The sequence below is a fragment of the Plutella xylostella genome, chromosome 17, assembly GCF_932276165.1.
Source record: "Plutella xylostella chromosome 17, ilPluXylo3.1, whole genome shotgun sequence".
NCBI classification, from domain to species: Eukaryota; Metazoa; Arthropoda; class Insecta; order Lepidoptera; family Plutellidae; genus Plutella; species Plutella xylostella.
Window position 1 is genome coordinate 9,979,803 of NC_063997.1, and position 121,896 is coordinate 10,101,698.

Here is a 121,896-nt window from a genome sequence, read left to right on the forward strand (position 1 = left end):
AAACAAATCGCGCGCCGAAAACGGTTAGCGTCCCACGCCGCCGCGCCGTTTTCCTGCGCAGCTCTACTGCGCAGACCGCGTCCCGCGTCCTCCCCTTCACCCGCGCGCACCCCGCGCTCGCGCCACCGGCCAGCGAAGCCCGCGCAGTCAGTCGGCGCCAACCCGTTTCCCGGCTACACGCTCGCTCGCGCCTTCAACGGACATTAGTTTAGTTTTACAATAACATTACCTCACTTGCATTATTACGTGTCTGTAGAACCTTTAAATACAGTGCTTCCTTCTCACAGTGGCGCCCAACGTGGGGCGCCACTGTGAGAAGGGTCCTATCGTGGGAGTAGGGAATAACACAATCTCAGGGAATACAAAGAATAAACTAATGTCCGTTGAAGGCGCGAGCGAGCGTGTAGCCGGGAAACGGGTTGGCGCCGACTGAATGCGCGGGCTTCGCTGGCCGGTGGCGCGAGCGCGGGGTGCGCGCGGGTGAAGGGGAGGACGCGGGACGCGGTCTGCGCAGTAGAGCTGCGCAGTAAAACGGCGCGGCGGCGTGGGACGCTAACCGTTTTCGGCGCGCGATTTGTTTTCGCGGGAAAACGGTTAGCAGTCTTGTTACATGTGTTTTTATTTAGTTGCTTGTCTCTCAACACATTTTACTCCCAACAGAGTTGAGTTGTGGACTAAGCTTTAATAATAATAATCCTTTATTTCAGGCATCAGTGGCCCATATTATAAACTAAACACAATTCATTTTAAAAATACAACAATAATAAATAACATAATATTATTATTATTATGTTGTTGCATTACCATCACGGGACCATGGGGTCCCGGGCATTTGGTAGGCGTGCATGGGGCCGAAGCCAACATGTAGAGGCCCGTTTGACAACATTAATCTAAATGAAATGTGACACCAGCCGACGATTCTCCCTGTGTAAACTATAGAAGTAAACCCAAGGAAAAGCCCCGGTTAGTGCAGGACTATTGTAGGATATGGAGAAAACTAATACAGGGTTATGGAAGGGGGTGCTAAATGGACTGGGTAACTGGGACTATGGAAGGACTATGGCCCCTGCCAGACCTATATGTTTCACACACGGATAAAAAGGCAGGGGGTGACTTGCACACACAGTAAATGGGCCCCCCAAATCAGTCGCTAGCACATTACAGTGACGTAGCAACAAGGGGGCAACATGGCATGAGGTGCTAAGGATGGAGAGGTATTCCACGGCTCTCAGGACAATCGCGTTATCGGTCAAGATCCCTACAAGCACCTTACTGGGTAATACATCCTTCCTCGAGCATTGCTGCTCTAGCGGTACACCACTCAAGCCAGCCATTGAAGGCAAGCAAGAGGTGGGAGATCCTGTTCCTCGTCAGTGTTCACTCTGGACAACCAATAAAGGCAAGCCAGAGATGAGGAGCAGGGGTTCTCCCCGACATCGGGGGGGTGGGGTCGCTAATGCCCAACAGCTCGCCACAAATATTATTATTATTAAATTCTTTATTGCACATAAATTTATTTGTACATAGGCGAACTTAATGCTAAAAGCATTCTCAATATATTATAATAAAAATTAAAAAAACTTAAACTCTAGCACTAGTAACAGGGGATTTAACAGTCTGTTTCGCCTCCCTGTAGCAACTTTAAACATCACCTTGACGACAGCTTGCACTTTGTAGCAGTAACAGCCTAATGTATGAGTACATCAGATGACGCAGTTATTATACAAGATTAAAGTTTATCAGTTTACTTCCTGAACGCAGGTCAACGAACCTACCTTTTGCTGCTTGATAGGTATTGTTAAACTTTAGTATGTCCAAGTTTTTTTATATCTATTTTTCTTCTTAGTGTGTTTATGACAAACACATGAGCATATCCAGGGTTTGTCACCGTGGTAAGGGATACCTGTCATAATAGCGTCAGTCGCCCAGGCCCAGGGTGCTAGTGCGAATCACGAATATTGCCGACTCGAGAGGCGGTTCACTGGAGTTTGTATGCGTTTGATTAGGTTCTAACGTTACCGATAGGGGCGCTAATCAAGATGTCATACAAATTTCAAATGTGATTCGCACACTGGACGTATACATGTACATATAAGGTACAGTTGATACGTCACTCGGGAGGCCCCTTTCGTAATACAAACAAAAAATAATAATTTCTAACTGGAAATCTTCTGCCTACATTATTATTAAATTGGTCAGTAAAATAAGGCGGAGATCACACATCATTGCATGGTCGGCTAATAATGAAAGAACTTCGGTGATATATAAGAATCCTTGACATTAATACATCATACGACAAGGGACGAAGTAGACCCATGATGCACTGTCACGATCTTATGACGTTTAAAAGTCAAATAACCACATTGTCTACATTGTATACTTTAGAAGCTTTTTGCTAAAAAAAATATTATTTCGACGAGTTCATTTCAAAAGTCTAAACACATGTTCCAAGTACCTACCTAATGCAAATTACATAAATGTACATATGCTCACGCCTGTCTCCCAGAGGTAGGTAGGCAGAGACTATGGATCTCCACGTGCCACGATCGTGACGTACTTCTTTGGCTTCCTCCACATTCACAAGTCTCTTCATACACGCTCATTGGTTTTGGAAACTCCTTATCACTTATAGTGATAATATCTAATCTTATCAAGCATGAAATACTTCGTTCTTTTGTAAATAAAATAAAACAGCACGGCAATGAAAGAAAAAAGTGAATATTCATTTTTGTGTGTCTGTGCTCAATCAAACATGCAGCCTTTGCTTAACCGAATAATTGATAATTCAATTAAGAGGAGAGTATAGCTTCGCGATCCTAGCGAAATAGGTATTTAGGAAAAGTATTGCTGTCGCTCGTGCACTCGCCCGCGCCGGGCACCGCACACACACATGCAAGTAGCGTCACGCACACATCGATAGACGCTGCCGCGCCGCCACCGCCGCCACCGCGCCGGTTGGCGAGAAATTGCAACCAAACACGGAGTGTCTTCGTCTTACCTTCATATTATTATTTCTGTGTTGTGCTTGTGAGTTGTGACTTGTGAGCGAAACTTGAAATTATTGAAGATAAATAGAAAGAAGTATAAGTAATTGGTGATAATTTCATGTGAGTAAGTATTTTATTATGTAGGTAATTACCTACCTAGTAACGAGTTAGTAGGTAAATACATAAAATGGATTTTTGATTATTGGAAAATAGACCTTTTGCCGGTACTTGGACTATTTTGTATGTAAGGTTATTTACATCTATACAGTGAATCTAAAAAACATTATGATAGTTTTGTAAAAATATAAGTTTATAAGTACCTACTAACAAAGTTTCGGGGCTGTTTATAAATCTTGAGTTGAGAGTATTTATTTCTTTTAGCATGAGAAGCAAAAGCAAGGAGTCTAAACTTTCAAGCGAGACACTCGAGCTTATGAGGCAGAGACGCGAATTTCCGTCGGCAGGTGACACTTCGTCAGAACTACGGGTACTCAACAAGCGTATAAAGAAGCTGATACGAAGAGATCTTCCGTCGCTCCAACACACGCGCCATAGAAGCAGCAATTGAGCAAAATCGGGGGTCAAAAGTCTTCGTTCAGCAACTTGGGAGAGGCCACTTGACGAAGTTGAGCTCTGCAGATGGTAATATCGTTGCCTCTAAGCCGGAGGTTCTTGCCGAAATCGAAGGTTTTTACGGACAACTTTATGCTTCAAACGCGCAGAAGTCTGTGGCTCAGCTCACCGATTCCAGAGCGCCACTAATACGCCACTACACTGACGACATCCCTGACGTTGACATAGGCGAGATTAGGATAGCCCTTGAGCAGCTTAAAAACAACAAGGCTCCGGGTGAAGACGTAATTACTACAGAGCTTCTGAAAGCTGGAGGTATTGCAATCCTCGAACAGCTCCAGAGGCTCTTCAATTCGGTTCTTCACAATGGCATTACACCGGAGGCATGGTCTGAGAGCGTCGTGGTATTGTTCTTTAAGAAGGGTGACAAAACCCTTCTGAAGAACTATAGCCCGATCTCGCTTTTAAGCCATGTATACAAGCTGTTCTCAAGGGTTATCACGAACCGTCTTGCCCAAAAGTTAGACGAGTTTCAGTTTCGAAAAGGCTTTAGTACAATAGACCACATCCACACAGTAAGGCAGATTATACAGAAGACCGAAGAGTATAATCAGCCTTTGTGGACTATGAAAAAGCCTTCGACTCCATCGAGACCTGGGCAGTTTTGGAATCCTTGCAGAGATGCCAAATCGATTGGCAAATCAAATATATCGAGGTGTTGAGATGTCTGTACAACGCCGCTACTATGACTGTCCAAGTACAGGACCACAAGACAAGACCTATCCAACTGCAACGTGGAGTGAGACAGGGGGATGTGATATCTCCGAAACTGTTCACCAATGCATTGGAAGATGTCTTTAAGACGTTGGACTGGAAAGGACATGGCAAATATATAAATGGCGAGTACATGTCACACCTCCGCTTTGCGGACGACATCGTTATTATGGCAGAATCTCTGCAGGAACTCAGCTGGATGCTAAGTGGCCTAAATGCTGCTTCCCGACGTGTAGGCCTCGGTATGAACTTGGACAAGACGAAAGTCATGTACAATGCTCACATCAAACCGGAGCCGGTCGCCGTTGGTGAGGCAACTATCGAAGTTGTGCAAGAATATGTCTACCTCGGGCAGACTATTCGGCTAGGCAGAAGCAACTTCGACAAGGAGGCTGCAAGGCGCATACAACTAGGTTGGGCTGCATTCGGGAAACTTCGTCACATATTCTCCTCAGCCATTCCTCAGAGCCTGAAGACAAAAGTCTTCAACCAGTGCGTCCTGCCAGTGATGACGTATGGTGCAGAGACGTGGACACTGACGGTAGGACTGGTCCACCGATTTAAAGTCGCTCAGCGTGCTATGGAGAGAGCTATGCTTGGGGTTTCTCTGATGGATCGTATCAGAAATGAGGTTTTCCGTCAGAGGACTAAGGTTACCGACATAGCTGTCAAAATATGCAAGCTGAAGTGGCAGTGGGCTGGTCATATCTGCCGAAGAACCGATAACCGTTGGGGTAGACGAGTTCTCGAGTGGAGACCACGAACAGGCAAACGCAGCGTGGGACGCCCTCCTGCTCGCTGGACTGACGACCTTAGGCGGGTAGCGGGTAGTGGTTGGATGAGGAAGGCCGAGGACCGAGTGTTGTGGCACTCCTTGGGAGAGGCCTATGTCCAGCAGTGGATGATTATTGGCTGATGATGTCTTAGTATACTTACCTAAGTAATTATATCATAGAATACATTTTATTATTCGCTTTTGTGGCCTCAAGTCAATTTATAGTAAGTAAGTAAGTATTATATTTTTATGTAAGTAACTATGTTACTTTAGATGTAAGTAAATAAAATTTCCTAAGTAACCTAATCCATGTTGAGTGAGGATTAAATATAATATAGTCACTAGTCATTTTTTTGCTTGAAAACCTACTAGTACTTTAAACTTTTCCTATTCACATCTTTTTATATACAGGGTGACCCAAATTATAGTGACTTAACTTGTTATTCTAAACAACTTTTGTTTTACGACTTTTTTAAATTCGTGAAAAAAAATCTACTGTTTATAGTAAAAAATCTCATAGCCAACAAAGTTTATATGAATGAGCAAAAATAAAATTCGGAAACAATCAAAAGTCTTAAAACAAAAGATGTTTAGAATGACGAGTTGTGTCACTATGATTCGGATGTGCAATTTAACATGGGACATCCTGTATATCTATAGATATCGATAACGCAGGCGGGATCCCATCTCTACTATCGACTTCACTATGGACATCCCTATCGTACGTGTGCTTTGCTTCCCCCCCCGACCCTCAATCGTGCGATAGAGAGCACTGCAGCTCGGGACTGACAATAGGTACTTTTCTTGATGAAATTCTGATTTTGGGAGAAAACGTTTTACACTAACTAAATATCAACCAATCTCTTTGATTTTAGTGTCAATCGCTTCAGCTTAATATATTCTAGGTTTATAGGTTTCGCTTTTTTTTTTTAAATACGTTGTTATTGATCCACAAACGGCTTAATTCAACAAAGTCGCAATCACAAAAAAAACATTATTTGAGGTGCCTATAAGTTAGAATCTATAAAAAAATTTGAAAAAAGAAAAACCTATAAACCTAGTTATTTCTTGTGTCAATAACATATTAAAAAATCATGGAGATTGGATAATATTTAGGGGTAGTAAAACGTTTTCTCTTTTTGTATGGACGAGCAAGTGCTATACTCTACTCTTAAGTAAATTTACAGTTTTTTTATGCATTTGTCTTTGTGGCAAATACAATGTATGTTTCTACACCGGGGGCCGATCCTCAACCACACACGCCTTTAAAGTCAATCGCGCGTCATACGAGTAACGCAAAAATAGTAGTGCCCATTTCGCAATTAATTTTGACACACGCCTTGAAAGTCGTATACTCGAGAATTGGAGCCTAGAAACTAAGTGTAGGTGTGTGTTCAATCAAACATAAAGTATGTTTTTTATGCATAACTGAATTATTAATGATTCATAATTCAATTAAGTATATTTTCATGTTTTTTGTAGTAGTTTCGTTCTCGACAATGTAAGCTGAATACCTTTTACGTATTCTTTATTCGTATATCGTGTATCTTCCAGAAGAAAGTTATTATCTATTGAATTGTTAACTAAATATTCACACACATGAAAGTTGAAAGTACGTAAGCTTTCGTCAAGGTATACTCAAGGTTGAGTCCACAACTTAACTCTCAGAATCTAAAGTGTTGATTGACAGTTAGGCAACAAATAAGTCATAATTTGGATATAAGCTAGGTCATCTGTAAACTTTTATTCTGTCTTTATCATATCAGGGTTTTTTCTCGATGAAATTACTCGTAGAATCCACCCTTAAAGTTTGTCGGGTCCGAAAAACAACACACTGTTATGGAAAAGTTATATTTTTACTTCGATACTTTCGCATTAAGTTTCTACTGGATCCAGTAGCCCCGATAGAAAGAAAATACTACATCTACAGTGACATTATATTTGTTGGCATTATATTTGTGTATACGATTATAAGTGGACATGTGATTTTGTGTGTGAGAACCTCAAGATTAAAACGGATTACTCAAGCATCGGGAGGGCCCTCCACGCCGAGCTTTGGACCTTGAACCATCACGTGAGCAAAAACCTATATAATATTTATTTTATTAAATATATTTATCCAACATTTTGGTATACACAAATATAATCTAACAAGCTGAAAAATTCTTTTTTTTTACTGATTTTCCTGTAACTTGCGCCACCAGGCCACACCGCAGCTGCCCTCTCCCCCGTGTCAGTTTATGTCCAGTTAGCTCCGATATTGATGTTGTGTTTGTTTTACTAGACCAACACTTTATTATTGTTATTTTCATGCCAATTGTTAGTTAAATTACGGCCGGGCTGTTTGCAGTAATGGCCACAGTAAATATTAATGCGCTTTTGTTAAGTTTGAGTAAATTATTGTAAATTATAATGTTGGTGATTTGTTATGTTCTAAAAGATTTGAAACAATTGGATTTGCCCGGGGGGCCTTTGGAAAGCTTGGGCAAACTTCGATGCAATTATTGCTTCCTGGTTAATATTATTACGAGCTAATATATTATCGTTTCATCGGATAAATTACTTTTTTATATGTGTAATATTATTTTAGTAATGAATGATATTTTGCGTCAGAATGTTCCACCCACTCATCATAAGGTAGGAAGGTTCCCAATTAATTAAAATTACTTTCTTCATTATGTGGCACTAAAAAATAAAGACACTCAATAATTTAAAAGTCATACCTGTCTTTAGGATGAAATTCATAGTTTTTTTTTGCTTTCAACTTATTTTCCATACTGCTTCTGTGGCCTAGTGGTAGAAACTAAGATTCACGACCTAGATGTCCCGGGTTCGATTCCCAGACATTAACTGTCAAATTATGTTTTTATAAATAAAATTGTGGTTTCAAGTCAATTCAAGAACACAGAAGGCTGCTGATCATCTCATGTTCGAATCAGTGAAATGATCCATGTTGTTTGATGGGCACGTAAAGCTATCAGTGCGCTAATGACTAAATAGAATTTTGATTTTAAAGGGAAACTACCCTAATGTAGTGTTAAAAATAAAATACCCGAGTACAAATATTGTCTTTAAACGAATATCTGCCCCAGCCGGGGCAGAACGATCGAACCCGGGACCTTCGGCATACCAGTCAGAGTCACTAACCTCTACACCATTCAGCCGTCTAAACTTGGTCTTGGGTGTTGATATTTATGTTAAGTACTTATGTATCTATCTATGTATTTATGTAGATATATCAGCTGTCCGACACCCATAACACAGGTTCTGTCTAGCTTGGGGTCGGATGGCCGTGTGTGAGATATCCCCACATATTTATTTATATTTACATAAAATACCGAAAAAATCTATGTTATCTCATTCCCAACATAATATTCAATCTCATCTTGCATAACTCAAAACAAAGAAAGCACAATTGAGCAGATTCTCACAAAATGAAACATTAAGCTCACAAATAGATATAACAATAAAATTTTAAACCCTAACAACGTGCTAACATTGAATAACGCCTCGGGTTAGATTTTGGATACGCACGCTCGCACCATTTAAGTACTGCTTAAACGATGACTCTTCTTATAGACCTGAAATTGTAATAAGATATCGTCAGAGGACTAAGGTTACCGACATAGCTATCAAAACATGCAAGATGAAGTGGCAGTGGGCTGGTCATATCTGCCAAAGAACCGATAACCGTTTTTTTTTTTTTTTTTTTTTTATTTATTACAAAATGAGATTACAATTTTGTAGGATCATAAGATCGCAGTAAGTTGTCTGCACACTTCACTAGGCAGGCCCGTGCTGAAGTGTGAAGGTTCTGTTCCGTTCCTCATTATGCTTTAAATTTTATTAATGGAATGTTTTGAACATATTATTATTAAACAAAAACTAGGTAAATTATATTTTATTTTGCCTACTGTATTAAACAAACTAATTAATTTAAATATATAATACGTATATAAATAGGATAATTTAACATAAATATATTAAACCTGGGTAGAATACCTAAAATATAATATTTTATATATTATACATAACATATGATATATATATAGGAAAAGTAATGTTATACCTCTACTATAATTTCACATATAATAGGTTAATAATGTGTGTGACAATAAGTATAAGTAACTAGAAAAAATCTCATTTATTGATGTGTTTTAATAGTATTTCTGAGTCCACAATACCAATACTATTTATCCACCTTTTACATGCCCTTTTATTACGCTCTAAGTGAGATTTTACATCGGCTGGTATTTTGTTATACAGTCGCGGGCCAAGCCAATAGTAAAATCTCTGCCCAAAAGCAGTATTTGTAGCATCTACCAGTAACTTACCTACGTGTGCGGATCGAGTAACAACTCGAGTATTCAGTTTATGTAGATGTTTATTGTTGTGGTAATAATTACACAGCCTGTACATATACTGTTGTCGAATATTAAGGACACCTGCTTCTTTATAGAGATCCTCATTATGATAGCGTGAAGGTTTTTTGTTTATCACACGAATTATACTATTTTGGGCAGGTTGAGCCAAACTAAGCGTAGTGGCGCAAGCACCTCCATATGCTAAAATGCCGTAGTCAATGACGGAGTGTGCAAGAGCATAGTAGACACTCCACATTAAGCTACTATCAGCGATGTTACGAAGCTGCCAAAAAAAGTGGATCAAAGACCGAAGTTTCTTGGAAATGGCGATTATGTGCGGTTTCCAAGAGAGATTCTGGTCAATGATAATTCCTAGGTATCGTATTTGGCTTACCCTCTCCAAATTAACACAGTGGCATCGCAGACTAGGAGCACATTGACACGTTTTTAAAGTGAATAATGTAGATGGCTGTGAGTTACTGTAGATGGAGAAGCAAATGTACTTGGTCTTTGTTTTATTGAGAGTCAATAGTTTGGAGTTTAGATTTGTTGGGGTAGAAGAGTTCCGTAGTGGAGACCACGAACAGGCAAAAGCAGCGTGGGACGCCCTCCTGCCCGCTGGACTGACGACCTTAGGCGGCTAGCTAGTGGTTGGATGAGGAAGACCGAGGACCGAGTGTTGTGGCGCTCCTTGGGAGAGGCCTATGTCCAGCGGTGGATGATTATTTGCTGATGATGATGTAATATGTACAGTTAACAACATAACTCTTTAAATCTGCAATTTGAGGAGACAGTTGGCTGAGATATCTGCCGAATAAACTGACTGTTCAGCCATCATATCGCAAACTTATTTTAACAACGATTTTCGGATTCAAAATTAATTCAAAATACTGTTGTTATGTAACACTCCTTTTTAACTGGGCAGAGAGTATTCTTGTGTAGGTACCTACTACCTACTACTAAGAAAATCCGCAACCACAAGAAAGGAATCTACCGGCAAACAAAAGACATCAACCGGACAAACGTAAAACAGAATATGACAAATGACCATAAAGGTAATATATTTTTCTCGAAAATCGTTTCACGAATCGTCTCTTTCTCGGATGCACCTTACACGCGGGCGCGCACGATCCGTCCCGAATAGTCCCGATCATAACTCGGGTAATGGACGTGCGCCACCCGGCTGCACTGCCCGGACCTAGCAGTGGGGACATGGCATCAAGTTGGCTTTTCTATCGGATTAGGTTCAGTCTGTATATTATTATATATTATTATAGTTATATTAAAATCATAATTTTTTTATGACTTTTATGATGAACGTCAATATTTAAATTTTATTGCATATAGTTGAGTTGAGTTGGTAATAATGTTAACTGGCTAAAATTTAGAACTAAAATATGCAAAGGCATATTGCACTTGCAAAGGTTAAGAACTCTGTTTTTTAATAGTGATATTATTTAGATAACAACTGATAAAACTTACTAATTATAAACTACATAGGTACAATGCACAATTAAGAGAGTATAAAATTATTTTCCGCCAAAGCACATAATATTCTGTTAACGTTGATTTCATGACTATCAGTCACACATTGGAATAAATAAATTACAAATATAACCTAAATACTCAAGTAAATTAATTCCTAATGCATGTACTGTGTTTTAGTCTGGGACAGTGGATTCGTCCACGTTCCCTCCATCTCTATAACTCAGCGGTCGCGTGCTGTAACTTCCCTATGATAATTTAATTGTTGTGCGTTCCGTATTGAACCCTATTTATTGTGCCCATGAAACAATATTACTATTGCGACTCGGGCACAGAGTTATGAAATGGTAGAACGGTCCAAAAGTTGCAAAACACTACTACACTATAATATATCTATGTCAGGTAAGTTAATGATTAATAAAATATTCGCGTACTAATTTAATTAAAAAAATGCTATATTGTAATAGAAGGTTAGGGCAAAAAACTCCACGGTAATAAATAAATAAGTGGTGTTTATGTTTTACATTACACTGTAAATGACACGCACCCCCATAAAATAATATAATATTCCTTAAAATAAATACCAATAAACGCACATCTTAAGTGCAGTTGGGTCACTTCTATTGCCTTCTTTGGTGTATGGATGACATCAGCAAAGCATGTTTGACGTATTTTCAGGCCTTTCTAAGACTGTGTCCTAAAACACAAACTTACAGATATGACTGAGAAATTTATGTTTTATTTTTGTGTTATGTAATGTAGTCAGCGTAGTCGGTTTGAATTAATATCTATTAGATTATTTATATTTAAATAACTGAAACCTTCAGTAAATTACGTAATATCAGCGTCTACCAATAATCGTCGTTTGTAAGACGAAGGCCCCTTTCACGGAGCGCCATAACACTTTTTGCATCGTTCACTCCTAATAAAATTTCAAATTATGTAGTTACTCATCTATACAGGGTGTAGCAAAAAGGGTATACTAAGCCGAAATCTACATGTGCAGCATGTTGTTATATCTAAGCCCGAAACTGAAATCAGAATTTGAAAATTCGCGATATTTTTTTCATTTTCCATAGAAACTTTGTTGGTCACGTGACTTTTACTATGGAAAAAAAAATCACATGTAGGTTTCGGCTTAGTATACCAATTTTACAACACCCTGTAGTTAAATTAATGAAACTGCTTATAAAAACAGACCCTCCATCGCGAACTTCGTTGTACATAATACTTCGTTTTGACTTCGCGATACCCCCTCTGTTCTAGTTGTCACCGACAAAGTCCAACACTATAAAAGAAGGCATATCTCTCATGCCTTAAACCCGCGTTGACCGCGGCACCACAAAGCGTATACCCCGGTATAGCGAGCCAACATCGCGTGTTTATCTCATTGATGTATAGCAGATACTGACGACCACTTTAATTAAATCTTCCAACTATGTGACCTCTGATGTAGTATGAGTACTGTTCTGGGATGGTTGTAGGAGAAACGGGACAGTTATTCAAATGTTGACGTAACTGTAATGTATGAAGCTGCGAACTAGTAAATTAAATGGTACTGTTCTATTCTATTATTTGTGGGAGTATAATTTGTAGTAATAGTTGCGATTTGTGATTGACAATATTGTGTTCCCACATTTGATGTCGCACATCAACATAATAATAATAATATAACTTATGTGATGTACAGTCCAATGCTGACCACTCTCAGGTATATTCTATTCTATTCTATTCTATTCTGGTAGGGGGTGAAGTTCCTGTACGTGGCTCTCTCGAGTGGAACCTTTGTACATATCCCCTTGATTTCAGCTCAACCAGCCTAGCTCCCGAGTAAACTGGAGTAGCAAGCCTGGGTGTTGCAATAGCTGAGATAGGCGCTCTGTTGGTTTGGACCACTCTCAGGTATAATAAAATTGTCTATGTCTGTTTTCTTTATTTGGATTTATTAAATAAAATGTTTACTAGGATATTATAGGTGTGATTTGTTGTACTTGTTAAGCTTTATTATCATATACAATGATGTTAAGTAGATGCACTATGGAATTAACTGTAATAGTAATGTTAGTTTGCGACCGAATGGCGTAGTGGGATAGTGACCCTGACTACTGAGCCGATGGTCCCGGGCTCGATTCCTGGCTGGGGCAGATATTTGTTTAAACACAGATATTTGTTCTCGGGTCTTGGATGTGCCCGTAAAATGGCAATAGGCCCGCCCCCTATTACATTGGGACTAACATAACACTCTGGCGAAAAGTGGGTGCAGCAATACACCTCTGCCTACCCCGCAAGGGATTACATTAGTAGGTACAAGGCGTGAGTGCGTGTGTGTGTATTTAGTAATGTTAGTTTGCAAAAAAATCAACTCAGAAAGGAGTCAGATTTCTTTTCCCGAGACTATCACCAGCACAGCATTACCCAGTGGTGTGGCTGCAGCATTAGATAATCCTTGACTCCTTACTCTATGGTTTCCCTTGAAATCTCAGTTGCTCTAGGCTACTGTTGACCTTCGTATGCTAACTGGCATTTTGTTCCCCTATAGGGGCCCGTTTAGCACTCTGGTTATAGCATATTTAGTGTCAGTGCATACTTCAGTGCTAGATCGATAATGTTAGGTTTTTGTTGGAACCCGTGACCATTAACCCAATAGTTTTCTAAACAAGGCTACAAGTGGTTAAGAACGGTTTGTTTATCAATGAAAATATATTTTGTAGATTCTTGCTTACACGTATCATTTATTTGTATGCAGATTTTACCTATTTTATAATAAAGTGGACCAACGCTATTATATCCCATTCCACGGGAAAGACATCTGATACAAACAAAACAATACAACTGCTGGTGTTCCTTATTTAAATAAATAAATAAATAAACAAAAACTACCCTTATTCGTATGTACCTAATCAGGGTTATGTCAGATGTCTTTCCCCGTGGAATGGGATATAGTTACCACGTTTAGCACACAATTGTACACATTCATTAATTTCTAACTATTTCAAATGGATAAAAATGATGTAATTGACGCTAATTATATAAAATTTGTAGTTTTTTATAGATTTAAAAGTGTACAAAAAATAGTGAAGTGGTGCTTCTTGGGAGAAGCATATGTTCTCAAGAATTGGACGATTGCTATGGTGTTTTATTACAAATACATCCAACACGCACTCATGGGGCTACCAAATGCCTCATAAATGTAAAATTCCGTTCTACATTTAGGACCCCTTGCACCAACAAATTAAGTCTAGATTTAGTGTCAAATTTCGATTTAAGAAACGTCAGTCCATATAAAATTTAACACTAAATCTAGATTTAATATGTTGGTGCAAGACGTCCACAGATTACCTCTGTAACTCTCAGAAATGTTCAAACATTCTATTGGTTTTAGACCTTTAGTCAGCAGGAAATAGTTCAAAATGTAGTGGCCATATTTCGACCACTGCTGGTAAAAGGGTAGGCCGGCGTGAATGAAAACGCGTACTCTGTGCTATTTATCGCAGCATCCACCATTGTGAGGCAAAATTATGCATGTGCTATTGAGCAGAGTGGTATGAATTAGAGCTAACCTAGCGGCTTGGGTTACCTAGCATTCGAGGGGGCACTAAATAGTGCAAGTACGCCCGTGGTGTAAGGCAGAGACTTCAGTAAGAAGGCTGACCTTTTTTAAATCATTTAATTATTAAATATACGGGCTGTTACTAAAGTGGTATACAGTAAATACACCGGGAGGGTGACTTGGTTACGGAATTTTAAAAACCACTTCAGTTTCACGAAATTGAGAGAAGTCACGTGACCAACGCAGTAATTAATTATAATTATTGAATTATCATAATTATCTCCTGGTTATCTATCATCATTAGTACATACAAAAACTCAGCAGTTTAAATAGCGCAACTTGATGTTGCGCAAATCAGCTAGGGAAAAGAAAAATCGCTACTCTTCACTGCTGCACTGGTTCAAACCATTCCGCCATACAAAAGAGTTCAACGCAGGTCCAAAAAGAAAGTTCCACCGATCAAAGCAAAAGTACCTAGTTGAATACAGGATAATTATGACCATAGGACTCACGTGTACATTACTTTTTCTTTACTTGTGAATGTAACATACTCGTACAAGAAAGTTACACGACTTAAAATAAATACTCAAATCATGTATTATTTTCACCATCATAGCTCAGAAAAGAAAAAAAAACTATTATTTTAGTTTCTATTTACACCAAACCACCATCTCCCATTTTAAGAAGGCACCATCTGCTTCCTCCTGCTACCAGCTTCGGGTATCCGACACCGAAGTCTAAGAGCGGGTCATTGTTAACTGGTCATCTCAATCTTTCCCTTTACCTTACAACTTTGTCTGTAACATAAACATTCTCGCCTGTGAACCGCGTTTGGGTAGGCAGAGGTATGTTTGGCGCCGGATTGAAAAATTACTTGTTATAGGTACATAAGTTGAAAATCCGGGTTGCTATGAGGTACATAGGTGCCGTGGTGATGTAACAAAAAAGATTTCGTCCTTTCATTCCAGAGGCTGTGAAATCTAAGTCAAATCTAAAATACCAAATTGAAAACGAATGGTATTTTAAGTACTCAGAAGTAGAATTAATTAAATAGTGGAATGCGGTTTCACAGCAATGCACTAACCCCCTTATTTTTAAAAAAGTTACTCTGACAGAGTACAATTTGTTCTTTGACAGAGAGTGACAAAAAAGGTAGTATACATAAGGGGGTAAGTATATAATTATTAATATGTTCGTTACGCATATTATATTCTAGCTATGTAGAGTTCGCTTGTTCTTCATTGAATATATTTAATCTGATTGATACAATGGCCGCTCCTATTTGTATGAAAGAGGAAGTCTCGGTAAGGAATGATGCTTTATTAGGAGCAGTATAATAGGTTGTGGTCAATATTTCACTATGAAATTGTATGCCATTTATATTGACAATGGGACATCGGATTCTTTGCCGTTGAAGGAATTCTAGGTTTAGATAGTTGTAATCTAGGCCTGATTCTAGGTGAAACAGAATTTGCCAAGCTTTTAAATATATTTTTATTAATACAGTGTGAAGAATGAAGTATCAGAAACCAGTACAAAAAAAATACATACAGATGAATGTAGAACTTCCTCCATTTTTCAACTCAATTAAAAACAACGCACAATTTATTTAATACAATTTTTATGACAACACACTTTTTGTATAACAGTAATGGCGTATGTAGGTACTTATATGTGATTGCGTGATATGTGACTCACATGTTGTACAGTGTACATGCACACGGATTACCTACTGCAAATTTTTCATGTTAGTTTTCACTATTGTATAGTTTTTATTTATCATCAAAATGTATAATAGCAAAAAAAAAATCCAGTGACATATATGGAACGTCAATGATACGTGAGAGTTTAACCTTTTTACCGAGATGTCCACTCGAAAACTACGGCAAAGCTTTTCCTCTATAATCTAACTGGAAACAAGAGCAGCAATAAAAACTGACCTATCAGAAAAAGCTGTAGGCGTTCACTGGAATCATTTAAATCACAACATGTTCCACCGGTACTCGCATTATTTAATGTTATTTGAGCAAATAACAAAACTTAATTTACAAGACAAGCTGTATTATACTACAGGCTAACTACTTAAGCTGCAGTACTGCAAGTTTGGGAACTAAAATAAACAAATTAACAAAATGTAATGTAGTTTTATAACGATATGTTGTTGCAAAAAACCGGCCAAGTGCGAGTCGGGCTCGCGCACAAAGGGTTCCGTAGCAGCAATTAAATCAACCTATCTCAAAAACTATAAGAGATACTTTGATCAAACCAAAAATCGTTGAAAGAGTTAATTAGCATGCATCACCTCAATTTTTTTTAGAATTTTATACCCCGTAGTTATAAAAATAGAGGGGAGGGGACATACTTTTTACGACTTTGAGAGCTGATATCTCAAAAACCGTTCACTTTAAGAAAAATGATTTTTAGAAAACTTTATATCATTTTAAAAGACCTTTCCATTGATACCCCACACGGGTATGTACATCGAAAAAAAAAATTTCATCCCTCAGTTACATGTATGGGGGGCCCCACCCCCAATTTTTTTTTTTACTATTTAGTGTCATATTTTTGTAGCGGTTCATACAACACATATTCCCATCAAATTTCATCACTGTAGTACTTATAGTTTCCGAGTAAATCGGCTGTGACAGACGGACAGACGGACAGACGGACATGACGAAACTATAAGGGTTCCGTTTTTGCCATTTTGGCTACGGAACCCTAAAAAGGTGTAAAAAGTGTAAAAAGAAAATTTTGACCCTCCATAGAGATTTTGTTGGTCATGTGACTTTTTACTATTAAAAGACAATTCATTTGTAGATTATTGTTTTAAATTAAATTCCACTTGTGCTTACTGTATCCATTTTTGACGGAAAAGTAAAAAATATATAAAATGAGTTACAGTTAAATACCCTCTTCATTTTATGTTATAACTCCAAAGTCATTGTGGCTAGTCCAAACCAACCAAAGTCTACTTAAGGCGCTACCCCATACCGTGTCCACGCGAACTATTTTAATGAAACGATTTAATTAAGAGATTAATTACAGATTCGATCAGCCTCTCTCATTTACAAGGTACTAATGATGTAATTATTTGATACGCGTGATACTAGAATCGGCCTTTAAACACTATTAAGGGGGTGACATCCGATTGCTTTTATTATACAATTTATCATTTTTCACACCGCTCACGTAGGTTACTATATAATTTTTGCTATAATCTTTCAAACGTCAAAGTGTCACAGTATATTTTATTGCTAAAGTGTTAAGGTCGTTAAGATGGAACTAGTTCAGAGCTTGAGGATTTAATTAAGAGATTAATTGAGTGATTTGATCGTGCTCTCATTTATACCGTGCTAATGATAAAATGATGTGATAGACGCGATGTAGAGCTAGCCCTTAATAGCGTTAAAGGTTTAAATCTAAATTTGCGTATTTTAGGGATTATTATTTAAATATCAACATTAAATAATTCAGTAGTGTTAATTTGATTCAAGATAGCTTATACAAATAGTGCTTTTTTTCTTTTTTTTAACAAGTATCTAGATGTCATGTGTAATGGATGACTTTTTGTAAAGTATTTTTATAATTTTACTTTGATCAAATTGATTCATAGCATGTAAGTTTATGTCAGATAGGGGGATTAGCAGTTTACACACCTTTAAATTTAAAGATTATCGTACATATAATGAAATGTAATTATGTGATAGCATTAATCCTTAACTGGCAGAAAAGTAAACATATTTTAAAGATTTCTTATATAAATTAGTTAGTGCCTGAAATTGAAAATAGGTTGGCTATATTTCGACCACTGCTGGTAGATTATAATAATATGCTTGATTGGAGTTGGTATTACGTCATAGTTTTTCTTTACAGTGACTACTTGTATGAATATGATATTATTAAAATACTATAATAATTTAATTACAACATTATATTTATATCCATATTTACCGAGGCCATTGACTGCAAGCATAATCTGTACCCGTAATATTTCCTCAAAATGCTAGTATTTATATCTCATGGTGATTGAACTAGTTAAAGACAGACCACCCCTTAACTATAATTTGCGTAGACGAAAACGTTAGTGAGGTGTTTCATGCCCAATCAGTCAAATCTCTATAAATGCAGTAATTTACATTTACTGTGGTTTTACAAATAATAGCTACGGTGTCCCTATTCACTACTGCATTTTGATCTATGCCACAGTAGTCGGACGTATCGTATATACATAGATGCGTTCATACATATTAAGTATATATTTTACTCTGCATGTGTGTGTTTTAAATAAATCATTAGTAATTTATAATTTTGAATTAAAAAAAAACAAGATAAATAAATAAAAAATACGATTTTTGATATACCCACTCATAATTTTGGGTTTCAGTATAGTGGTAGAATAAATCCACGAATAGGGAGTCGCAAAAAATGTTAGCAACTCAATTTCCACGTAACCTTTAAGTTATCAAGTGGTGATTTTGTAAGTTATCATTATTCCGCGGTTATCTAAATGGCTTAGTTCTTACAGCCAGTGTTTACCCCGGATTCGTATAAATGCATATTCTACATGACTGCGGGCCATGGCGTGTGGTATCTATGTAAATTAGTTGATATCTTGATGCAATGTGTGTTGGTTCAAATATTTTATTCTGCAATTAAATAATTATTTTACGAAATAACAAGCTTTGCCAGCGACACTTAGCGTGTAAAGAAATACAACATTATAAATTAAATGCATAAAATATAGCTACTAAAGTCTGTTTTTTAATCTCAGATACTAAATTGTCAGATTCTGAATGGTTCATCAATAGTCAATTGTACCGCCATCGCCAATAAAACGATACATCACTTAATCGCGGGACAATCGACTGTTGTAGAACCGTTCAGAATCTGTCAATTTAGTATCTGAGATTAAAAAACAGACTTTAGTAGTTTTATGTTATGCCAAAACTTTTACAGCAGCTTTTCCGATACTTACCTAGAAACTTTTTTCATTTTACATCAACAGATTTTCGTGGATAAGCTAATATCCCCAAAACTGTTCTCATATGTATCGGAAGGTATAGCATACCAGTCCTACTCTCCTTTTATAATAGTTCAAGTGTTACGTATACATGTATGTTTGTGTGTTATTTATCGCATGGGTTACTGGGAACTGGAAGGTAGCTAACTGCTTACCATGTTGCCAAATTATGTTGTAGGTTCGTTTTTATTTGCGTTTTAGGTAGGTATATTCGTAATTTTGTTGTATACCAGGAGGGTTACTCTACAGGGTGTTGCAAAATTGGTATACTAAGCCGAAACCTACATGTGCAGCATTTTTTTTCGCGAATTTTCAAATTCTGATTTCAGTTTTAGGCTTAGATATACCATGCTGCACATGTAGGTTTCGGCTTAGTATACCCTTTTTGCAACACCCTGTACGTTGTATACAGGGATAGAGTTGTAGCTCAAGCAGCAGCGCTCCAAAACTTTGTTTTTTATCATGTAGAGTGACCCTTGAGTTACAAGCGCGTGCCGACATTACGGCAAAACACAGGTACGTATTTGCAACAGAATTCCAATCAAATACCATCGCCGTGCCTACGAGAAGGTGCAATTTAAAAGGCTTGTCGGCAACATAGATATGTAATTTTGATACCTCGTTACAACTAACGTGGGGCTTATAATGCCTTCAGTTAAACTGAATGGCTTTAGGCAAATACTTAACTAGTTTAATTTCATCGCTCTTATTAGGTACGTTGGTTATGTGACCATATTCCGCACACAAATATCATGTAGCATCCTAGTCTTCATTTACGGTCAAAAAATAAAATCACATTTTTGATGAAATTAGGTAAGTATTTATTTAAATTACAACCATCATTAGTGCCAAATTCCCTAAAATATTTAAAAGGTTTAGGTTTTTGTTTAAAAAATACAAGCTATCCTTATTATAAACCTTATAAAAAAAACTGAAATGTTTGTTTATCCAGTATCACGGATACTGACCGCCATTTGTTACCAGAATGGACACTTCAGGCCTTGTTAACATAAGAAAGTCGTTTAGCAATTTTTCACGATGCTAATCTTGCTACACAAAGATCGAAGGTCAAGTCTAGAATTTTGAATAATTCTAAGCAATTATTATAATACATCCTTGGAGCGAATAAAACACATTATCACGTAATATGTAAACAGAGCCCTGAAGCATTTCTGAAAGTATCATAGAGATGTTTCCTAATGACAATGAATATATTATAATTATTATGTATATGAAATACTACCCAGTTGTCATCCATAATTCCGAGACGGGGTTTGGCAACTACTTAGCCATATTTTATCAAACTCGGCTGCCGTTTATAGGTTATGCGTTTTTTAGTGTTGAATGTCGGGGTTTTTTAACGTTGGTTAGGTTATGTTTTCGTTTGCGGTTTTTAGAGAACGTTTATCCCCTGGTCAACAACATACTATTTTACAAGTATGGATTTACAAGCGTGGATATTCTATTCTATTCTCTGTGGGGGTGTAAGTACCTGCACCTGGCTCTCTCGAGTGGAACCTTTGTGCATATCCAACGTCTAAACTGCCTAAGCGTGGATAATTTTGCAAAAACTTAAGTGATGCTAGAAACTCCCAAGTCATCAAAGTAGGAACCGACTATATTGTTATGTGTTATGCTTATGTATCAGCAATTTACGTGCATAAAAGCTTACCATATAAGCTTAATATAGTTGCAGGTGTCCAGTATATTATCTGGGAGTTTTAAATAACTAGTCATGATCAGATTTGCAAATGGTTTTGTTCAAAAGCCTTTATAATTCTTGCGGCCGCTTAATAACGTCGTTATAACAAGGAAAATTTAGAGGAAGTAAGGGAAGTTTTTTGTGATACATTTTAAAATATTATACTCAATCTAATCAAGTTCAGCCACAGATGAAAGGGAAAGGGCTTTTTGTGTTAATATAAAAATTGCAAAACTGTTAGCCAAATACAACATACCTCCTAAGGTTCATAGCTACCTAGGTACTTATATTTTTTTATAGTTTTGTAATAAAGCAGATGTGACAGATGTAACCTTAACCAATGTCTATGTAAGTCTAATGTTAGATTAATGATAGTAACTACAAAACCCAGTTTCAATATTTTCTACCCTTGTTTTTACTTGTTGTTGCAGTCTTATGGCACTCCAGAGGTGCAGAGGGTTTCCACCTATTCCGCCACTTCCACCTATCTTTGGCTGTACTTTCGGCCTCGCTCCAACTAAGCCCAGAATGTTTATACTTAAATTTACCTAAATATTTTAAACTAAGTGTGAGTAAATAAAGGTATAAATGTCCCGGACATTCCCCACGCAGAATTATTATCTTTTATGTGTAAATGTTGTGAATTTACATAACTATTCGAACATACAATCTTAAACGTGTAGATAATGTTATTTATTATGACCATTTAAATCGATAATGAATATGAATAGTGTGTTTAACGAATACAATATAATATCCTTTCTTGTTTTAGGTCGATTTAGGCGCAATTTATTAGCGTACAAAGCGTACATAATATATTTTTTAAGCTTTGGAATTTCTAGAAAACTATTGTAACTACCATCATACTTATTAATTACCGTATTAAAACGGTTCTATAATAAAGTCATAAAAATTCTTTAAATTTCAATAACCTTATGATACGTAGTTATGAGAAGACTATTTTAAATATTTTTTATTTTACTTCCTAAATCTTTTTTTTTATTAAATTATTTAATTTTGTCCCACTACTGGAAGATGGCAAAGATCTCTCTCTGGATCTTTTCCATCCATACCTGTCAATGCAATAGCCTCCCCATTTCTAAATCAAAGAGCCTGATTCACAATATCTGGATAATGGCTACCTGTGGGATACATACATGCTGTCAATGTCTAAAATAAAAATAAAACAGAGAGTGACATCATGATTTATACCCCACAGGTAGCCCTTATCCAGACATTGTGAAACAGGCCCTTAATGTTCAGAAAACAGCAAACGACATAAACAGCTAATACACAAGAAGCCCGTTATACCAATCTAGCCGTCCCTATCACACCACCAGGATGGAATCTAGTACCACGTGATATGTGCGCGCATTACTCCACTGTGAGCAAGATGGTAATGCGAAAGTCGTGATCCTACCGACCGGACCACCATGCTTCTGGTCATTGCGAATGAGCGACGCAGCCTTTGCCAAAGAATTCTTATATAAAATGAGGTAGACTGCAGTGGGGACTATGCTACAGCTATGGAAAGAGGTGTGCCTCTGAAAGATCGCATCCGCTACGAAGTGATCCGACAGAGAACTAAAGTCAACGGAATAGCTCACCGAGTTGGACTAGTAACATACACGCACTCACGCCTTGTACTAATGTACTCCCTTGCGGGGTAGGCAGAGGTGCATTGCTGCACCCACTTTTCGCCAGAGTGTTATGTTAGTCCCAATGTAATAGGGGGCGGGCCTATTGCCATTTTACGGGCACATCCAAGACCTGAGAACAAATATCTGTGTTTAAACAAATATCTGCCCCAGCCGGGAATCGAACCCGGGACCATCGGCTCAGTAGTCAGGGTCACTAACCACTACGCCATTCGGTCGTCGTAGTAACATCTGCCAAATAACCAAATCGGATGGATGTTGTAGGGAAGCTCCCAAACGGCTGAACCGATTTCTTATTGGGTCGTCCTAGGTAACGTTACCCCAAGTGTTCTTAGCCATGTTTTATTAAAAAAGGCTTAGCTGTTCAAAATTCATGCTAATGTTTAATTTAGGGTTTTTTAAACGTTAGTTAGGTTATTGATTTGCTTAGTAAACCCCGTCTACTTCAGTTTGTAATAGTAGTCTTTGGTGGTCGCACGTGAAATACCAGCTCCCTCAATACTGGCTACTTGAAATATTTGGCATTTTGCGTCTGAGGTCCTTGCTTTAGTGCCCTCTTAGTGGCAGAATTGTATCATGGTATGCTTGTGTAAGTTGACATTGGTAAGTTTTATGCTTCTTAGATTATGGTTATTTAAGTAGGTATACTGTTATTTATATTATAAACGCGATAGTTTATAAATATGGATGGGTCTTTGTTACTACTCTTAGGCTCTGTTATACAGGGTGATCGAAAATTATTTTAACTCAGATATGGTTGACTTTCGGATAATGCATTATAGAGTTTAATCGACTGAAAATGCCTTCGTCTATAAACCATTTGAAGGAATACATCGACTTCCCAATCAACCTGTATAAACAACACAGTTTATTAATTACTTACATAAGAAAATACCGCTTTTACAGTAAAAAAACACTGGTCAGTCTGGGCACCTGATTGATTAGTATCAACAATAACACTCGTGTAATAAGGGCACGCGCTACTGGGAGTGTGACCTATAATTATTTATACATTTTATACCGCTAGTATACACATACCTTCAGGCTTCTATGGTGTAGCCCATAGCTTAATACAAAATTGGGATACTATAATCATGTGTAAAGGGTATTTTTATTTATAGGTTATAATAAAAAAACACGTAAAAATAATGCAGGTTTGTTTCTTTTTTAAAGTAAATAGCACACTTAAAGATTTCAGGTTACTTAGTTTCCCTGCAGGGCCTTAACTTTCCTTCCTTTAAAACGAGGGAAACCTTCTGTAGTATATAATATAATATCTATTAGCTTTGAATAAATACCAAGCTGGAAGTCAACAAAAAATGTAACCTGAAATTGAAATGGTTACATTAAACACTCTAATGACGACACCGAGCTTGAAGTACAGGTGGCCTCGGAAAAGTGTGCCAGGATGGCGGATGTACTTTTCTGACTAGCTTAATAATCCTACTCCTACTAATAGGTATTATAAAGGTGAAAGTTTGTGTGTATGTGTATGAATGTTTATTATTTCTTCACGTAAAAACGGCGGAACCGAACTAAATAAATTTAGTATGGAGTTCTGACACCCTGGATTAATACATAGCCTTTTTAAGGCGAAGCAAAGATCGCGGGATCAGCTAGTAAGTATTGAAGATATTTCGTAACTTTTTGTAACTTATCGTACCTCTCGTGAAAAAATATGTACCTTCTCCTTTAGGAAGATATTCACAAAATTAGGTACACCCAGTATGCCATCCAGTCGTCATCAGCTCGGCAAATACGCCAATTTTTTTTTTTGTTGACTGTACCTACAACGAGTACATTAAGTGTAGCAATAACGTTTGTAAGATAATGTACTCTGTAGTTGTTAGAACCAATACTTACTGTTACTTATATTAAGTACTTATTTGTTTTTTTCACCATAATTATTTGCGGATTGAAAGCAGGTAAGTAGGTACTTGCTAGTCCCAACAATTCATTAGCTGATGCATATTATACATGCTGCTGCATTTAATAAGGCAAAAGTGTTCGAACCATAATATATCCTTATTCAAACTTCATTATTATTAACTTTAGCTCTATAAAATTTAAAAATACGAAAAAAAAAGAATTTCCAAAATAATTGAGTTTCTTTACGTGACTTTTTAAATGAATATACTGTTGAGGTAGATACAGGATTATTTGAAATTTTCCCCGCTAACCTCAAACTCTAGAGCTGTGTTCTCTGTCGGCAAACTACACTCACGGGCAATGAAAAAGTTCTACTCACCAAATTGCGACACCAAAGAACCCCAATTTTTTCAAAGATTTAATTTGAAAAAAATTTTACCAAATATCTGTAATAGTCTGTAAAATCCTGATGCTCTGATATATGTACTTTAAAACTTTAATGTTGCAGAAGGCGTTATTAAGCTAGCCTTTACCGTTTAGGAGTAATTTGGGGTTTTCTCAGTGGAACCTTTTCATTGCCCGTTTCAAAATTGCTAAGAGTGCGTGTAAAACTAGCAAACTGTAAACAATCGGGATACTAAACCGATACGTCGCTAATGTTGTGAGTTTCAGAAAGGATTAAAGTTAATATCGTCATTAAATTATGTAGTTATATCTCTTTTCGTCCGTATACTATTGTTCATTGTTCCTAGTATAGAAGTAATCTTTGTATGTTTTAATATTTGTGATGACCAATAAATATATCTTATTCTCTTCTATTCTATACTGTCAAAACGAGACAGCAATACATTTAAAGTCGACATAAGCGTAAAGTTCCTTTCTGCAACTCAGCGCGAAAAGTTTTCCTACTGGAGACGTAGTCTAAGACGTTATAATAGACGTTATAGTTACAGCGACATCCAGGTATTTTACGCACGACGCTGGCAGTTATCGCCTTAAGACGCACGCTACACCATAGAGCTATCAATTCAGCCTATTTATATCTGATTATTATATTCTTGAACGCTATTTACTGAACATAATCTAGATTATTAGCCACTAACGTCACCTGCCTGTCTGATAAGTGAAAAGTGATCGTTTTCTTTGCAGTTTGTCTATTTACCTACGTAGGTTAAAGCCGTATTTTATTACTTATTTCAAATACAGCATTAATGTCGGCATTTTATATTTTAATACAAACATCCAAGAGTAGATGTGGAACATTCGTTCTAAACCAAATATTTAGGTTTATTTTAATATCTGTTCCTGCTGGAACTCAAACTCAGATCTTCGCAAATTAACCAGGCTTAAAATAAGCAAATAAATACAAAATAAAGCAAATGTTAACTGTAACTTCCTATGGCCCGCATGAAAACTAACGTTAAAAACCGCCGACATTAAACCCTAAAAGTCGTATAACTTTTAAATGATTGTACCGATTTTCATAGCTAAGAAAACTCGAGGAAACATTACCTACATCTCTAAAAAACAAAACAAATATCGATTCAGCCTTTTGAAACCTACGCTTCCACAGACAAATACACAGACACGTTACACTTATAACACCACTTTTTACTGACAAATGTTAAAAACAAAATAGAGACGTCAAAAAAGTCTACCTACAGATCTGTGCTACCTGCCCATTGAGCCTCTACCATGAATTTCAAGAATCCCAAGTCTAGCAGTTCATGCAATTCTCCGGCCAATAATACCCTATTCGCGGGTATCCGGTATCTATGCATCTTACGCACGGATGGCACGTGTCGCCCAGGGACGCACATAATAACCACCGAGCGATTATTTATTGCCCCTCTGATCTCGGAATTAGTACCGTTCTGCACTGGTTTAAGTGGGCGCTGCCTTATTCTGCGGCTGAAAACTAGAAGCTTCAAAATTATATATTGCAGTTTTGTGGTTTAAATAGCGCTGGCAGCTCAATTGGGTAAGCGCCCGTTTCTCACGCCGTAGATGCGGGTTGGATTACCGACCCTGATATGAACCAATGAAATCTTTGCAATTTATGTACAATGCATAAAATTTCTCTTACGGTGAAGGAAAACACAGTGATGCATAAATGGTTTTTAGCTTATCCATCTTAAAATTTAATAATAAATTAAAGAGCTCACGTTTATCAACCTACATATCAAACTTGTTTTCGAAGCTTATGATTTGTTATCAATCTTAATGTACGCCGAAAGAGCGAAGTTAAAAAGTGAGAAGAAGTAAATTTGAAGAAGATCTACGGCCACAAAATGTTGACCACACAGTTATTATTATGGCTTCTGGCTCCTTATTCATTTCTAGAACAGATTTCGTTCACATCTTCAACTTTGAGGAAATCTACTAGACCTTAAATCCAGAATAAGCCGCTCTCACAATCGTAGGGCCGCATCTTTCGCCGCTGGCCTCGCAGGAACAAAGGGTCGAAGGATTGCATCGTAAAGGAAATGCCCTTCCAACGATCACCTCTCATCTGCGTATTCTAGAACATTCGAAATAGTTATTGACATTGGTTACGATCCTGATAGGTGGTGACTTGTGTGTTGGATCGTAGTTTGTTAAATGTAGACACGGTTTCAAGTTTATGTTATGTATGGTACAGTTTGCAGGCAGATAATTATAGTGGTAACTGTTTGTTCCATCTCTCACCTTTCTTTATGTAGCCATTTCAGTGTCCCACTGCTGGGCAAAGGCCTCCCCATGTTTACTCCACACGTCTCTATTGTCGACCACCTGACGCCAATCCGGCAAAAATCTGTCCAGGTCGTCCCGTCATCTCTCACCTACTACGTCGTAAAATAGTAGTAGCTAGGTATTTTTGTTGAACCTGACCGGTATCTTTCTACATCTCAAAAGGCATCGACCTGTTTACTAAAATGGAATAATAATGTAGAAAACAATTTCACTTACGCGTTTAACAATTCTGTATACGTATTAAGCGAGACAATTAATAATTACGCTAGTTTTTATCAATTGTAATGTAACGGCTTAAACTGGATTGTTCTAGTGTTTCACAACTTGTCCTGTTCTGCCAAAACATTATAATGCTAATGGAGGAATTCAAGATGGCGTCCGCATCAGCTGTCACTTTGACAGCTGACTGTATGTTTCGGTCATGGAAGTAATAATACAACAGGAATGCGCACTCACCAAAATGATGCAAACAAAAATAGACCTAACGAATTCACCTTAAGATTTATATTTGAAGTGAAAGAGGCCGCGAGCCGATAGAGAGGGTTACCACAGAGCCCTTCCTCTCTTTCTAACAATTGCCAGGATTTAGTTGTGTATTTTTAGTAGATTTTGTACGAAGAGAGCTATGCAAAAAAAATATTAAATTAACTCATAGACTACTGTATATCATATCATTTTCAAAAACAAATTTATAATAAATCATTATAGACATGTAATTTTAATGAAATATTTGGTATTTGTATAAATAATAATTTCATAAAAAATATTGGTAGTTTTTCTAAATACTTTACGACAAGACCGAAGTTGTCAAGATGACGGATGACGTTTATACTGTTGTGAGAGACGTTATGGTTTAGGGTGACCATTCATTCGTACTTTTGAATCACTTTCCATTAATTAGGACCTGTTTCATTCAACTTTTTGTTTTATTTTATACATAAGTATCATTAGGTATTATTGTGGATGTTATCTTATAAGGCTGGTGAAGAGTTATGAGCTGTTGATTTTTTGTGTCATAGATATGAGTAAGTATTATAATTTATCAAGCTAAAAACCGGTGGAAGCACTTAGGTTGAGATATTTTTTTTGAAATCTTATGATTTTCATCAACTATGTGTGACTATGTAAACGGAACACCCACAGAGTAAACACGTTTTAGGTAGGTACATAGTTGCGTTTAATGTTAACCTGTTTTGACACTTTTTTGTCAACACTACACCCAACTTAATTTTATTTTTAAAATTATATTTTCCCAAATTTCAGCTTTCCTTCCAATGAAGAAACATAGCAAAGCGGGTTCCAAGTAGTATATAGTTAATTCCCACAAATTTTCACAATGTCAACACAGTGTTTACCTACTCAATTGTCATATCACCAAAATATATTCGTACCTACATTGCAATCGAATTATTCGAATAATAGGTGACTTTGAGACCATTGACACCTATTCGTGACATGATAGATTAGAAGTGATGTCTCATGAATTACCAAAAATTATGGTCACCAAAAATAGAAAGAGATGGAGGGCTCCGTGCTGACTATCTCTGTCGGCTCGTTTTTTTGGTGCAGTGCGCATTCCTGTTGTATTATTACTTCCATGGTTTCGGTTGCGTATGCGTACGATTATGATCTCGAACTTCCTCGTGCCGGTTTAAAAATGGAATTCGATCAGATTACCTACGTATGTCTTGTATATTGACCTCTAATCATTTTTTGCTAGAAATTATAGAAGAGGATTAGTAACGGATCGTGCTATTGTTCTCTCATAAGGAATTTGTAATAAGTAGGTATATGTATATTGTTAATATTTGCAATAAATTTAATTTAAATCATCACCTGTATCTACACTACATTCTGTTCTACATTCGTTTTGTCTAAATCAATCTAAATTCATATTCTAGTCCATCATCTGCACTGGAAGATTTACTCCAGGCACACTCCACGCCAACCAGATGCTATCAAAGTTGATTCTTTTTGGCCTGGATAAATTCACACTAACATTCACGATACTGACACCCAAGAAAAATAATATCTACACATAATAATTCTTTTTAGCGATATTAGCGATTTATCATCATAATTAAAGTCAAATTTCCTATTACCTTTATTCAAACAGTCCCTTATTAAAATAAGAAAGGAGAGCGTCCCGCACGACCAACAGAAGCATTCCGATATTACCATTCGGACCGTCTTGTTGGACAATAAATAGCGATTGCCGATACTTTATTGTGTAATCGCTGATAGAGGGCAATCAGAAGGCCGCTTCAGGAATCAAGGCCTACAAAGACAAACTATTTATTTTAATAGACATTTATTAAGTTGGATCCGGATGGGCGCATGGTACCTATGTTCGAGAAAGTACTTATTAGGGCATGTTTTTCTGTATCAGAAAGAATATTATATATTAGAATGTTAATATAATATTAGAATGTTACTTTTGGGCACACCCGGATTCAAAATCGACATAAATGTGACCAAAATTTAAACATTTATCAGCGTCACTAGGTACTTCTGCTACCATAGAACAACGGGCAATTATATCTACAAGGAAGAACTCTTATGTCCAGCAGTGGAAAGGCTGATGATAATGAAAACTCGGACTCCATAGACCGAGGTGACCAACACAGCCTGCGCGTTCGTTTTAGTGGCAACCGCCCTTCCCTGGGGGTCACACTTACAAAAAGGGAGAGCGCTGAGATAACCTCAACTCTATCTCGTGGTATTCATGGCGATTGCATGACAACTCTCATCCGTTCGTTTTTCACGATATACACTCACGGGCAATGAAAAAGTTCCACTCACAAAATGCCGACACCAAACGAACCCAATTTTTTCCATACATTTAATTCAACATTTGATTAAAAAAATGTTTGTGTTGGTAATATCCTGATGCTTATTTTAATGTACTTCAATGTTGCAGAATACGGCATTAAGCTAGCCTTTTCCATTTATGAGTAATTTGGTGTTTTTCTCATTGGAACCTTTTCATTGCCCGTGAGTGTATATAAACCCTTCTGTATGATATCTGCGCACACACAGCGAAGCTCAGATTATCTGCGTCATGCGCAGGCGTGCGATGCGTATCACCAACCCCATTCACTTATACAAAGAGAGAAATTAATGTCGCCACTAGAAGAATACTAGGTACTGTACAGGTATGCAGTGTGATAATCTGACTAAATTTAACACTTGGACTGAAGTCTGAAGAAGTGGAATTTCTCAATTGATATCTATTTAATTTTGTGGACTTGTAGAACGAAGATGAAATAAGTATAATAAACTTGAAATTAAAGAATAAGTTTATCAAAACAGATTTGTGCTGAAAAAAAAGCTTTTGTATCTAGTTTTATTTAAAACAGCTAGATCAAACAGAATGAATAAACCGCGTTTGGAAAACAAATTAACCTTTCATGTCACATAAACTGAAGTACCATTTACCGATCGCACCTCTTCAATATATTTGCCATAAAATTTATACGCGTCCCTTGCAAAAACGCGCTAAATACATTACAATTGCCCAGTATTACTTGCCTTTAATCCATGTAAGATGTTATCTCAGTCTTCGATTGCATCGATCGAACAAATAGGATCACGCGTCGATACAAAATAAATTGATCGTATTCACGCTCCTGCAATTTTTATTGCATCTCAGCTTTTTTGTTCGGTAAGTCTCCACCTATTTGTTTTGTAGGACGGTAAAGGGTTATCTGTAGACATTGGGTTTCGACTTATTTGGATGTGTGTTTATTTAATTTTATAGATCTTGTATGTAGTTAATTGCATTTAAATTAAACAAAACATAAGTAAATGGCAAGTCTGAAAAGAGTGAACGAAGCTTGCGTTTGTTTTACGAGACTAGAAAAAAAAAGAAATACCTAATAAGAAATAAGAAATTACTAAGTTTAGATCACTTGATTACGGAGCACGGGGGTGCGTGCTAGTTTGAAATCCTATTAGCCAACTTGCAGACTTTAAGAGCTAAGTAACCGTAATTAATGATTTATATTTTGAGTAACCAATTTTGAAGTAATGATGGTAAGGGCCTGTTTTACAATGTCTGGATGGGCTACGTGTGGGGTAAAATACTTGCTGTTACTGTCTAAAACATAATTGCAGATAGCATGTTCTATATCAAGTAGCCATTATGCAGAAATTGTGAAACCGGCCCTAAATGAATAATGCTCACTGCAAGAATTCCCTAAGTGTGACCGAGGCTTTAGTTTCGACAGCAAACACAACACATAATAACTTCATCAAGCACAGACAGAGCGCAGAAGACGCAGGGACTCCACAATAAGCATTGTTTCCTCCCATTCTGTTGGTATTGGGTTCGAAGTTTTGCTGGACGTGATGCCACTTGCAACTGTAAGGTACAGTCGGTGAAAACTCTTGTTAACTACATAATAATAATATTATATTATAATAGGTTTTAGGTATAGGTTAGGTTTAGGTTACTTACCTTACCCCAATAGGTTTTTAATATATCTATGCATAATATTTGTATTCATTAAATTTCTTGGCTAAGCGCTATTTTGCGTTATTTTTACATAATATATAGATTTGTAGTATAAAACAAAGTAGCTTCCCGCAGTTTGTCCCTATACCTATTTATTCATTCAATCAAATATTTAACATGAAGTATTATGTAAATATTATACCTTTACCTAAATTTAACTTCATTTACCTACCTAAATATTTCACAACAACTTTATTGAACCGGAAAATTTCGATATTATTTTCAGTCCCTACCCGCTTTCCAACTGGCCACTCGATATCAAGATCTAAGATAGGTTTTCTTTACAACCCTATGAATACAATTAAACAATACAATTCCTTCAACAAAGCTCAGAGCCCACGACTTAACGACCAAATACGGGGGAGCAGAGCTGCATCCAGGGTCTCAGATGCCTCTCAAAATATTGGTGTAGGAATTTTGTAATTTCTATTAGGTAATCAATTTATTATTTAAATAAAACAGATAGCTCTAAAACTAATTAACCTAGTACCTATAAATGTAATAATATTATAAAACTACCTTAATAAGATTATATTAATTTAAAAATATTATATTTATGCGACTTACGAATTAGGTAATTATTTCTTAAGTACCATAATCTCATCTTGAAAATATCTAAATTAACCAGTTGAATACCATTAAATCAGACACAATACAAATCTATTGTTTTTCGCCACGATATCGCGACTACGCGACGCAAAACTAGATCATTTTTGCAATTAAACAGTATAGTTTAATATGTCAGATCTATATCAATATATTTTCATATAGGTAGGTATTCATCGTACATTATTATTTAAATAAATATCTGGACAGTGTACAGCCGACCCCTGTTACCGACCCGTAGAATACGCACACCCAATATTTCGACGCAGCAGACAATTTTCAAAACCATTGTGCCTATGTAATTGGGCTCTAAGGAAATGCCCGTTTAAGGAACGAAATAATTGAGTATTCATAGACCCATAGGTTCTAATTGACAGAGCGATGTGACTTTGCCTCAGCGTCCAAGTGTGAAGATGCAACATTCAAGCCTCTTAGGGTGCTTTTCCACCAGAGATGTGCTATGCTACGATGCTATGGATGCGTTTGATATCCACCAATCATAATTATTGGTGCACATAGCTTAGCACTGGTGGAAACGGATTCAACTAAGATATGTTTTTTGTATGGAATGATGCGTGCTATGGATGTGTGCTATGGATATGTGCTATGGACCATCGCGAGTGGTGTAGCTATGTATGTGCAGAGCAGACCTACAGTATGCCCGCGTTTCTCGCACAGCTACTTTGCGGCGGCGCATCTTCGTAGCGCATCTTCCTCGCACAGCTACCTAGCGTAGTATTGGTGGAAACGGTCACATATTTTCGTAGCGTAGATATCACATCTTCGCAGCATAGCTGCATAGCACATCTCTGGTGGAAAAGCACCCTTATGGCGGGGCGAACTTAGATTTACAATATACGATGAAGTTGGTGGTTCAAATACAAAAACAAAGCATAAAACTATCCAAAAGTTGTTTAGTGTCGGACCGTTTTAAGATCAACCTATTGACAACCATTGTACCAATGAATGAAGTCACAAATCTTCTAACCGAACTTATTCAAAAATGGAGTTTAGCGGTGGAAGTGGGGTGTCATTTTTCGAAACGTTTCTTTTGCATTGACACTCCATTTTATTCGTATATTGTTAGTCTAAGGGGGCGAAGATCGTAGACTCCATAGATAATGGACGTTGGACTGTTGATGCGCAGATTAGAATATCTCAATTGGGACGACTTTGCATTTGTTGGATGTAAAGGAAACTGTTAGTCTGTGTGACTTCGATCCCGTTTATACAGCTATGGAAATTTTCTGAATGCAAAGATGGGAAGTGAATGTATAATGGCTTACGAAATTGCAAAAATACACCTAAAACGGCATATGCTATACCTTAAAGATTGTTGAAGTGTGTGATTTTAAGATAATTTCTTATACTGGCAGCTATATAAACCTCCTTTCATATTTAAGTAGCTACCTAAGAAGACGATGACCTACAAATACGTTTATAACTAATTTGAAAGGAAACCTTTTGAACTCGATTATAATTCAACAGGATAAGCATAACGGAACGTCGCTGCAGCAGTCTAACCATTAATATAAAATAGATGCCCCATAATTACATTGAAATTTTTGTTTAGAAAAAACAGATACAATTAATTGGAAATGTTACGCCGCGCACAGGTCAGGTCGCTCCAGTGGCGGATTTACAAATTTGCCGCCCGTAGGCCATTCAATTTTTGCCGCCCCTACTGACTTCTGAAATTCAATTTGTTAGTTTAATCCCGTTATTAGTATGATTGTGAACTTAATGATGTGGATATTTCTATGTCTATCTGTCACCAACTTCAAATGTTTCATCAAATCTTATTTAAGGTTCCGTACCTCAAAATATCGTCATTTTTCCCCGCAATATAGCCCGATTTAACCGTTTCAGACAGTTTTGTGGGTGTTTTTTCAAGACCCGTGTTAATGTGAATAAGCCCGTGTCTCTGGAAGCCCTTAAGGACAACATTCGACACGAGGGCGAGAATCTCTCGCCCGAAGGTCTCGCTGAATTGATGAGAAATGCCATAAAAGGAGCCCGTAGGGCAATCAATTGTGACAGCGCCCATTTGGCCAATATCATCTTCTAGACTTTACCAATAAAATTTTAAATGTTCAAATAAACATAGTTAATAAAAAAACAGAATCGAAGTTTTTCATTTAGAAAAAATTATAGCCAATCAAGATAGGATGACTTCTTTTGATCCACCTTGTACAAATGTACGGCATCGACAAACTGGTAAAATAAATTAATGAAAAAAAAATGTTACCTTCCATACATGTAAAATGGGGATGATTTTTTTCGTTGGTGTAAGGTATTGTACAGGTCTTTCAAAAATATCAAAGGTCTTATCCAACCATTTTTTTATTCAGTAACTGGTTTGCGAAATATTAAGCTTCAAACTGCGAATTCTTGGTAGACTCAAGTGACTGTTTGGTCCAAAAATATCACTGATGTACCTACTTAGTACATATGACAAAATTCCACACAACTACCATTACAGCCGTTTCCAGTTTCTCCAAATTCGAAAGTATTCCCGCCGCTTCTTGTCGCGTTACAGGCTTTTTAGTAATATTATATTTGATTGATTTCAAAGAATATGCATGCCAAGAATCTCTTTAACTATTACATGCTTCTTTTCTGGCTGACCATCGTCTCAAATTCACTCTATTCCGGGTTTTGCCTTTCCCGATTTCACTCATTTATTTAAGCCAGCGTTGTGTCGAGTTTACAAAAAATTCCTGTAGCAGCATGAAAAAGCGTCAATCTTGGCTAGTTTAAGACGTGACATAAGTTATGCATCGCGCTCACTCACATCGCGCAGCCTCAAGAGCGAGCGGGACGACGTAGAACTTTTGTCACGACTTAAATGCGCCCCGTACTAGCCCTTCTGAGCATGATTCAGCAGCCACAGTTGCCACTAAATTCAAAGAATATAGGTACATACTGATTATATGACAGTGCGTTTATTTATATGTAGATTGTGTACACGTAAATTTATATTAAAAAAATCTTTAAAATAAAAAATGCTAAATTTGCCGCCCCTCTAAATCTGCCGCCCTAGGCACTGGCCTTTTTGGCCTATAGGTAAATCCGCCACTGGGTCGCTCGGAAGGTTGGTAGAGACCGAGCCATTATGTAGCGTGAAAAGTCAACAATTTAATTTAAACTTGAAAAAAACTAAAAACGTGCGTCTACATCTCAACTTAACTGTGCAGGCCCAATAGTGTGTGTGATAGATCAATGAATCATCTCCCAAATGAATAGAAAGTGAGTCAATTTTTATTGTCACGATCACAGTTTCGATTCAAACCTATTCTCAGTGATAGAATTTGCATATAGTGAATCAATACTATGGCTTCCCCTTTAGGGATTAATATCGTGAGTATACAGGGTGTCTGTCCCTGGATACTAAGGTAGAACAAAACTCCTATAATGTGGCTTACTGTTAGATTAATATAAGAAAATAAATATATAGGCTCACGTAGTCACGTCGAAGTTCGGCGTGGGGGCCCACTCGAAGAAGCAATCCGAACAAATGTTCACTGCACTCACAAAATTCACTTGTCTGTTTATAATATAGTAAACAAATACATATATTATAATGCCTAATGGCAACTGGTGATATTTAACCGATATTTCCCAAATTTGAATTCCGATAATCGCGACCGCGCCTTTCAACGGCAGAACCACACCAGGTTATCTAACCGACCAGGGATTGGTTAATCAATTACATGATTTACATGTCATCTCCATATAAAATTCTTGACAGATGTGTCAAAAGTCAACCACTAATAGGGTAAAACACCCAGTAACTGACCATGTGCCAGTAACTGACCACCTTCGTCTTCAACTCCAATAAATAAGAAATATAGCCAAGCAGGGCCATCTAGTGAACATCCAGTCTGTTTTGTGGTTCATTGAGAGCATTACTGATACAAAAGATTTTGCCAGCCGCCAACAGATGGATAGTGAGCGATCGAAAAAGTTCAGTTGGCGCGCGAAGCGAGTAAATTGCAGTTGTGACTAACGTATTTGTTAAGGTAAGTGAATTTTTTGATCGTAAATTTTACCATTAAAAAAATTGAAATCAATGAAAGAAAAAATTATACCATATAGATTTAATTATAAAGATTTCGTTTTTGATAAGATTCAGCTTGTTATTTCCCGTTTGATTGTTTTTAAAGGGGTGGACAGTTACTGGACGACAAAACAGCGATTTTCCAATAACTGACCACCTATGTCGGTTATTGGGATTTTTGGTTCAAGCTGAATTTAGGCAAAATAAGAACGTAATATTAAAGCTCATATGTGCCATTTTCTTGTGTCAAAATATGAGCATTCTATCTTCACTCCTTCCATTTACTGACATAGGTGGTCAGTTATTGGGTAAATTGGTGGTCAGTTACTGGTATTATTATATATGACATATTTTTACAGCTTTCAGCGAGATAAAGAAGCGCCAAGATAGCAAAAAAGTATAGAAAACGCAATTCCACTTGTCTGAGACAAACTAGGATCAACAAGACATTCCAAAATAATTCAGGGTGACATGCAAGCACTTTTTTAAAATATAGGGAATTCAAACACAAAGTCCAAGTTTGTTCCAGATTCGGTATTAGCTGATGAGGCAGATAAAAACGCTAGTGGGGCATACTATCAGCCTAGGATTATGTGGATTCTCCAGGATAAAGACAGATGTCAGCATTTTTCCTTAAAGATAATCCTTGGAGCAGTCCCTTCAAGAATGCAAGACCAGGAGACAAATGGCTTTCACCATCTCACTCTATGAAAAGATACTCAAATGCTATCTTCAGAACAGCTGAAGGCGTACCTAACCAATGACAGGGCTTGTGAACCAGATGAAATAGGTTCCCCGAACACAAAAGCACTTGGCGAACAAGACCTCAATGACGCTATTAATGACCCAACCCGAATATACGTTACCGACGAAACGCGCCTCCACATTTGTCCAAAGACAGGCAAAGCCACTTCAGCAAAATAGGAAAAAGAAAGCATCACTACAATGCTAGCACCCTCAGCCGGTGCACCAACACGCCCTTCAATGGCATTATGAACGGCCAACGGATTTCAAACAGAACGGTAAAATTGTCTCTCAAGAAATGGGGCATTCTTCTATAAGTTGTTACCACGACCAACACCCCAGCCATTTGGAACCGATACCACAACTATCCTGAATCCACGAGCAACGCTATACCATCATTGGCGGACACATTAGTCCAGCAGCGGAAAAAGCAGAAAGTACAGCGATGTTCTGCTTCAGTGACACCTCTTCAACGAGACAAAGGTTCCCTGTCCCCCTTGCAGAAATGACTACTCCTGTCTTAGGCCAAATACTTACCTACGAAAGCACGTTTCAACAGCATCATAAATATTTTAGTTGAATCCTCAACAAAGTCATTGAAATCCCGTTGCATCCATCTTTGTATCCTGAAAAACTAAACCCCAATATCTGATTCGGTCATACAAGGGCTAGCCTCAATGACGCTTTCAGCTGCACTGAAAGTCTTTGGGTGGGGTTTCAGCAATAATGAAAACCATCTGTTTCTGGTCCTACATCCCTGAAAGGACCGGCGAGAAAGGGCCTACTTTTCCGGCGGGGAATTTATGTTTTCCCAGGCCCACAATACAATGATTCGCCACGATTCCTCCTCATCAGTTGATACCGAATATGGGAAAGACCCGCTTTAGCGCATGGATTCGCTACTTTATATTTAAGAAAATCTCGTTTCTGGCACCATGAATGCTTCATGGGCCTGTCCCACTGATCCTGGCTTATTCCGGACAAACAAAATCGCCCTTTCTATGACTTATCTGAAGGTACTATATTGGGGCCTCTTAATCTCCTCCCTGAAAGCTGTAAATTTAAAATGCGTGTTCATTATGTGCATGTGTGTTTATTCCTTTGTTTTAAGTATTTAATAAAAATGCAATAACATGTGTTTTTAATAAATAAATGGTTGATTATTGGGATAAAATATGATTTAAATTATACATTAAGCTGATGAATTAATTTAATGAACTTTTCATTTAAGAAACCTTGAGCAAAAGTGATGTGTCACACATTAAAAGAGACCAGAGGATCGGTACTATTACATGAAGTAATCAAATAAATAAATAATAATAAGGTTTAATGATGATTCAATTTTTAAACCATTTTAAATTGGTGGTCAGTTACTGGCATTGAGTGTGGTCAGTTACTAGGTTTTAGTGGTCAGTTACTGGGAAAATCACTACTTTTTTTTAAAAAAAATATATAAAAAAATGAGTAGCTTCTACATGTTTGCTATTTACTCAGGAATATAGCTCTGTTATTCTAGTTTTTAAAACAAAAATCGGATTTAATAAGCGATAACAATTGAGCCCGCTACACACAAATTACTGGAACAACTCCCTTAAGGTGGTCAGTTACTGGGTGTTTTGCCCTACCAGGTTATGCTCTAACCGACAATGTAGAAATTGGCACTTCAGCCGGGTACTGAGGTGTAATATAACATGTTACGCAGCGAGCATTCGTGCAGTCAGTAGGTACGTAGTGTTACGTGGAAACCAGTAAGTGTAATCATAGAAATAGAAATGCGACTCGCTCCCCACAGACAAACCAATATGTACTTGGTTTTTGGGGATGTATTAGGTTAAGCTTATTTGTGGAATAAATATATTTATTCATTTATTCAGTGAGATTTTAGATCACAGCGTTGCTTGACATGATCGCTGGGAATGTTACATTACAGTCCGTAACGTTGGTAAGTACCCATCTATATACCTAATAGTATTTCCTATCCTATCATTCAGTTTCAGTCCACTCATACTACTCAAAGAGCGCATCCGTACAGCGTTTACTCTACATTCATGATTCTGCCATGTAAGTAATATATTTAAAAAAACTAAAGTTTTCAATTGTTAGGAAAAATATAAATAGCTTCTACGTTTATGTTTCTCTACCTTGAATCCACATAATAATACACTCACGGGCAATGAAAAGTTTCCACTGAGAAAAGCAGCAAATTACTCCTAAACAGAAAAGGCTAGCTTTATGACGCCTTCTGCAACATTGGAGTACATAATATAATAGAGCATCAGGATATTACCAACTTAAAATAATATTACAACAATAAAATTTTGTTCGAATTTTAAATTAGAAGTTTGAAAAAATTGGGGTCTTTTGGTGTCGGCATTTTGTGAGTGCAACTTTTTCATTGTCCGTGAGTGTAATAACTTTATGCAATATGTACACAACTCGCGCTTGACCACTTTTTAAATGTATTCTCACTTTCAGCAGTAACATCTTAATGTCTCTATAATTGTTACGGTATCATTATAACTGCGGCATTTTATAGCCATCATAAAAGTATGTTAATATTTACCGCAAAAAGTAGCTTTCAACCAGTCAATTGATGTCATTTGTGAAGTTAATGGCGTGTGCACACGCCCTTACTAAAAGCATTTGAATTATGTATTTATTTACTTTATAATCCCATTAAACTGCCCTTTATTTATAATATAAATTACAAGAAAATGTAAATATAACGCTAAAGTATAAATACATCTGACCCTCCCACGGGCCTTCCACTTGGATGCAATTTTTTCTATTTACTTACCTCTACTAAAAGTCTCAAATTGCACTTTATTTTTGCAGCGGCCTATATACAAGACCCAAGCTAAAAAGGTAGTAATGATAGATCTAATGATTAGAAATGTATTATACACTCGCAAAATCGCAACATTGCAACACCCAGGCTTGCTACTCCAGTTTACTCGGGAGCTAGGCTGGCTGAGCTGAAATCAAGGGGATATGTAAGGTTCCACTCGAGAGAGTCACGCACAGGAATGTTGCCCTCTCTCAGAATAGAATAGAAATAGAACACTCGCAAAATATGAAAAGGTTCCAGTGCTATATCACCAAACTACTCCTAAACGTCTACAATACCTATTCAAGTGCATTTAACAGCGCATCAGAATACCCACAACGTGCTAAAAACAAATAGTAATTATTTTGTTTAAATGAAAAAATGAAAAAAAAAAATGAAAAAAGTATTTATTTAACCAACTTAACAATCTGACACCTTAAAAGTAATAATAATGTTTTATTGGTTACATGGCTTCCATAGTAGGTGTGAACCTGTGTTATGGACGCCAGTTTCCTCTTAGCAGGTTTATATAAATCTAGGCGTCTTACACGTATAACAAAATAAAGTTAAATGGTAAATAGGTACAATAAGAAAACAGAAAGAAATTAACTAATTGTATTAAATATGCATGGGGCATTTTTAGTTGAACTTTTTCATTGCTCGTGACTGTACTACGCTGGAAGGGTATATTTACACTCACGGGCAATGAAAAGGTTCCACTAAGAAAAGCACCAAATTATCCAAAACGGAAAAATCTAGCTTATTGACGCCTTCTGCAACATTGAAGTACATTTAACAGAGCATCAGGATATTAACAACTAAAAACATTAATATTTAATGTTTTGAAAAATTGTGGTTATCGGTATTTTATGAGTGGAACTTTTTCATTACCCGTGAGTGTACTCGTATAAATGTTGTTTACGGTACACTGTACAGTAAGCAAAATCATTACGAGTGTATACTTCTTAGCTTACTGCACAATGATTGTCTTTGCCTATAACTGCACAGTGTGTGGGCGGTGGCATACATCAGAATCAATATCGTTAGTATTTATTCAAAGGGGACACATATTATTTATCTTTACAGCGAATCCAGCTTGTTAGTCCGTTCTGAATATTTCCTCAATTAACCTGCGGCAAATGGGCTCCCGCTTTGGTGATACAATGTTGTTCATTCTATTTCTATTCTGGGAATTCCTTTTACTGTCTGTAAATTCTGGGAGTTACAAAAATTCTTAAAAATATGTACTTAGGTATGTATAATGTACCTATATGGACCTCACCATCAAAATGTACACACGTGCTAAACGCTGTCAAGTGGTTTTACATTGCCTTAATTTTATAATGTGTGAGATTTTGTTTCACATCTGTTACACGAAATTACACGTGTTTTAATTTTATTTTAATCACTCATGCTCTCAAAGTTGACAATAATTGCCTGAATAGAGGTGAAATATATCTTTTCATGCTTACAAAAGATTGCTTATATTATAATTGTGCAAGTGGTGTAAACTGTATATTATCATTTCATGATACTGATAACGTGCTGAACCGAACTTTAAAAACGAAACAAGACAATAGAGGAAAACCTAATTTTCCATACCACACGAGCTTAAATGTTTTTTCTTTCTTTCTTTATCAAAATATTTTTTTCATTGCGTTTCAACACGTCATAAACTATATCTTACTAATTTATGTAGCTAACTGTACCGGTCGAGTAACAGGGGCAGATCAGTACAGTGACAGGCAAAAGTGCAATTTGTATGCAGCCACAATCAGCGTCGAAGTAACGAGCTCGAGATGCAACACTTCAGATTTACACGAAAACAATTGTGTCTGACTTTGTACTTCTAAATGTCGAGTCCTCTTTATGGCAACGACTTGCCACTGGTCCAATACTGTAGCTATGAATTTGAAAACGCGAGTGAACACGAATCTCATGTAATCGGTACGTTAAATGCAACAAGTGTGAGATGTCCCCACCATGTCCCCACATATTATTATGATTATTCGACAGATGCATAATGAATTTGACAGCGCTAAACTTCTTTTTTATCGTGATAAGACCATAACACGTATGCTTTTAATCTGACCTAGAATCACCAAATATCTCTTAAAACTCAACAAAGGGCAGTTAGTGGCATTCTAGCATTCCTTAGATTTGCCTACATTATCTAATAGCCTTTTGTATGTGCAGTACATGGGTTGGCTCCCACCAAATTCAGCAATTAGTCGGACGGGTCACTCTACCTTACGATAAACGAAGTACCGGAGGGCGAGGCACTATAATTTTAATTTATTTACAAGTGCATGTAATAATAAAAAAAACCTTCAGTTATCCAGGCCAAAAAAACGACATAACCTCAGAGTAATAAAGGCGCCCATACACCCCTAAAAGTGAAGCCACTGCAAGCAAGCTGGTACTTGCACTTGGCCGGGTTTTTTATTAAGCTAAATTAGTCCTCCTGTGCCGCCCTGAATTCACGATTCTTGAATACTCTGGGTGCACTATAGTTTCGCTAAGGCTGTTGTCACATTGAAGTCTTAAAAACTTATGTTAAGTTACAGAAACGTATATGTGACTAATACCAAAGTTTAATAATTAAGGTTCTTGATAAAAATCCAATGTATAAATTTTTATGCATTTTATTTTTAGCATGTACGCCGAACTTGCAAAATCGCACTCTTTATTTCCATGACTTTGTAGTTGGTCTAACACCGAAGAAGGAGTAGCGGGAAACAAGAATATGAATTTACATGGTTATATCCATGATTAGATACTTTTTAGAAGTGATTTTTAAAATCAACAAAATCAGTATAATCATAATTTTTCATCGACACTATATTTATTATTTTTTACTGTCTACCAACCTGCACTAAACCAGCGTGGTGGCCTAGGCCTAAACCCCTTCCTTGCTCCAACAGTCACGTGATGGGTTGTGATGATGACTATATTTATTTATTTTGACATTTGTATAGTTTTATAAGACAGTGTAAACACACCCTAGCCCACATTATGTATCTCACATCAATAAATTCCGGCCAGTTGGTGCCGATAGCTCCGTATGGGAGCCAAGTGCCCAGTAACTCCACCGGGAGGTGATAGCAGCTAATGTGGACACAAGATTCAAGGCTTGCTACTTAAGAACTGTGTGCTGCTGGAAAATGACACTCACGAACAATGGAAAAGTTCCATTGGCATAGCACCAAATTACTCCTAAACGGAAAAGAATAGCTTATTGACGCCGTCTGCAATACTGAAGTACATTTAACAGCACATCAGAATATTACCAACTAAAAACGTAAATATTTTGATTAAATTCTAAATTTTATTAGTTACCTACTTCTTGATAATAATTATAATAAAAAGTCCGTCTGGCAGAGCTCTACTCTACGAGTGTCAGTTCGAAACTTGACAACGTGACCGTCAATGACAAATGTCTACCCTGTATAATTAATTAAATGTACCTAGGTAGTACATACAAATGGACAACCTAAGCCGGAGAAATAAATTCCAAACGAAATAGATAAGAAAGCCTACGCTATAAATACTAATTACCTCAAAGCTCAGTGTTTAAAAATCACAGATTACAAGAAACCAGACGCGCACACGCTTTGAGTCCACAGAGTAACGTACAGCCGCAGATAACCGCTGGACCGATTAATTACAAATTTCCATAGTGTCACTACCAGTCACTGGCCTGTAATTGTCACCGCTTGAAGCCAATTAGTGAGGAATTACGTCACTGTCCGATTAAGTTCCAATTTCTCCACAGTCGGTTAGAGCATAACCAGGGAGTAGTGGTTGACTTTTGACACATCTGTCATGAATTTTACATGTAGATGACGTTTAATTTATATATCAATCCCGTATCAATCCCTGTCGGTTAGATAGCTGAGTAGTGGTGGGAAAAACGGCTACATTTTGATAACACGCTACAGACGCTATGTTAAACATTTATAGCAGGTTACTTAATCCGCTACGTTATAACGATATTGAAGAGCAAAAAAAAAAAATATGAAAAAAAAATTGATGAAAAAACCAATGAACTTTCCTTCATACTTTACAGGCTTAGGACTGTCTATAATGGCACATCACTGTTTCCATAATGGCACATCACTGTTTCTCTTCATTTTTATGAATTATTGTCAAACGTTCTTTAATTGCAATAACTATTTACACAAAACACTTTAAAACCACAAAGTAATATCCTTTCAATGTTTCATCCACTTACGAAAACACACGTAAAGTAAAGATAGGTAAATTGTCCAGTCAAAGTTCAATCACACACAATCACAAAACATTTAAAATACGAAATTGTCCTCAGAACCAAATTGTCCGTTAAAGTACCTATTTACACTTACACAAACACTTATTTTCAATTTTACACTAAACCTAAATAAACACTATACCTATTTTAATACGTTACTATTTAAACTATTTATTTTTATGTATATTTACAAATATTTATTTACAGCACGCAAATGCAACAAAACAAACAACGCGATCGTAATTCGTAACGTTGCGCGAGGCACAATTAGCATAGCGGCCACCCGTGGCCGTTGCCAAATCGCGACTGCGGAGCTAATTTCAGCAGATAGCGTAGTGAAGCTTGCAGCTTCGCAGCGTCTCGCTCTCTCACACGCGAGTCGCGCGACGTTGCACCGTTGAGAGAGCGAGACGCTACAAAGCAAGTGAATATCGCCTGCGCGGTTATCGCGCGCCACGTCTCGCGGCTGCGAGAAATAGCGGAGCCGCTCCGCTATTTCTAGCAGTAGCGTCGTGGCAACGGCCGCGGGCAGACGCTGTCCAATTTTGCGAGCTAAGATCGCGAGGGCGCGTCGCGTTATAATTATAGCAGCATTTGCGCGTTCATAAAGCGAATGCTATTCGTTGCGAGCAAATCACTTGCTATGTTTTTTAGCTATATGTTATATTAACCTCCACTATAGCTGAGTATAGAGAAATTGGCACTAAGGGTGCTTTTGTATCAGAGTTGTACTGTGGTCTATGCAGCTATGGCGCGAGGATATTATAGCATTCTTATTTTTACCATGATGCTGAAAAACTTTATTGGCTTTAAGTCACTTAAAGAGACTGAATCCTGAAAGGCTGCTACGAAAATTGTGTTGCGAATTATTAGGTGTTGTTAATACACCTATTATAAGGTGTAGTTATGCAAGCTCCTATACCTACTAATTATATGGTATTAATCAAGGCACGTACAGTCAGCTGCATAAGTAGCTGTACACATTTGTACCTTGTCAAACTCACAAACAGACAATTCAAACATTGACAGTTGGTGATGTAGGCAGTTTGACAAGGTACAAAAGTGTAAAGCTACTTATGCAGCTGACTGTACTGAGTACTTGTCTAAGTGTACACACACCAAAGTCATATTTGGTGGAAAAACAAACTTGTCATATAGATTTATAATCAGATTTCTAGCGATTGAAAGTGACTTGTGTATTCTCCGACACTCCTGCAACCACAGGAATGTCAGGCCATGTTGGTTACACCTGCTGCCTGCCCAAGTAATTATGATTTTCATTTTAGATCAATTGATAGATTGATTTGTGGTTTAAATAATGAATTATGAGTTCCTGGGTAAAAAGTTACCGACTTATTCATAAAAAAAATTAGGGGACGCTTTAGCTATTGAACTATTCTGTCACTCTCTGGCAGAGTACAATTTTTTATTTGACAATATTTATGAATATCCAATACCTACTCATAGAAAAAAGTTGTTTAGGATAACGTCTTTTCGGCTTAGCATACCAGGTATAAGTATAAACCTTTAAGCAAAAGCATAATCATTACAATGTTGCTATGACTAAAAGTATTATCGTCTAACATTTATACATTACCCTTCCTTATAGCTTCGCCGAACTCCTAAACAATAACAAATGACCGTGATTACCAATTCTAAACAACCGTTTTCCATATTCAAACCCCACCATTACCGAGAGCTGCGACATTCCCAGAACGGATTCCGATTTACCGATTGAGACATTAATCCTGAATCGGCATTTACCGATTCGTTTTGGGCCCACCCCTAGTCTTACGGATAGTGTGTTATAGGTTAACCAGATTTTTCCCATCGGCGTGTGATTTCTGCATATTTTTTTCCGTGTACCTAGGTGTAGTATTTTTACCCGACTGCCGAAGGAGGAGGGTAATGTTTTTAATTAAGAATTTGTGTATGCGGCAAAAAAATCAAATCAAATAAGCATATAATATATATTTTTTGTTCCAATTTCTATTTTTGTATTTAAAAAGTATGAAGTAGTTAAGTATAATATGTATAACCAATTACGCTTGTATCACACACTTTGCATAGCTCAGGTGGCAGACCCTAAATTTAGATCTATCTATAAATAAGGGTATGACAACATTACGTTTAAATTTTTATTCAACAATTTCATATACTAAGGTTGCCTGTAAGAGATCGCTCTTAGCGATAAAGCCGCCTATTGTTCATTGTTTCTAGTTTATAAGAAGTATGTCTGTATGTTTTTATATTTGTGGTGACCAATAAAGTTATAGGTATTATATTCTATTCTATATTAATAACAGCTACAAAGCGCCATCACCAAACAGCAAACTGCATTCATCAACCTGTACCTTAGTTTATGTGTCCGTAATATCACTGTCTCTTATTTACGATGGTGTTAAACAGAGATGGATGATGAAGTTTTATGCGATATGAAAAATAGATTGACGCGGATTAGACGATAGGCTTTAGGCGTAGATTTGACAATACATATCTATGTACTTAGATTGAGAGCATAGAGAATGCTAGGTCATAGGCCGCACTATCTAGTCTATCTAAAGGTTACTGTTTAAGCTTGTGATTGTATTGATACGACCGAATGGCGTAGTGGTTAGTGACCCTGACTACTGAGCCGATGGTCCCGGGTTCGATTCCCGGCGGGGGCAGATATTTGTTTAAGCACAGATATTTGTTCTCGGGTCTTGGATGTGCCCGTAAAATGGCAATAGGCCCGCCCCCTATAACATTGGGACTAACATAACACTCTGGCGAAAAGTGGGTGCAGAAATGCACCTCTGCCTACCCCGCAAGGGAGTGCATTAGTACAAGGCGTTAGTGTGTGTGTGTGTGTATGTATTGATAAGATTTTAGGAGCGCTGTTAATTTCAGTTATTCATGAAATCGGGTCATCGATGACTGCCAATGATGACAACATTTCAAAAAACTAAAGCTGCTATAAATCGAAAACCATTTGGAGATTTAGCTCTCAAGGCCACAAAAAAAATGTTCTTGTATTTTTTGGATGTATCATTTTCGAGAAAATCATAAAATAGTAAAAAAGTGCTGATGACGTCATGCATCAGGTGCGATGCATTTTGATGATCAAAGCCTATAGATTTAAAAACAAAGTAACTGTCACTTTCATTTTTGATTGACGTTGACGTTTTATCGAGTCGTTGTTGTATATTTGGGTTATTTTCATAAATTCTGTTCTGACACTTTCTGACTATTTTTTTTAATTTATCATTTAAAATGGTTAGTACTTATTAAGAGATGACCTCTATTTAATATGTCCCAGAGCATGCCACCGCCTACACAGCTGAAAAAATGCTTCTGCTTATTTTTTTACATGATAAGTATCTACTTTGTATCATCAGAAATATCAATGTCATTTGAAAATGACCCATTTGTTGGTTGGCATGTAAACAAAGTCTAAATGTCACTTGTCAGTGTCATTTATGTTTTTTTTCGAGACTAAGGCAATAGACAAAAATAAAAATTGAGCCTAATATGTGATGTCACGTCCGGTTTTAAAATAATAAACTTTAAATTTAAAAATAACATGCAAAAATTAATGTATATAGAAAATAAAAAAATACGGGTTTTTATAACCTTTCCGAATAGCTAATAAAAATATAGCGTAAAGAAAATGAAATGTTGTCCATTACAAAACATTACTTTTTCCAACACTTTGACATAATAAAGCGGCTCATATACCATACCATATTTTTTTTTAAAGAAGTTTTTTGAAAAAAACACGATTGTGGTCTAAAAAACTAAACACACGTTAAATGTTATATCATGTTAGATATAGTTTTTTGCCTTAATACATAAATGATATCCACTGAAGAATGGTCCAACGGAAAACAAAAGATACAGGGGGATATCAAGAATGGAAATGGGAAATATAAACAAAATAGGGATCCATAGAATAAAATACCCTATCAAGAAAAGTATTGTTACGTTTACAATAACATAACATAAGCTGGTAGCAGATACAGAAACATTTCAATATCTAATCTCAAGCATTATGTAGATTCCTCTACATAGAGACATTTGCATTGTAAAGTGAGTTTGTAAAGGCCACTTTTAGTATCTGATAGTTAATAAGGCACTAGATAGTCCATATTTCTGCTTAGAATTTAATAACGGATATTCACTCACGGGCAAAGAAACAGTTCCACTTAGAAAATGCAGACACCAAATAGCCCCAATATTTTTTTTTAAATAATAGAAAATTTGAATTTCAGTATGTCGAGTGCATTTTGTTTTTTATTTATTTAATAATTTCAACTTAAATACTAGGTAACATTTTCTTTAAGCCATGCACAAAAACTCGCAGAGTTTATCCGTGACGGCGAGGCGTTCACTAATTGTAAGCTTTACATGATTCGTTAGGTACCTACTTACACTTATTATTGGTACTTATTACTAGTTCTACTAAATGTATTTTTTTTTATTTCGTAAATATTATTTTAAATTATCCTTAATAATTTTACGTACGTTATCTAGCTCGTTATCCATTCGTAGACCATCTCCACTAAGCTACCTAGAATACATTCCTTTGGTCCAAAGACATCGATTTTCTCCGAGCCCCGCTTAGTAACCAAGTAGGGTATTCTGGAAGCAATCGAATAACTAAATCAAAAACATTAGCAACAATACCCAACGATATAATATAGTGATGGGAACAGATAGCAGGTTGCAGCGGTAACAGATACTGGAACATGAGGCCGAGACTCGTCGGACCTTGCCATTAAACCTGTGATATATTATATCAGAGTGGAAAAGTGTCATAATGTCATTAACAACCTGTATTTAAGTACTTATTATAAAATAAGTATGAACTTATTGAACATAAGTAAAAAAAAGGTTTGCTGATCCAAAATGAGATAAACATCAGATTCATAACATAAATAAAAAATTTCAGCATCAAAGGCTAACTGCCGTACAAAGAGGCGTCATTCAACGTAATTTTCACAAAAAAATTACCAGATCGCCTTTAGTTGTTTTGGCATAATTGTTTTTTTTCTTAAGTAACTTAAGTTTTCAGTGGTGGTAATCCCACGGATCAAGTCCAACCTCAGTGTCGGACGAGGCTAAACCAAAAGATCGGGCAACACGCGCCCCCGATCTGATACCAACTGTTTACATTTCGAAGCACAGATATTTAAATGTAGCGATCTTGTCTCAGGTTCACTTTGGGGTTAAGATGGTTTAAATGGCCGAGATGAGCGATAATATTGCCGTGGAGTTTTGAGTAATAACGCCCTCTAGCGGCGGAATAGAGAGGAATTGGACTCGGTTTACTGTTAGGAATTAATGGGGATCGATGCTTTCGTTTTATGGAGCGTTATTTTCCCCACTGATTTAAGGGTGGGGCTTGTTGGGTCGTTATTAAACAATCGAACTAAATTGATTGGTCGTTAAATAATTATGACTATTACCCCGCAATTAGACAGGTTCGTACATGTAGGTTTTAAATCACTCACGGCTATATAGATTACATTTTATTGTTTTTGGAGTATCTCTGATAATCCAACCGGCAGTCAATTGACAGGAAACACATTAAGTCACAAGTTATCTTAAGAAAATAACCTTATTTCCACAACTACATCCTTATGGTAGTAACAAACGTTGAAGATAAATTCACCCCGGCAAATCGCGGAATCCTGACCCCTTAGCATGAATTTTTATCGTGAACGTGAAGTAGAATAATCGAGTAATTTTGTATGAAAATACGAACAGCGCCCATGGCGGTCGGTAGCAGAACTAAAAGTTTTCTACAAAATTCATCGAGTAATTTTACTTACGTTCTCGATGAAAATTCATGCTAAGGGGTCTGAGACTGCTGTGCAACTCATAAAGGCTAACGGGCAAGTACTTATCGGTTGCGCGTGCGCTTCGATGGGTAACAATTTCATCAGCGCGCCGCCGCCGCCGCCGCGGGGGGCGAGGCTGCAAGCGGCCGAAATGTCCAAGGCATACGAGGTTAGGGGGGCTGCAGAGGAGTAAAACGACCAATTCTTTAATATATTTTTTTGGGGAGATCTTAAAGCATAGCCCGCTAATCAACCCCAAACAAATAGGTTATCTAAGTATGACTTTGTCTTCTTACTCTGTCGTGGAGATTAATTTTTACATAAGAAACGATTTGGTATCTATGAAAAGAGAGAAACATCTTAGTTCAGCAGATATGTCTCTTTTTCCACCCATAGCTTAGTGCTTTATTGATCATAAAGGTCTCTCCTAGAACTTAATTGCCCCTAGCCGTTATACCTACAAATTCGCTCAACAAAATCAAAACATAAGTAATAGTGGACGGTGTCACATAAATTTACAGAAATTGATTCAGGAGTTCCATATATTTTACAAGCTCATAAAATCCGTTCTGAGATTCAATTTAAGATTTACTGAGGTACAGTAAATTGTAAAATATAAACTGAATATTAAAAACAGGGTGTATTAAATGATTCTCTTAAAAACAATTGATCGAGATAAAATATAATTCGGTTTAATTTAAGACGATACGTTTCTTGTGAGAGTTGTTTAGTTGGATCATGTGGTTAAATGTATCGGGAGTATGTCATTTACACATTGTATTTAACTTGTTTATACCTAGGTAGGCAACTAAACCAGTGCTAGGTTCTTAATAGGCTAGTGGGAGGATTAAATCCCGAGATGTTTCTGAAAAACCTTAATATAGGCAAATATAAAACAACGTAGTTATTTGTATGTGGCGTTGAAAACAAGCTGGGATAGTTAATGGTCATAATTTTTTGTTAATCTAAAATAACTTAATTTACCTTTACATTCTACGGCCGCCCTAACCCGCCCACAGTACAGAAGTGCTACCATAAAACTAATTAATTTTGTTTCACTCGCATTGTGCGGTAAACGGTCTATTTATTATATATTTATTAGCCATAAATGTAATTCTAACAGTGGTCCCGACTAGTCTAGCGACTAGTCCGCTAACAATGCCCTTGTCTGATGGACTAAATTGCACTACTATACATCGCTACATGGAACTGTGAACTGTGGAATGTGGATTTGTATAGTTTTTTGCAGCTTTGGTTTATTAGAATATTGGTTAAAATAGCCAGTTGAAAAGAGTCAGACTGTCTGGATGAGGTTTAATCCTATAACACAACATGTAACATAACAAAACACTTCAATAAGGTTTTCCCTGACTTCCCATATGGACCATTGTCTTCACTGACTTTCCCTGAGCTTCCCTGACTTTTCCTGACTTTACAGATAGTAAAGTATTTTGTTATTGAATTAATTAATTAATTTAATTGAATCTGCCATTTCCACTAGCAGCTACTCATGGGTGATTCTAAAACAATATCGGTTAGCGTACACTAGTAACCTCATTTCTGATGCGCACCCTCCTCATCCCTCTGACCGATAGTGGCCCTGACTGCTATGCCGAAGGTCCCGGGTTCGATTCCCGGCTGGGGCAGAGATTTGTTTAAATACAGATATTTGTACTCTGGTCTTGGGTGTTGATATTTTTATTTAGTATGTATCTATCTATGTCTTTGTGTAGATATATCAGCTGTCCGACATCTATGACACAGGTTCTGCCTAGCTTAGGGTCGGGCTTTATTTATATTTAATTATCAACATCGAATAATCACTCTACCTAGGTACTTGAACTGGGTCTTGCCCAATAAACACAAAAGTAAGATCAGGTTTTATCAATAAAACAAATGAGAAAATAAAATGAAGATCCTTTTATCAAATAACTGTTAAAAAGACGTAGCTGTAACAGTTAAACCTCCTGAACTCGGTTAGATTACTCCGAGCTCGCCATTCCCCGCCATTGAATGAAACAAATGTAAGTAATTTATGCCCATTTCTGCTCACGTTTTAATGTTGAACCCATTTAATTCGCCAACGATCGTGTCGAGGTGCGTTCCTAAGTGATGAGTTTTTCCTATGATATGATTAAATTTAAACTAAATAAAATTTTCCAAAAAAAGTTACATATATAATTTGTTGAATTTTTGGTAACGGTACAAAGTTTGAAGTTCACTTTCAGGGATGAAATCCAAGAGGTATTTATTCCATTCCACAGCACTAAATATCTAAGTTCTTAATGTTTGTCAAGCTTTTGTGTTAATATTGTAAATGTATTCATTTAACCGGTAGGTCTTAGAGTGTTCGATGTTAAGAACCTTAAATTTTCATTAAGATAAGATGACCGTTTCATTTAAGTTAATGGGAGCAATCGTAACAGCCTTAGTTCAACAAGGAATCCACTTTAATATCGGTTATTATCTAAGTCTATCGGGTGATTATTCTAATGGACTATAGTTTTATTGGATTGGGTACTCGCGGCGGTGAATGATTATGTGAGGGGAAATAACTCATAGTTAAGGCACTTATTATTGGGAAATTGAATCGAACAGCTATTATAAAAACGAAGTACGTATCTACGTAAGTATAACGATATCTTTTATACTTAATATACATCATTATGTTACACAAAGGCAGATGTAGCCTTATTTTTGGATTAAGTATAAGATTTAATTATAATGCTTTACAAAACGCGATCTATTTCATTAAGAATACTTCACTATTTCTATGAAAAGCATCTTTTACGGAACAACTACAACGTTTTCGACAAAGGCATACACGAATCTCACATGTAACTAAACATTTCAGACAGACATTTTCATAATAAAAATATATAAATATGTTACCTACCCCGCCGTGTGTACAACAGATCGTAGCCATTTTTGTCAAAATTAGAACGTTGGTTAGTTTTTTGTTTCATTTTGGAGACGCTACCCAAAGCGGAGCGCCCCACTACCGGGCGCGGGGCAATTGTTTTAGCGGCGGTATTGTTAATTCAGGAACAATGCAGTTATAAGATCGTGTTTATCGGAATCCGCTCTGAAACCGGCAACAATGCGCCGATAACCGTCTCACCTTATTAGAGAATGCCGGTTTATGCGATCGCTTTTATATTGGGAGAAAAGTTGAGAGGAAAACTCTGTTTGCGTGCTGTTTGGTTGGCGACTGGAATTTAGCCCTCAAATTTATAAACCGTATTGTAAATTTACAACATGGTTAAAATTGACTTCGAAACACACGAGTTTCGCCTCATTACGTCAGTCAAAAAGTTGAAATTTGTATATCACAACGTAAATTTTAAATCTATTGTAAAGTGTCAAAAAGCTCTATGAATTTGGGCGTACGTAGGACTGTAGGGACTTGTTAATACTTGGTTAATACATATTTCATCATAAGCACTGACGTAGGCACATAATTCCTTAGTCAAACATGTACGTTGTACGGTCTGCCAAGGATATATCTGACCGACCCCAAGTAATTCAATTTACGTTATTATGGTAATCTTAATGAAAAGTGCCGCCTGCAAAAGCTTTAAAAACGTTAGTAAATAAGTATAAAATATCGATTATTTTAAAGAGCAAAAACACCTACTGCATACTACTAAACACTATACCTACCATCTTAAATGCCATAAATTCTTGTTTTATTATTGCCGAGTAAAATATTAAGGCTATGATTGTTTTAAAATATGATTCAAATTTTAATGTTCAATTTCCTATATTTAAAACGTCTGATTGTATAACAAAACCACACAGCACATGCTAACATCGGCAACAGCACATTAGAACCTTAATCAAGTGTTCAAACCCCACCTACAACCTTAATTCAGCTCAAATTAACGGCTTACATGACGCAACTTGTCGAGGCAACTTAACAAGCTTAATAATGTAATAATTTTCATCAAATAATATACCTGTAGTGGCCTTTATAAAACTTCTTCTCTGTACGACCACCCAACACATGTCGGGCGGTGTATGTAAGTGTGTTTGTCTGTACACGCTGAATGTATATTCTATCTATAAATCCACCTGCGAGCTGTTTAGCAAGTCCGCTGTCTGTCCGTCTGTCACAACTGAGCATAAACAAGCCATGATACTATGCGAGCGTGCCGGCGGATCTCAAACTTTCAAGATGGCCGAAGAATGTATGCTGTTCTGCAGAGTATAGATTTTTTTTAGCAAATGATGGATGCAAAGTTGCATTCATAAAACATTGTTTACCTACTAAATAATGAAAATAATACTATTTTAAATCGCATACCAAATTAAAATAAAAGAACGAAAGAAAGAAAATAAAAAAATCGTCATAAAATATCCACCTTTATCGCAGATTCACAGCAGAGACATATTACGCAGTATAGAGAAAGAAACCTAGAAATTTATTAGCGCTTACAGTTAAACTACAGGCTGTTGCAAAAAGGGTAAACTAAGCCGAAACCTACATGTGCAGCATGTTATGTCTAAGCCCGAAACTGAAATCAGAATTTGGAAATTCGCGAAAATAATTTTTTTTTTCCATACTAAAAAGTCACGTGACCAACAAAGTTTCTATGGAATTTTTTTATTTCGCGAATTTTCAAATTCTGATTTCTGTTTCGGGCTTAGATATAACATGCTGCACATGTAGGTTTCGGCTTAGTATACCCTTTTTGCAACACCCTGTATAAAGTCCAAAACGGAAGTGGATTCTAACTAATTGTGACAGACCGTATTTAATCGATCTACATATAATATTTATTTCAGCACAAATCCGTTACAAAGCCATTATCAATCGGTATTTTATTTTTAAAATGTAAGTAAATAACTGACAATGATTAAAAGTCTTTGCAAAATCGCAATCTGTTGGACTGTACTTTTTCATACTTTACCGAATCAGCGCTGGTAAGCTCTTGAAAATTATCCATTGTAAAGTAAGCGCTTATAAGCTTACAGCTTTTTTTGAGTATACGGCCTTACGTTTGGGAAACACTGGTCACGGCAATGAAAGATGCACCAGTTATGCTTTGATTTGACTAGTTAATGACCGAAGTACGGCGAGGACCCTGTTGAAGATATTTTCAAGTTGAGACCCACATACATTTTATATGACCTCGGCGGTGCAGGAATTTGGTACAGTTGTTTGCGATTCTGTGCGACGTACGTATATGTATTAGGTTGGAAAGTAAGAAAGGCATGCATACGTAGCTTATTTGATATTTTTTTCGTTTAGTTTTAATTGATAGTTTATTATTCTTTGTAATTTCTGCACTGAAGTAATCTGACGTGGTAAGTCTTATGGTTTTTATGCATTTCCTTAAAAACATAATTTTTGTTTTTTACTATAAAAATAGCTGGGTAGCAACATTTAATGTTAACAATCAACACAAATAGCAATAAAACAGCCTCCCTCAGTTAAAGTGCGCAAATCAAAACAGGATTTACTTAGTAGATTTATGCACAAGACCCGCCCCGGGGTTGCGGGTATCACACCACAACAATAGATATTTCCATCTAAAGCGATACTGTCACAAACGTAATTGATAATACATTTCTACAGCATTCAATTAAGTAAATATCAAGTGGAATTTATTGCGACACTTCGGTACATTTTCCATTTTAAGCCGCCCGGGATATGCTACAAATGCATTGTTATAAAGTTACCAAGTAATCTATGGGGTGCCAATTAACCTTATGTTATTTGTTATCAGCAACTGGAACATGGACGGTGACCCAATCGACCCCAACATTGAACTCGGCTTACGTAACATAGAGAGTTTAAACGTTGTGTTTAGATTTTAACTTATGCAATTCTTCTCGAGGCGTTGAGTATTACAGTTCTTCCCAATTAAGGCGTTTCGCTCTTACTTTCATTTCATCCTCCATCCTTCTCCTGAAATATCTACGGATTTCATATGTATTCTATTCTATTATGAGGGTTGGTAAACCTCCTGTACTTGGCTGTCTCGAATAAAACCTTTGTAATACATACCCTTTTGTATTCAACTATTCATAGCCACAATTCATAGCACATTTTATTTATAGTTTTTTTAGTATCATTATTTATGTGTCAATTTCTGCTGTATTATAATTCTTTTATCACAGCGACTTTAGAAAAATTATAATGTGAGTAATTGTTAGCCTTAATAATATTTTTTAAAGTTTATTATTTCTTCACGGGTTCACTGCTGCCGTCCCTTGGGCCTGAAATCGGAACAAGCCACAAATATCGATTCGACACCTCTATCTCGCCACGACGCTACACAATAGGGTATAATCTGTTAATTAATGGGAGCATTGGCTTCAAAACACTTCGGACCTTATTTAATATACCACTAGGTTCACGTTAAAATGGTGTACCGTGTAAGTTTAACCGTACGGTTTTGGCAGAAAATTTGTTAGAAATCTAGCACCACAGCATGACTTGACATAATAGGTAATATAATTATTCCACAGTTATATTTATGGTAAACATAAGAAAAGTACTCAAGACGTACCCCCTTATTGTTCTCTGTCAGAGAGTAACAGAACAGTTAAATAGCTAAAGCGTCCAGTAACTTTTTTATCTTCTTCTTCTATCGTGTAAAATGCACTAAGCTAACTTCCTCCAGTGTTTTGCTACTCTTATTGCGAGATCATTGGCCTTCATCAGGTCTCCTTGACTGCATTTTGGGGCATTAGGACACTCTATAAGGTGTGACGTTGTCTGGAGGCTTCCGCAACTGCATAGAGTGCTGGCATTGGCTGGGAGCATATCCCATCGCCTTAAATTGTCCTTCGTCCGGGCAACTTTTTTATGAATGCGGGGGTTAGTACCTACTAAAAATAAAAAAATTAAAAAAACTACTACTCCCTCCTGCAATGCATCTCTAACATTGGAGTAGGCAAAAGTACAGGACCTACCTACTCGTACATTGCTGCTTCGACAGTTTTAGTAAAAAATCATAGGTTAGGGCTTGTATGACACACTTTATACATTGGAGTTCCTGGCTAGTCTTGTTCTTAGCATGTCCTTAGACATGCAAACACTATCGAGAGGGTACCATGGTATATTCACAAACTAAATCAGTTTTAGTCCGGTGATAATGAACGACCAACACTGCACTAGTTCCGCGTTTAAAAGACAATTATCGTCGTAAATTACAAAAATATCGCAGACATCTCTTTAGAGTGCAACTACTGAGTCACGAGTTATATCGCGATCGCTGTTATTGTTAATTGTCAGCGGGCATATTGCTAGTATTCCTATAATTTGCAATATAGATGTAATCTGTGGTCGGCCGGCACGAAACGCGGATTCGTTAGAGAGCCTTTGTTGTAGACAAAGAGTATTTGTTGCTGATACATCGCCGACTACTGTGGAATAGGTACCTCGGTGCACCCTGCTGCACTGCTTGTGCTGCATTGATAATACACTCGTGAGCAATGAAAAAGTTCCGCCCACAAAATACCGACACCGAATGACCCGAACTTTTTAAAACATTCAATTTAAAATTTGAACCCAATATTTAGTGCCAATTTCTCCATTCTCGGTTAGAGCATAACCAGGGAGTAGTGGTTAACTTTTGACACATCTGTCATGAATTTTATATGGATATGACGTTTAATTTATAAATCAATCCCTGTCGGTTAGATAACCGACAATGGAGAAATTGGCACTAAGTTAGTAATATTCTGAGGCGCTGTTAAATGTACTTTAATATTGCAGAAGGCGTCATCAACCTTTTCCGTTTAGGAGTAATTTGGTGCTATATCTATGGAACTTTATCATTGCTCGCGAGTTTATCATAAATGCGAAAAGTGTGTGTTACTCTTTCATGCATATTTCCTGGACATCATTGATCTATATGTAACGTCAACAACTAACAACAGTAGTTCAAGGAAAATGTAACATGCCGTCCCTACTGAGTATAAACAATAATTACAAATAAGTAGTCGTCAGTTTTCAGTCAAGATTAACATATTTTTTATTTGCATCATACTAAGACCTAGCCGATAGCCGTCACTTCACACCTCGTTAAAAATTTACAATTTAAGGTTAAGTACTTACCTATGTATTTTATTTTTACCAATTATCGTAGTTGGTTAGTTGATTGGATCGTAAAATAATCCAGTTAGTTTCAGTTACTGTTGTGCGGTGCGTGAACACCATAAAATGACATATAAAAATATAGTTTTCATTTTTTTCTTTATTTTAACTAATAATGTTAGGTTGTTCCAGACTTATTATGTGGGGGCTGGGCGTAAGTCTAATAAATATAATTTCCATTACACTCATGTAGTAATGAATTTAGGACACACTCCTTGTATTCGAGTACCTACCTAGTTTTTTCAGGCTGAACTAGTTTTTACTCGTTTTGAAATTTAGAAATTCGTTTTTTTTAACGTAGCTAATTACACCAATACACATGGAAGCAACATTTAGTTTACGAAGCTTCCAAAGCGTCATTGAGATTTTGATTTTCTGTGTGTTTAACATCGACATTACACATTATTATGCATTACCGAAACAGCACATTCCGCCGGCTAAGTAATCTTTATTAAGGACTTATACACCTTTCTTAATTTAAATATATTAAGCAGTTAAGTAAATTATTAGGTTTCACGTTTCGTGAGACTGTTACGTACGTACGTGTAAGGTGTCTCGCCATCCGCCCCCGCCTACAGAGGGTCAGCTTGATTGATCTATGTCGTATTCACGTATTTGTCGACAGGTGTGGTAATGCTCTAGCATAAGTACTGTCAGCTTTATGTATAGGTATTAGCCGCGTGTATACGTACTTATGTAATGTTAATAGGTATTGAATTTAAATCAACCAGACCGCTACGTCCAATATGGTATTCTATGTATACTTCTAAAGGCTTATTTAATTAACAGCATATTATTATAATAAAGTAAATCCCAAAACATGAAATGTACATGTACATATTCATATTCTAACACAAATAATATATAAAATATCATAGTTACACAGACAACACGCATGTTATTATTACATAAAATATATTATACTGTCACCAATTTCACAAATCACTAACAAAAGAATTCAACGCGCAAGTTTCGCTGATAAATAAATTAAATATTTTTAAATATATCAATCCGTTTCCTTTTAAACTTTGCATTTTATATTTTGTAACCCTTTTAAGTTAATAGCTGTTAGTTACGTATTACTACATCACTGGAGTGGCGTCATTTCGCACACTTCAAACATTTATACCCAATTATCAGTTACTGTTATACAAAATCTTATATCCAACTCTGCAGTGAACGTCCGCTTCGCGCAGCTCCAGCCCACGGACACCAAGTTCCAGGTGCTCCGCCAGCAGATGGTGAGGGCCAACACCAAGAACCTGGTGTACCACTGCCGCGGGGACCAGCTGGACTGCAGCGCGGCACTGGCCAGGATGCGGTATAAGGCCAGCAAGCACTTCTACGCGCTGGCCAAGGCGGTCGTGGATTATGTGAAGAATAGACGCCAGGCGCGGCCTACGGGATATGTTGGTGAGATTAAGGAGACGATTTCATATCGTAGAAGTAGGAATATTACATTTAGCACTGTCAAAACTAATGAACTTATACTAAAATAGTTACTATTCATGACGAACCATTACGTCCCCACTACTGGGGCACGAGTCACCATTCAATGAAGGAAGGGTATTATAGGCCTAGTCCACCACGCTGGCCTTGTGCGGGTTGGTGGACTGGTTATTATTCACGCAGCCATTTTAGATGGATTTTAGAATCGCTACCCATATGGGTAATGTACAAGTACACCGAAAGTTTAGCATAACTGATCAGGTTTCAATGCTTGGCTTTAGCCAAAATTTTACATTACAAGCCACGTATTTTAGTATTTTGAACTTCTACCTGAATGCATAAAATAATACTCTAAGATGATTTAAGCAAGTTATTCCTGTAAACGGTTTTAAAACTGTACATACTCATCAATTCTTGATGTCTTTTTTATCTAAGGGGCATCTGCCACACAAATTACATGTAAATATTCAGCGCATTAAGTAATCTATCAAACTGTTTTGTAATCTTCATAAAAATAAATTGCCGTGTTTTTTTACCAGCAACGAGTGTAGATAACGTCGCGATCATTGTTCCCGATGATGAATCAACTTTACTTTACAAGTTTATTTTATCTGCTATCATTCACCTGCAGCACATATATAGTCAAAAAAAATGTATAAGTATATTATGTAAGCTACGAATGTTATTCACTGAAACTTAATTCGATGGTATCTGTGACTCTATCTGTCTCAGCACAAGCCTTCTCGTGTTGGGTCCACCAACCAGCACTTGGCCCGCGTGGTGGACTAAGCCTACCCTTAAGACCCCTAAGACTAACAATCTAATTGTTTTTGTTTTTTTTTTAAATCTATTGACCACTCTTCCAGGCACAGCGACGTTCTGCCAGGACAGCATCTGCGTGCCGGACACCGACCCACCAATCGTGTTGGGCGGCTGCTCCGCGCTGATTGGCTGCGGAGGCAATGCGTCATGGCACCTCGACCCCGTCGACAACTACAAGAAGAGTAGACGAATCTATTAGATATTTTTTTTAAATGATGAATTTAATGTCTATAATTTGTTTTTATTTTATTAATGAACTTTTTGAGCAGCTCCAGTTCTACTGGTGGGACCATCGACTGTTGATGAACCGTTCAGAATCTGTCAATTTAGTATCTAAGATAAAAAAACAGACTTTAATTCTATTTAGACAATGAAAACATTGCATACACAATCATATTTTTTCCTTTTTCAATTAAACCGTTTTACACTTAGATAAAGTACATTAATATTTAGTGGGGCAGTCTTTGACGTCAGTATTTCTAACCTTCTTTTATGTATACGCACCAACTTAGCATAATATAATACTTAATATCAATGACATTTACCAACTTACGATCAATAAATAATATCGAACGTCTATCGACAATCAAATATACAAATGTGGATTGAAACAAAACATTACGTTGGCAAGTGCGTGCGCAAATAACAGCTGGCCACAAATATATTCCAACTATTACCGACTTGCCTAATTACTGGCTAGACAGGTGCGCTACATATTCAAATTTGTATAGAAAATACCCTTAAAGAGGTTATTAATAGCCACATGTAAACGTAGATGGTAATCCTAACACATTAGGCCCGATAAGAAAGTAAAATTTGACCGATGAGCCTTGTCTAAACGGCATTTAAATAGCGTTAAGCCGATAGCTATCGATGGCTAAACACAGCCTGCAGTCTATCACCCTGCATTTTGATAAATAGCTAACTAACTTACGTATTACAGTAAGCTGCATTTATATTATATCTACCTTCTTGTACCGAATACAATACGGCAAATTTGTACATGTTTTTTTCGTTGCGATTAAGAATCTAAAGTATCTAATTATTTTCATATTGATCAGAGTGTATGGTAGGTCCTAATTTGTTTGTTCCTCAAACGTATTTATCGTAGGCAAGTGTCTCAATCTCAAAATGTTAGACCATAGTTATGTTTTGAGATTGACATTCATCGATAAATAATCCCTCGATATTTTCATAGGCTAGTTTGCTAAATTGAAATTTTTAGTCCATTTTATCAAGACGACCGAATGGCGTAGTGGTTAGTGACCCTGACTACTGAGCCGATGGTCCCGGGTTCGATTCCCGGCTGGGGCAGATATTTGTTTAAACACAGATATTTGTTCCCGGGTCTTGGATGTGCCCGTAAAATGGCAATAGGCCCGCCCCCTATTACATTGGGACTAACATAACACACACACAACACACACGCACTCACGCCTTGTACTAATGTACTCCCTTGCGGGGTAGGCAGAGATGCATTGTTGCACCCACTTTTCGCCAGAGTGAAAGTGGCGAAAAGTGGGTGTGTGTTTTTTTTTTTTTTATCAAGAAATCCTCTCCTATCTCCTAAATACTAACTAAATAGAAATTACATTTTCATACCTCGGAATCTACCCTATTTTTACATACGATACGACTAATTGAATTCAAATATCACATCCTAACTAATATTATAAATGCGAAAGTAACTGTGTCTGTCTGTCTGTTACTCTTTCACGCCAAAACTACTGAACGGATTTGAATGAAATTTTGTATAAGTACATAATTATGGTCTAGATCCTGAGAAAGAACATAGGCTACTTTTTATCCCGGAATTCCCATGGGAAAACTTTATAAGGCGAAGCGAAGCTCGCGGGAACAGCTAGTATTTAATATTTGTTTCTTAGCGTCTACTGCAAGTACTTACTAATAATTTTACTCTTTAATGTGCTACGACCCACAGAAGATAATCTTTCGTCCCACTAATCTCCGACCACTACTCACGACACAGATCGACTGGACGATTGCATAAGGCATTCGATTAGCGAATCGAGTAATCCAGGTAAGAAGAAAAAACAACGAAGCGACCACCTGTTGCATTGTTTGTCCAACAATGCTCATTCCACAATTGTAACCTTTATCAAGATGCATTTATATAAAAAATAAAAACGCTGACTATAAGAGCACACTTCCATAGCTGTTACATTACATATCGGTTTAAAACGCAAAATTATGATCAGACGCGTCTAATTTTTTTAACACAAACATGAAGTTAGTTATTTACTTTCTGTGTTTATTACACGTTTATCATCATGCGCGGTCAGAGATAAGGGCCAGCCCTTTGTTAAATAGGTAAGTAAATATGCAATCTATTTTTTGTGTTCTACGGGTATATGTATATTGTATACCTCTATTTAATAAGTGTATTGCTAAATATTGTGCATAACTAAAGATCCTACCAACAAGCCGATAAAATAAGTTTTAAAGGCATATATATGATTAATAGTTCAGTTAAATGTAGATATTATCTATCACTGAGGGCAGTTGATTAATGTAACATGTTAGTATCCAGGCGTGCGCACTGGCATAAGTCTAGAATATAGGGCTTAAGCTGATTTTAACACGTTATTAAAGTTAATCGAGTCGTGGTTATCCCTAAATATTACGTGCAATTAAAAATAACAGCGTCGTTTATTTAAAAAATTAGCGTTTTTATATACTTACTTAAATGTGTTTATTTATTTATATTCATGACTAAAGCCAAACCCCCTTATTCATAGAGAAGTTACAGAACGTTTTAACTAATAAACTGTTTTGTCCCTCTCCGACAAAGAACAATTTGTTCTTTGACAGAGAGGGACAAAACAGTTTATTAGTTAAAACGTCTTGTAACTTTTCTATGAATAAGGGGGAAAGACTACAGCTTTTATAATATGCCGACCTCATAATATGCAGCTACATTACGACTACGAGTGTGAGCTTGCTTCTTGTATTAGCATAGGTAGGGTAACGTAACGTACCTTGGGACGCTTGTACCTCGGGACATTGATTGTATTTTAAAAACCGGCTAAATAAACACATTGAAATTCTACCCTAGGCATAGTATTTTACTCGCTTGGCAAAACTAGTGAGTCTCGTGATCATACCAGCATCGAGTGTGTGGTGAAGACAATATGAAGTTTTTTGGAGTCAAAAGTAGCTTTTGTATAGTTTTTTGTGTTGCTTTATCTCATTGAGGCATGCTCAAAATAAAGACATGGATGTCACGTATAACTTTTCAGTTATTTAATTTTATGACATGGCAATTATCTGAAAGATTCCTACATTAAAAATAAAGATATTTAAATTTTGGTTAAATATTGTTTTTTTGTACCTTGGGACACGATTAGGGTTTCTGCTCGAGAATTCTCGAGCTCGAGAAGATTCGAGAAATTCGGCTTGGTTCGAGACGAGAAAAAAATCTGAAGACTCGAGAATTTCTCGAGCCTTGAGATAAAAATTAAGAATATTCAATTCGAATTTTCCTGCGCCGCTTTTAACAACACACACGCATACCATGCGCGTGTATTATGATTTATTATGTTTCATCTCCATTTAAGCTGATGATGATGATGTCCTCCTCATCGTGATCCGATGACGGCGACCTCAGGGGCTAGTAGGACTTCTTCGGCGGTGGGCGCGAATGTGACTCGCGAAACCCAGCTTCGTGGCAAAGGTCCGGTTACAAGCATTGCAGAATAGTTCGCCACGGCCGTTGTAGGTGTAGTTGTAAGTGGGCTTCGGACGAGTCTTGCGCTGCAGGCGGTTGGAGTCAAGAGTTTCTAGTCGGGCTTTTTCGAACTCATTTACTCTGGAGTGGACTGTGGAGCGCCATTCGTTGCGATTGTGGGCTGCTTTTTCCCAGCTGTCAGGTGGAATGCCAGAAGCAGTTATATGCCTTTTCAGAACATCCTTGTATCGCAAGTGCTGTCCGCCAACTGTTCGCGCACCTTTTGAGAGCTGGGAGTAGAAGACGGCTTTTGGTAGTCGATCGTCCTCCATACGTACCACATGACCACACCACCTTAGCTGCGCTTTCATGAGCATGGCTTCCATACCCTGCATTTGTGCACGCCTTAGCACTTCCGTGTTTGTCACTCGGTCTTCCCAGTTTATCCTCAAGATAGTACGCAGGCACTTCATGTGGAAGATGTCAAGCTGCTTTATATTTCTTCTATAGAGGCACCAGGTTTCGGAGGCATACAGCAAAATGGGAAGGACCGTCGCCTTGTATACAGCCAACTTAGTCATCAGTTTTAAATCATGAGATTTCCACACCCGTTGGTTTAGTTTTCCAAAAGCAGAAGCAGCTCTGGCAATTCGCACCGGAATCTCGGTGTCTAGACGATTGTCGTTTCTGATCTCACTTCCAAGGTAACGGAAGTGAGATACCACGTCCAGGGCACCATCTCCCAAGAAGATGTTGGGTGCTTCAGCTGGGCTTCCACGCGGAGGTTGAACTAGTATCTGGGTTTTGGAATTGCTGATTGTCAAACCAAATTTTTTGCAGGAGTTATGGGGGTTTGTTAGGTATGACTGAAGTGCGGTGTGGCTGTCGGCCATGAAGCAGGCGTCATCTGCATAGAGTGCGTCAAGAATTCTGAGCTGGCGACATTTTCCCTTTGCCCGGAATCTAGATAAATTGAAGATCCCTTTATCTGTTCGTGTGGTTATAGAGATGGAGTCGTCGCACCGCTGAAGAGCATCAGTAACCACAGCTCCAAAGAATATTCCAAAAAGTGTTGGAGCCATAACGCAACCCTGTTTGACGCCGCAAACCACAGGAAACCCTTCAGAAAGGCAGTCATCAAACTGCACCCTTCCCAGCATTGAGTCATGAAATTGGCGTATAATATTCACAAACTTAGAGGGGCAGCCGGATCGCCTCAGAACTTCCCAGAGTAGCTCCCGGGGAACACGGTCAAAGGCTTTCTCAAGGTCTATAAAGCAGAGGTATAGGGGTCGGTGTTGCTCAAGGCTCTTTTCCTGAATCTGCTTTACTACAAATATCGCGTCGATTGTTCCCCTGTTTGGCCGGAAACCACATTGACTCTCAGGTAGGATTTCTTCGGCTACAGCACTCAGCCGCGTGTTAATTATATGGGCAAGTATCTTTCCCGCCACCGAAAGAAGGGAGATTCCCCGATATGAGCCGCATTCGGATGCGTCACCCTTGCCTTTGTACAGTGTACAAATGGAGGCATCTTTCCATGCTTGCGGAACGTTTTCTTCAGCCCAGATCTTGAGAATAAGTTGGTGCAGACTGTTATGGATTGCTGGACCACCGTACTTAAATACTTCTGGAGGTAGGCCATCAGATCCAGGTGCCTTTCCATTCTGAAGCCGGTGGATGGATTTTCGCATCTCTTCTATGGTGGGGGGTTCGTCAAGTTCGGCGATTTCTAGCCTCTGGGGTACATCGTCCAGACAAGATACATCATAGGTGTAGCTTGGAGGGTTAAAAACGCTTTGGAAGTGCTCGGTCCATCTGAACAGGATGTCTTGTTTGTTACTAAGACGTCTGGATTTATCAGCCGTGCGCATAGGAACAACCTTTTTAATTTTTGGTCCGAAGATGGTTTGTAGACTCTGATAAAACTTTCCAATCTGCTTAGTATCAGCCCAACGTTGAAGCTCTTCAGCTCTTTCAAGCCACCATTTATCTTTTAGGCTCCGAAGCTTCTGTTTTAGAGTCCTTTGGACATTGTGTTTCTCAGATGTTGTGATAGTTGGGTTCCTAAGAAAGCGTCTATGCTCTGCTAGCAGCGTTTTAATTTCAGGGTCATTCTCATCAAACCAATCTTGGTGTTTCTTAGATGGTGGGGTGAGAGATTCAGTGACGGCCTGAGATAGGTTGTTAGCAATGGCCACCCACGATGAGTCAACGTCTGCCGAGATTGATGGATTCTTTGCCGAAATGTCATGAAATTTATTGTCAAGCTTAGCGCTAGCGTCGCTACAGTGGACAAGACTTGAACAAAGCGCTCTAATTGGCTTCTTATGTGAGGCACGACGAGGTCTCTGCAATACCATACGTAGTTTGGATCTGAGGAGGCGATGGTCAGTCCAGCCATTAGCCCCTCTCATTGCACAATTATTCTGCGTTCTTGGGGAGTATATCACTCCACGGCTTCTGAACTTGTACTCTGCATTTATCTAGTCCACCAATATCAAAACTGATTTGAAATTGGCGGCCATTTGCACAAATGAGAGCAACTTCCAATAGAGTGATTACTTTTGGCCAACCTTGTACTAGTAATAGGTAGCTAGCTAGACAGCTAATTATGAGTATTTAATAGAATATTTTATTTGTGATTAAGTTGACAAAGTAAAAAATGAAGACTTTGTGGGTTTTTATTAAATTAAGGCTTTTTTCTTAGAAAGGCTCGAGACTCGAGAAGACTCGAGAATTTGGGCTCGAGAATTCTCGAAGCTCGAGAACGAAAACAGGTGGAGAAATCAGAAACCCTAGACACGATTAAATTTGTACCTTGGGACACTGTTTCCTATGGCTTTGTACTATGGAACATGCAAACATCTAAATAACGCCTTATATCTCTTTTCTTATTAGTGCCAGAGTGAAACTGGACAGAAGAGAGATGCAGTAAATCAATAAGAACAGAGATATAAGGCGTTATTTAGAAGTTTGCATTTTCCATAGTACAAAGCTATAGGAAACAGTGTCCCAAGGTACAAACGTGTAACGTACCTTGGGTCAAAACAAGCATTTTTACTTTTATCTTAATTTAATAAAATCTGGCCACACTAAAGCTTTAGCACAAATACTAGTGATAATAGATTATATACCCTACCGAATAAAGAAAATTTCACATTAATATCTTAGTTGTACGCTGCGATAGCTTCATTCAAAGTTGGGGTAGTCGAAAATGTCCCTAGGTACGTTACGTTACCCTAATTGTCATAGTATCAATAACTGTAATCACGATCAAACAATTTGTATTAAATTTATTCACTAACAAACATCACCTTACTTCCAACCCCTTAAATCCACAGACTAGCGAACATAAAGCTGGTAGGGCTCGACCCTCGCTCCATCAAGCACACGGCCTTCCCTCAGCCGACGCCAGCGCCCTCGCTGCGGAGACATGTAGACCAGTCAGGTCGCCGGCAACAGCCCGAGGAATGCGTGCCCAAGGGGCCGAAGGACTACTATGATGATGACGTGAAGGTGGCCACTGTGCAGATCCCTGAGCATATGGATCGTGAGTTGTTTTGTTTTTTTGTGGTTTTAAAACCAGACCCCTTAGTGACGTGACTTCATCGTGAACGTGAAGTAGAATTCATCGAGTAATTTTGTATGACAATATGACCCCTGGCGGTCGGTAGCAGAACTAAAATTTTCCTACAAAATTCATCGAGTAATTTTACTTCACGTTCACGACGAAAATTCATGCTAAGGGGTCAGTTGTCTAAGGGAGTAGGTATAGTAAAATTGAATAAAGTACGTAAATAATACAAATTATAACAGTAATAAAATAAGGTCCTAAATCAATCGTTTGAAAAATAGTACACTCGATATTGTTACGTGCCTACGTAGTTATTTATTGCTTTGTTCATTTATAAATAATTCATTAAGTGATAATTAATAAGACCACACCACTGAAACTTTTCCCTTTTCCAGATATCCATTACGCCGTCACAACTCCAGTACCGTACCTAACCGTCGGCCCAATAGCCGGTCTGGGCTACCACCCTAGTACCATCAAGTCTGAATACCCATCTGAATGTGAGAAGATCTACCAGGATCACATAGCGGCGCAGTTCTCTAGCGAGTCCAATGAAATGGACAACGAGTCTATGGAAATGACCAGGGTTCACATCAAAGACTTGGCGGACGCTCAAGCTGGTAGAGGTAATTGGAAGAGGGGTTTGGAGGACGAGTAAAAGAGATGGCCTGTATTTTGAGGTTGCGATTGTAGTGGGTAGATCGAGTGTGATATTTTGTATTGTTTGTATGAAAATAAAATAATTGAAATAAAATAAGTTTTTTTTTCTTTTATGATCTTTATTTACAGGTACGGTCAAGTGCAGAGAAACCTAACCCCCCTCTCATGGTAATAATGTTTCTGAGAGGGGTCAGGTCTTTCTGCCCTTTACTGTAGGTACATAACTACCTCAAGTAGATATTTAGATGGGTAGCTCAATTGACATAGTAAACATATCTTTAAAAATGCGTGACTCTACAAAAGACCAGGTTGCAGGTTATATTTTCCTGGTACTGTAACATCCTTGTCCTTTTCGTCTACTCCTTCTTCATCATCATCTTCATCAACCTCATCAATTTCCGCTGGATTTCTGTAACAAAATTCAACATTATACCAAGTAAATTAAGTCAAAATTCTGTTCTAAACAATATAGTAATTTTTACCCGACTGCCGTTTTTCGATTGTATGTTTGTATGTACTCGTATGTATGTATGTATGTATGTTTGGCTTGATAGATTTTGATGTATGAGGTATCGTTAGCAGCGTATTGATTGCGCGATGGTTATAGGCTATGTGACGTTACATTAAAATGTATATAGCGGCCTCTAGAGGACATAAAGTGATGATCGAAATAATATATTTTTTCCAACTATACTGTGTGGGGTATCAAATGAAAGGATTTGATTAGCACATTACAAAAATATGCATATTGTAGGTATTTAAATCACAACACCAAAATTATTGAAATAAAAAATATTCATAAACTAAAACTAGACGACTGACATAAAATGACAATGGGCAGATTGGGACCACCCTCCAATAGCATTAAGACTAACATCGTTGGATAGGTCTTGTCAATAGTAATAACTTTTGCTATGACAGCTTTGTTGTCACAGTTGTCCGTTCAGAGATATTTGACTTATAAGTTCCGATACTCGTAAGTTCATCTTACTGCTATTGGAGGCTGGACCACCCTCCAATAGCATTAAGACTAACATCGTTGGATAGGTCTTGTCAATAGGAATAACTTTTGCTATGACAGCTTTGTTCTCACAGTTGTCCGTTCAGATATATTTGACTTATAAGTTCCGATACTCGTCAGTTCATCTTACTGCTATTGGAGGCTGGACCACCCTCCAATAGCAGTAAGACTAATGTCGTTGGATAGGTCTTGTCAATAGGAATAACTTTTGCTTTGACAGTTTTGTTGTCACAGTTGTCCGTTCAGAGATATTTGACTTATAAGTTCCGATACTCGTCAGTTCATCTTACTGCTATTGGAGGCTGGACCACCCTCCAATAGCATTAAGACTAACATCGTTGGATAGGTCTTGTCAATAGGAATAACTTTTGCTATGACAGCTTTGTTCTCACAGTTGTCCGTTCAGATATATTTGACTTATAAGTTCCGATACTCGTCAGTTCATCTTACTGCTATTGGAGGCTGGACCACCCTCCAATAGCAGTAAGACTAATGTCGTTGGATAGGTCTTGTCAATAGGAATAACTTTTGCTTTGACAGTTTTGTTGTCACAGTTGTCCGTTCAGAGATATTTGACTTATAAGTTCCGATACTCGTCAGTTCATCTTACTGCTATTGGAGGCTGGACCACCCTCCAATAGCAGTAAGACTAATGTCGTTGGATAGGTCTTGTCAATAGGAATAACTTTTGCTTTGACAGCTTTGTTGTCACAGTTGTCCGTTCAGAGATATTTGACCTATAAGTTCCGATACTCGTCAGTTCATCTTACTGCTATTGGAGGCTGGACCACCCTCCAATAGCAGTAAGACTAATGTCGTTGGATAGGTCTTGTCAATAGGAATAACCTTTGCTGTGACAGCTTTGTTGTCACAGTTGTCCATTCAGAGATATTTGACTTATAAGTTCCGATAGGGGGTTAATTAAATATTTTCTTGGGAAATAATACACGGTGATTATTTAATTATTTATTATTATAATTACACTATCTACACTATCAGACGAGATCTGGGCATATTGGATGACAATATCTGACGATAAAAAACAAAAAGGGCCGCGGTGGAGGTGTATTCTGCCCGTAACTTAACTTAGAATACTATGTCAGTTTCGGGAACAAAGCTACTGTTTTTAAGGCAGAAGCTGCCAGCCTATTTGACGGAGCTACACAAATAAAAGACACAAAAAAATCCAATATATGCTTCTACACAGACAGCATGCCTATTCTATGTGCCTTAGGAAGAACTGGAAATTGTAAAAAATGCAGGTTAGGTCGTTCGGTCGAAAAAATTACTTCATTAGGGTGAGGCCACACGAGCGTAATTTTGTGAGTTGTGCGTGGCAGAAAAGTGTGCGTGGGGACGAGGGGGGCGGGTAAGTTACTCGCTACCCTCGTCCCCGCGCACTCTTCGCACACGCTCGTGTGGCCACACCCTTATAAAAAAATAAGATCACGAAACGAGAAGACACACTTACCTCCAACTCTGCATGTTGTTGTATGAATGCAGCAATCTCTGGTTGCGCTTTTGGTATATTATCTGTCAGAGTATGTCGCTGATATCTGCCACGATAAAGGCCTCGCCTACACATCACACAGTTGCGGAAATCTTCCATAACTATTATCAGATTGTGATGCAATTCAAAAATACATTGCGGGTTGGCGGTAATTAATAATACAATTGCTCGTTAGCTGCCATTTTCTTAATAAGCGTGACAGGTGAACTGTCACCTCACAAAGAGGTCACCATATACGATGACCACAAACACAACACTCCTCCACTATTAATTTTAAAACTACATTTTATCCTATCGGAACTTATATGTCATAAATCTCTGAACGGACAACTGTGACAACAAAGCTGTCAAAGCAAAAGTTATTCCTATTGACAAGACCTATCCAACGACATTAGTCTTACTGCTATTGGAGGGTGGTCCAGCCTCCAATAGCAGTAAGATAAACTGACGAGTATCGGAACTTATAAGTCAAATATCTCTGAACGGACAACTGTGACAACAAAGCTGTCAAAGCAAAAGTTATTCCTAATGACAAGACCTATCCAACGACGTTAGTCTTACTGCTATTGGAGGGTGGTCCATCCTCCAATAGCAGTAAGATGAACTGACGAGTATCGGAACTTATAAGTCATATATCTCTGAACGGACAACTGTGACAACAAAGCTGTCAAAGCAAAAGTTATTCCTAATGACAAGACCTATCCAACGACGTTAGTCTTACTGCTATTGGAGGGTGGTCCATCCTCCAATAGCAGTAAGATGAACTGACGAGTATCGGAACTTATAAGTCATATATCTCTGAACGGACAACTGTGACAACAAAGCTGTCAAAGCAAAAGTTATTCCTATTGACAAGACCTATCCAACGATGTTAGTCTTATTGCTATTGGAGGGTGGTCCCAGCTCCCATATATTTTTGCCCCTCCTCCATAAAATAAAAACAACTAAAAAGTTACAAATAAAAAATATAATTAAAAACAAACAAAAAACCTGACTGCACGCTAAAAAGATGAAAACAAGCCCCAATGTTAATGGAAAGTATCGCAGGCGGGGAAGCAACATGACCGCCACACAAGATATTTAAGTAAAACCTATCTAAGTAACATTGAGCTAAATGGTGAACCCTCTGCTAGTCGGATTTTTTGTTTGTTTATAATTATATCTTTTTTTACAGCTAATTCTTACTACGTGAAATTATTGATTTCGTAAAAATCACTCGGAAGTAATGCTGTAAAACAGGAGCAATTATTATTATATTATATTAGTATGCTAGGTACTTACTTCTCGAAACCCGTTTTGTGCCGTTTCCTGAAAAACGTAAGATTCATGTTACAGAGAGGTGGGATGGGATACCTTATTATTGTGATCTAAAACAGGGTGGTAAACGTGGCAATAGGGGCAATATGTGTATTACATAGGCTGTATCTCTTTTTTAATCTCATAAACCACAACTAGACTGGGAATTGAACCCAGGAGCGTCAGAATAGAATAGAATAGAATAGAATACTCTTTATTTTGCACCATTAAAGACAATATTACAATTCACAACTTATATATAAAATAGCACAAAAAAGGCGGCCTTATTGCTTAAAGCAATCTCTACCAGACAACCTTTGGATGGAAGAGACAATTTTAACATAATTAATGGAAGTAGAGGTGCAAGGTATACTAATTAAACAGTACATACTATAGACTATATAAATAAATAAAACAACATAATATAAAAATATATATCTATGCCTATAATAAACTTAACTCAGCACAAAAGTCAGACTCACTAGCCACTACCACCACCAGTCGTCAGTTTCAAATTGCCAAATTCGGCTATACCCCCAGACGATAAATGCAGCGTGTCACGGCCTCCTGCCCGCTGGACCGACGACCTTAGGCAGGTAGCCGGTAGTGGCTGGATGAGGAAGGCCGAGGACCAAGTATTTTAGCGTTCCTTGGGAATGGCCTATGTCCAGCAGTAGAAAATTATTGGCTGATGATGATTTACTTATTTATTTACTCTTTATTGCACAATTTACAATGTAATAATGTACAACAAGGTCGACTTAATGCTAAAAGCACTTTCTGCCAGTCAACCTGCAGGAGGTACAGATGTGATAAAGGTCGCCAGTTCGCCACTCACTTGTTGGTGTCTATGTAGTCTTGGTCCATGTAGTCGTCGGTCTGCTCGACGGACAGCGGCTGGCCGCGGTGGTCCTGCAGGATGCCGAAGTACTTGGGCGCTCGCGACACGGAGAACAGGATCGCTGTTGGAAAAGAGTTTAATTTGAAGGTTAATATAGGCACACTTGCGAAAATTTTAAAAAGTAAAATAATTTTCAAGCATATTTTTTTTCATTTAAAATGTAAGAATGGACCTCAAAATACGCGTGTATGCTTCCGTGTATTGGCCAACCAAATTATGCATGGAATCTAACATGGTTCTAACTACGGTTTTAATATAAAAGTTAAATAGGAAACAGATTTCATACTCGTATTATGGTTAGGTACTCACAATCCTCAAATGCACACATTCCCTTCAAAATTATGAATAATACCACTAAAATAATCTGCAACTTTAAGTTTGTTTCACTCATTTTCTTTTTTTTTTTATTTTCTGTAACACCCTCTACAAACTTTTAACTGTTTAACACAAAGAAAAGCCTCGAAAAAGTAATACTTTTTTATCTCATGGTTGGTTCTATTGAAAATAAGTTAGGTCCTATCTACTCTTGTGTTTGATGGGGTTAGTACCCTGCAGTTGGTCCACTTCTGTGAAACCTTTGCATGTGCTTATTACAACGGTCGAGGCTTTGATTTTAAACTGATTAAAAGGTTGCAACAACATAGAAAGGAAGTTTAGAAAATAGTGTAGGAATTGTTTATTAACATCCCCTTTGATTTGTTGATTAGGTACAAATAATAATATTGAGGTAGTTTTCACTCAATATGTGTGATACATACTTACAAAACTAAATTCCAACCTCCGGTTAAAGACGTTCTGACGAAACATTAAGAAAAAGAACATAATAATTACTTATGAGTCTTTTGAAGACTGTAACTAGAGCTGAAATAATATGAAATTGGTGCCCCTCCCTCAATATTATATCAGCATATACAGGGTATTTCAAAAGTAGCATACTAAGCCGAAAGAGTGTGACTCCGAGTGTCATCCTGAACAACTTTTGTTCTCAGACTAATAGGAAATGCACACCTCGTTTTACAAATACAAACCTAGATAGGTATAAATTTAACTACTTACATAGCCTTACCATAAAGCTGTGTACACATAGGGTAAGCCTATTTACCTAGTCATTGGCTTTCGGGCAGCTAGAAAACGCACAATCTTACTTGTGTTGGGGTTCACCAGACCACAATGAGCCCGCGTGGTGGACTAGGGCTAAAACACATCCCTGGAAGGAGACCCGTGCGTCAGTAGTGGTGACGTGATGGGTTGGGACGATGATGATGAAGGCTATTTACAAGTTAGGACGCTCTAGGAAAATTCCCATGAACCACGTCAGTTAGGTGCGATGGCAGGTAAAATCTCTTTGATCATTAAATGTAATTAAGTAGGTGCGGTATGCCAAAAATTGTATCGGGGAGGAGACAGATAATCTAGGTATTTTAGAAACTCTCCATAGCAACATCTAGAGGTAGCTCACAATTTTATTTCACGTGAGTATTACATGACGGCTAATGCTATACCTATAGTTAGGTATAATTATGTAGCTACCTACTATCTACTATTTTGGAGCTATACAAGCCGAGTTTAGTTCGGATTCCATTGTCCGGTTAATTTGTATTCAAAATCTAATGTAAAACCTTTTAAATAAAAATAGGCAAATACAAATACACCAACATTTACTTATAATTATTTATTTATTAACGTCATCATCGGTAGAAGAGGTTCCCCTCCCCGCCCCACATCCGCCGCCCGCCGTAGCCGATCAGCTCCGACCGAAACTGGTTGTACTTCTTGAAGAACAGCTTCTTCAATATCCGCTTCCGGCGCTTGTCCTCCTTGGTGCACGCTTCTAGGTTGTCCATGCATACTTCCTCTCTGTTGAGTTGGGTTAAGGAGGTTAGGTCTCAGGCGATTAGCAGAGAACATCAAATGATTTACCTACCCGTATGGTATGGTAATTTATTTGATATTGATTTTATTGAGAAGCGCTGGATGCGGGTCGCCACTGATCGGAAAAGGTGGAAAACATTAGGGGATGCCTATGTTCAGAAATGGACGTCCTAAGGCTGAGATAACGATGATGATGATGATGATTTTATTGAACTGATATACTTAACTACTGAGGAACTCTCATTATGGGACCTACTGTAAAGTTCAAAGTATGATTTCGAAGCAGACAGCAATACTCCAAGCTTCTGATGTGCTAGTTTGCCGCCATTGATACCATCAGGCGCTATTCGGACGATGGTAGCAATAAAATATACTTAGCCAAAACAATACATTATTTTGAAACCTTGATTAGTATCCGTTAGCAACTGGAAGAAGGCAGAGTATTACGGCACTGCTTAGGAGAGTCCAACGAGTAACATAGTGTGGACTGATGGGAATTTTGAATACTTACCTATAAAATGCTCAACGAGTAACAGTGTGACTGGCTCGGAACAAAGGTGGAAGTCTTTGTCTTGCAGTGGACAATTACGGACGATTAGGTTACCTGTAATTCTGATCCAGCAGCAAGTTGATGGGCTCAGTCTTGGTGTACTTGTCCGGGAGGCGCGCGCCGGGCGTCAGCTTGGCCACCTCCCGCATCACACCCATGATGGTGTTCTCCAGCTGGGCCAGCTTCGGCACCATCAGGCGCTTCATCACCTGGAGGAGGAGGGTTTTAGTGAGGAACTTGTGGTAAGTTTTCATCAGGAGAAGGGCCTTATTCGGTAACTGAGTACCTAACTATGTGGAATTTATGATGCATAAAATCTAGCCTATTTTATCTACTAGCCGCCTATGTCTTAGTAAGGACTACTGACTATAGCTAAGTAGGTAGATAGTAGGTGCAGTCATTAATTTTCTGCAATCGGGAATCTCAATTCGAAAGATTTAATTTTCTACGGCATAAGATAGAATTATTTTGTTTAGGTACCTTTCCACATTTGTTTCCAGTCTTGCAAGGTCTTCGGAACCGTTTTCCGAGGTCCATCACGGGTAGGTTTTGAATCTGTGCTATCACGTTAGATAGGGTGCCAACAGCAGTGCGTTTATCTTAAAAAAATAGAACCTTCGTTAGAACCTTTGGGGAAATAGTGGGTAGGTCGTTGAACTATGGATAATATAGGTAGGTTACTTGATAAAGTCTCTAGATACATGGGGTCATAGAAAACACATAAACAATATACAAAGGCAAAACTTAATTTGCTTACCGGTAGGTATTCCTTCAGGTCATATAATTTTTTAACTTAAATACTTATCTAGATATCTAACTTACGGAACTTCTACAGATATACTGTAAGTGAACCCACCTTTAATTTTCTTCGAGTTTTTACTGTTTTTCGCCTCATCATCACTTTTGTCTGCATAAGAAACAACCATAAAAACGGCTAAAACCACTGAATACTTAAAGAAATTCATTTTATATCCTAATATTCAAAGTTACGATAGTTTTTTGGGACCTCCGCGTGCCGTGGAGTTGTGTTTTAGGCAAAGGCAGCTGTTAGTGAATAGGGCAGTGCAGAAAGTTTGATAAACTTCCGATACCGTAGCACAAGCTGAAACTTTAATCTTTCATCAACAACCAGGAAACTGTTTACAAACACTGCCTCCTTTTCTTCCGGTCTCAGATTCTTTATAACTTTATGCCAGTGAACGTTTAATGAATTTCTGTTAAGTAAATATTTATTACTTAAATAACTAGTAGTTAGAAGCTAAACCCAATGCAACCCTACCGACCCTAACCTAGCCTAGACAGACAGCACAGTAGGTACCTACCGGTGGCCTACGGCATATCGGTAGTAAGCATGTAGTAAGTAGTTATATCAATCCAGCGGCCGCTACACGGATTCGTTATCGACGTCGATGAACTCGTTTCACCTATCACAGTTGTCGCGAAACGCGATTCCAGTTAAAATAAGTTTGCAGAAACGAAACGTGAGGGATAAGTAGTTGGTAAGGTTGGTAACACTGTTTAAGAAAAAATAAATAGAGAGGAGTTATAGGAGGGAAAAATGGTGATTGTTACTGGTGAAAGAAAAGAAAAAGAAGAGGTTCTTGGAGGAGATGTGGTGAGTTACAAGCCGTATAAGGACGATAACATCGGTGAGTTCTTATCATTATGTTATTATAGAAACCTGAGAACTAGGTGGCAGAGGAATGGCTCAGAAAGGGGTGGTTTGGAGGCCATTACCGGGACACAGAGGTCCCACCAGAAAGATAAGGTTCTACATTCGAACCTCTTAAGAAATGATTTTATGTATGTAAGATTTGATATAGGTATGCGAAGCAGATAGAGCCAGACATGTTCATTGGAAGGTAAGAAAATAATTATATACCTACCTACTAAATACTTTATTTACATTTGTAGTTATGTGAACCCTACGATTATAATCGCAATGCTATTATGCATTCGCGACATGGTGGAGATGCTGGGATATTCTCATAAGCTTTTTACTTTTTTGGTAAAGCGTGAATGATTTGTAATTTTGATTCCTAAACAACTTAAGCTTAGGTATGGTATATATATACCATACCATAGACCATCGAGTACACAGTTTATTTTTACAAACTGTTCGCATGGTATCCGGTTCCGCCTGATCCATCTACGAAACAGAGAAGCGAGGAATAGAGTTGTTCCTACTATTTTTCAGTAACGATTCGATTATGATTAAGATATTGAGTTGTAAAAGGCAAATAAGTCAAAGTCAAAATGTTTTTATTCGTCGTATAAATATATATTTTTCTGATGAACGTCAATTTTACAAACTAAATAACTTAAATAAATAGAGCTGGTTTCGAAACTTTGTTTTTTGTGTTACCTACTTACTTCACCTAGAGACGACTGTTTAGTTGTCAGGCCAAACACAAAAGAGAGAAGAGAGCAGTCAGATTATAACATTCACTTGAAGAAAATGTTAAGTGCATGTTATCTGACAACTATTAGAAAGAATAAATATGTATATTTAACTTGCATGCAAGAGGTTTCTACACTCTGTTTATTTAGAGTATGAACTGAGTAGAGTAGAATCCTAAAGAATAACAGAGAAGACAGCCTTAGAATGTGGTCATGTCAGAGTAAGAATTCGGTTTTTGTAACTACCGACCGGTATTAATATTTTAGAGATATTAATCCAAGATAGAAAATTTACCAAGGACCATCACCAGAATAATGAATCTCAAAACAATAGATTTCGATTCAAATCTATTTTCGATTATGAACATTTTGTGGCACATCACTATTGAAAAAGTTTTACCATTGCCAACCTTACAAAACAAACTTTTTTCTCAAACTCAACTTGATCAATGGCGTATGAGCGTCTTCGTTTTATCGATAAAATCAATAAATTTAAACGTCAGGAAGGCCATTTCCATGTTTCAATGCGTTTAAAGTGTACTTGTGAATTACGTTATTGTTATTGGCTGTGGACATACGATCGGTGAGTGGATTTTAAGTTGTTCCTGATAATAATCGAACATGGTAGCCATTGTCCACAAAATGATTTTAGCGATTCCTATTTTGAATTTAGATGATACCTACGCAGCATGTACGCAACTCAAGAGGTCTGTGATGATGATAAAATTTGAAAGGTTTAGTGGGTTATCTCAAATTTGTACATGCCTTTTTTCCTTTAAGAATTTCATTTGGATGTTGTCGATGAACAGTAACAGTAATCACATCAATGTTGTAACTTAAAGTTATAACAACAAACTTGAGACTCAAATTGTTGGAATGAAAACATTTAAGGCTAGATAAATGTGCTATCTTTATGAGAACTTACTCGATCATTATCAATCACCTTTCAGGCTGATCCTGTTTGTATCCAGGACAGAGAAGACATCAGAAGACAGAGGCTACTGTCGTGACACTTCAGCACTGTCAAGGACAAGTTGCCGATGGTAAAAATTGGCTCAAAGATGACGGAAGCATGGAAAACTCGAATAGAGATAGTCAAAGGTAAGGTAGAGACTATTCTTACTAAAATAAAAAAAGGAGAGACTGAACCAGTGGATTATTACAACCTCAAGTTGCTCAATGAACTTTTTATGAAGGAGACCCATATTTATATGGATAAGTTGACAGTAGAAGAATCCAGAACTTACACAGAAATACAAATAGAAGCAAAGCTCCTCGATAACAAAAACAATGGTGACCCACCAGTACAACACGTTGATCAATTGACATCCAAACTACCAAAATTAGAGTTACCACGTTTCAATGGAGACACTCTGAAGTGGAATGAATTCTGGGACCGTTTTAAATCCAGCGTAGATACCCAAAAACTTACCAAAGCTGACAAGTTCAGTTATTTGATGGCATCCCTGGACCAAGAGGCATTAGCGGCCATTGAAGGCTTAGACATAACTCATGAAAACTATGAGATTGCAGTCGATATATTAAAAGATCGTTTTGGTAAGCCTGGGATGGTCATTGATGCTCATTATGAAGCGCTTCTTAACCTCAAAAGTGCTCATTCACCAAATGAATGCATGAATGTATTTAATGAAATAGAGAAACACCTCAGGATTTTAAAAGCTTTGGGAGAAGATACTAACCACAATAATTTAAGAAGAATTATATTAAACAAGTACCCTGAAGATATTATCTATGAATTGAAAATGAAAGTAAAAGTAGAAGAACAAAGTGTTGATACTATAAGAAAATTATTGGAACAACAGATTACTGCTCGTGTCACTACAACAAAACCTTTGCTGAGTACACTATCGTTTACAAACACTACTGAGAAGAGACAATATCCAGTGAAGAGGAAATTCCCTACACCCAAAGTCACACCTGCAAAGAGAAAGAAGAGAAGCTTACCTTGTATCTTCTGTGATGGAGAACATTTTAATGACAACTGTAAGCAAGTGGTGTCAGTAGAAGACAGGAAAAAGAAGATAATTGGACGTTGTTTTGTTTGCTTTAAAAAGGATCACACAGCAAGAGATTGCAAAGAAAGAAGAAGATGCTTCTACTGTGGTGAAATCGGAAAACATAATAGAGCACTGTGCAATATGGCACAGAAAAGTACAACACTACAGACTCGCAGCGAGAAGAATAAAGGTACTGTACTACAGACTGCTATAGCTCAAGTAAGAAGTAAAGATGGTACTTTACATAAATGTAGAATTTTACTAGATTCCGGTAGCCAAAGGTCGTACATCACTAAAAACCTAACTAAGACTATAGTGCCAGAAATCATTGAAACAGATCACTTAATGATTTACACCTTTGGTCTGGAGCAACCTAAGAAGCTAGAGAGTCCTAGAGTTAAGATAGAATTAGTTTGTGACTCCGGCCACTCAAGATATGTAATAGTTAATGTTGTAAACTTTATAACTCAACAGATATCATGTTTTGATTTCAGACAGTACCAATTTGGTCAAGAAATAATTCCTTCAGATGATGGATCCATGGGCGGTGAGATAAATCTTCTCATTGGCAACGACTATTACTTCACATTCATCAAAAATGGAAAACTTAGCATTGAAGAAAACCTTTATTTAATTGAAACAGATTTCGGTTGGGTCTTCAGTGGCAGATCTCCCTTTCATCAAGAACATGTTCTTAGTGTAGCAACTTACATGCAAACTAACCTGCCAGATAACTTAGGTTTTGTTCAGCCGGACTTACCTATCAAGGAAGGAGAGATTAAACAACTTTGGGAGTTGGAATCCATCGGTATTAGGGATTCTCCAAAGACTACAAATGAAGAAGAAGCTTTAAGAAATTTCAACAGTACAGTTACGTTTGAAGAGAACAGATATCATGTCAAATGGCCGTGGGTCCAGTATCCACCAAACCTACCATCAAACTATGGTCTAGCTGTAGGAAGACTGACCAGCCTATTAAGAAGATTGGATAAGAATACTTTAGCCATTTATGATGACACCATTCAAGAACAGGAGTCATCTGGAGTGATAGAAAAGGTGAAGAATGCTTTTGAAAATGTGCAACATCCAATACATTACTTATCACATCACTGCGTGGTCAAGAAAGATAGCTCTACTCAACTGAGAATTGTCTATGATGCATCAGCTAAGTCTAAAGGTACACAATCTAGCCTGAATGAATGTATGTACAAAGGACCATTGATGCTTGAAGACTTAACTGGACTTATCTTGAGGTTTCGTCAACATGAAATAGGAATCCTAGCAGACATTGAGAAGGCCTTCCTACAACTAGGACTTCAGAACGAAGATCGTGACGTCACTAGATTCCTGTGGGTAAAAGATACTACAAAAGAAGTAACAGAAGACAACTTACAATGCTACCGATTTTGTCGAGTTCCCTTTGGAATAGTATCCAGTCCATTCCTACTAAATGCAACAATAAAGAGTCATTTTCTGAAATGTGGAGATGAAACACTTAAGAACGTAGCAGAAAAGATATATGTTGATAATCTTGTACTAGGAGCGAAACATCAAGATGAAGCTACAGGATTGTATCAAAAAATACATGCTTCCCTTCAAACAATCTCGATGAACGTGAGACAATGGAACTCAAATAACAAAGAATTTCTAAAAGAAATACCTGAACATCTACTTGAAGGCAAAGAAGTCACAAAGGTGTTAGGACTTGTGTGGGACACACTAGAAGATACATTAAAGCTTAAAACACAGATAAGTAACTGTGATAGAGATATGACTAAAAGGTATGTTCTTCAAGAAATAGCCTCAATCTACGATCCTTGTGGATTTAGCAGTCCTCTTCTTTTACCAGCTAAGGAATATCTACAGAGACTTTGGAAATTAAAACTTAAATGGGACACCAAACTGCCAGAAGACTTAAGAGACGAGTGGAATAGGATTGCAAGCAGTCTACACCAAACTCAAGATATTGAGATTCCAAGATACATAGGCGCTACACAAGATAACGCAGTACATGAGTTACACTGTTTTACGGATGCATCCAAGGATGCCTACGCGGCAGCTGTCTACATCAAAACAGAATCACAGGATAAAGTGATAGTAAGACTGCTTATGTCCAAGTCAAAACTGACTCCACTCAAAGACCAAGATAATCTACAAATTCCGAGGTTGGAACTATTGGGTACTCTTATTGGCAGCAGACTTTTAAGATATGTGAGACAACACTCTGAAGTACCGATATCTAAACAATACCTTTGGACTGATAGTCAAGTTGTTATAAGCTGGTTACGCTCAGAAAAGCTATTACCTCCTTTTATCTCAAGAAGAGTTACTGAAATAAATAAACAAGACACGCAAGTTTTGTATGTGAAATCAGCGGATAATCCAGCAGATATTGCAACCAGAGTTGCAGACTTTACACCTGCAAAAAGAGAACTATGGTTTGAAGGACCCCAATTTTTGAAGAATGAAAGAGAATACAAGAATAACTGGGCAATGACACAAAACCTGTGTGCTTTGGAGGGTCTGACCCAGTCAGAAGGATATCCTGAAAATGAGTCTACTGAAAATGAAGATGGACCTACGTTAAATGAAGCAAATGTAAACCCAGAATCATTGCAATTGCAACAAAGTGAAGAAACGATTACCAATATTACTGCTAAAATCAAGAGAGAACAGAAATTACACTACCCACAGGAATGTGCAGGAAAAAGTACTGATTTAAGTCGTAGCCTTGGTGTATTCAAAGATGAAAATGGCTTACTCCGATGCAGAGGAAGGATAGTCTTAACTGACCTGCCTTATGACCGCAAATATCCCATCCTCCTACCGAAAGATTCCAGTCTGACAGAAGAAATCATATCCAATATTCATAAGGACAACTATCACGTTGGAGTAACACATACTCTTTCTTTAATTCGGGAAAAGTATTGGATCCCACAAGGGAGATGTAAAGTGCAAAAAGCACTGAAGAGATGTTTACAGTGCAGGAAATATGGTGGAGGTCCTTACAGACTACCTCAGATGCCTGACTTACCAGAAGAAAGAGTAAACTTCACTTCAGCGTTTTCGTTCATCGGCCTGGACTATCTTGGACCTCTTCTAGTTACCACGGATAAAGGACAAACAGAAAAGAGATGGATATGCCTATACACCTGTTTAGCTGTGAGAGCAATTCATCTTGAAATAGTGAAGGATCTTACAGCGGAACAGTGTACCTTGGCACTCAGAAGGTTCATAGCAGAACGAGGATTGCCACGTCTCATAATATCTGACAATGCAGCTCAGTTCAAGCTTACAGCAGAAGTCATGACCGGACCATACTGTATTGACAACAACTTACAGTGGAAGTTCATCCCAGAGTTAGCACCTTGGCATGGTGGCTTCTATGAACGCTTAGTTGGCTTGGTTAAACATTGTATGAAGAGATCGTTAGATACCCGTTTGCTGAGAGACAACGAACTGTCAACTATTGTGAAAGAAATTGAGTTGGTACTTAACACAAGACCGTTGACCTATGTTGGGGCTGAACATGAACATATATTGAAACCCCTGGACTTCCTTCGAATGAATGACTGTTTGATGCAAACTTCTGAAGTACCATATGAATACAGAGAAGATACTATTACAAAGGAACTACTAATAAAGGGATGGAAGAGAAGCCACAAACTTGTAGATGAATTCAGAAAAATGTTCATCAACCAATATCTTAATGCTTTGAAGGAAAGAACACAAATACGACATAAACAGCCCAGAGTGGTCAGCCAGTCCAAACCTAAGGTTGGGGATGTCGTACAGATCAAAGGTGATAACAATAACCGTTCTACTTGGAAGATAGGTAAAATAATATTGCTTCATAGAGGAATAGACAATGAAGTGAGAGTAGCAACAGTTAAGGTTGGTGACAAGGAATATATAAGATCCATTGCCCATCTTTTCCCATTGGAGATAGAAGAACATGAACACATAGAAAAGGAACATGTATCTACTAGGACAGAATCAGACTGTAGGGAAGAAACAGAAACATTGAAAACTACTCAAGAAACAGAGATGGAAGGGAGAAGCGTTGACATGCTCACCGAAATAGAAACAGTAGAGCCTACTACTGATCAGAGAAGTAATAGTCGTGCCGCCGCAAGACGAGCTAAAGAAAAGATTGCTCAATGGACCAAGGAATTAGTAAATTTAATATGTGTGAATTTTATTCAACTATAGTTATTTAAAGGTATCGATGTATCGTATACTTTAAGTATAATTAGAAGTATATAATATGTAATTGAATAGTATACTTTCTTATTCTTGATCAATAAATGTCACGTATGATTCTATGTTTTTGTTGTTATTGAATTACATTTCTTGGCCTTTCATTAACTTTAGGTAGGTAATAAATTAATAATAATTTAGTCAAAGATAAATAATTTATTTCAATAACTTACTAATAATAATATTAACTATTTTAATATAATCAAACCTTTTTTAAACAATAACAATACATAATAGTTTCTTCCCTGTTCCTTTGGGAGTGTCGCGAAACGCGATTCCAGTTAAAATAAGTTTGCAGAAACGAAACGTGAGGGATAAGTAGTTGGTAAGGTTGGTAACACTGTTTAAGAAAAAATAAATAGAGAGGAGTTATAGGAGGGAAAAATGGTGATTGTTACTGGTGAAAGAAAAGAAAAAGAAGAGGTTCTTGGAGGAGATGTGGTGAGTTACAAGCCGTATAAGGACGATAACATCGGTGAGTTCTTATCATTATGTTATTATAGAAACCTGAGAACTAGGTGGCAGAGGAATGGCTCAGAAAGGGGTGGTTTGGAGGCCATTACCGGGACACAGAGGTCCCACCAGAAAGATAAGGTTCTACATTCGAACCTCTTAAGAAATGATTTTATGTATGTAAGATTTGATATAGGTATGCGAAGCAGATAGAGCCAGACATGTTCATTGGAAGGTAAGAAAATAATTATATACCTACCTACTAAATACTTTATTTACATTTGTAGTTATGTGAACCCTACGATTATAATCGCAATGCTATTATGCATTCGCGACAACAGTGCCGTGTCCTAGAGGTTCACCAAGGGTGAGAAATTGTTACTGTTTCGCAACAGGGTTTGTAAAAGCTGGATCTGCAGCGAAGTATTTTCGTGTTTGAAAACAGGATAACGTTGTTAACTAACCGAATATGGGTGTGGCTTTACAGTTTTGTTAGCAAAACATATTATAAGTCAATGCAATAACATCATGTTTTCCGAGACGAATGGATTACATCCCCCGCATTCGCCGGCGAGTCGAGTAGGAGAAGTGGGTGACGCATTTTGTGATGATTTTGTGTTCGCGCTCCGCCATCGAAGATTGTGTTTTGAATTTCGTAATGGACAGGCAGTTTTGCTAACATGTTTGTTGAATTTGTTTTCATAGCATGTTTTAACAGAAATAGGGGCTGCGGACCCGGCCTATGGATGGACCCCGACACGGCTTAAGTGCTTAAGTTATTTAAAAGCAATGATTTCAAAAGGAAGGATACGCCCTAGAACATTTTACTCAAACCTTCTTCATACAAGAAAAATAACTGCCATCTGTCATAATTTGTTGGAACTATGTCAGAGCCGAGCTACTTATCCTGACGACGCAACCTTGTACGTGCGTTCAAATTTGACCGTCACCGGACAGTAGGTACATAATAATATGAGTGAGTTGCAGCGTTGCCAGATCGTCCTAAAAGGGACGATTTTCGTCCTATTTGACGCTGAACCGTCCCCTCGACGTCCCTTTGCATCCACCGTCCCTTTTAAGACGCAATAAGTTCGGAGTCTTTTAGTGAACGCGCTCATTTACTTTATTTCGCCCATTACGATGATCCGTAGATAAAAATTCACGAAAAAAAAAACAGACACAATTAATAAATAAAATAATTATACAAATTACTGTCAAAAGTGTCAAAATAGGTTAAGATTATCTAGAACGGAAAGCAAATAAAACGTGTTTTGTTTACTCTGTAGGTGTTCCGTTTATAGTTGTCGAAAATCATAAGATTTCACAAAATTATTTCTCGAAATCTAAATGTTTCCGCAGTGCTTATAGTACTTATACATATCTATCACAAAAAAAAATCAACAGCTCATAACTCTTTATAGGCCCTATAAGATAAAACAGCCTTATTAATTTGATAGATCGTAACAATTTTTTTTAAACCGTCCCTTTTTATAAGAAACCGTCCGTTTTTAGGTAAAATACGGTCCGAAATGGTTCAATGGGACTGGCAACACTGGTGAGTTGCATGCGGACGTCCGTACAAGGTTACATCGTGCGGCCATTGTAGACTTTGGTAGTAAAATTATTATTATTATTATTATTATTATTATTATTATTATTATTATGGTAGTAAAATAATTATCGCTTTAAAATGTGTTTATTTATTAATTAAGGATGATACGATATTCCATATTCCTTTTTGACATTTGTATCATAGTTTTTTAGTCTTTCACAACAAAAATAGGTATATTTATCACAAGAAACAAAGACTCATCTCTCCGTCACAGACAACTGTCGACTGAGGACCGTTGGCCCTAAAATGTCTATTTTAGGGCCAACGTGCGGGTGCCATTTTCTTGAGTGGTTTGGCCTGTCCTTACGCAGCTCATTACGCAGTAATATATATGTCAATGTTTAAAAGCTTTAGCTTTTTGTTTTTGATAGGTATCTGACAAACAATTTTTTGATCTGTGTTCTTGTTTTGACATTTGACAGGTGACACACACACACCTTGTTGTTGTTTTGATGATGTAAACAAGGCTAAATAAAATACCGTGCAATCTCCAACACATGTTATTGGCGGAATTTACAGTGCTAGTCACACAACTCACACACAGTCAGAGAGCCACAATGGCCACAAAAACAAAAATGAGGTTAAAATTTGTTGTTGATGCAATCTATTTTCAGTTTTTCGAGTAGATTTCTTGTGTTTCATGCTTTCTTATATTGCAGAGAAGTATTAATACATAACACAATATTTGTTTCTTATTTAGTTAATTAATAATAATTCCATCAAGAATGGAAGTTTCTACTGAAAAGTCTCCTGTGAAACGAAATGGTTACGTTAAAAACAATGTACCCAAAGAAATCAAGACAGTATGTTTGAATTGGGCCGATAACATTACTGCTATTGATATTAGTAACCAAAACATAACTTATTTCGACGACAACATGAGTTTACCACCGAAATTGGAAACTCTTAACTTGAGCCGCAACAACATGCAAACTATACCCGATATTCTTCTGGATCATAGACATCTGAAGGAATTAGATATTTCTTTCAATAACATAGAATTTTTTGATGATACACCGGAGTTCTGCAATACTATTGAGCGCCTAAATTTAGCCAATAACAGCCTCCGAGGCCCTCCGTGCTGGGTGTGGAGCGAGGCCCCGGCCAACCTCCACTACTTAAACCTAAGCAATAATTTCCGAATCACCGAATCCTTCAAAAATGGGTATTATGAAGAGTTGCTGACATACGCCACGCAAGTCCGGCACATCGCCATAAGTAATTGTAAATTAGGACTCTTCGTCAATCTCCTTTCAACCTTTCCAAAGGCTGAGTTTATAGAAGCTGGAACTACAAAATCCAGTTTTGCTTCCAACTTTATAGAAAATGTTCCTGGAAAAGGACTTGAAAAGTGCTGTGATATAGAAAGACTGTGCTTAAGTAATACAAAATTATACAATGTTATGCCTAATATAGATATTTACAAGAAGCTTCGAGAGATAGATTTAAGTATGAACAATATTAGAGATTTGCCAAGAGAATTCTGCAACTTGGAGAAACTGGAAATATGTGTGCTGTCTGATAATAACTTGCTGTACCTTCCAGAATCCTTTGACAAACTAGTTGAGTTAAAGTTTCTATACTTAGCTCATAATGAACTCTGTATGTTACCGGATGAATTGAAGAGCTTACCGAAGCTGCAGCTGCTAGATCTTTACAATAACAATCTGTACGAGATTCACAATGAACTTTGGGAGATACCAGCATTAGATGTGGCTCAAAATTACTTTGATGAACCAGAAGATAAAAAATATTTAGATAGCAAAATTGAATTGAGATCACATAGAGAATTTTCGGATCGGACTGATGGAAGGTACTTGAATTTTATATCTAGATTATTATTAAGTATCTAATATTATTATTTTTTAAATGAGGGTCAACTTTGTAGGCCATCTATCATCACCAGCCAATAATCATCCAATACTGGATCTGAATAATCGGATATCTTGGTCATAGGCCTCTCCTGTCCGTCCAGTAGGTACTGGCTGCCTGCCTCAGGTTCTAGGTCTGTTGAGGCAATTTTTATATTGCATCTATGTGTATCTATTGTTGCGAGCTGATTTAGCATGTGTGAAATACCTATGGGCTGACTCTATTAAGCCACCCAAGTCATCTATGTGTAGTGTACTTACGTAATTATTGTATTTACAGAGTTTTGTTTGTTTTTTCAGAAAACATGAAATAATAAGAAGTGAAAGTGAACATTCCCCAGACACTTCAGACGACGACCTGCTGGACACAGTCCACAGTGATGATGAAGGTAATTTATTTTTCTATGCTCTTATCCCGCCTCGTTACGAGGCGATGACCTTGTATGTTTTGATGACGTCAATCTCCATAAAAATAGGTAATCGTAGGTGGTACAGTCTCACAGCCAATATGGGTGGCACTCATCATGAGCCAGCGAACTTACTAGAAGTGACTTTACCAAATGGCACCATAACCCGTGTACTCAGCCTTCTTCCAACCTATGTATGGTACCTGTCAATCGACCACTGCAGGAAGTGGGTCTCTCCCAAGGAGCGCCACCGGCGACCTCATCCAGTATAAATATATTTTACTTATAAAGTATTTTATTTCATAAACAGACACAAAATCCAAGCTGGCGCCATCGACATCAGACGAAGAAGACTGGGACTCGGCCGAATACTGGGAGCCCCACCCCATCAGGCGGTCAGGGCCGGCGCCCTCCCCCTGGCTCCACTTCATACACCAGAAGATGGCTGAAGGGAACTTCTGTCCCATGGACCTCCACACGGTGCCCGTGATAGAGCAAGTGAGATACGAACAAATGTGCAATCCGAAGGTGAAGTACTTCGTGGAAGGACAGTTCGATGATATAACTGATGATGATAGCTGATGTTTGTGTTGGTTTAGTTTAAGCGTAATTCAATTTGTTATGTTTTAGGTAAGTATTATTTTTTGTTATATGCTTGAGTATTAGTCTCATATTCATAATGTTTTGAGAATTTAAGTCTGCACCTCCAGTAGGCAAACTGTTTGCCACCGACTGAGTCACAGAGTAGGTAATATAGTTAAGTTACCGGCGCGGCGTATCGGTTTAGTATGCGGTGTTTACATTTTGCTATTTTCACGCTAACACCACGCAGTTAGCTTCGTTACGCGCGCCTTGTAACAGGCGGATAAGTTTGTAGGCAAACTTATCCGCCTGTTACAAGGGAGTGCAGCCTAAGCATAATTCACTTTATCTGTTACGGTATTGTTTATTTTTCTATTGTGTCCACTACCCGCATGTAATGTATGTTTAGTTTTATCCGATGTGAGATGGGACAATCTGAAATCCAGCGCTGTAACGTTGGCCACAACTTACAGCAGATGCTGAGATTGTTCCATTTTGCCATTTTTTCATTCAATTGTATATTTTTAAATTTTATTGCATGTTTTTTTGTAGTAATTTTCTTATTGTAATGATATGATTAGGTGTATATTTTTGTAATCATTTTTTATTGTATATCCGATGGAGTTGTCACACGAATACTATAAGTATAAGATATCGACTTTCATTCGAGAGGCTGTAGGTTCGAATCGCGCCATGTAGCAATGAATTCTTTAGAAATAAGGAATACCAGTACAATTAATACCACGTGCTCTTATGCTGAAGTAAAACATAGTGAGAAAACCTCTGCACATCTAGATGTGTGAACCCTCCAACCCAAAGTGGACCAGAAGCATGGTGGGAAATGGCCCAAGCCTAGGGAAGCAGTTAAGACCTTAAGGTGCTATAGCTATTACAATACAAAGGTTCCATTCGAGAGATCCATGTGCAGGTACTTACACCCCCATAAAGATAAAAATGGATTAAGCAAGTCATTTTTATACCTAGTAAGACGAACCTACCTACATAAAACAATTTTAAGGCTAGTTATGTTAATAAAAACCCAAGTTTCAGGATAAAATACGTTTATTTCTTAGAATTTGTCAAATATTATCAGACATCGGTTTTGTTACAACCATACATGCATACAGGACATTCCCGAGGGATCGCCATTTTAATTTCCACAACAAATTCAATAAAATAAGTGGCTATACTACATACAACACTCACCAATATAGTCCAGTTTTGCATGTATGTACTTTAAATACATTTTCTTCCACACTCCTCAACGCCACCGATTATAGAGAACGGGATTTTGAGGAGGAGACGTGGGGAAACATACGTAACTGTCATACTTAGTATGCTTTTACTGAACAGTAAATTCGGCATAACTTTAATCAAGACATTTTTAATGCCTTACAGTTAAACAGTTTTAAAAAGTCACAAAGATCTATGTTTTTACACACTTCATACATTTTTATAGAGGCATTGGCCAAGGAAACGAAACTTTCGCAAACAAAATTAAACAAAAACAAACAATGTGCCTTCTTTGAGATAAAACAAGATTCGGTTTCTTTGCCAGGCCTTTCTTTGTCTGACATGATAACGACTGTGTTAGAAAACTATGGGCATGTTATACGAAAATAAACGATGTAAGCCATTTAATATAAATAGCAAACGAAACTAAAATTGTTCATGAGTGCTTGAACTTAACTTTGGCCAAAATGTATAACTTTCTAGATATTGTATAAACATTACTGTGAACACTTGACAACGTATGAGCCACAGCAAAGTCATACCTAGAGTTCATTAGCAATTAGAACATAGTTGACGGTCGATCGAATTCATACAAAAACACCAAATGTATATGAACTGTCCACTATACTCTAATCGCTAATGAACTATATCTTTAGAACTGTGAAGCTTAGTTTATAAGAACAATTCCGTCCCACTCAGCTATGGAGTAAAGTCTTAGTAAAGTGAAAAGATATCCAAGAGTCGCCAACTGTCGAGACAAATCTCCTAATACATGTGCTCAAAGACATAGCAAATACTATATTTTAGCCTCTCGCTAACAAATACACAAATATCATTAAATGCTAAATAAAGAAACTAACTACAAGTGCTTTTATTGTTTCAAATACACCACCAATTTTATATTATAGGGGTTAAAATATCCGTCTTTACATATTTTATAATATATAACATATTATAATAATTATAAGCGCGTTCTTACTTTACAAAATATTCAATATTTTATACACCTAAACTGAAGTACCTATTAGAAAATCATTTCCGCAATCTACTCTATTCCTAAATCACAAAGTTTTAATAAAATTAACTCTCTTTTTAGTGTCGAACTAGTTTGATCGATTATTAATTATATAAATAATATTTTAGAATGCAACTTACGCTAAAGAAAGCTTTAATTCATAGAACAATAGAAGATCTTGTTTTTTGTACAATTAAATTTAATATAGTATTTTGATGAGGAAATATAATGCGATAATTTCATGTAAAGTATTTTTATTCTAGTTGTACCGCCACCGTGGAAAGGGTAATCATTTTGAGTTGAAATATGCTCATGTTACATTTTTGTAAGACTTTATTTAGTTATAGAGCAAACATAAAATAATCTTGTCAAATTACATATTTGAGTTTGTACATGAGAGAAGTAATGCTAGGAGCACTCAGCACATGTGTCACATGAAGTCACATTGGAAGCCTCGACTGCACTGTCCTAATGTATGTAGAGTGACATTGTTACCTGGGAGGGGTAAGTTTTCCCACCAGAGTGAACATTATTTTGACCCAGAGTGTATATTATTTACGGTTCCCAATGCACCTGAAAACTTTCATTTGGCAAAGATGTAGGTATAGTGCCAAATGCTAAACGATTCGCTGCTTCCTTCAACATTTTGGTGGTGTGTGATTATGCAGTTTTATATTTAGTCATGTCATGTGCATACCAATAGTAATTTATACAAGATTTTTTATTGCATAATATAGTTGTTACATAAAGTCCATGGTACATAGCCCACACCATCACATACAGGGTGTTGAGTTAACAGCAAGTAACGAGATGTAATACCACTTTGTACAACCAACACCCTATAGTAGGCGGTTCTCAAATATTGTAATTATACGAATTTGAACAGAGGCTGCGTTCTAGAATGAATACGGATGGAGTTTATTTATGTTCACTAACGTGTAATACCTATATTCCAAACAGGACACGGAAGGAAAGAATAATATTATATTCGTCTATTAATTTGGAGATATATATTATTTACATAATAACTATTACTTATTACACGTGTGCTTCTATTCTAAATGTACTGGTTATTGGTGTTCTTGATGCTAGGATTCAGAATAACACATTCAGTATTGAGCATTTTTACACTAATTTAGCAATATCTAACTTATACAAACCGGTTATGTGGCAAAAAAAGGAACTTTATTTGAATATATTATGACTACTTTCCACCGAGATGATGTCCTTTGATTATTATAAAATCAATAGTGTTTTAAACGGGTACTCTTTAACTATTCTAGATTAATGTATAAATCCGTCATTTTAGATGTAGGTATTGCCTAAAACTTGAGTAACCATGAAGACGAATTGTGAACTTCCTCCTTTTTTCGAATTCGGTTAAAAATTCAAAGAGAACATCTAAACTATAACAGACATTTCGTAATACATAATATCCTCCGAGTACTACTATTGTAAATTGTCAAACTCATAAAACGTTTGAATTAATACACTGTAATTCAACAATGTTGCCGTTATTTTCACTTAGGACTGTGGCTTTCAATGTACGGGTCGTACTTTTGCATTTATTTTTATATGATAATAGGTATATAACTGTAAATTACGGTATGTAAGTACGATAAGGGACATTCCAAAAATACCTATAATTTATTGCACCGAAAGAAATGGTACACATCAACAATTTTTCGCAATCGCAAATGGGATTATCTAAGTTTCAACGTAAACATTGTATATTTGTCTAAAACCCCTACAAGTTTTAACAAATAATGAATACCCCAAATACATAGAAAAGTCACAGTAAATTTAGATATTGAACTATTTTGTCCTCAGTCAGTGACTCATTGTAATCAAATGACATAAAAGTTCAATATTAAAACATCCTAGCATTTCAATGAAATTGGGAATACATTTATGTTAAGTTGTACTGAGATATGAAATTCGTTAGAATAGTACAGTCAAAATTTCGCTTTATTTCATCTTCTATTAGGTACGGAATTAATTAGAATATCTAAATCTATAATGTAAATAGTTTATGAATAAATTTAAATTGTATAGAGTTTTATGTTAGCTTAAACAGGCCCAAATCTTTGTCCAATGTACATGTAGTAAGGTTCAGCCGGCCCCTTATTGAAGTTCTATTGGCCAGTTTTAGACAAGAATTGAATCTAAAGTCGCCGCCATCCTAACGTTATTTACAAGAGGGATAATCGCCAGTTAGTGATAGTTTTATGATTGTTAAGAAAATTGCAACAGGGCAAATAGAAGAAAATGTTATCCAGCTTCCATTTTTCCTCGAAATATTGAAGTTCATTTTTTTGTTTATAATTTTAAATAGTTCGCGTTTTTGCATACTGGCCACATAAAGAAAAAAGAAGGATGATACTTGAATAAAATTTATTCGTAGTACCCAGTTACATCAGTTGAACAGTTTGTAAGATTACACGAAATCATTAAAAGATCGTTCCGTAAGCAGATTCCTCATCAAATAAACATTAAAAGCAACAATGTCCTCTACAATTATTACTTTTAAATAATTATATAACGATTAATAGCCTGTAAAAATAAAACATTGCACTTTCCATTCTATCCAATCAGGCATATTTCATACACTCTTAAATCAATAAATCTATTTGCTTAGTCACTGAGTCATTGAAAATTAAAAAAAAAACAAATACACTGTCAATGTGACATTCCGACGAAGAAAGAAACATTTCACTCGCAGCTACTGTCTAGAAACGAAAAAGTTGAATAGTTAAAACAACTACCGTACCTCTTAACTAAGGATGTCCACTCAAAACAACACTTTACTCTTAGCACACTATGGTACAGATTGTTCAGCAGTCACTGAGAAGGTTTGTATTCGATGGTGGGTGGCTGCGGGGCGCGGCGGGGGCGCGCGGGGGGCGCGGGGGGCGCCGCCGCGGGGGCGTCAATATGCGCGCCGGTCGTCCATGTCCGACGACTGGAAACAAACAATCATGTTAATAATCGAAATTATCAGAAAAATCAAATTAAAATTTGAATACCTACTTTGAACCGCTAAGAAAAAATCCTTACAGTACTTAAATACACACTCTATACATACAATGACACTGTTTCTGTCAGGGGTTAACAGTATTACAGTGCATAGTCAACAATCGAGAAGGGATAAAGCTGGGCATCGCCCCAACCCATCATATGATGTACTCTATGCTAGTTTATTTCAGCCACAGGGGTATAATCGTGACAGTTCTGACATTGCGAAAAAGAGACGCTTAGCTACATTAAGCGTAAGAAAGAAACGTTAAGCTGTAAATATTTTTTGTCCTTTTTGCTGTGGCGCCTGTTTACGTCAGTTCTCTGTGCCAAACAATGAAACAAATGAAAAATCTGTGCCAAACAAAGGCTGACAGTTACAACAAAATTTTCTAAATGCTATTTATTTTTTATTTGCTAGTGATTTGTGGGTGTTTATTAAGTTTATTAGACTATTATCATCACTTAACGAGTGTGTGACATGGGTGGGTGGATTTTGTTCGGTTGTATAGAGCATATTGAACGAAAACACGATGGAATGATGGATGAGATATATTTTCACATGTAAGTAGATACTATCAAGTTTAACAAGCTTACATTCATCATAGTACTATCTATTGGCTCGATTTTAATATAAAACGATACTAATTTTAATACTGTAAGGTCTTTTAGTATCAGTTTTAAGTAAAAATTACGAGGTACCATATCATAACAAATCACATGGTGTTGCAAGTTATTGAAAATTTCTTTTACCCACAAATATTATAGTATGCAAAGAAAATACTAGAAATTGTAACGGACTCGGGATGGGTTTACAAATGGGGCGCACGAATTCGGTTTTTGTGAAGATTGTATTTTGTAGAAGTCATTCTCCTCTTTCAAATGAGGTGCCTCTCATTGTGAGGAAACGTTCGTTTCTTTTTTTTTTCTTCCATGTGTGATTTCTTCTGTATAATATAAAGTTTATTGTATTGATACGAAATACGTGTTTCCTTTAAAAAAAAACCCCATCACATATTTGGCCCACGATTATAATGCTCATGCTCATCCATTTATTTCTTTCATAGGTTTCCGACAGAAAAAAAATATCAAGAAAATTGATAGACATTACCGGTCGCACAAATTGGGAACCAAGGAAACATACAAAAATTGTGTTCGGCACATTTTGAAGAGGATTGTTTCGATTGGACGAAGACAATGAATTATACAATCCACTCAGTTTGTGTATATTAAATAATTATATTGAAATCAAATAAGTATGAGTAAAGTTTTTTTTCTTATATCGTCGGTTGACAGGAAAAACTCACTAAGGCTGATTTTTCAATATTCAGATAAATGTTATCTGGGTAATACAAACATTGAGAAACATTGAGACGCAACAGCATCAAAATTATTTCCCAGCAAAACTTTTGTCTGGCTATTGAAAAATTAGCCTTTAGTGACTTTTTCCTATCAACCGACGATATACTCAAGTTTTGTTTTTGTTATTATGATAAGTTAAATTTCCCCATATTTAGGTTTTATTTTTTTGTTGGCAACATCTATGCTTTGAGTGAGAAAGAGAATAGTGCACACGGCCATTGCGAATCTATTTGTAGTTGATCTGAGATTTCAGCAGACATAATAAGTTAACAGAACGGAAGTATACCTCCTTTTATTATGGCAAGTGTCACATCAATGGACTGTCAAAAATGTACGGGGCAACCCGTAAAGACACCTAACTGGCCAATCCTTTCACCGCGGTGACAAACTCTGCTCTACTCTATCTCTAGTTTTTGTCACCGTCACGATAAGAAGGGTATGGGACACATCCCTTCATGAGCACACATCACCGAAAGGTGGATACGATCCTTAAGATCGTTGTCCTCCTATTTGTGTGACGTGGAAAGCCATGTATCCACGTGAGCATACTCAGGCGAATGAGCGGCTCATTTGGACGAGCCGTTCAAGCGGAGACGCAAATCCGAGCGTGCTCAGGCGTCTCCACTTGAGCGGCTCGGCCAAATGAGCCGCTCATTCGCCTGAGCATGCTCAAGTGGATACAAGGCTTAAGAAATATGCAGATGTACTCACATGATGGTGCCGGGAGCGCTTGTGCGGCGGCTCGTCGGGCGCCTCCTCGATGACCAGCTCGCCGCCCAGCGCCTCCACCTCCGCGCCGCCGCCCAGGTAGCTGCCGCTGGAGACAACAGATTACACCATAAGCACCATGTTTTCTAAATATAAGTATTATGTAAGATTGAAGTCTGAACCACAGACAAACCAGTAAACTGGTTTTGTGGGTCATTTTGTTAACTGTTTGTATGATTTATTATGTTTAATAAATATATTGAAAATAAAAACTGAAACTGTCGCAGCTAAAAAACACTTATACGGCGGTCAACAACTATATGCTTCAGCCAAGCTGTGCCTACCTAAGATGTAAGCCCTTTTATCCATATCGCCGTCATCTCGGGACGTCACCGAGAACGAGATGAAGGTGCCGATTTAGCGATACATAGGTACATTTAAATATACGACCATGTTATCCAATGCACGGAGCGCCGTCATCCTTCATAAAATTTACGATGACATCCACGTGACAGCGTGAGGTGGACGAATTCTATCGCATGCTATGAGGTGCCAGTGTTGCTGTAAACCCTGGCACCCTAGAATGTGATGCTATATAATGTATATTTTATAGGTGATATGTTATCTACAGGTGTTGCAAAAAGGGTGTAGGTACTAAGCCGCGGTTGCTGTGCAGTTTCGGGCTTAGATATACCATGCTGCACATGTAGGTTTCGGCTTAGTATACCCTTTTTGCTACACCCTGTATATGGTATAGTTAAACGTAACTAAGATGGGGTACTCACCCGTAGTAAGGCGAGTGCTGCTGTATGATGACGTTGGAGGCGGGCACGTCCTCCTCCTTGATGGACACCAGGTTGCCGCCCGTCGCGCCCACCACGTACTTCTCTGTGGAACGAGAGGATCATGGAATGTCACTATTAAATCTAATGTTTAGAGGGTAGAAGAGGAGCAGAGAATCTGATCGTTTAGTGAGTTTATTGCACGCATGACATCAAACAGATTTCACAAACGTACAGAACAAAGGCGTCGGCATTGCAGAGAGTACTACAGTGCGAAAATGGACGTTAACCATAACCGGTCTAATTGCACTCTACTTGGTCATACAAGTACAATTTCCCACAAAACAAAACTAATGTCGGTCTTATTACGAATGTTGATGTCTTCCAGACAACCCTAACAGTAGCCTGGTTACTGACCTTCCCTCTCGCCACCGGCGCCGTTGGTGACGACGGTGATCTGGTGTCCCGCCACCACCAGCCCGCTGCCGCCCGCCACGCTGTACGGGAGGCCGTGACCTGGAACCATACCATATTAACTGTTAGTACAGTTCGGTCCAAACAAGTTGATTGTTTAGTAAAGTTCCAAACATCTTCATTGTTCCTGAAGTTGGCTGCGATTATAAAACGCACATCTGCCAAAGAACTATCCGAGGACAAAGGGTTACAACACTCCCTGAGAGATGCTTATCCAGCTGGAATTACGGGTTGATGATAAAGATAAATATAACATAATATAAACATAAACACACAGGCCTCGTTCTAATGTCCATTTGTCTACGCTAGGAAGCCAAGGTGTAGGTGTATTGCTGCTCCCATTTTTCGCAAAGATTAATCCCGAAAGAGACTTGTTTTACAAAGCATCAGACTGAAAGTCTCTCTACAGTACTAGTAGAATTATGAAACTGAGGTATAAGTGAGTAGGTGGTGAGTCACCTGGCGAGCCGGGCGCGCTCTGGCTGACGTGCGGGAACAGATACTGGTTGGCGGCCGGCTCGCGCGTGCCGTTGTTGCCGCTCAGCCGCTGCTGCTGCTGCGAATGTTAACAAATGCTTATTAGAATCAATGGTATTAGATGTAGAGAAAACTTGTAGCTCATCATCCAATGGTTTACATGGCAAGACTCATGTCGGCCACAGTCCGGATTATAGCTCCTGTTTGGCAAAATTTGATCTGTAGAACTGCCAGAAAAACAAGCTCCTGAAGTCAGCCGCCGACAAAGTGAGTGCACTTTAAGTGAAATTCCCATATGCACATGCCATATATTGCAACGCTATATTTTGACTCTGAATTTTCAATAGATCCTTTCGCTTAGCAAAAGACGCGATCATTTTCTTCAATAACTTTGAAAACGTTATTTCGCTTAGCAATGACTTAATATAATTACATCCCCCAGCATTTTCACGCTGACTAACTAAAGGCTATCAATTAACACTATAGCATTTCCCCGGTCCTTACCTGCGCCTCATGTTCCTCGGCGGTGAACAGGTCGGGCGTGGGCTCGCGCGACAGCTCCTCCGGCGTCACCAGCCCCGACACGCCCACCTGCGACGGAGACGTCGGCGCGCTCCTGAGGGGGAAAGAGATGGGTATGTTATTGTAGCGTGCGTTGTTGAAGCAGCGTTAGCGTTAGTGGAGACCGCGATGTCGACGCGCTTCCAAGGAGGAAGGAGACGTAAATATGCATGAGCGGAGATATTTTCAATACATAAAATATACCGCTTACAAGCCGAGCATATACACACTGTTAAATATACCTACTGTCATTCGAGCACTATCGCCATCTAAACAGCTGAACTTACAACCGTGGCAAACTGTAGGCCCAAAATGTTTGAGTAATGCCCCACACCATTCCTTGTCTGCCCTTCTGCACCCGGAAAGAACTTATAGCCGCTACTGAGGATACACTTAACTATAGTTTATTTTATTTAGCAACGTAGTTAGTTTTACGTACCTAGAAGACAGTCCAAACGGAGCCCTGAACTGCACGCCGCGCGGGCGCCGCGGCCGGAACGCCAGCTCGATCAGCTTGCTCTCGCTCTGCGGGTCGATGCGCCAGAAGCTGCCCTTGCCCGGCTCCTCCTGGCTGCGGGGCACTTTGATGAAGTATCTGGAAAGAGGAAATGAGGGTGTTTAGCAGAGGGTTGTGGAATTGGTTATGCTTAGAGTGGCCGCAAACATTATTTTCATCATCATAGGCCGACGCGCCATAATACGCTCACGGGCTTCCTATTCCAACCACTAATATATTAGGTATAGCTGGTTGCATGTCTAAGGTCGTCGGTCCAGTGTTCATTTACATATTTGCAGCGCGAATACTTGATTACTGTCGCAGATATTTGTGATGGGACTTCGCCAGTTATGTTTTCAAGCCCTTACTCTCATCTAATTCCGTTGTATTTGCGTGAAAGACTAACACAGATACAAGCCTCTCTCATCCTATATAAAAATAACACAATAATACAAGACATTCCAACCCCTCACCTGTTCAACGACAAATTATGACGTATCGAATTCTGCCAGCCTTTATCCGCCGTGCGATAGTACGGGTAGTTCTTCGTGATATAACTGTATATGCCGGACAGCGTCAGCTGCTTGTCAGGCGCTGACGCGACGGCCTACTTTTTTTCATTGCTGCCGTGAAATACTAACAAACATACCTACACATCGTCTACATAAACCCACCAGCCTCTCTCATCCTACAATACAATCCAAGACATTCTAAACCCTCACCTGTTCAAAGACAGATTATGACGTATCGAGTTCTGCCAGCCCTTGTCCGCCGTGCGATAGTACGGGTAGTTCTTCGTGATATAACTGTAGATCCCTGACAGTGTCAGCTGCTTGTCAGGGGCGGACGCGACGGCCTGCACGATCAGCTGCGCGTAGCTGTAGGGCGGCTTGGCGTCGTCGCGGCCCTCGCGGTGTTCGCGTGAGTCACGCACGTCTCGCGAGCTGTAGCCAGACTCGGAGGTCGATGACGCCTGGAATAATTAAAATATATGGTTAAAATAGTGTTTATTGTAAACAATATGATATAAATAAAGAAGCAGAAAATAAATATAACAAGTCTTATAGTAATGTCGTCGAGTCACAAAAGGAATGTTTACAGCTACTATCAGAGAATCTTTCAATAATTTTAAAATGTATTGTGTTGGAAGGGATGTTCTTTGTAAATAATTTAAATGTATTAAAATAATGATTGATAAGTACTTCACCGGTACTCACGGTCTATCTGCACGGACATACCTGCACAGGTAGACCTCTCCGATGGACCTTAGCGTGTACAACTGTACAACCGGTGTTACAGACAACCTTACGGTAAAAAGCAGCAGCCCATTGTACCTATCCCGTACAGTGGGCTGCAAAGAAACCTCACTCCTCTCAGTAGCAGTACCCCTCTCACTGTGGGGTCAGGTTCCTATGCAGGCCATAGGTAGTACAAGAATGTGACACATACCCCGGTCCCATTAGAGTTGGGCTGGTGTATGTACTGCGCCACCAGGCCGAGGTCCGCGTGGCGGCGCCCCGAGCCGCCCGCGCCGCGCGGCGACGTGGGGCAGCTGTTCGCCGCGCTTATTGTACCTGGAATAGAGGTGAATATTGGCTATTATAGGCTGTTCAGTTAAGTTATTGCGGATTTTTATCATCATCATGACGTAATTGTGTACTGCAGTACACATAAACACATAAAGGAGTTCCACAACGATCTGTCATTGGCCTTCCTCATCCAGCCACTACCGGCTACAAGTCGCAGGTTCAGGAGGCCGCAGGGTATCTCAGGCCATGCTTGCCTAAACGTGGTCTACACTTGACCACCCGTACAACCCAACTTAGCATCCACTCGGGCTCCTACCATCTAAGTACGTAGGGGATCTACTCTCTAGGGCCTCGGGCAGTGAAGAGTGAATACAGAATTCTACCAGCGTGCGAAGCTGGCTCCTGCTTTCGTTCTCCATAGTTATAGTCTCTACCAAGGCTAACGGCACTTTTGAGTGCAATAATAGGTGGCGCCACCTACAACTAATATTGAGTAGACCTTCCTTCAATCATTTAATGAATAAGCTATGCACCAGTGGGCGAAGGCGCCAGGCTCCTTGCATCATTCTCCATAGGTGTGGTTTCTGCCAAGCCTAATCACACTGCTACTATTTTAGATCTCCCTCATGAGTGAGTGAGTGAATGAACAGCTACACACCAGTGGGCGAAGGCGCCGGGCTGCGGCCGTCGTTCTCCATTGGTATGGTGATGCGCAGCGGCGGCAGCGGCGCGCCCCCGCCCCCCGCGCCCGCGCCGCTCTCCTCCACCAGCGACTGGAACTCCAGCCGGATATTCGTCGACGGGAAGCGGAGGGTGCATCTGGAATTTCGATGGTAAAATTATGGTACATTTTAAAAGTTAAAAAAAAACATGAATAGATTGTAAAAATACAGAGATACACAATCTGTATTTTTAAGGCGGGCTTAGTGCCAAAAAGCAATTTCTTCCAGCCAACTCTTGATTTATTAGTGGTAATTGTGTTAGACGTTATGAAACGACATAAGCTTCTGCATTCTAGGTACTGGGTATTGGGAGGTAGCAGTAGCAGTAGCGTGGCAGTCACTGGAATAACGTTTTCAAAAGGGAAGTTATTTTTTTTTCTATTGGCGTCGCTAGTTGTTCTTACAATTTCCCTTAAAACAAAAAGATCTGTTAAAGATGCGTATATTTGAGGAAAAACATGAAAATATCCACACTATCTTAATAACAAGTGAAGGCATATGGCCTGAAAACCCTAATTGACTCATAGCATGGTGCTCAAACATGCACGACCCAGTGAACCGGTATTTTGACACTGCATCAGAATGTCAATTAAAGTACAAAAATGTAATAAAAACTTGGTCTGCCAATGTGACGTGACTACGCGACATTAATGTGGAGGCACCAGGGTTGCCATGTCTCTGGATTTCTGTTTTGTTACGCTATAAATATCTACATATCATGTATTTAAAATGTTATTTTATTGGCCTAACTAAGAGGTGCCACATGTGTAAAAAATGCATAAATAATTTATATTAGAATTAACATTTTCGGAATATCAGGCTTTTGAGTATTTTGTCTAGCAGCCCTACGTATACACGACATTGGTATTTAATCGCCGTAACTGCTTCAGCTACATGCAAATTTTATGATAAAAACATAATACTACTGTAAAACTTTGGAGCCCAACGTTTCATTAGCTATAGAATATTATAGGATGTCGATGTCATTTACCTTTACAAAATCGATCAAACGTCAATACTCTGTTATACTGAGAAACTGAGGACCAATAAATATTAAATGGTATTCCAAGAAGTAATTCCATAGCTTCAGCCACAGGCAGCCGCAATGCAGTAACTTTTATGTGATCAGATTTGTGAAATCGTAAAATTTTCGTTCTCATGTTTATTAGCGGTGATCAGTAATAATAAGTAAGTAGGTATATTGCTGAATAATGAATAGCTGTTATGGTTGAGTGTTATTGAGTTCACGGACGTATCTATGGACAGCACTATGTAGGTATGACTTGCGTCTATTATTACGTACGCAGTACTTGTGTACATTTCTATGCGTCTACTATTTTTGCACCAGCAATACCTACGATATAGCGATAAAAGGCTGCCATTGCCCACTCGACAAATTACCGATGTATTTTTAACCCCCGATGAAAAAGAGGGCTGTTATGAGTTGAATTTGTCTCAAGCGTTACTCCCAAACGGCTGAACCGATTTTCGATTTGTTTTGTTTTGGGTCATATAGGTAATGTATGTTTTGAGTCATTTTATCAAAATCGGCTAACCGTTCAAGAGTTATGCGCCTTTAGTGATGAATCTCGGGGGTTTTACCGTAGTTAAGGTTGGGATTATGTCACACGAGCGCTAGCGAATTGTTCTTCCATTTTCAAGTAACATTAGCCTCCACCTCCAGCCTATTTATAAAAGTGACCTTTTGCTAAACCGAATCCACAATGCCGCTAGCCTTACTCTTACACAATTTGTGCATTTGCAGATATTTTTGTTTTAAAAGGGTGAGATCAATGTTTAAAGAGCGGAAACGAATCAGTAAAGCGTAGGGGCAGGTGGTATTTCTGTACGAGGGGTCTATAGAACAGATAGGGTTGAAAAACATGCGATAAATTATAATAAAGCAAGTTAATACTGTGGAAATTGTGGAATGCTATCAGAAATATTGACACCCGTATCATTACGTATGGTAAGACATTTCAGTCAGTAAAGTTAAGCTCTCAAGATGAAATATACTCGGACTACCCTAAAACACTAATCTAAAGGACTGGACTAAAAAAAAATCGAAAGTATAATTATGTACATGGTCATGTTTAACAATGTCTGGATAATGGCTACCTGTGGCTGTGGGATAAAAAGACATGCTGTCACTGTCTAAAACATAATTACAGAGAAGGGCCGAATGTCTTTTATACCACAGTTAGCCAATATCCGGACATAAAACTTCCTAAACCTCCAAGTGCAGAACGATCAACAAAATTGATTTTTAATATAATTTATTTGATGATGATGATATTATATTATAGTTTGTATTATTAGTATATATTAGGTATATTATAATATAATGTAGGAATAATTTGTATAGCTATTATGTATAAGTAAGTATATATCTGTGTCTCGATTAAAGTAGATAACTTCTCTCCTCTCAGCCTATCGCACTACCAACCACTTTCTCGACATCACCAAAGGTTAACTGGTAGAGAATGCTACTAGCATTAAGTTCGCCTTTGTACAATGTTTTTATGTGCAATAAAGAATTTATAATAATAAAACTTTTAAAAATAATTTGAAAAATATTAACGTTAAGTACCTATACGCAGACAGAAATAAATGAGCGCAATGAGCAGGCATTTGTTTGTTTGTATTTTTCACTGGACGTCATCGATTGATAATTACCCACTTGGCCGTGCGTCAGCTATAATATCGGCATTACCTGGAACCTGTAGTCTAAATAATGTTTGTTTACCGGTAAATACACGAGGGTCGTTAAACTGGGGTGGACTAAGTACAGGTAAATAACGGTATAAATAGGGATGATTGCTTTATGAATTACTAGATAATGCTACGCAATTAGTTTCCGATTTCTTTATTTATTTATTTCCGATGTTTCCATTTTCGAATGTTATTAATGTTAGCCGATATGAGGCCCAATCTCACTAAGACGACTTCAATAATAAAATAACATGAATGAAAACATGGCATTGATAGACGCATCTATCTACGCAATGTATTATTTAATACAGCGCACAGCGTATCAGATAATATACTGTATCACAACAAACATGACCTTTACTTGACCAAAAATAATTATTATCGTCCACCATTTTATGTTGGAACGCTCTCGCTAAATCGTTGTCGCCAAAAATATTTGTCGGGAGCTGGGACAGCCAATCAAACGCTAATATTATTGTGATTGTGAGTGCCCCACTATAGGAACTTTTATAGTTTCACGTATGTAAATGACAGGTTATTTTTGTATGTAATAAACTACATCCTATTAAGTCTGTGAATTCATTAAGTGTGTTTTTCGCTGTTGAGTGTGGACAGAAATGGAAGCATCGTGCACGATTGTGAGTAACGATGTCAGTTGTCATGTCACACTCGCTCTTTCCTTTCAAATCAATAAACAACTTGTTTACGGCAGTACTTCACCGAAGAGGGAAATTTGTTTACTCTGCATGCGGGCATTGCGCCCTGTCCTATTTACAATTCTACTCCAATATTATTATAGTACAAAATCACTTAGAACCGTCTACAGACAGGTCAACACCAACAACTGTGTCTACGCGGACGTTTGAAATTAATCATTGTAGCGCTGCGAGATAAGATTGAGAATCGTCTGGGCGCTTATAACATATTTTATCGATCGCTTTGCTACTGAAGCGAGGCGTCCTTCACCCCGTGGCCTATGAATTATGCGACTGTTTGAAAAAGTCAATTCGGATAGCGCAAATAAGCTCAGACCGGCGGCCTTCTAACTTTGGCGTGGTTTTATGCTAACCGAGTAATTTGAATGTATAAAAGACTGGTGGCTGACGTAAGGCCGGAGAGTATTCGTCGTCTGTTTAGGTTATAGCTGTTTTGTAAACACGATAGGCGAGAAAGCCGGGAAATTGGTTCCTATTCGTCATGCCAACCTCATCAGCTATTATAAAAGGCTTCATTAACTTGTATTATTTTAATTTAAGTGGTTTGGCTTCACCATTTGGAGGGTTTACGGAAATGCTGGACCGAAGACCGTTTTGTGAACTATAAGTTATCACCTTATCACTTTCCTCGATATTTTACGAATAATGATGAATCATGAGATTTATTTTAGGGATCCGCACACGGCGTCCAAGAGTCTTTTAAAAGTATGAGAACTATTGTGTAATACATTTTAGCACTGTCGAACCATCCTGTATAATGATGTACCTGTGCGGATACACACTAGTCACTAGCCCTCTGACCTAAGTTCAGGACTGGCGAGGATATATTCACAACTTATCAGCCAAGAGTGGAGATTGTGGAATATACCAGATATAGAGGATTAGGTCTAACAGTCGCTCGTACTGATGAGGGATTATATAACATTATATTCACCTGTGACCTAGGCAAAGTAAGTACCTATTTCAACCTTATCTCTCCTAGTATCCCACCCCACGTTACCAGGCCACACCCTCTTTCAGATTTTTCATTTGCGCAATCTATTCACATCTTTCTCGGACTAGGTACCTTTCATATACTTCCACGCTTTTCCAAACATCAATAGAGTAGTTTTCCTCTTTCAATGGCGGACGTCGGCGAAAGCTACACAAGATTTTCAATTTTCAGCCAGCTATTTCTGACACAGTCTTTCAGATTCAAACTCCAGAAGTAGGACTCGCTTGTCTATCCACTGGTGCAAAAAATGTGCCTTCAGGAACGCACCTCTGCCAGCATCAGAGTGACTATTAAGACGTGTCAGCCATCTTTTGAGTTTTTTACACTCACTCCAAATTACTGCTAAACGGAATAGGCTAGCTTATTAATGACACCGTCTGCAATATTGAAGTACATTTAACAGCGCACCAGAATATTACCTACAAAAAAAGTTAATATTGTGTTCAAATTTTTATGGGGTGATTTGGTGTCGGCATTTTTTTTAGTGGACCTTTTTAATTGCTCGCGAGTTATATTATCCGTCGATGTGTCCTCCACTGTACTGCACAAGAGTTGTTTTTAGCACTTGGGTCGAGGGTCGAGGATCAGAGTGACACATTTGCATGCACAAGGCTCTCGCACCATTGGCTAAGCCACCACCTTTATCTAACTACGGATCATGGGGTCACTCAGTATAGCTTTTAAAAACCATAGAACCACGCGGATTCGTGTGTACCCTCTGAAAAACAAACGAACAGGAGCTGTCATGCCATCTGTAGTTGCGTGTCAGCTCTCGTTCGTTCCTATTTCGTGAGCTATATTGACCCACCAAAGCCCGGATTTTCCACGGAAAAAACTATCGTATAAATAATGTTTTAACACTGGCTAGATGGAGGCAGTGTTTTGTTTTGCCGTGGAAAATACGGGCTTTGCTACGGATGAATGTGCCCAGTGAAGGCCGTTTCGATAGACCAATAAACTTTAATTTGTCGTCAAGGGGATTAATATATTTTTTTGTATTCCCGTACCTCTAAGTTTCTAATAATAAATTTGTATAGCTTTAGATTCGAGTGTTGTTCTATGGATTTTATACCCACGCCGCGTTACCTCCCTTATTACTAGGAACTGTGGCAGACGATGCCTTACCTGGAAATAAAGAAATGTTCTCGTTAGAAAACAAACCAACAACTCAATAGCAATATAATTAGTTATTGTTTAATAAATATTTTATTTCATACTATTAATTAAGCTATTTATGAATCTCATACTTGTTAAGGGCTGAACCGATTTTGGATACAAATTACCTACTGGTAAAATTTTGATCAAGTAACCTTTTATAGAAACTATAAAATCAACTGGTCTAATTAGAGGCGACAGACACACGTCAGAGCTGTAAGACCAGCCCCCGTATTTTGTAACTTTTTGAGAGTTAGCAACCGTTGATAATTGGTATCAACTTAGAGACTTATTAACCGAAAACACCAAATATCTTAGTGAAACAAATATGCAAGAAGCCTACCAATATATCCTTACATTCAACATAAACGTTTGTGAAATCAGATAAGTCAGTAAAAAGTTATTAATTAATAATGCTCTAAGTTGTCAGCCATTTTATACCAACCAACCCCACTCTGAGTTACATAATACGGGAGCTGATCTTATTCGCTCAGCTCATAATCGGTTACAAGAGCTGCTTTTACGTGACCAAGAAATTTCCTGAAGGACTTCGATCTCAGATAAACGAGTCTTGACAAACTCAAAACTAAGATATCGACGTTGCGTGCCAGCCGAAATCCATACCACCCAGTGTCAAGGGAAAGAGGATAGCAACAGGGCAGAGGGTGCGGGGGGGCGTGACGTCACCCGGTGAACGCCCTTTGAAGGTCAACCTTCTGTACAGAACTTACAACGAAACTCGACGATGTAAACGAGGCTAAACGTGGTCAAACTGACAAAATTCGTACAAGGAAGTCTGTCCCGCATAGACACTAGCGCCAGCGACGCGCTGCCAAAATGTTGAAACTATTTACAGTTTTTTTTTTCAACAAATGGCGACGTTTGGCGATATCGCTGATACATAAGGTTTATGAGGTCAATATACCTATCTAATTTGATTAGAACTTGAAACGAGGATACGGAATATTGTTTAGTATGTTCTAGTGCTAGTGTACCCAAATAATAAAAGGCATTTAGAGCGACATAATTATACATATATTGTTGGCGACGCCAGACGTTCTCTGATATTAAATAATATCCGCTAAGATAGAGTATAAACAATCGAAATGAGTAAACAAGATGTTTTCTTATTATGTCTGAACTCTGAAGGCTGCGCAACTTCGGTCCTTTGTTTTCGTTTAGAAGGAAAACATAGCGAGCTTTCCCCATTGAGGTAGGTAACAAATTCATAAATATTGAAGATAGCTGTTCCCGCGCGCTTCGCTTCGCCTTAAAAAGTTTTCCCGTGGGAATTTCGGGATAAAAAGTATCCTATGTTCTTTCCCAGGGTCTAGACCGTATGTATACCAAATTTCATTCAAATCCGTTCAGTAGTTTTGGCGTGAAAGAGTAACAGACAGACAGACACAGTTACTTTCGCATTTATAATATTAGTTAGGATTAGGATTTTAAAACAAACATCATCTACGCAAATATGACATAGTAAACTTCTGTCATCGTGTGTCAGTGACTCAGTATATTTCTCGATCATAAATAAGTTAGTCCGTGCCCCCCTACCACCCCTAGGCCTACATCCACGTGTAGTCTCAAGGATGGCTCCGACATAAAAATAAACTCACCCCCCTTTTGCGCCACCCCCCGTGACGCTAACTTTTACTTCGTAATAACGCTTTGGAACCGTCACAAGTACTTATTTAGACATGTTTGGCTTTCTTCACTTAATAGTCTTCTAATAATTAGTCAGTAGGTAATAGGTACGTGAATGAACTTTTTTTGGTCCCTTTTTTATTTTTACATCTATTAAAACGTTCTGGATCATCGACAATCGATTAGATTTTAATAGGTTTACGATTTAAAATAAAATTGAATAATAAGGATATTTACAAATTAACTTCAGTATATCTAAAGATCTTTGAATACAAGTAGTCTTTGTCACTTACATGTTTTAATAGTAGGTATCTATGTGAGATTAAGATATTAGTTCACACTCATAGGCAAGTCTTCGCCACCTGTGCCTTTCATATACGATAAGTTGATATCCAATAATATCGTAGAAACTATTTGCTCAGTGGTTGCCATTTGACGCGAGAAATCTCTGATATCATCTGTCATCATAAATCTAATGTAATTTTGTTAAATGTAAATTAACTGTGTGATGTGAACTACAGTGTTTTCGTGTTATACACTCTAACCGGAATATTCTAAATCAGTGCAAAAAGACTTAATTGCACACTTGTAGGCACAGAGTCCCATAGCCAATATAAACATTGTTATCAATGTATCGAACTGCTGCCGAGGCGATAAACTCCGTAATGAAGGATAAGAAACGACACCTAATATGTTTGTATTTATGGTAAATAAGTAGCTTTTGCTCGCGGGCATCGCTTTGCTTTAAGTACATTTATGTATAAGGATTATCCTGTGAAGGACTCCCGTCCTCTCAATTGTTTATCTCCCTTCCCTCCTCTCACTTCCCTCCCCTTTCCTACCCTTCTCTGCCCTCTGCTCATCTTTCCTCCCTTTGCAACTCATCACCAGATAAACAGCATCAAAATATAACTTAGATTTACATCTAGGATCAGTTAGCTATAGCCCTTTAAATAGCAACACAAAGGCGACCGGACATGGAACAAACAAACACATTAGATCAATGCCAGAGCAGATCTAGACTCACAGAGCACTAGGTCTAGAAGATAGAACATCCAAAGAGAATCGACACAACAGAGTTTAGATATAAAATGTCGGAAGCAGGATTAAAACTGTATTCTCGGTGCAATATATTTTACAAAGGAAATAAGAAATCGATGAAAGTACAGTCTCCACGTCGGAAACCACTTGTACCGCACACCTCGCATGAATGGACGGAAGACTTCCCATAAATGAAAGAAATAAAAGAATCGATAACATACCTACTTCAAAATGTTATTTGCCAATGTAATCAGAACCTTGTTTAAAGAGCAGTATGGCCTGTTGAAAAGTGAGCTTCCTTTTAAAGGGTTCGCATTAAAATATAGTTGACGTCACAATGTAAGCAAATGTAACGAAATGAGTAGATGAGTACACACCTATTTGGCAAGCTGACGTCACCCTGTCTGAGTCAGACAACGCACCACGTAGTTACAGAAAGTACTTTGATCCTTTCGATATTTTATTTAACACTTAGTCATCGTCTACCTTTGCTGACAGGCTATGTCTGAGTTAACCATACAGCCTACTTAACTATCTTTAAGACTGCATGACCAGATTCAGTTATAGTAAGTTACATACATATTTGTAGCTGTGTATACAATCACGTTGTTTTTTTATCGTGTGCAAATATTTCGCGTATTTTAAAAAATCGAGTTTCATATGCTGTTGCTCTTATTGTAGCGGCTTGATGATATATTTTTCACAACACTAGGTTATTACTGGCTCGTAAAATCGTCAGCACCTTGCCTGACAATAAAATAAACAACAGGTCTTGTTCCAAAAAGCCTGAGAAAACCCGGCCGTCGCATGCAAACGCCATGTTCCCGCAAGATTGATCGCTATCTGTTGCTACCCGCCTGTTGCCACTGCACAATCAACATTATCAACTACATCTCAAGATAAAACTTACGCTCCGACAATGCGTAAGTAGTACACAAATATATCGATACAGTCGTACAAATCTAAACCGAAATACCAATGCGGCAAAGTCCACAATCTTATCGGCCACACTCAATCAGAAGGAATGCGACGCAGTCAAACAACAACACGGAAAGATTCAACACTAGAAACAGTTGTTTTAAGAAAAATATTTCGGGAAAACACAAGTAATACGTGTTGTCTGTCGTGTGTCGGAAAAGCAAACGATGCGCAACTATTATTTACTGACAACCCGATGCTTTGATGAATATCTTGACGCCTCATCCTACGTCAGCACTTAATTGACTCACAAGCTAATAAAAAGCATGGAAACCGCAAATAAACTCTTGTTTAATTGGCTTGAATCTTTACTTTAATCAACTGTAAGTATGAGGTATCGCCTGGTTATCAATTAAGCTCTCCACTGGAGCCTCCCTATAAAGTCTGGAAGGCAGCAATCACAGCATAATGTTCATAGCAATAAATAGACCCAGTTACATGATTATCGTGGCAATAAAGGCATGTTATGGCGTCAGCGTGTCTGGGCCCGAGCACTGACCCCACCATTCGTGGGTTCACGAGGAAAAGAGAGAGGCAGAACAAACATTGCACGTACGTACCGAGACAATTCCGTAGTTCCCGCGAAACCGCATGGCAACCGAGAAATGGCTATGAATATACTCGAGGAATGTGCACGAGTGAAAGGAACAGGTCCTCCTGTATCTGATTTAAGCCCAGTCTTTATAGAAATAATACAATCTGAGATGAAAGACCTGAGAGAAACGCAATAAACTTCTTCCATTTCCGTGGGCATAACTCAGGATTTATTGGGGTAACCGCAGCGATAGCTTATTGATCGAAATAAATGCTCACGTAATGATGGCCCCATCAGACATCGAAGAGGTCTATTTGATTTGCTAACGAGTTTGGCCGTCTGGTTTTAGGAATTCGATATTTTACGAACCATCAATCGATGCGAATACTCGTAGCATTGTTTGCATAATTACTACATAGCTCGAGGGAGAACTTGATATGAAATTTAGGTAATTGAAGTATAAATACGCACTGAAGAAAACTTTTGTCTACTACCATAGATTTTTAAAAACCCTCCCTTCAGTGGCAGAAGACTTTTGCCCCAGCAGTGGGGAGTGATGGATTGTGATGATGATGATGAGAGATTTTTACCAATTCCTGCCAAAACTAATATGTTTCTTGGACTATTTATCAGACACCGTATTTATACAAAAGCGCTTCCGTTCCGCGCATCAGCAGGTTACAGACAATACACCTACCGAAGCATCCATATAAGACGAACAAAACAAATAGGTCAGTCCGTGTTATTTTGGCTCGACCGAGGCAGACAGGCGACAGTGAGGCAGTATTTTTGGCAATGCACCCAACACCAACCCACCGCTAAAAGATCCCGGATTTGCGGACACTTGCTGAACACATCCCGTTTGCAAATTGCATGCAAATTTCTAGGACAACTATAGGTATAAATTTCTTCACAATTCATAAACTCATCTTTAATACTGAAAATCTTACAGTGTCTCAGACTGTATACACTCACGGGCAATGAAAAGGTTCCACTGAAAAAAACACCAAATTACTCCTAAACGGAAAATGCTAGCTTAATTACGCCTTTTGCAATATTGAAGTACATTTAACAGAGCATCAGGATACTACTAACTGAAAATGTAAATATTTTGTTCAAATTTCCAATTAAATGTTTAAAAAAATTGGGGCCATTTGGTGTCTGCATTTTGTAAGTGGAACTGTTTCTTTGCATGTGAGTGTATTAGCTGTACATAGCTGCACTAGCTGTAGATTATTGCTGATGTAAGAAGTTAAAGTTAAGAACTGATACCATATACGATAGTAGGTTGACCTAGTATGACATAGGTAAGTAAGAATGCATCTGGCGAAATATTGGCAAAGGAGCCTGGTCCAAGTGTTCAGTACTACGGCACGACTTGATAATCGCGACTCTTTTGCGTTGCATTAGAGCTAGATATGTAATGTCAGTTTGTTCAAACACTATAAATACTATAAAGATTTCCTATCGCATTTCCTATGTATCCTATGTTTGGGTTCCTTGCTCTTGGTAAGGAGACGAATTTCTACGTTATTTAAATAACAAAAATTAGCATTATTAACCGTTGATTTAACAACGTCAGAAGTCTATTTACGTCAGTAGGCGAGTAAAGAGACACCAATGGATACCTGTGTTGAATTCAAATTAGACCGATTTATTTAAATAGAAACTACCAAACCCGACACCCCGGTAAGAATAGGCACTATGGGGCTGTGTGATTTCGTATTGTCCCAACTTCAATTAGGCACGAGTAGCTTCATCCAATTCACTAGCTGCATTTTCTTGGCTGCTTGATGTCCTTTAATAGACTCAATAGAACATCGGCATCGTGGAAACAATCACGAACGTTTATAGAACAATGGTCTTGTGCAGGTGACCTAATTGTAAAACTTTTGCACAGATTCGTTTTAAACCTATCTAGATATTTCTAGAGATATCCAGCTGGGTGTTATCTCACGTTAGATCACCTTGCTAGATCTAGGTCGAGATAAAGTGCTTTTACAATATATTATATCGTGGTTGCCGAGCAAATTCATAAACAGGCCGACCTAAGTTGACCCAGTTCAGGTAAATCTAATTTAGTCTGGTATTTGAACTTGGAGGTTCAACCTACATTGAATTCTGCAAAGTATTGTGAGTATTGCGCAAGTGAGGTACGGTATGTTTCCTTTCACATGGAACAGAAACTTTTGGTATGGAATTCGTAGCTTGGAAGTAGGTTTCTTGGTTAGGATTTCGCAGACTAAAGCCTTTAAGTAATGCTTCCTATGTATACATAACTGAGGGTTCAAAAAAAACATTTCATGTTGAAGTAATTTCGCTGAGCAACTGGAGATAGTCAGGTAAGCTTACGGACATAGCTGTAGTCTGCTAGCCATTGTCTCACCGTCTATAACTTCGTAAAGCTCCTCTAAACAGTATTTCGCTTATCCCACGCAGTACCCGAGATCACATGAGTAAATAACCAAACCAATGGTCGCGGAAGTACTAAGGAAGTGTTATATTAAGCTAGTTAAAAACTGTCGGTCGGATCTGTTATGATAATATGGCTTTTTGCTATCCAGGTCCTGTCAAGACCTGTCAAATGGAATGATGATTTCCCCAGAAAAAAAGAGCCGAATGCTTCTATTGTGTAGGATTTTAAGTTATTTTCGGCATGAAAAGATTTCAGGGACGGTATATTTCTAGTTGAATGATAAACAAACGTCAATAAAAATGGTGCTAGACAGCTATGTAAAACAGCCTTAGCATGTAGCCGCCCACGCGCGCGTTCTTTGTGCGTGATGCCGCGGAGCAAATAGACGTGCGCGTACGCAACATCTACCGCTAGTGCATCAACCTACACCTATTTACCTAGCGTACCTCTCTACTCTAGCACCAGCGGGGTTATTGTCTATCTAGTTGATAACTCTCTTCACCGTGATCTTACTGTCAAAAAGCAAATTTTGACACTATTCGTATTGTGTATGTTCGGTTGGGGTGGAATAATGACGTCATAGTTGGTATGGGCTTCAATACCCACCGGCCGCCATCTTGTTAAAATTTTGTATGCGAATATTTTATCGAAACCCGAGATTGGTATTTTGTATCGGATAGTTGGAATCATAAGTACTAATTCGGGTTGGCCAACCGTCTTGTCTTGGGCAACTAGTAAATAGTAGCTTTTAAACCATAGAGTCACCATAGAATGTAGAAAATAACGTTTTTTTTTGTAAATTGTGACGCTGAAATCTTCTTGTTCTTATGATCTTGAACTGTCTTGAACAAAATCATATTTCTTTGATGTTTGTTTTGTGAATCTTGCAAATTTTTGGTCTTCCATAATTAGTAAATAGTAAGTAATTAGTTAGAAGGAAATTATTTCAGTAGGTATTTGTTTTTTTTTTCAGTAAGTATAGGTACCTAACTGTTGTTTTAAAATTGGTTTCAGGGGACTCTGGCTATGCTCTACGGCCATGGATATTAACACCTATCCTCAATGCAGCTGTAGGATCCCCAGAAGAACACTACACTGATCTACACTGCCGTGTCAGAAATACTGTGGAGTGGTGCATTGGGGCCCTTAAAACACGCTGTAGATGTTTGCTGGCACACCGTGTGCAGTAAATGACTGTTGTGTACTACACAATATAGCAAATGCACACAATATACCAGTGACGACAACTTGCCTGCTGCTGGTAACATTCGGGTGCAGCATATTGGTAACGTGGCTTATGGTGCTGCTGATGCAGATGCAGGGCGCATGAGGGCCAACCTTGTCCAGAGGCTGTGAATTTCAAGGAACTAAAATAACCTGACTCTGATAGGCTGATTTTTGCTGTATATGTATAATTTAGTAATAAAAAACACAATTTATATTAATGGCTTTTATTTTTGATTTTAAATCACATAACTTCCTTTCACATTTTGCTTCTACCAGTCTTACTATAATCATTATTAAAATAATTTTTCTACTTTAACCTTGTTTAAGTTATGATTGCACATTGCCACTTTACATGTGAATGCCCATCAGAATTTTTGACCAGTTTTTGTAACTCCAGACCCAATTAAATATATTTCATATAATTGTAATGCTGCACTGTCCCATAGCCAACGTGCTGATTGTATGCCTAGTGGGCCGGGAGGGTACTGGCCAACAGCAAGCTCTTTATGTCTTTCAACGAACTCCAACAAAATGTCCATTTGTCGATCTGAGACTTTTCTTAAAGGCGCCATCCTGGAAATAAAATACAATATTAATGTCCTATTCAATCTTTTTTCTTGGCACATGATATGCCTCACAAAAATATTACTAACAAGCACAACCTGCACAAATGTGAAGATTATTTAATGGCTCAGTGATCAATCTACTTTTAATAACTGAGTTCCCAGTACCAAGTGTTAGATCTCAATCATCGACTTATATTACTAGCGTATCGTACTAGAAATCATTGATCTCAATGCTTTTATTAAGAACAATAAATGTTCATTTCTCACGACTTTGTAAAAATTTCCCATATTTCGTTCGTGTGTATGACTAAGTTTAAAAATTTAATAGTAATACGTTAATTATGTACTTACCTTAGATATAATGAACAATTAAAACACAGGATTCAGGTAATTATAAAAAAACACACACCAAAATCAATCTCTGTTTTGGATGGTTCCTTGTAGTTTGTTTTGACAATCATTTGACAATAGCTTCCAGTATCGCCATTTTTCTAAATAATGCGGCAAATTAAAGATTTGATAAATACAGTAGTCGTAGTTTAAAGTGAAATGAAGTTTTCATTTAGTCGGCTAACCAAATCACAGAATATTTTCACAAAAATTTTGCAACCTCTAGTGTATCGATAAATCTCATACCCACTATTCGTTTAGTGATCATGACCGAGATAGCCGATGCCAAAAGATGGTCAGAAACCCATCATAGATTTATACGGTTGGAAATCGCGAGTCCATGACACCCGAGATAGAAAATCACCCAGCAGTCCACGACGCCTAGAGCCGCGCCGCTAGTCACACCGTGATGGCTTAATTAGACGTTCGGAAACCACCGTGGGGGAAGTGTGACGAAATACAAAATTGTTTATTGTTGGTAAGGCGGCAAATAACACCAGTATGACTCAATGAAATGTGATTGTTATGACTCGGCCTCTGGCGATTTTAGAAAGCCATGAAGGTGACATTTACCTGTCGATCAGTCACTCGAAAATAACACGGGAAATTCCTCGGATGCACGCTCGAATTGGAGATGAAAACATGCAAGTTTGAAATGAATGTAGGCGCAAGTTGCGACAGTTTTGGCACAACCGGCGAGCGCCAATCAGTACCGTTTGAACTTTGTACGGAATTATTCATCTTCTATGGCCGGTTACTACACCCTATCATTGCCTACCGAGATCGTAATTTTGGTAGAATAGGTTAAAACTGGTAGCCGATTGTGAAGGCACTTTTTACAAAGAAAATTTTGGTAAACGAAACATTGAATTTGTTTTCATTTCCTTGTGTTCCTATCTATACCTACCTACATTATTCTTTGAAACTTCATTGACAATCAGTATACATAGTGCAATATACATTTTCACTCTGGACACATGCAAAATATCAATAGCATATCAGTATAATATCAGTTGCTTGAGTCTATTTTCTTTTTTTAGGCCGACTTTTTAAAATGTCTTTCACCTGTATCTCGGTTTTATTTCCGCCAGTTTATATCAATATTGCGGAATAAGTGCATAGATACATAAAAAATTGTGTACAATAAAGCAAGGATAGGCCGGTAAACGATTGTTTACCAACGTCCATATTGCGTAACTGAAAAACGCATCGCACTCAGTACTTCAGTACAACGACGGTCGGGCGCTAGGTTATGCAATGTTCGCCGTCGAGTTTACACCGCACGAACTTGTGAACGCGAGAACTTATTGTATTAAAAACAAATGAAATATTCTAATCTACATAAAATAATTTCAGTTATAAGCATCTCAGTATCGGCAGTAGGAACTAGGACATTGAATTCATGTTGGATTAAAATATGTAATGTCAAAGGTGGCGATTTTGGTGGCCCTTTGGGGAAGGTTCATATCCAGCAGTGAATTTGTGGTCAAAACATCATTATTAGATGATGAAAAGTTTTAAAAGTCATTATAAATTCAACAAGTAAATTAAATGCGAAGAATGTCTGTAGCCCTAAGCTCCACAGGGGAGTAACAGGACTATAAGTAAGTAAAGTAAGTTAATTAAATGCAATTTTTTTTTACATCCACAAAGGTGTGGTTCAAGACATTTTCATTAAATATTGTGTACAGAAGAAAATCCTCTCCTGAATTCTTTTTTTCCCTTTTGTTTGCAGTGTGTAAATGCCCTTTCACATTATCCTAACAATCATATAAACAAGTGTTAGTTACTTACACGCGACGCAACAATAACACGTGTAAAAGGCAATTTCAAACAAACTGTCATTGATTGAATTAATAGTCTGAGACAAACTACTTATAATGCAGTTGATTTAATGAGGACATTGATATGCAATGGATGGCCTACTGGCACTAGGTAGTCGCCGTAATTATACCTTTGTATTTGGAATATGGCAAAAAGATAGCATCCTCAATTTGGAAAATATATATTACTAGGGCCATTACTTAGTAGTAGACATAATAAACAAAATCTTCTCTAAAAAGATTCTTTTTTTATCTTACTGCACCTAATACTCACTAAAAGATAAGTAAAATTTGTAATATCTGTACAATAAAGAGTTAAATAAATAAAAAATCATCTTTTCATTTGTTTCTCGTTTCATGTGTATTTAAAGTGCTATGCACTTCTCATTACTAAGATCAAGTAAGTAAGAAGTAGTTCTGGTGAGTAAACAGCTAAGTTATGAGGCCTGATGCCTTAGAGTGACTCACTGTCTAGCAATTTCGCATTTCTAATAACATCATGTTAAACAGTTTCTTTCAATATCATTAGATTGGTTAGCAATCTCAAATATGTCACTAGACCACCATATTTCATTTATTTCAGCCTGAACAAAATTTCACAGCTAGACTTATTTAAAAAAAATCTGGAACTTGTAGAGTAATTACTGTAAGTAGGTAAGTACCTACATAATTATTTAACTTAGGTAATAAAATATACTAGTACATTTAAATTCTTGTATTTTAACTTCTACCATTTTATAAAATTTAATATGTTGTACATCTTACTTCAAATAAACAGTTTGGATTTAAAAAATATATCATTTATAACAGTATGTGCTTATGATGATACAGGGTTACTATTGATTTTTCAGTCATGGCCACATAGATTAAAAAGAAAACATCAAAACCTATTAGAGCCAGTAAATGAGTGTTTCTGTTTACTATTATTGTGCTAGGTGAGCAAGTTTGGTGACCTACTGAGATAGCCGCTGAAAATAGCTTGGTTATTAAGTAAATCACATGATAAACTCATATATAATTAACATGAAGGTTGAGCCATAAATAATAAGTTTGCAATTAAGATAGTAAGCTATGTAAAACTTTAGTAAAGTTTGCATCAAATTCAGTAGAGAGCCATCACCTTATACTTAGTGTTTCAATGTATTTTAAGTCTAATTTGTTATTAGGGTAATTTGGACTGGTATTAAAATGTAATGCAGTCTACCAGTAAATACATGCAGGTGCAAGTTACATGCACCAATGAATAGTTTGGAATTTATATAAAATGTTTATCATAAGTCCGTTAGTGGATAAAAGTATTGTAAGTAATACGGCACTTATAGAAACTAAGATGAGTGAACCCAGCAATACACATTATATGGCTACAATAATGAGACTAATGGACCTACCAGTCCAAGCTTAGAATGGGGGCGAAGACTATTGTATTCAAGAAAATTTTCCCCGTAAAGAATGGAATTGTAGAAAAATCTTGGATCAATACCAGCACCCACTCAATGACTTGCAAACATGGGGATATTATAACCTCATTCATTTACAAGATGTTGCATCATCCAACTTGTGTTTATGTTTTGAATGGCTTATCTACAATTTGTTTTCACACAATTTATCTTTGCTCAAGTAATATTAAATGCATTTGTTTACAATCAATCGAATAAGGAGTAGAGATACCAATAAAATGAAGAGTTGTTTCAATGTCATGGTTGTAAGATTAAAGAAAATACTCTGAAAATAGAATTTATGCACACTTGTGTCAATAGTAGAGTACCCACAATTTATGTAAACATTGAACCAATTAGAAAATTCTAAGATAACAACAGGTGGGTAGAGTAAACAAAAAAATAGTTTGTTTACAAACAATAAGCAAATGAGTGCAAGTAAACAAAGCTGCGGCGCGGGCGTCGGTCCCTTATCGACCGCGCCGCGCGCCGCCCGCGCCGCCGCCGCCGCGGACACTCACCTCTTGGGCAGCACCATCGCCGCGGCGCCCTTGCGCTGGAACACGCCGTCCACCAACACTCCATTCTTGCTGTTGCACGTCAGGTAGAACTCCGGATGATCGTAGAACAGTTCCAGGTGCCGGCGCGATATAAAACTAGAATGTCCCATGTTCACATCGACCTCCCCGCGGCTCGAGTTGCGGCCGATGACGACACGCTTCTGCCGGATGAGGTACTCGAAGTCGCGGCCGTCCAGGCGCGCGATGGCCACCGCGGCCGGCTCCTGCGCCCACTGCACCTTGGAGGGCGACGGCGGCGCCGACTTGAGCGACAGCAGCGCCCAGGCGTCGCTCTCCGAGCTGCGCGAGTACTGCGTCTGGGCCATGGCTGAGCCGCTAGCAGCGCCGGGGAGCACACGCGGGCCGCACGCCGCACATCACACGCCTAGGCCGCCAGCGCGACGCGACACCCACCCGGATGTCCGGAACCTGCCGAATCTCTGCCCGTTCTACAATTTGAGGTTACGGACGGGACGCACATGCGCAAAGTTTCGACTCGTGCGGTAAACAAGAATTATATAAACCACCACACCACCACGTGATAAAACTGTATACATATAACTAGTCCGGAACTGCGGATCGATACTATTCACAATGCCTCCGAGTTGATAGAACTAAATTATAACGTTTTAGGTGTTGCACAACAAACTTTTCGCAATAGCACCGAAATTAGATTCTAAAGTAAACACGAGGCGAGAACAAAAATAACCAAAAACGTCAGTTCAATATACGCAATTTTCTAAGTTCACTGCGCCATCTATCATCAATCAAACAACACAACAAAAAGCAAGCAACACAACGTTCCAATTTCACCTCCCTTGTTGGGATTTAGGAATAGAATGATTTTTATATTACAATATTTAAATGAAAAAAGCAAATCTATAAATGTTTCAAGCATAAATTATATCTGCTTTCATAGATTTTTACTCTCGTATCTCTACTAAATGCGAATAACTGGAACACGCCAATGAATTCTGTATTTCTTTACTGCGTGCAAAGGAATGTATATTATCGGAAAATAGGGATGTCCTCAATGATGCTATCTTCATATTTTCATTGTCTATGGACATTTTAAATGATTGAATGACTAACGAGGCTATTATTATTCTGAAGAATGACCCATATTGTTAGTACTCTGGCAAAATAAACTAGGTAGAAAATAAATAATTTGAATTAGGAAAAGTAATAATGTTATTTTTTTTATACCGCTTGATAATTGGTACTAATTTTACCATGATTTGTGTATTTTTATATTCCATTTCCGTTTTCTATTATTTTTGCTGTAAGTTGGTAACTAAAGTAAATAGTATTTATTTCCATAAAACATGTTTACAGTGGTTTCATCTGCAAATTCCGTACAAGGCGAGCCTGTATCGTGGAATTTAGATAATGTTGAACATAACACAAATAAATTTTTTAAATGAATAAAATATTATTATAATTTAAAACAATGCTAAACGTAACGTTAATACTTAATTACACTAAAATCAAAGTATTTAACTTTTCAATATTAAAAGGTGCCTGTGTTGTCTTAATAATTTTAGCCTTTTTGGTTTGCAGAGTTGTTTTGGAAAAATTGATATTGTCAAAAATAAAATTAACTAAAAAGTTTTTATATTCTGAATAATATTATTTAGTAACTGTTAATATATAAGTACCTAATATTCAACAGTTTTTGTGTCTCTTGTATTCTTGTATTATAGGAAAAAATACACTGGCCGTTATTACAAAAAAAAACTACAAAATATATAATGCATTGTGCATGTCATTGTACAACAAATCGAGTAGTGGATCGATGAATCGAACTAAAGGAATCGAACTATATCACATCTCTATATTTTTTTCCATTACGTCATTTTGAAAATCTAGATCAAAGACTACTATAGTATAATCGGAATAAGACTGTTGACTCAAGGTCAGAATCCGTAT

At 37.8% G+C, this 121,896-nt stretch overlaps 7 protein-coding genes and 2 long non-coding RNA genes across 12 annotated transcripts; 4 read left to right on the plus strand and 5 right to left on the minus strand.

Annotated features, from left to right (window-relative positions):
- The first annotated feature begins 58,002 nt into the window (after positions 1-58,002).
- LOC105398513 lies at positions 58,003-60,918 on the plus strand. Its single transcript, XM_048626919.1, has 3 exons — positions 58,003-58,021; positions 59,589-59,861; positions 60,764-60,918. Exons 1-3 carry the CDS (start codon positions 58,003-58,005, stop codon positions 60,916-60,918), a joined length of 447 nt encoding a protein of 148 aa, XP_048482876.1.
- Positions 60,919-67,072: 6,154 nt separating this feature from the next.
- On the plus strand, positions 67,073-68,642 carry LOC105398427. Its single transcript, XM_048626921.1, has 3 exons — positions 67,073-67,083; positions 67,752-67,960; positions 68,380-68,642. The coding sequence occupies exons 1-3, from the start codon at positions 67,073-67,075 to the stop codon at positions 68,640-68,642; spliced, it is 483 nt and encodes a 160-aa protein (XP_048482878.1).
- A 42-nt stretch (positions 68,643-68,684) lies between these two features.
- On the minus strand, positions 68,685-74,044 carry LOC105398426. Its single transcript, XM_011570536.3, has 4 exons — positions 73,682-74,044; positions 73,310-73,433; positions 72,457-72,483; positions 68,685-69,053 (listed from the first exon to the last, which is right to left on the minus strand). The coding sequence occupies exons 1-4, from the start codon at positions 73,761-73,763 to the stop codon at positions 68,939-68,941; spliced, it is 348 nt and encodes a 115-aa protein (XP_011568838.3). The 5' UTR covers positions 73,764-74,044; the 3' UTR covers positions 68,685-68,938.
- LOC125489784 lies at positions 70,619-71,565 on the minus strand. Its single transcript, XR_007267239.1, has 2 exons — positions 71,137-71,565; positions 70,619-70,905 (listed from the first exon to the last, which is right to left on the minus strand). It is a non-coding gene; the product is annotated as an uncharacterized LOC125489784 (long non-coding RNA).
- Positions 74,045-75,038: 994 nt separating the features above from the next.
- Positions 75,039-85,673, minus strand: LOC105398424. Of its 2 annotated transcripts, XM_048626747.1 has the most exons (5): positions 85,390-85,673; positions 76,651-76,701; positions 76,275-76,393; positions 75,849-76,003; positions 75,039-75,229 (listed from the first exon to the last, which is right to left on the minus strand). In XM_048626747.1, exons 3-5 carry the CDS (start codon positions 76,329-76,331, stop codon positions 75,061-75,063), a joined length of 381 nt encoding a protein of 126 aa, XP_048482704.1. In that variant the 5' UTR covers positions 76,332-76,393; positions 76,651-76,701; positions 85,390-85,673; the 3' UTR covers positions 75,039-75,060. The 2 variants fall into 2 exon arrangements, with proteins under 2 accessions (XP_048482704.1, XP_011568835.2); XM_011570533.3 differs by lacking the exon at positions 85,390-85,673 and having other exon boundaries at positions 76,651-77,114.
- LOC119690304 lies at positions 78,484-84,537 on the plus strand. Its single transcript, XM_048626745.1, has 3 exons — positions 78,484-78,777; positions 79,145-80,402; positions 80,707-84,537. The coding sequence occupies exon 3, from the start codon at positions 80,753-80,755 to the stop codon at positions 84,422-84,424; it is 3,672 nt and encodes a 1,223-aa protein (XP_048482702.1). The 5' UTR covers positions 78,484-78,777; positions 79,145-80,402; positions 80,707-80,752; the 3' UTR covers positions 84,425-84,537.
- A 1,364-nt stretch (positions 85,674-87,037) lies between the features above and the next one.
- LOC105398423 (malignant fibrous histiocytoma-amplified sequence 1 homolog) lies at positions 87,038-91,499 on the plus strand. The gene is made up of 3 exons (XM_011570532.3): positions 87,038-88,350; positions 88,709-88,797; positions 89,126-91,499. Exons 1-3 carry the CDS (start codon positions 87,263-87,265, stop codon positions 89,395-89,397), a joined length of 1,449 nt encoding a protein of 482 aa, XP_011568834.3. The 5' UTR covers positions 87,038-87,262; the 3' UTR covers positions 89,398-91,499.
- LOC105398422 (forkhead box protein K1) lies at positions 90,442-120,762 on the minus strand. Of its 3 annotated transcripts, XM_048627050.1 has the most exons (12): positions 119,929-120,759; positions 101,708-101,868; positions 100,970-101,094; positions 100,377-100,493; positions 99,994-100,127; positions 99,464-99,619; positions 98,968-99,079; positions 98,446-98,542; positions 97,930-98,028; positions 97,516-97,618; positions 96,734-96,839; positions 90,442-94,607 (listed from the first exon to the last, which is right to left on the minus strand). In XM_048627050.1, exons 1-12 carry the CDS (start codon positions 120,291-120,293, stop codon positions 94,575-94,577), a joined length of 1,608 nt encoding a protein of 535 aa, XP_048483007.1. In that variant the 5' UTR covers positions 120,294-120,759; the 3' UTR covers positions 90,442-94,574. The 3 variants fall into 3 exon arrangements, with proteins under 3 accessions (XP_048483007.1, XP_048483008.1, XP_048483006.1); XM_048627051.1 differs by lacking the exon at positions 99,994-100,127 and having other exon boundaries at positions 98,446-98,539; positions 100,243-100,493; positions 119,929-120,762; XM_048627049.1 differs by lacking the exon at positions 99,994-100,127 and having other exon boundaries at positions 100,243-100,493; positions 119,929-120,755.
- On the minus strand, positions 115,163-116,524 carry LOC119690640. Its single transcript, XR_007267262.1, has 2 exons — positions 116,110-116,524; positions 115,163-115,765 (listed from the first exon to the last, which is right to left on the minus strand). It is a non-coding gene; the product is annotated as an uncharacterized LOC119690640 (long non-coding RNA).
- Positions 120,763-121,896: the final 1,134 nt, after the last annotated feature.

What these genes read in the sequence shown, in the direction of transcription:
- LOC105398423 (XM_011570532.3), top strand. Translation starts at nt 87,263, where the DNA reads ATGGAAGTTTCTACTGAAAAGTCTCCTGTGAAACGAAATGGTTACGTT. An exon ending in TCGGATCGGACTGATGGAAG is followed by an intron (nt 88,351 to 88,708) that starts GTACTTGAATTT and finishes TTGTTTTTTCAG; the next exon opens with AAAACATGAAATAATAAGAA. An exon ending in AGTCCACAGTGATGATGAAG is followed by an intron (nt 88,798 to 89,125) that starts GTAATTTATTTT and finishes TTTCATAAACAG; the next exon opens with ACACAAAATCCAAGCTGGCG.
- LOC105398427 (XM_048626921.1), top strand. An exon ending in GATCCCTGAGCATATGGATC is followed by an intron (nt 67,961 to 68,379) that starts GTGAGTTGTTTT and finishes TCCCTTTTCCAG; the next exon opens with ATATCCATTACGCCGTCACA.
- LOC105398424 (XM_011570533.3), bottom strand. Translation starts at nt 76,759, where the DNA reads ATGAATTTCTTTAAGTATTCAGTGGTTTTAGCCGTTTTTATGGTTGTT. An exon ending in CTGGAAACAAATGTGGAAAG is followed by an intron (nt 76,004 to 76,274) that starts GTACCTAAACAA and finishes CTCCTCCTCCAG; the next exon opens with GTGATGAAGCGCCTGATGGT. An exon ending in CTGCTGGATCAGAATTACAG is followed by an intron (nt 75,230 to 75,848) that starts GTAACCTAATCG and finishes CCAACTCAACAG; the next exon opens with AGAGGAAGTATGCATGGACA.
- LOC105398422 (XM_048627050.1), bottom strand. Translation starts at nt 120,293, where the DNA reads ATGGCCCAGACGCAGTACTCGCGCAGCTCGGAGAGCGACGCCTGGGCG. An exon ending in CCGAGGAACATGAGGCGCAG is followed by an intron (nt 98,543 to 98,967) that starts GTAAGGACCGGG and finishes TAACATTCGCAG; the next exon opens with CAGCAGCAGCGGCTGAGCGG. An exon ending in GAGCGCGCCCGGCTCGCCAG is followed by an intron (nt 98,029 to 98,445) that starts GTGACTCACCAC and finishes GTATGGTTCCAG; the next exon opens with GTCACGGCCTCCCGTACAGC.
- LOC105398513 (XM_048626919.1), top strand. An exon ending in GCGGCCTACGGGATATGTTG is followed by an intron (nt 59,862 to 60,763) that starts GTGAGATTAAGG and finishes CCACTCTTCCAG; the next exon opens with GCACAGCGACGTTCTGCCAG.
- LOC105398426 (XM_011570536.3), bottom strand. Translation starts at nt 73,763, where the DNA reads ATGAGTGAAACAAACTTAAAGTTGCAGATTATTTTAGTGGTATTATTC. An exon ending in AATGTGTGCATTTGAGGATT is followed by an intron (nt 73,434 to 73,681) that starts GTGAGTACCTAA and finishes CTTTTCCAACAG; the next exon opens with CGATCCTGTTCTCCGTGTCG. An exon ending in CACAAAACGGGTTTCGAGAA is followed by an intron (nt 69,054 to 72,456) that starts GTAAGTACCTAG and finishes ATTTTGTTACAG; the next exon opens with AAATCCAGCGGAAATTGATG.
- LOC119690304 (XM_048626745.1), top strand. Translation starts at nt 80,753, where the DNA reads ATGGGCGGTGAGATAAATCTTCTCATTGGCAACGACTATTACTTCACA.